The sequence below is a fragment of the Dendrobates tinctorius genome, unplaced genomic scaffold (assembly GCF_039654945.1).
Source record: "Dendrobates tinctorius isolate UK_male_01 unplaced genomic scaffold, ASM3965494v1 ptg000011l, whole genome shotgun sequence".
Lineage (NCBI taxonomy): Eukaryota > Metazoa > Chordata > Amphibia > Anura > Dendrobatidae > Dendrobates > Dendrobates tinctorius.
The window spans coordinates 104628318-104738554 of NW_027361679.1; the positions used below are offsets into that span (position 1 = coordinate 104628318).

Genomic DNA, 110237 nt, shown 5'->3' on the forward strand with positions numbered 1-110237 from the left:
GCTGCTGTATCACACTCATGTGCAGTTTTTGATCTATTAGCATACCCAAGTCTTTTTCACACGTGCTGTTGCTTAGTTCCATTCCTCCCATTGTACAGATGTAATTTTAGTTTTTCTTGCCCAAATGTAAAATCTTGCATTTTTCCCTGTTAAATACCATTATGTTAGTCACTGCCCTTTGTTCAAGCTTATTTAGATCCTTTTGAATCATTCTCTGTCTTTATTATTGTTAGCTATTCCTCCTAACTTTGCATCATCTGAAAATTTGATTGGTTTACCTTCAGTTCCCTTATCTAGATTATTTACAAAAATGTTGAACAACACTGGGGCAAGGACAGAACTTTGTGGTACCCCACTTGAAACACTTTTCCGATTGGATGTGCAACCATGGGCGTACCCACCGTGGGGCAGGGAGGGGAAGCTGCCTCCCCCTAGAAGCAGGGGGAGAAGAAGAAAAAAGAAGTCTGCACGGGCCCTTTAAAAACGCAGGCCACGTATGTGCAGGGGAGCGCGCACGCAACGTTCAGAACCTGAACCACCGCGTTCCGATGTATTCTGGCAAGTGTGTACCCGGCGTATGACGTCAGTGTCATGCGACGGGTGCACACAGCCGGCGGCCATTTTACCTTGTGCGCGCCGGACCTGCAGAGAGGAAGAGGAGGAGGATGCAGCCCAGTGCTCGAAGCGCAGGAAGGTAAGAAGAATTTTTTTTCTTGTGTGTGTGTGCATGCATGTGTGCATGAGGGGACGAGGCTGGCGACACTTGGAGGGGGGGGACCAGGCTGGAGACACTTGGGGGGGAACAGCTGGAGACACATGGGGGCAGCAGGACAAGGTGCCAGGATGGATACATATGGGGGCAGTACAAGGGACCAGGATGGATATATGGGGGCCAAGAAGGATGTATGGGGAGCCAGGATGCATATATATGGGGGAACAGCACATGGCACCAGGATGGATAAATGGGGTGGCGCAGCACAAAAGGCCATGATAGATATATGGGGGGTGGCAGCACAAGGGACCAGGATGTATATTTGGGGGGGTGGTAGCACAAGAGATCAGGATGGATATATGGAGAGGGGAGCAGCACAAGGGACCAGGATGAATATATGGGGAACAGCACATGGGACTAGGATGGATATTTGGGGGTGGCAGCACAAGGTAATAAGATGGATATATATGGGAGGGTGGCAGCACAAGAGACCAGGATGGATATATGGGGGGCAGCCCATGGGGCCAGTATGATATATGGGGGGAGCAGAACAAGGAGCCAGGAAGATATATGGGGGAGCAGCACAGGGGGCCAGGATGGATATATGTGGGGAGCAGCACAACAGGTCAGGATAGATATATAGGGGGATGGCAGCACAAAGGACCAGGATAGATATATGGGGGGAGCAGCACATGGGCACATGATTGGTATATGGGGGGAGCAGCACAAGGGACGGATGTATGGGGGAGGAGGACAATGGACATATATGGGGGGCCTGCATGGAGAGCTGGGGGGCAGGATGGATATCTGGTGCCCAGGCTAGTCAAGGGACATGGGAGGCCAGGATGGGACATATTATAAAATAAAGGATGCCAGGCTGGGTGAGATTACTAAATGAAGAGGGACTTAATTACTTTTTGGGGGCCAGAATGAGGAACATGCTGTATTAGTTTATGATGACAAGTGGGGAACATAATTTCTTTAGGATCCAATTAGGGATACTATTACTACTGTCATATAACTTACTTTTTAGGAAACTTTTCCATAGAGGGAGCAAAATGGGGGTCCTATTACTATACAGTGTGGCACTATGTTGCTTTTTTTTCATCTGACATAGTGTTGAAGTCAGGGAAAAAAGTGGGGAAAGTGCTCTGGAAGCTATCAGCTATTGATGACTGTGTTAAATTTTGCAGAGACGAGCCCTGGCTGCAAGAAGTGATGGTCTGTGCTGGATGAAGAAAAGCGAAGACAAAGGACTTCAACTAGAGACTGGTGAGTTCAGTGTATTACATATACACGCACACTATACACTATATACAGAGCACCTGTCTATATTGTCACTGTTGGTCACGGTATTACTTGTACACTGACATTATACAGAGCTCCTGTGTATAATGTCATTGGTGATCACTGTATTACCTGAACACTGACATTATACAGAGCACCTGTGTGTAATGTCACCGATGATCACTGTATTACCTATACATTATATACAGAGCTCCTGTGTATAATGTCACTGGTGATCCCTGCATTACCTGTACACTATACACTATATACAGAGCTCCCATGTATAATGTCACTGGTGCTCAATTTTGTCAGGAACACCGCACTGTACTTGCTCACTGAGCCAGTGCGCATGTCCTGAGTGTCAGGATCCTGTCAGCGCTGGCGTGCAGCCTCCACTGAGCAGGGACTCACCCACACTGTAGGGGTACCAGGGTCAGGTACAGCCAGAAAGTACCGATGCACAGGACCTGTGGATGCTGAAGTTTAGCAAGCAGACACGGGACCTACCGTCATGTGACTGAAAGGGGGCGGGGCTTAGCGTCCTGCTTAGTGAGATGGAAAGACACGATACAGAATTACTCAGAGTCAGGCAAAAAGGGGTTCATACACAGAGATAGCCGTAACGTACCAAGGATGAGAGAGAGCGGATAGTCAGGGCCAAGCAGCAGTCAAAACCAAACAGACATAGAAGGTACCAAGCAGAATCCAAAGCAATATCCAGAGAACAGACCGAGTCATACACAGATTATCAAGCAACCAGAACACAGCAAAAACACACTCAAGGGTCACCACACTATGCCAAGGGCAAGAGTATAACTGACAGGGATGGGAGCATCCTGAGGCTATAAGAAGCCTCTCCCAGAACCAGGAAGAGGCCACAATCATAGCCCCAGGTGTGCAGGTAAGCCTGCATCGGGATCACAACCTTTAACCCCAGAAATGCCAGTCATCAGCACTGGTTCCAGACATTAACCCCACGTGTGCGAGTCAAACCCGCACTGAGATCATGACAACTATATTACCTGTACTATATACAGAGCTTCTGTGTGTATTGTCATTGGTGATCACTGTATTACTTATACACTATACATTATATACAGAGCTCCTGTGTATAATGTCACCGGTGCTCACTGTATTACGTATACACTATATATAGAGCTCCTGTGTATAATGTCACCGGTGCTCACTGTATTACGTATACACTATATACAGAGCTCCTGTGTATAATGTCACTGGTGATCCCTGCATTACCTGTACACTATACACAGAGCTACCATGTATAGTGTCACTGGTGCTCACTATATTACCTGTACACTACATACAGAGCTTCTGTGTATATTGTCATTGGTGATCACTGTATTACTTGTACACTATACATTATATACCGAGCTTCTGTGTATAATGGCACTGGTGGTAATAACAGTGTTTTTAGTATTGTGGTTTGTATTCGTAATCAGTATTGTTGTATTCAATCACTATGTTGTGGTAATTTGTGGTCTGGTAAGGGAGTGGAGGTATTTGTCCCTAGTATGTGGTATTTTTCGGTCACTATGAGGTGGAATATGTAGTCTAGTTATGGTGTGGCGGTATTTCTCCTTGTATGTGGTATTATTCAGTCACTATGTGATCTGTTTATGGTGTGGTGGCATTTCTCCCCTGTATGTGGTATTATTGGTCTTGGTATAGGGGATTGTGTTGTGTATGGCGGTCATTCGTTCATTTTCATTCCATTCACCTTTTTCATTCTATAATTTTAAAACCTGAACGACCATGGTTTGCCCCCCCCCCCTAGTTTTGATCCAGTGTACGCCCATGTGTGAAACTATTTATTCACACTCTTTGAATACGATCACTACTACTCTCCTCTTCCATGGGTGGGGTAAGGATGCAGACTGAGGACACATTTAGGACTAAGGCAAGGTACGTGGCCGCATCAGAAGTAATCCAGGGAACAGGGCAAGCTAGGGCAAGCAAGAGTCGTGACAGTCTGGCCTCTGTTCAGTTGTGTCCTTCTTTTCAGAAGTGCACAAAATTGAGGTCGACCGCGCTTTTATTCTCGCCTAAATGACGTTTTCAACAGTACCATTTGTCTTTTTTTATTGCATTTTATTGCAATTTTTGTTTGGAGGTATGATGATAAAGCATTGTTTATTGCCTCGTATTTTTTTTTTTTTTACAGTGTTCACTGACAGGGTGTTAGGAGTGGCGGAAGGCACTAAATAAAAATATAAATAAAGTACCTTCGCCACTCGTGGTCCACCGTGCAGAAGATGTAATAACTGCTGCTAGGTGACGGCAGAGCAATCTGGCGGTAATGTGCACAGGGGTTAATGGCAACCAATGTGCACTGCTCAGACTCTGTTGAATTCACAGTCACAGAAACAAAACACAAAAAACGCTGAGTCTGTTTAGGACACAGAACTACAGCGCTGCACCCGCGGTATCTGGTCACAGGAGTAGCACTAGATGGTGGTACTTACTCCGGCTAGACCTACCGACAAGGATTGGGTGTAGAGCTTCGCAACCGCAGACGCATGAAGTGCTGCAACTGCAGCGCGACAAAGACAGAGCCGCTGTAATGACACTGCTAACTAGCAGGCGCAATGCTGACGCTAGGCTGCTGAGGCAATGGTGCAATGGCGCGCTGGCGCTGATACTGGCAATAACACAGGCACTCTCACAAACGTAGTATCAGAGGGTAGGGGTTTCCAATGAGTCATTCACCAGTCCATGCATCCATCAAGCAAACATACAGCAGCAGTATGGCTATACTAGCGCATGGCTGTTCCGCCATGCATGCTTTTTATAGCGAACGGGACCTTCCGGAAATCTCCAGGGCTCCAAGATGAGCCAAAGGGATCCGACACAGGACCTGAACACCTGACTCCCGAACTCCAATGGGAGTTCATCCCATGAGCATGCTCAGACGCAGGAGTAGAGGACTTAGCCTCTGGAGAGAGTTGCCGCAAGGCAATCTCCTCTGCAGTCTCCTCTACAGCAGATGAGGAGCAGGAGACTGCAGAATGTGAGGATATAGATTTCAGCAAAGGAGAGGCAGAAATCTGACTCCTAACATTACCCCCCCTCCTCGGGCCCCCCCCCGAGCCTTCCGGACCATCAGCCTGTGCCATAAAGTGGCATAGGGCTCAAACTCGCCCAAAGGCGAGCTTGGTGTCTTGGTGGGTGATACAGTGAACCGGGACACATGGAAGGCGTCAGTGGAGGCAAGGTCACCAGGTTTCAGAAGGGACACCTGGGATATAGCAGGAGCAAGCGAAGCAACAGAGCGCCGCCGTGAGTCGGCGGCCGTCACCACTCTCCGCCTAGGAAGGCTATCCTGAGCACATGAGGCGCAGGCCTGAATAAATTTTTTGATGTCCCGAGCCTTGTGGGGCCACCAATACGTGCCGGCCAATAGCTTCGTGGTTTGTATATAGCCCCAATGGTTGTGCGCATTGGACGCGTGTGCCGAGGCGAGGACCTGAGCCCTAAGATGAGAAGGAACAAAGGACTCATCGACCGGCTTAGAGACCGACCATTGCGGGGAGCTGGCCTCCTGAGAAGCAGCACACACATGATGACAACCGCAAATGGACACTTGAGCCGGAGCTGTATCAAAACTGGTACAAGCCACCTCCATGGGCTCTGGGGGTAGAACCTCTGGCTCAGGCAGCTCAAGAGGCTCAAAAAATTTGAGAGCTGGACTAGCTCTCCGCTTGGAGTGAGCACGCTCCATACTGCGCTCCGAAAAATGGAGGTCAATACGTGAGGAGACAGAAATTAGCTCCTCCAAGGTAGTGAGGATCTCTCTGGTAGAGAGAGCATCCTTGACATGCTCCACTAGCCCTCGCCAAAAAACGGGAATAAGGGCCTTATCGGACCATTCCAACTCGGACGCCAGTGTCCGAAAACGGACGGCATACTGGCTAACCGAGAGGGATCCCTGAGTAAGAGCAAGTAACTGCAGAGAAGTGTCGTGCGTGACCCGTGGGCCGAGGAAAACCTGCTTGATAGCCATTAACAGGTTTCCTGCAGTCCGAATATCAGGGTCACCGCGCTCCCACAAAGGTGTAGCCCATTCCAAGGCCTTGCCCGACAGTAGGGAAATAACAAATGCCACCTTGGCCTGTTCCGTAGGGAATTGCGCGGCCAGCAACTCCAGGTGGATTGAGCACTGGCTGATAAAGCCCCTACAGGAGGCGCCATCCCCGTAAAACTTATCGGGTAATGGGAGGCGGGTGACTGTCGGTGCGAGGGTGGACACGGACATACGGCCTACCGCATCAGTTAGAGCCTGTACAGTAGCATCAGTAGCTTGTGCAGCGGTGAGAGCCTTCTCAAGAGTGACTAAACGGTTCTCAAGCTGCCGTATGCATAGCATAAGTTGCTGCTGATCTGCCATCATTAGTCAGACCCTGGCGCTAGTATAATGTTAGGAGCAGGGCCGCCATCAGGGCATGACAGCCCTTACAAGTGTATGGGGCCCCAGTGATTAGTGATTAGGGGGGGCCCGCCCTCGGCCCGAGCACACTGGCAGCCCGAGCTCTGTCTGCTGTGTGCGCACAGGACCTGTGATGAGGTCACAAGATGGGAGGAGTCCGGAGTCACATGATCAGGGCCCTGGACGTATTCAGGACTCTGCTGTGCTTGTTGTCGTGTACTGCTGGATGAGGTAAAGTTTCTGTGTGGGGACCCCGGTGATTAGGGGGGCCCGGTGCCCGCCCGGCGCCTGAGAACAATGGCAGCCTGGTCCACGCTCGGCCCCGGGCCCCCCTACGTTTTGTTCAGGCTCCTCCATCTCCGTCTGCTGTGTGCGCACAGGACCTGTGATGAGGTCACAGGAGGGGTGGAGTCAGGGGTCACATGATCAGGGGCCTCATGTCTGCAGGACTCTGCTGTGCTGGTTGTCATGGTGTACTGCTGGATGAGGTAAAGTTTCTGTGTGGGTTCAGGAGGGGTTTACAGGGTGGATGTAGCAGAGCTGTGTGTGTACGAGGTGTACGGAGAGGAGCCGCACGTGTACGAGGAGTACGGAGAGGAGCCGCGCGTGTACGAGGAGTACGGAGAGGAGCCGTGTGTGTATGAGGAGAAAGGAGCGGAGCCGTGTGTACGAGATGTACGGAGCGGAGCCGTGTGTATGAGTTGTGCGGAGAGGAGCCGTGCGTGTACGACGAGTACGGAGAGGAGCCGTGCGTGTACGACGAGTACGGAGAGGAGCCGTGCGTGTACGACGAGTACAGAGAGGAGCCGTGCGTGTAAGACGAGTACAGAGAGGAGCCGTGCGTGTAAGACGAGTACAGAGAGGAGCCGTGCGTGTAAGACGAGTACAGAGAGGAGCCGTGCGTGTAAGACGAGTACAGAGAGGAGCCGTGCGTGTAAGACGAGTACGGAGAGGAGTCGTTCGTGTAGGACGAGTACGGAGAGGAGCCGTGCGTGTACGACGAGTACGGAGAGGACCCGTGCGTGTACGACGAGTACGGAGAAGAGCCGAGCGTGTACGAGGTGTACGGAGAGGAGCCGTGTGTGTACGAGGAGTAAGGAGCGGAGCCGTGTGTACGAGATGTACGGAGCGGAGCCGTGTGTACGAAGAGTACGGAGCGGAGCCGTGTGTATGAGTTGAGAGGAGCCGTGCGTGTACGACGAGTACGTAGAGGAGCCGTGCGTGTACGACGAGTACGGAGAGGAGCCGTGTGTACGAGGTGTACGGAGCGGAGCATCGCGTGTATGAGGTGTACGGAGCGGAGCCGCATGTGTACGAGGTGAGCGGAGAGGAGCCGTGTGTGTACGAGGTGTACGGAGCGGAGCTGTGTGTGTACGAGGTGTACGGAGCGGAGCCGTGTCTGTACGAGGTGTACGGAGCGGAGCCGTGTGTGCGAGGTGTACGGAGCGGAGCCGTGTGTGTACGAGGTGTACGGAGCGGAGCCGTGTGTGTACGAGGTGTACGGAGCGGAGCCGTGTGTACGAGGAGTACGGAGCGGAGCCGTGTGTATGAGTTGTGCGGAGAGGAGCCGCATGTGTACGACGAGTACGGAGAGGAGCCGTGCGTGTACGAGGTGTACGGAGCGGAGCCGTGTGTACGAGGTGTACGGAGCGGAGCATCGCGTGTATGAGGTGTATGGAGCGGAGCCGTGTCTGTACGAGGTGTACGGAGCGGAGCCGTGTGTACGAGGTGTACGGAGCGGAGCCGCGTGTGTGCGAGGTGTACGGAGCGGAGCCGTGTGTACGAGGTGTACAGAGCCGCTTGTGCATTTTGGCATTGGGGGGCCCATTAGAAAGTTATTATGCAACGTCGGCGGCGGGCGCTTATGGCCGTGTGAAGGGGATAAGGGAAACCGCGCTTCAGATAGGAGTTCTGCAGCAGCTGCGATATGACTGCGGCTCTCATGCTGGGAGAGCAAGGCTCTGTGGGGCAGCGGTTCCGTCCAGCTCAATAAACCTGTCTCCCCCTGAGGGGCTGCAGTGCCATTGTGGGGTTGGGAGCCTTAGGGTACATCCCCGTGTTGTACCCCACAGGGGCAGACTCCCACCCACCTGCCCTATATTCTCTGCTGCAGAGCCGGCTTCTTCCCACTTACCCTACTGTTTCAGGTTGCCCTATGTGCATGAGATGTCATCTTCTAGGGGTCTTTCACTTGTCCCCAGATGACTCCCAATACAGTAAATAAAGCCCCCCAGTCCTCTCCCTCCCCTGCACTAACTGAAGGGTTCAGAGTCAGACATAGGGGAGGGGGTAATATTATCTAGTCTTTTCTTACCTCAGGGATTTTTTGGGGTCACCTTTTGACAACTCTTATAAAGTCACCTGCTCTATTCTCACAATGTGCAAGGCAGCGGAGAAGTCTGCAGTGTAAAATTGACTGGGGGCTTTATAGTCCCACTGGTTCTCAGTCCACTCTGTGCCATTTTTAGGGTCAGGGCTCTTTTGCAGGGTTTTGACAGAACAGATTTGTGATGGTAATGTAACATAAAGCGCAGTCCTGGGACCATTAGATACTTATAAATATGCATTTCTATTCCTCCAGGAAATGTGTGAGGAAATACATATGAGTGGGAGATTCCCACTCAAATGTGCATTTTAAAATCCACAGTGTGTCACTTGTATGTGACAAGATCCACACGTGCTACATGATTTTGTTGAGGAAAGTCCACATTGAATGTGCTGCTCGTGCGCTTACTCTTAGGGCTGACCCTCACTACAGGTCTAGTGCTGAACATTGGGGATTTTCCAGTTCCCCTATGTCAATGTCATTCAGGTAAATTGATCTGATTGGCAGTTCACTATCAGATCTGTAGCAGTGGGGACATATTAGTCAGGGACATGGCAGCCCCTCCATTCTCATCTTGTCATCTTTGACTGCAGGGACCTCAGATACCAGTGTCAGTGCTGATCACTGGCGATTTGTTAGCACAGTCCGTGTCTACAGAAGCATGTCTGGTCTGAAGTGCTGATATCTGCGATCTCATGTTTTGGGGTGCACATACACCTTACATAGCTGGCAGCCAAAAGCCCTTTTCTGAGAAGTTGGGGTCCTAAAGCCATGTTTGAATGGAGCATGAGGGATTTTGTGTGACCATCACCCATAGGCTGTGCCAGCGTGCCACGTGGTGGGACCAGGCTGGGAGCAGAAGATGGTGACCGTGGACGGCAGCGGGACGGTGGATGGCGAGGCGCAGACGGTAGGCACTGGCAGACCAGTCACGAGGCGGCGAGCGAGCAGGGTGAGTAGACTGTCTGTCTCTGACTCTCTCCGATGTCTCCGTCTCCGGTGGCATGGTGGCGGTGCCCAAAGAGCCATGACGGGAGAGGGAACAGAATCTGGGGGTCTCATGGGGGGTACAATTACATTGACTTAATATGTGACCAACCTAATATAAGGTACTGCCTTTGCCACCTTGCTGGAGTATGTTAGAGTTAGATGGGCACTGACTCAGTATCATCTGGTCATTGTCTGAAGATGGATGCACAATAATGGTTAAAAAAAAGTTACCAAATGTTTAATAGGTTAGAGTAGAGTAGGGCCCTGTCAATAGAGTCTACCTTGTCATGGTGGCAGGCTTAAAAAATCTTTTGGTCAAAACTAAAGCTGATGGCTATGTATGTGATATGGTGTTGATGTGAGATTGGTGAGGGTGTGGTGTAGAAGTGAAGTTTTTCCAAGAAAGGGCGGAGGGATTTTGGAAGGTTCGCATGGTGGAGGAGGAGCTAGGGTGGAGGCGGAGCTGGGGTGGAGGCGGAGCTGGGGGTGGAGCCTGGGCGGAGTCTCAAGGGGGGCCCCATAAATTTTGCCAGTATGGGGCCCCGAAATTCCTAGTGGCAGCCCTGGTTAGGAGTGGCGGAAGGCACTAAATAAAAATATAAATAAAGTGCCTTCGCCACTTGGGGTCCACCGTGCAGAAGATGTAATAACTGCTGCTAGGTGACGGCAGAGCAATCTGGCGGTAATGTGCACAGGGGTTAATGGCACCCAATGTGCACTGCTCAGACTCTGTTGAACTCACAGAGTCACAGAAACAAAGCACAAAAAAAACGCTGAGTCTGTTTAGGACACAGAACTACAGCGCTGCACCCGCGGTATCTGGTCACAGGAGTAGCACTAGATGGCGGTACTTACTCCAGCTAGACCTACCGACAAGGATCGGGTGTAGAGCGTTGCAACCGCGGATACGCGAAGAGCAGCGCGGCAAAGACAGAGCCGCTGTAATGACACTGCTACCTAGCAGGCGCAATGCTGACGCTAGGCTGCTGAGGCAATGGAGCAATGGCTCGCTGGCGCTGATACTGGCAATAACACAGGCACTTTCACAAACGTAGTATCAGAGGGTAGGGGTTTCCAATGAGTTATTCACCAGTCCATGCATCCTTCAAGCAAACATACAGCAGCAGTATGGTTATACTAGCGCACGGCGGAACAGCCATGCGCGCTTTGTATAGCGAACGGGACCTTCTGGAAATCTAGAGGTCTCCGAGAGGAGCCAATGGGATCAGACACAGGACCTGAACAGCTGACTCCCGAACTCCAATGGGAGTTCGTCACATGAGCATGCTCAGACGCAGGAGTAGAGGACTTAACCTCTGGAGAGAGTTGCCGCAAGGCAATCTCCTCTGCAGTCTCCTCTACAGCCGATGAGGAGCAGGAGACTGCAGAATGTGAGGATCTAGATTTCAGCAAAGGAGAGGCAGAAATCTGACTCCTAACACAGGGTTAACTAATGGGACAGTTTTATAGGTCGTGTCATTCCGGACGTGACAATACCAAAGATATGTACTTTCTCCTTCGTCTCATTGGGGGACACAGGTACTGTGGGGTGAATGCTACTGCCACCTGGAGGCTAACACTAAGTGAACAAAAAAAGGTTACCTCCTCCTCCGCCACATACACCCTCGCCCCGATTGCTGGCGCTACTCAGTTTAGTGCAACAGTAGTAGGAGAATGCAAAACAAATCAGCCTTAATGCAGAATACAATCTGTCTGGAAAAGGCCCACCCTAATCTCAACAAAAAATATATTAATTAAATAAGCAAGAGCCAACTTGGCTAACAGGGTGGGTGCTGTGTCCCCAATGAGCGTCTCGGAGAAAAGGATTTTACAGTGAGTACTCACAAAAATCCATGTTTCTCGTTCGTCTCATTGGGGGACACAGGTACTGTGGGACGTCCTAAAGCAGTCCCTAGGTCCGAGATTGACTCACCGATCCAAGCCACATGCACCTCTTGTCTAAAGGTGCGCCACTACTGCTTGGAGAGCTGTTCTACCCAGGCTCGCATCTGCCGAAGCCTGAGTCTGCACATTGTAATGTTTAGAAAATGTGTGCAGGCTGGACCAGGTCGCTGTCTTGCATACCTGCTCCGCCGAAGCCTGGTGCCGAAGCGCCCAAGAGGCGCCCACTGCCCGAGTAGAATGCGCTGGAATCGGAGTGCCTCTAATAGTTTTTTGCTTAGTGTCTCTGGAGGCACACGTGTCTGGTTTTCTCCAGACTTCTTTTTTCCATGAAGATAAGACAGGGGCGACGGATCCTACTGAAAGGGTCCGATCTCCCCAAACCATCAACGGGCGAGCACTTGTTGATTATCGTCTCCACGTATCCTTTCCCACACTGAGGGACATATCTGGGGTTTTTTCCCCAGACTTCTATTTTTGTTTTTTATTTTTATGAAGATAAGACAGGGGCAACGGATCCTATTGAAAGGGTCCGATTTCCCCAAACCAACAACGGGCGAGCACGTGTGAGTGTCCCTCCACGTATCCTCTCCCGCGACGTGGGACATAATGCCGGACTTAGCCCTGTCCACCCCTAGGTATTGAAACCATGGGCTTGCACAGAGGCACAAGACTAGTCTGTGCGGCCCCCACTGCTCCACCAACGCTAGACGGCGGTGCTGCAGGGCGGCGGACGGTCCCTCTCCTCACCCCCTGAAGGGGTTAGACCGAGTTAGGGTGCCTGCACATCTAGAAATTAACCCCATCCCCTCTACCTGGGTGCTGGATCCGTAGTCAGGTATGGAAGGCTGGGGAGGGTCCTGCGGCAGCGTTCCGGTCCACTGAAGCTCCAGTCGTCTTAGGAAGTGTAGGGCAATCCTCTTTCCCTCTCCTCCCTCTTCCCTCCTTTCGCCAGGCATGGACGCCGAGTTCCGGCGACAGGGGAGGCCGCGCACCCCCCTTCCCGCGGGGAGGGTGGGCATGCATGCAAAATTTAGCCCGTGGCTTCGGCCGTGCTAGGCTGAGGGTGGAAGGCCCGCCCCCGGCGTGACATCATTTCCGGCACAGCCCCCCGGGCTAGGGCGGTCGCCGAACAAATTGAGCCCCCAGCATCTTTGCAGGTAGGCCGCGACCGGGAGAGGAACGTCCCGGCCTGCCCAGAGGAAAGGAACGCAGGGCAGCACAGAGCAGAGGCAGCGGCAGGAGCACGTGGGGACTCAAGACAGGGTAAGTGTGACCCCGACCCTAGAGGCAAGCTACGGGCAATTAAAGGTGTTTTTTTTGTCCTCCACCCTTCCCCTCAACCCTCATATAAATTAGACCTGGCAGCAATATGTCCGGAAAAGGTAAATCGCACACGTTCCTTTATGCCGCATGCATTTCCTGTGGGGTTAGGTTTCCTCGAGCGCAGAGCCAAAAGCTATGTGAAGCCTGTGACTCCGAATGCGCACAGGAGCCCTCCCCTGCGACAGAGCCCTGGGGTCCGGATCCCCGGGAATGGGCCTTGTCGCTTTCCCGGTCTATGGCTTCTCTGACAAGGGCGATTGAGACCCTTCTGGCTCCAGATAGGGGCAGAGATGGTGGCTTGCCTGTCTGGGAGGGATCATCTGCCTCACAAGAGCCTCCGGCCTGCAGGGGTCGCAGTCATTCTAGACAGGCGCATAGGAAGAGAACCCACACAGCGTCTCCGGGCCCATCCGGTGCTTCGGCATCCGTGAGTGCGGCGTCTCGTTCACCGTCACCACTATCCGGGAGTGAGCGGAGTTCAGATTATGATGCAGATGAGCCCCTGGACCTAGATGCACCAGGGTGTCAGGAGACGGTTGACAGTCTCATTGAAGCTGTCAATCAGACTTTGGGTATCGAGGATGACGTCTATCTGGCCTCAGGTCATAAGGTGTCCTTTAAGAGGGCCAAGAGACCGCATAGAGTATTTGGCACTCACCCAGAGTTCGAGGACATAGTACAGCGTCACAGGGAGCGGCCGGACAGGCGTTTCTCGGGCCAGAAAACGCTGGAAGCAAGGTATCCGTTTGCACCGGAGCTCTGTAAGAAATGGGCGGAATCCCCGGTGGTGGATCCGCCAGTGTCACGCTGGGCTTCGAAATCTTTGTTATCGGTACCTAGTGTTTCTTCCATTAATGACCCCATGGATTGGCTCATAGAGAGTTCTGTCATGGTCAGAATCATTAAATAAAGTCTTGCAGGATAGGGACTTGCCGACGGAGGTATCAAAGGTAGGGAGTCAGATCGCGATGGCAGGTGATTACCTGATCAATGCTTCCTTAGACGCTGCTAATTGCGCAGCACTAGCGGCAGCTAATGCAGTCGCCATTAGGAGGGCTCTATTATTAAGGATGTGGCGGGCCAATTCGATTTCCAAAAAATCCTTGACTTCCCTGCCTTATCAAGGTAGCCGCCTATTTGGGGAAAAATTAGACCAACTCATCTCTGATGCTACAGGGGGAAAAAGCAGTTTTCTCCCACAGCAGAAAACCAAGCCGCTGTTTCGTCAGCCTCAGGCGTGGTTTCGGGCTTTTCGTAACCCCGGATGGATGGCAGCGGCCAGTTCCGCCACTCCAGTTCGCTACAACCAAGACAAGAATCGTCAGGTCACATATAGAGCCAACCCGCTGGGCAGGATGTGGGCTTGCCAGCCCAGGTCGAGGGGAGCCAGACCCCAAAGATCCTCAGCTAAATGACTCGGGGCAGCCGTTACCCGAAAACGACAGGGTGGGCAGCCGTCTACTTCGGTTCTGCCATGTCTGGGTCGTGGTGGCACGCGACGCATGGGTGGCGGAATTAGTGTCGTCTGGGTACAAGATAGAATTTGTCAAGTATCCCCCAAAACGATTTTTTCTTTCCCGGCTTCCCAAGGTGGAAGCCCGGGCAGAGGCATTGCTGGGAGCCATCAAGGTACTCCAGCGCAACGGAGTCATTATTCCCGTACCAGAGTGCGAGAGGACTCGGGGTTTTTACTCCAATCTGTTCGCGGTCCCCAAAAAGGATGGGACAGTCAGGCTGGTACTGGACCTAAAGCTCCTGAACAGGTTCATCAGGATCAAACATTTTCGAATGGAATCTCTCCGTTCGGTTATAGCGGCCATGGAGCAGGGGGAATAATTGGCCACGATAGATGTCCATGATGCCTATCTGCATAACCCTATTTTTCCTCCACATCAGAGTTTCCTACATTTTGCCATCAATGGCCAGCATTTCCAGTTTGTAGCACTGCCCTTCGGGCTGGCTACCACCCCCAGGGTGTTCACAAAGGTAATGGCAGTCGTTAAGGCCATTCTACACTCTCAGGGCATAGTTGTCTTGCCGTACTTAGACGACCTCTTGGTGAAAGGCCCTTCATTTCGGGCATGCAAAGAGAATGTCAGCATCGCGCTGGATACCCTATCCCACCTAGGATGGTTGGTCAACAGGAAGAAATCATCCCTTGTCCCAGCCCAGAAGATTTCTTTCTTAGGAATGATTTTTGACACCTCCCGAGAGAGTTGGTAATTCTCCCTCAGGACAAGGCTCTAGCACTCCAGCAGGGAGTCCGGAAACTGCAGCAGCCAGTCCCTCACACCATTCGGTTCAGGATGAGGGTGCTAGGGAAGATGGTGGCGGCAATGGGAGCAGTTCCATTTGCCCAATTTCATCTTCGTCCCCTGCAGCACCCTCTCTTGACAGTCTGGGACAAGAGCCCATTCATGCTCAATCATCGGCACCGGTTGTCCTCTCTGGTCAGACACTCACTACAGTGGTGGACGAGCAGTTCCTCCCTTCTTCAGGGGAAGCCTTTCCCCCCAGATCAATGGTTGGTGGTCACAACCGACGTGAGCCTCCTCGGCTGGGGAGTGGTTTTTCGTCACCACACAGATCAACTTGTTGGAGATACGAGCAGTGCGCCTGGCGCTGCAACATTTCCAGCACTTTCTAGCAGAACGTCCTGTCCGGATTCAATCGGACAATGCCACGGCGGTGGCTTACGTGAATCATCAAGGGGCACCCGCAGCAGGGCAACCATGCGCGAAGTAGAACACGTACTTCGCTGGCCGAGAGGAACCATTCGGTAATTTCAGCAGTCCACATACCAGGCTTGGAAAATTGGGCGGCGGACTTCCTCAGCCGGCAGGGTGTCGTGTCCGGGGAATGGGCTCTGCATCCCGAGGTCTTCCAGCAGATTTGACAATGGTGGGGAACACCGGATGTGGATCTGATGGCCTCCAGGGTGAACGATAAGGTGCCCACGTTTGTCGCTTGGTCTCGGGACCCACGAGCGATCGCCGTGGATGCGTTGGTTCAACCATGGAACCAGTTTTGCCTTCCATACTTGTTTCCCCCGCTACCACTACTTCCGAGGGTCATCAAGAAAATCAAAACAGAGGGGGTTCCAGCAATTCTGCTGGCCCCAGACTGGCCCCGTCGGGCATGGTACACGGATCTAGTGCAGCTCCTTGCAGACGTCCATGGTGTCTGCCAGAACGACCAGACTTACTGTCGTAGGGGCCGATCTGCTACCCAAACTCAGGGGCCCTGTGTTTGACGGCATGGCCGTTGAATCTTGGATTCTGACCCAGGCAGGGTTTGGGCGGGAAGTGGTCACTACGATGGTTAGCGCCCAGAAGCCTACCTCGGCAAAGATTTACCATCACACTTGGAAGGTCTTCTTTAGTTGGTGTCGAAATCGCGGGGTTGCTCCACTAATTTTTTCTATTCCCAACATCTTGGCTTTTCTTCAGTCAGGCCTAGACTCAGGGTTGGCCCCAAGCTCCCTTAGGAGACAGATATCGGCCTTGTCTGTCCTCTTCCAGCGAAAAATCGCTACTAATATGCAGGTGAAGACCTTTATCCAGGGGTCTCACATTTGGTACCCCCCTATAGAGCGCCCCTAGACTCCTGGGACCTTAACCTGGTCCTGAGTGTCCTGCAGGAAGCTCCGTTTGAGCCATTATGAGAAATTTCATTGTCGTACCTTTCCAGGAAGGTGGAATTCTTGGTAGCCATAACTTCCATTAGGCGGGTCTCGGAGTTGGCGGCCCTGTCATGCTGAGCTCCGTTTCTTGTTTTTTTCAAGGATAAAGTGGTTCTAAGGCCAGCTCCCCCCTTTCTGCCGAAGGTCGTGTCCTTATTTCACATTAATGAGGATATTGTCTTGCCTTCATTTTGTCCAGCGCCGGTACATCATGTGGAAAAAGCGCTTCACACATTAGACCTAGTGAGAGCACTCAGAAGGTACGTGTCACGGACGGCACCCTTTCGCCAGACAGATATGCTGTTTGTGCTCCCCGAAGGGCGCAGGAAGGGACTCGCAGCCTCAAAGTCGACCATAGCCAGATGGATCCGTCTAACTATTCAAGAGGCCTACCGTATTAGAGTCACTCCGATTCCAGTTGGGATCGGGGCACATTCTACTCTGGCAGTGGGTGCCTCTTGGGCGCTTCGGCACAAGGCTTCGGCGGAGCAGGTATGCAAGACAGCGACCTGGTCCAGCCTGCACACATTTTCTAAACATTACAATGTGCATACTCAGGCTTCGGCAGATGCGAGCCTAGGTAGAACAGTTCTCCAAGCAGTAGTGGCGCACCTTTAGACAAGAGGTGCATGTGGCTTGGATCGGTGAGTCAATCTCCCACCTAGGGACTGCTTTAGGATGTCCCACAGTACCTGTGTCCCCCAATGAGACAAAGGAGAAACATGGATTTTTGTGAGTACTCACTGTAAAATCTTTTTCACCGAGACGCTCATTGGGGGACACAGCACCCACCAAGTTGGCTCTTGCTTATTTAATTAATATATTTTTTGTTGAGATTAGGGTGGGCCTTTTCCAGACAGATTGTATTCTGCATTAAGGCTGATTTGTTTTGTGTTCTCCTACTGCTGTTGCACTAAACTGAGTTCTGCCCGCAATCGGGGCGAGGGTGTATGTGGCGGAGGAGGCGCTAACCTTTTTTTGTTCACTTAGTGTCAGCCTCCAGGCAGCAGTAGCATGCACCCCACAGTAGCTGTGTCCCCCAATGAGCGCCTCGGAGAAAAGGATTTTACGGTGAGTACACACAAAAACCCATGTTTTTTTTTTACATAAATAAGTGTACTTATTGGATTAATAGTTTTTCATTTTTTTTGTTCTTCATTTGGGGATTTTTTAAAGTATTTTTAATAACTTTTTCATTTTTTTAGTCAGATGAATGTAATCATCTTTACATTGACAGATGGCTTATCTGATACTCTGCAATGCTTCTGCACTGCAGGACAGCGAAACAGCGTCTGACAGGCCGGGAGGAGGCGTGTGAGCGCCTGCTATTAGCAGGCGCTCACAAGCCACCTTCCCTGCAAGACCCTGAAGTACCCCGCGGCCATCTTGCGGCCGGGGTTATCATGGAGACCATCAGCTCTATGCGATCTCACCGATTTGTGCCTATGAAAGCACACAGGGAGCTCACTCCCTGTGCGATGCTCCTCGATGTCTCTTTTAGTATTGACAGTGGCATCAGAGAGGTTACTTGACTGCAATTACTGCTAGCACCGATCGTGGGCGTTGCTGCAGGATGTCAGCTCTCACATAGAGCTGACACCTACACCCGATCATGGCGGCGCGCATGGTGAGCCAGTGCGATCGTGGAGCCTTACATGGACTGAGAAGAGGTTAAGCAAGAGTCAGCACTAACCAAACAACACTATAAAGGCCAAGGAGATCTCCAAACAAGTCAGGGACAAAGTTGTTGAGAAGTACAAGTCAGGGTTGAGTTATAAAAATAAATGATTTCCCAGAGTACCATTAAATCTATTATCATCAAATGGAAAGAACATGGTACTATAATAATAAAAAAAAAAAAATATATATTTTTTATTTCTTATATATATATATTTTTTGTTTTTCGTGTCTATAATGGTCTGGATTGGGCTAATTGTGCACTGATGCGTTACTGTCTTGTGAATATTACACTTTATTTCTTCTTCAGCGGTGCATATAATATTGCATTGGTTCATAGCGTATAGATCTCCTGTATTATCATTGGAGATGCGCCTTTGGATTTGTTTTTGATTCCAGTTGCTAGATTGCACCGCCAGATGGGTAGAACGCATATATTCTGTGACGATGGATGCGTCATCTTTAGGTGCCGCTGTATTGTCTGGGCGGTCCGATGACTTCACCTGTTGTTCTGGTGACCAGCTCTGGGAGATCATCAGTGCGCATGTCCTACACACTGAGATAACCGGCGTGCCACTTCCGGCGCCGTTTGATGACGTGTGCGGTTCAGTGACGTCACCAGTTGTTCTGGGTGAGCCGCACCGCCATTTTGGCGCCGTTTATTGACGCGAACTCCGGGTCCCGTTGTGATGACATGCGCCATTTATGATGACTCTCCACAGCTGTGATGGGGTGATATAAGGGAGAGTGGGACAGAACATGCCATCACAGCCCCCCGACGAAGCCCACGCGAAACGCGCGTAGGGGCTACACGTGTGGCATACTAATTAGTTATGGGTAAGTGGTTCTGAACTGGTTTTTCATTATGTGGCCTCCAGACTAAGATTTTGAGCTATTATGTTGTGATGGTTTATTACTGTGAGGGGGTCACTTTTTGGGATTCTCTGGATATCTGAAAGAAAGACTTTAAGCACTGGCACTTTACTTATCTCTGTATATCCATTATACACATTCCATTGCTGTTAGCATTGCTACATGTGTGTTTTTTCTGTACCTGAATTCCTTATCATATGGAGCTCTTTTATTATGTGACCAGTCTTTATGTACATCATTGTCTATATTATTAACTTTTCAGAATAAAATAATAATTTTTTTATATTTTCCTTGGTGGATGTCTTTACTCCATGTGTTTTTGTATACATGGTACTATAATAAACCTGCCAAGAGAGGGCCATCCACCAAAGCACTCAACCTGGGCAGGGAGGGCATTAATCAAAGAGACAGCACAGAGACCAAAAGTAACCCTGAAGGGGCTGCAAAATACCCAAGCAAAGACTGGAGTATCTGTTCATACGACCACAATAAGACGCACACTCCATATAGGTGGCCTTTATGGAAGGAGTGGGCAGAAAAAACCTTTACTTACACACAAAAATTATAACTCCCCAAATGTATGGAGGAAGGTGAGTCCAAAATTGAACTTTTTTTGCCACCAAGATAAACTACAGTATGTTTGGTGCCAAATCAACACAGCTCATTGTCCCAAGAATACCATCACCACAGTGAAATATGGTTGTGGCTGCATCATGCGGTGGGGATATTTTTCAGCAGCAGGGAAAGGGAAAATGGTCTGAGTCAAGGGGAAGATGGATGGTATGAAATACAGGGATATTCTTGAGCAAAAACACAAAAGAAATGGCCCATATAAAATGGTATATACGGTATCTCTTTGCGAGAGAAAGCTATGTAGCACAGGTCTTACCTATGGTCTCCACGCAGGGTCCAATGCTGGCAGCATGGTCCATTTCTCCATTGGTGATTTTTAACATGGGCCTGTCAGTCACTGTTGCTGATCTAAAGTTATGTTTATACATGTCTATTTGTGAAGCATAAGTGGTTACATAGCTATGGGGAAATGTTTTTTTTTAGTATGAACAACAGTGGGTGCGAAAAATATTCAGACCCTTTTAAATTTTTCACTCTTTGTTTCATTGCAGCCATTTGGTAAATTCAAAAAAGTTCATTTTTTCTCATTAATGTACACTCTGCACCCCATCTTGACGGAAAAAAAATAAAGTGTAGAAATTTTTGAAAATTATTAAAAAATAAAAACTGAAATATCACATGGTCATAAGTATTCAGACCCTTTTCTTAGCCAGTGTATGAAGTTCAACCCAAAGGGGAAGAAGAGGCGCCAACCCGAATATTTCACCGCAGCATGTTGCGTTCTTGCATGTCACGGGATCCCGAAGAAGAGGAGAGAGTGCCGTACGCAACTGAAATGCTCAGTCCCCGACTGTGATGAGGAAGAACCACTTGGCTCACTCCCAGACTTAGAAAGTCCGCCACCTGCTAGTCCAAGGGAAGTGTGTGGCGCCGCTGAGGGTTCGGTCGCCACAGAGGTACTGCACCTCCTCCTGAGGTGTGGTACCCCACCATCCAGGTAAGGTGGAGACTCCTGACCACGCTACAACACCTGCACCCGACACCACAAAGTAGTATAGCAAAGCACCTTTGGCGGCTCCCTTCTTGGAGTATAGCAAAGCAGCCATTGGTGGCTCCCTGCTTGGACCACGAAACTTGTTGGGAGGTGGGTGGAGTTAATTACATTTCAAGGAGCGGGAAGAGTTTAAGTTAGTCAGTCAGTAGTTGGTTGGAGAGAGAAGAAGATCCCTAGAGAGAGGGATAGATGGATGGAAGTGCTGCAGCAGATCCCAGTGATCCGAGGTTGTACGGATACTAATGGTCCTGCAGCAGACACCGGAGGAATAGAAATAGTGACCACTTTATTCCCACACAGGACTTGGGGGCACAACAGCAACTGGATAGTGAGCCGGGACTTAGTAGCAAGGAGACCCTGAAGCAGGCTACAGCTGTCTGCCGTACAAGTAGAGTTCTTAGGAACATCGGACAGGAGGAACTCCAGTGTAACTCAGTACTAGGAGTACTTAATCTAAAGGCGCTATAAGAGGAGACGTTCAGAAAGGCACAAGTTGACGGAGTGTTGGAAAGGAGTATTCCATCTGGCCTGGGGGTTGACTGAGTCCCAGACCCGGAGGACACGGCACGGAAGCAGGCACCTGTGTTTGTACAATAGACAGTGAGTAAAGCTTTGGAACTACATGCCCTGGTGTCCTCCACTTATTCCAGCATCAACCTGCCCGGCACTGCTACATCCCCTGCGCCTGACACTACACCACCTAAGTGTCACCATATCTACTCTGCCCTGGGACAACAGCCTTGCCTGTAGAGGGCTATACCATCACTGCTGCACCACACCATCTGTTCCAGAGGATCTGTCTGCAGCGTCGGACTAACATCTACATTGCTGAAAACAAAACCACAGGTGGCGTTACGACTTATTCATTCACACTGAACATTTACAATGGGAGCCCAGGGCCACGGGCCGGGTCACAGCTACCGTGACAACTTCCATTGAGATCCACTGGGCCCGGTACCGAGTACCCCACAGCCCTGAGTGTGAGGGCGTCCCAACTGCGTAGGCCTGAAACCCCAGAATCGGCTGATTCCATTGCACTCAGACGTGCTCCCGTCTTCTACCACTCAACCTGACTCCACCACTTAACCTGAGCTATGCTGTACTGAATGTACGACAGCTGGAATCCCTCCCACTCGTTATGATCAAGATCAGTTTGATTGGCAGCGTATTGTTCGAGAAATGGAAGAGTGTAAACATCTGCTGAAGGAATTCTTGCCCGTGGAATGGCGAGCTAAAGGAGAGGAGGAGTGTAAGGAGGAAGACCAGGCTGCAGGGTACTAGTGCTGAGCCAGGTCTGAAACTGTGAGGGCTGCGTCCCATGTTGCCTGGGGGAAGGAATAGGGGACCGGACAAACCCCATGACCCAGAAAGAGGGGGCATGTTAAGAGGTAGGAAAGAGCAAAAAAGCGCGCAAAGCAGCAGGCAGTTTCTGGCCATCAGGGAGAGTGCAGGGGAGTGAGAAGCGTGCTCCCCGCTCTGAGCAGAAGCACCACGATGTACTGCAGCCAAGATCTCCTGAGCGCTCCAGAGGGACAATGAGTGTGGGAAGCGCTGTGTGCCCGGCTAAGCATAGGGCCGCGCATGTGCAGAGAAGCGTGGGCCGGTTACAGGACATTGAAGTGCGGTTCCCTTGGCTGGCTAGCACGCATCACCCCACGGTTGGTATGGAGACTTTGCAGCTTTTCCCATTTTGATTGCGCGGGCTTATGGACTGGGGCTCAGCGGGTAAAACCAGAGACCTCCCGCTGCCACCAGAAGATGAATCGCTAACCTTGGACCTGATTGGAGGACCCTACACCAGTCGTTGCCGGTATTACTACCCTCATCAGACTGTAGACTAAGGACCCCACCAGGAGCTATGATAAGTGTTGCTTGAAACTTAGACTTGCACGCATTCTGCTTATTTCATTTAATCTTTGTTTTCCTTATAACTCTTTCTCCTTCGTCTCATTGGGGGACACAGGTACTGTGGGTGTATGCTACTGCCACCTGGAGGCTGACACTAAGTGAAAAAAAGAGGTTAGCTCCTCCTCCGCTGTATACACCCTCGCCCCGATGGCGGGCGGAAACCAGTTTTTGCTTAGTGTCTGTTGGAGGCACACGTTGGTCTGTCTCAAGACTGATTTTTTTTTTCTTCCCCATGAAGATAAGACAGGGGAGAGGGACCCTATTGAAAGGTTCCGATCTCCACAAACCAACAACGGGCGAGCACATGCGAGTATCCCTCCATGTATCCTCTCCCGCAACGGGGATTTTTTTTCCAGATGGTCCATTTTTTCACAATGAAAACGAGATAGGGGCGACGGACCCTATTGAAAGGGTTCGATCTCCCCAAACCAACAACGGGCATGCACGTGCGAGTGTCCCTCCACCTATCCTCTCCAGCACCGTGGGATATTTTCAGACTACGGAGGTGAGATACAGGCGACGGACCCTATCGAAGGGGTCCGATCTCCCCAAACCAACAACGGGCGACCACGTATGAGTGTTCCTCCACGTATCCTCTCCCATAGGACATGATGCCGGACTTAGTCCTGTCCACCCCAGGGTATTGAAACCCGGGGCTGCACAGAGGCACAAGCGTAGTACGCGCGGCCCCGCTGCCCCACCAATGCTAAGGACTGCGGGGGGCAGGGTGGCGGCTGATCCCTCTCCTCACCCCTGCAGGGGGTTAGATGGAGCTAGGGTGCCTGCACCGTCCTGGTCGTTTAGGGCCCCCTCCCCTCTACCTGAGGAATGATGGCCAGGGAGGGCTCCTGCGGCGTCCAGGGATCCGGTTACGGAGCGTTTCAGGAGGTCCGGCGGTTTCGCCCACCCCCCCAGGGCGGATGGAGGAATAAATCGAGGCCCCGGCTTCAGCCAGCGCTAGGCCGCTGCCAGAAGTCCCCGCCCCCGGCATCGCGTCACGGTGGCCCCGCCCCCCATAGCCTGGGCGGGCGCCTGAAGAAATTTAGTCCCCAGCTTTAGGCCGGAACTAGGCCGCAAAGAAAGGACCGCCCCCAGGATCCTTCTTTTCCTTCCAGGGGCCAGCCTGCAGTACTGGCGCGCAGATTAAAGCGGCGCCTTGCACGCAGATTAAAGCAGTGCCTTGCACGCTGAGGACACAGGGGACACAGGACTGGGGTAAGTGCTGCCCCCCAGCCCCACGGACAGGAACAAAGAGCGCCCTCCCCCGGAGGTTTGTTTTTGTCAGCACAGAGACCTGACAGGTACAGTGCAAACGGGTATGCGAAGCCTGCGAGTCCGAACGCCCTCAGGAGCCCTCCCCTGCGACCGAGCCCAGTGTAACAGGCCCCCCCGGAATGGGCGTTATCACTGTCGCAATCTATGGCGTCACTTATGAGAGCAATCGAGTCCCTTCGAACCCAAGATGGGGGCAGGGACAGTGGCTCTCCTGTCTTAGAGGGGTCCTCTACCTCACATGAGCCTCCGGCCTGCAGGGGCCGCTCTCACTCCAAGCAGACCCGGGGAAACGAGCCCACATGGCGTCTCCCGGTCCATCCGGTGCCTCGGCATCCGTGAGCTCGGCTTCTCGCTCCCCAACGCCAGCAGTCAATAGCGAACAAGGCTCAGACTTTGACTCGGATATGCCCCTGGACCTAGATACGCCAGGTGGTCAGGAAACGGTTGACAGTCTCATAGAAGCCGTCAACCAGACTCTGGGGATTGAGGATGATTCCACTCTGGCTGCGGGCCATAAGGTGTCATTTAAACGTGTCAAGCATCCCCATAGAGTATTTTGCACTCACCCTGAATTTGAGGACATAGTGCAAAAACACAGAGAACGGCCTTGACAGCGCTACCTTACCAGTGTGGCCGCCTGTTCGGAGAGAGGCTAGATCAGCTCATCTCCGACTCCACAGGAGGCAAGAGCGGCTTTCTTCCTCAGCAAAAGGAAAGGCCGCCGTTTCGTCACCAGTTACAGGCGCGATTTCGGGCCTTTCACAACCCCGGGTGGACGACAGCAGCCAACTCCGCCGCATCAGGGTCTCTCAATCACAATAGGGACCGACAGGTCTCATATAGAACCAACCCATTGGGGAGTATGCGTGCTAACCAGTCTAGGTCGAGGGGATCCAGGTCCCAAAGATCTTCAGCCAAATGACTCGGGGCATTTGTCAGGCAGCCCCAGCGGGGTAGGCGGCCGCCTACTCCGGTTTCACCACGCCTGGCTCAATTTCACGCACGGCACATGGGTGAGAGAGCTGGTGTCCACAGGGTACAAGATAGAATTTGTCAGGTACCCCCCAAGACAATTTTTTCTTTCCCGGCTTTCCAAAGTGGATACCCGGGCAAGGGCTCTACTAGAAGCCATCGATTCACTCTCTCACAACGGAGTTATCATTCCAGTACCGGAAAGCGAAAAGGCGCAGGGCTTCTATTCCAACCTGTTTGCAGTTCCCAAAAAGGACGGGACGGTCAGGCCTGTTTTGGATCTAAAGTTCCTGAACAGATTTATCAGGATCAGACATTTCTGGATGGAATCTCTCCATTCAGTCATAGTGGCAATGAGGCAGGGAGAGTATTTGGCCTCTATCGATATCCAGGACGCCTATCTACATATTCCCATTTTCCCTCTGCATCAAAGGTTTCTACGCTTCGTCATCAACGGCTACATTTTCAGTTTGCAGTGCTGCCCTTCGGGCTAGCCACGGCCCCCAGAGTGTTCACAAAGGTCATGGCAGTCCCCATGGCCATCCTGCACTCTGGGGCATAGTAGTAGTCCCCTACTTAGACGACCTCTTGGTCAAAGCCTCTTCAAGGCAGGCATGCGAGGAAAGTGTCAGCATTACACTAGATACTCTTGCCCGCTTAGGGTGGTTGGTCAATGTATGGAAGTCATCCCTTGTTCCAGCTCAGAGAATTTCCTTTTTAGGGATGACCTTCGACACTTGCCGAGGGTTGTTAAGTCTCCCTCGAGACAAGGCGGGGGGTGCGAGTACTGCGCCAACCAGTCCCTCACACCATCCGTTTCGGCATGAGGATTCTGGGGAAAATGGTGGCAGCGATGAAAGCGATCCCGTTCGCCCAGTTTCATCTTCGTCCCCTGCAGCACCCCCTCTTGTCAGCCTGGGACAAGAACCCATTCACTCTCTATCATCGGTGCCGGTTGTCCTCTCAGGTCAGGCAGTCACTAGAGTGGTGGACAATCAGTTCCTCCCTGCTTCAGGGGAAACCCTTCCCCCCAGATCAGTGGCTGGTGGTCACAACCGACGCCAGCCTTTTCGGCTGGGGAGCGGTTTTCCGTCACCACACGACCCAGGGACGGTGGTCGCCGCAGGAGGCAGCCCTCCCGATCAACTTGTTGGAGATACGGGCAATCCGGCTGACTCTGCATCAATTCCATCACCTTCTAGCAGGCCGCCCCGTCCGGATTCAGTCGGACAACGCCACGGCGGTGGCTTACATAAATCACCAGGGGGGCACCCGCAGCAGGGAAACCATGCGCGAAGTAGGGCACGTGCTTCGCTGGGCCGAGAGGAACCGGTCACTGATATCGGCGGTCCACATCCCGGGGATAGAGAACTGGGCGGCCGACTTTCTCAGCCGGCAGGGGCTTGCATCCAGAAAATGGTCACTTCACCCAGAGCTTTTTCAGCAAATTTGCCAACGGTGGGGAACTCCGGATGTGGATCTGATGGCGTCCAGAGCGAACGCCAAGGTGTCCATGTTCGTCGCACGGTCCAGGGACCCACAGGCAATCGCCGTGGATGCGCTGGTTCTGCCATCGAATCAATTTTGCCTCCCATACCTGTTTCCCCCACTGCCCCTGCTTCCGAGGGTCATCAAGAAAATCAAGGCGGAGGGGGTGCCAGTGATTCTGCTGGCTCCAGACTGGCCTCGTTGGGCATGGTACGCAGATCTAGTGCAGCTGCTCGTTGACGTGCCATGGCGCCTGCCAGAGCACCCAGATCTTCTATCTCAAGGGCCGATCTGCCACCCGAACTCAGGGGCCCTGTGTTTGACGGCTTGGCCGTTGAATCCTGGATTCTGACGCAGGCGGGGTTCGGACGCAAGGTGGTTGCTACGATGGTTAGCACCCGAAAGCCTACCTCGGCACGAGTTTACCACCACACTTGGAAGGTTTTCTTTGCATGGTGCCGGAGCAACAGTTGTTCGCCACTGAGATTCTCCATCCCTAATATCTTGGCTTTTCTCCAGTCTGGTTTAGACTCAGGCTTGGCTCCCAGTTCTCTCAGAAGACAGATATCGGCTTTATCCGTCCTCTTTCAGCGCAGGATTGCTACCAACCTGCCGGTTAAGACTTTCATCCAGGGGGTCTCCCACTTGGTACCTCCCTATAAAGCACCTATGGACGCCTGGGACCTTAACCTGGTCCTAAGTGTTCCGCAGGAAGCTCCATTTGAGCCGCTGCAGGATGTCTCTTTATCATACCTGTCCTGGAAGGTGGTGTTTCTGGTAGCCATAACATCCATCAGGAGGGTCTCTGAGCTGGCAGCGTTATCTTGCCGAGCCCCGTTCCTGACCTTTTACAAAGACAAGGTGGTTCTTAGACCAGCTCTTCCTTTTTTACCAAAGGTCGTTTCCTCGTTTCATATTAATGAGGATATTGTCTTGCCCTCTTTCTGTCCAGCACCGGTGCACCGTGTGGAAAAGGCTCTTCATACGTTGGACCTGGTGAGAGCTGTCAGGAGGTACGTGTTGCGGACGGCACCTTTTCGTCAGTCGGACGTGCTGTTCGTGCTCCCTGAGGGTCGCAGGAAAGGACTCGCTGCCTCAAAATTGACCATAGCCAGATGGTTTCGTTCTGTTATTCAGGAATCCTACCGCGTCTGGGGCGCGCCGATTCCAGCAGGGATCAAAGCACACTCTACTCGGGCAGTGGGCGCCTCTTGAGCGCTTCGACACCAGGCATCGGCGGAACAGGTTTGCAAGGCAGCAACCTGGTCCAGCCTGCACACAATGTCCATACTCAGGCTTCAGCGGATACGAGCCTGGGTAGAAGGATTCTCCAAGCAGCAGTGGCACACCTTTAGACAAGAGGTGCATGTAGCTTGGATCGGTGAGTCAACTTCCCACCCAGGTACTGCTTTAGGACGTCCCACAGTACCTGTGTCCCCCAATGAGACGAAGGAGAAACATGGATTTTTGTGATAACTCACCGTAAAATCCTTTTCTCCGAGACGCTCATTGGGGACACAGCACCCACCCTATTAGCCAAGTGGCTTCTGTTTATTTAATTAATATGCTTTCGGTATGAAACTAGGGTGGCTATTTTCTAGACATGTTGTTACATGTATTAACCCCTTAACGACCAGGGGTATTTTTGGTTTTACATTTTCATTTTTCCCTCCCCTTCTTTCCAGAGTCATAAGTTTTTTAATTTTCCGTTTATATGGCCATGTGAGAGGGCTTATTTTTTGCGGGATGAGTTGTACTTTTAAATGACATCATTGGTTTTACCATATCGTGTACTCGAAAACGGGAAAAAAATTCCAAGTGCGGTGAAATTGCAAAAAAAGTGCAATCCCACACTTGTTTTTTGCTTGGCTTTTTTGTTCACTAGATGCTAAATCTGACCTACCATTATGATTCTCCAGGTCAATACGAGTTCATAGACACCAAACATGTCTGTGTCCTCTTTTATCTAAGTGGTGAAAAAAAATTCCAAAGTTTGCTAAAAAAAAAAAAAAAATTTGCGCAATTTTCCGAGACCCGTAGCGTCTCCATTTTTCATGATCTGGGGTCGGGTGAGGGCTTATTTTTTCCGTGCCGGACTGACGTTTTTTAATGACACGACTTTTGTGCAGATACGTTCTTTTGATCGCCCGTTATTGCATTTTAATGCAATGTCTTGGTGACCAAAAAAACGTAATTCTGGCGTTTTGAATTTTTTTCTCGCTACGCCGTTTAGCGATCGGGTTAATGCTTTTTTTTTATTGATAGATCGGGCGATTATGAACGCGGCGATACCTAATATGTGTATGTGGGATTTTTTTTTTTACTGTTTTATTTTGATTGGGGCGAAAGGGGGGTGATTTGAACTTTTAGGTTTTTTTAATTTTTTTTTATTTTTAAACATTTTTTTTTTTTACTTTTGGCATGCTTCAATAGCCTCCATAGGAGGCTAGAATCATGCACAACCCGATTGGCTCTGCTACATATGGGCGATGAGCAGATCGCCCATATGTAGCAGATTTACTGCTGTGCTTTCAGCGCCGACCACCGGGTGGCGCTGAAAGCCTTATGCCTGGAACAACCATAGAGGTCTCATAGAGACCTCTGGTTGTCCAGGCAACGTGACGCGGACCCCCGATCACGTGACGGGGGTCGGCGATGACGTCATTTCCGGCCCGGCGGCCGGAAATTCTATTTAAATGCCCGCTGTCAGCTTTGACAGCGGCATTTAACTAGTTAATAGGCGCGGGTGGACGGCGATTCCACTCGTGCCTATTGCGGGCACATGTCAGCTGTTCATAACAGCTGACATGTCCCGGCTTTGATGCGGGCTCAGCGCCGGAGCCCTCATCAAAGCAGGGGAAATGTCTGATGACGGACTGTATCCGTCATTGGACATTAAGGGGTTAAGGTTGATGTTGTCTGATTTTTGTTTGTTCTCCTACTGCTTTGGCACCAAACTGGTTTCCACCTGCAATTGGGGCGAGGGTGTATACGGCGGAGGAGGAGCTTACCTCTTTTTTTCACTTAGTGTCAGCCTCCAGGCAGCAGTAGCATACACCCACAGTACCTGTGTCCCCCAATGAGCGTCTCGGAGAAAAGGATTTTACGGTGAGTTATCACAAATATCCATGTTTTCCACTGCTTATTAACTCCCTGTGAGATTACTTTATCCTTTACTGTTAAAAAAATAAATAGTACTGTAATACCATTCTTCTCTGCAATCCATGCGTACTGCATCTCTGCTTACATGTACAGTACACAACTGATGGTCCCAACCCCATTAATAAGGCAAGAAATCTCACTTATTAAACCTGACAGGGCACACCTGTGAAGTGAAAAACATTTCCGGTGACTACCTCTTGAAGCTCATCAAGAGAATGCCAAGAGTGTGCAAAGCAGTAATCAAAGCAAAAGGTGGCTACTTTGAAAAACCTAGAATATAAGACATATTTTCAGTTCTTTCACACTTTTTTGTTAATTATATAATTCCACATGTGTTAAATCATAGTTTTGATGCCTTCAGAGTGAATCTACAATTTTTATAGTCATAAAAATAAAGAAACCTCTTTGAATGAGAAGGTGTGTCCAAACTTTTGATCTGTACTGTATGTTTAAATATCTAGATATGAAACCCATACAAATGCCATGTTTGTGGCTTGAAGTACAATACACTGCACCCATATTATCATATATGGATCAAATGGTTAGGTGCAAGTGCCAGTGCTTCTGAAAAAAATGTCATCTATTGCTCCATCTCAAGATTACTGCATATTTGGAGGGCGTGGCCTGCTAGCCAGTGTGGCAGCTGCATAGTTGCAGAGCTCCTGCAGCCCAGAACCTTTAGCAACCCATCCCGGCTCAACTCAGCACCCAGCTTCCTCCAGCTACTCACCCTAAAGGCCCCGTCTCACATAGCGAGATCGCTGATGCGTCACTGATTTTGTGACACAACAGCGATCTCACCAGCGATCTTGCTACATGTAACACATAGCGGCAACCGGCCCCCCCTGCTGGATATCACTGATCGTGCTCGAATGTCCTGGGCCATTTTTTCGTCAGCGTCCCACTGGCCAGCATGCATCGCTGTGTTTGATGCTGACGAGCGACCTCGTTGGGGACGCAGAACTCAGGGACGCAGGCGAGAATCATTCAGAATAGCTCCTGTGTGACAACGCACCAGCGATCCTTACCAGGTCGTATCGTTATCGGGATCACTGGTGCGTCGTTGAAGAGAACTGCCTGCTAGGCAGCTTACTAGCGACCATGTAGCGACGCACCAGCGATCCCTACCAGGTCGTATCATTGTCGGGATTGCTGGTTCGTTGCTATGTGAAACGGGACCCTTAGCTCCTACAACTGCCAAGGCACATGATGACATGCGGCAAATCACAGAAGACGGGATCCCCGCCAAGATTGCCTGATTTCTTTGCGAGGGGGAAGTCCACCAAAGCAACAGGTAAAATGGTGCCTGCATCCCCTTCAGGCTCCTCACACTGCTCCGGGGGCTCTGGGAGAGGTGCAGACACAGAGGGGATTCCTCAACACTACTCTGCCTCACTCTTTGAGGGTTTCTTTAAAAAAGGACATGCATAATATGCTTAGAAAGCATATTGTATACAGTTAGGTCCATATATATTTGGACAGAGACAACATTTTTCTAATTTTGGTTCTAGACATTACCACAATGAATTTTAAACAAAACAATTCAGATGCAGTTGAAGTTCAGACTTTCAGCTTTCATTTGAGGGTATCCACATTAAAATTGGATGAAGGGTTTAGGAGATTCAGCTCCTTAACATGTGCCACCCTGTTTTTAAAGGGACTAAAAGTAATTGGACAGATTAAATAATTGTAAATAAAATGTTCATTTCTAGCACTTGGTTGAAAACCCTTTGTTGGTAACGACTGCCTGAAGTCTTGAACTCATGGACATCACCAGACGCTGTGTTTCCTCCTTTTTGATGCTCTGCCAGGCCTTCACTGCTGTGGTTTTAAGTTGCTGTTTGTTTTTGGGCCTTTCTGTCTGAAGTTTAGTCTTTAACAAGTGAAATGCATGCTCAATTGGGTTGAGATCAGGTGACTGACTTGGCTATTCAAGAATAATCCACTTCTTTGCTTTAATAAACTCCTGGGTTGCTTTGGCTTTATGTTTTGGGTCATTGTTCATCTGTAGTATGAAACGACGACCAATCAGTTTGGCTGCATTTGGCAGGATCTGAGCACACGGTATGGCTCTGAATACCTCAGAATTCATTCGGCTGCTTCTGTCCTGTGTCACATCATCAATAAACACTAGTGACCCAGTGCCACTGGCAGCCATGCATGCCCAAGCCATCACACTGCCTCCGCCGTGTTTTACAGATGATGTGGCATGCTTTGGATCATGAGCTGTACCACACCTTCGCCATACTTTTCTCTTTCCATCATTCTGGATGAGGTTGATCTTGGTTTCATCTGTCCAAAGAATGTTCTTCCAGAACTGTGCTGGCTTTTTTTAGATGTTTTTTAGCAAAGTCCAGTCTAGCCTTTTTATTCTTGATGCTTATGAGTGGCTTGCACCGTGCAGTGAACCCTCTGTATTTACTTTCATGCAGTCTTCTCTTTATGGCAGATTTGCATATTGATACGCCTACCTCCTGGAGAGTGTTGTTCACTTGGCTCTCTGTTGTGAAGGGGTTTCTCTTCACCATGGAGATTATTCTGCGATCATCCACCACTGTTGTCTTCCATGGGCGCCCAGGTCTTTTTGCATTGATGAGTTCACCAGTGCTTTCTTTCTCAGGATGTACCAAACAGTATTTTGCCACTCCTAATTTTGTAACAATTTCTTGGATGGGTTTTTCCTGTTTTTGCAGCTTAAGGATGGCTTGTTTCACCTGCATGGAGAGCTCCTTTGACCGCCTGTTTCCTTCACAGCAAAACCTTCCAAATGCAAGCACCACACCTCAAATCAACTCCAGGCCTTTTATCTGCTTAATTGAGAATGACATAACGAAGGGATTGCCCACACCTGTCCATGAAATAGCCTTGGAGTCAATTTTTCAATTACTTTTGGTCCCTTTAAAAACAGGGTGGCACATGTTAAGGAGCTGAAACTCCTAAACTCTTCATCCAATTTTAATGTGGATACCGTTAGGCGTCGGATTCCTGACTCTGCACAGCAGGAGTCCAGAGCCAGACGTCCAGCGGTCTCCCGTTCTCCTCCGACCGCTCCGGGTGTTGCTCGGCGATCGCGGCGGGCCAGGCGTATTGCTCAGACTCCCTCTGACAGCCTGGATGTTGCTGCCACCTCTGGTGCAGCAATGGTAGCGCAACCTGCTCTGCAGGGAACCGCATCAGAGACTAAGTCCTCATGCCGTGCTACTGGGCATGCCCGCAAGGTGATCTCTCACTGGAGAGCAGGGGTCACATGTTCAGGTCCTGTGTCGGATCTGATTGGTCCTTTCCAGGGTACTGGAAGGTCCCGGAAGCGCATGGCTATAAAAAGCCTGCATGGCGGCTCGGCCATGCGCTAGTGTAGCATATTATGCTGTGCATGTATGGTGATGGATGCATGGACTGGTGACTGACTTATTATGAAACCCCTTCCCTTGGATACTACGAATGGTGACTGTGTGTTGGGTTAGTCAGCTCCAGATTGTGGCAAGCTACACGCCTCTGTGCTTTCAACGCCTACACTAGCATCCGTCGGTGCCCGGTTCTCGGCGCCGACGCTTGCGGCTGTAGTTGCCGCAGCGCTGCATTAACAGCAGCTATTGGTGTTCGCAGCTGCGACGCCACACGCCGGCTCCTGTGACATTAACAGGGCCAGCGTCTTTACATTTATTTCTGCCAAGTGACTCTGTGTGTGAACAGAGCCGCTCCTAGCGTTCGGGTGACGTTAACCCGTGCGCACTACTTCACCTTCTGGTGCATCTGCCATTACCCAGCAGCGGTCTTACCATCTACTGCACGGTGGACCCCGGGCGGCGAACGCACCTCCTATTATTTTATATCTGGTGCATTCCGCCGACCATAACATTACACTAGCGCCAGGGTCTGGCTGGTAATGGCAGACGTGCAGCAGTTGCAGCGCTATATTCGGCAGCTGGAGAGCAGGTTGGCGGCTATTGAGAGCGCCAACTCAGCTGTGAATACCGCGCTGACTGCCGCTCAGACAGTTGCTGAGGCTGTCTTACGTGTGCCCACACTATTGCCCACGCCGACAATCTCTCGCCTCCCGCTCCCCAACAAGTTCTCGGGTGACAGCGCCACCTGTATTGGATTTATCAGCCAGTGCTCAATTCAGCTCGAGTTACTGGCTACGCAGTTCCCTACAGAGCGGGCTAAGGTGGGATTTATCTTCTCTTTATTGTCTGGCAGAGCATTACAGTGGGCTACACCATTGTGGGAACGTGACGATCCGGTGGTTCAGGGTGCTGCTCAGTTTCTCGCGGCCCTGAAGCAGGTCTTTTTGGGACCACGGATCACACACAACATCTCCCTCCAACTTCTGTTCTTAACACAGGGGTCACTCTCGGTCAGCCATTACGCCGTCCGGTTCCGGATATTGGCTTCCGAAGTAGAGTGGCCGGACAAGGCATTGGTCCCGGTGTTTTGGAGAGGGTTGGCTGAGCATGTAAAGGATGCTCTAGCTACTAGGGAGGTTCCCACAAGTCTGGAGGAATTGATTGCAGTCTCCACCCGCATTGACCTCCGGCTTACGGAGCGCGGGTTGGAACGTGCACAATCCAGATGAAGGGTTAATTTGGCTCCCATCTTCACCGAGCCGCTGAGATACCCCACACAGGAGCACGTACCCTCCGAACCTATGCAGGTGTCCCGCACCGACTCCAAGCCACCATCGATGCATAGTTATGCACGTTGCTACCAGTGTCGACAACTTGGACACCCGGCCAGCATGTGTCCTTTGCGGGCAAAAAGAGCCCACGTCCTGTGGTCATAGGAGGTGGTCAGTCCAACATAAAACCCTTCTCACCCAAACCTGTATTCTGGGATACATTAGACAGTGGTCCCCTCACCTGGGAGGCGGAGGTTATCGTGGATTCCGGGGCCGAAGGGAATTTTATGTCCTCAACCTTCGCCCAGAAACACGCTATCCCTCAGGTGTTGCTGCCTCAACCACTGACCATCATGGTGGTTAATGGGGCGCATTTGCCTACCAAGGTGACCCATCAGACAGTCGCACTTGGGCTTTCTATCTCTCCGTCCCATCAAGAGATCTTATCCCTGCTCATTTTGCCAGACGGTATTGACCAGGTGCTACTTGGTCTTCCCTGGCTCCGTTGCCACTCTCCTCATATTGAGTGGGCATCAGGGAAAATACTGGCCTGGAGCAAAAATTGTGAGGGAAAGTGTCTGAAGGGCAGTCTTCAGGTGGCTTCCACTGAAGTGCCTGCGGATCTCTCCACACTTCCTAAACCCTACCATCAGTACGCGGACGTCTTCTCCAAAAAATCTGCAGAGACGCTCCCGCCACACCGCCTATATGATTGCCCGATAGATCTCATGCCAGGCACAGAACCTCCTAGAGCTGTGTGTATCCATTATCACTCCCTGAGACAGAAGCTATGTCACAATACATCCGGGAGAACCTGGCTTGAGGTTTCATCAGGAAGTCGGTGTCGCCGGCTGGTGCAGGGTTCTTTTTCGTTCAGAAAAAGAGCGGAGAGTTACGTCCCTGCATTGATTACAGTGGTCTCAATGCCATAACAGTGAAGAACAAGTACCCTCTTCCGTTGATCTCTGAACTGTTTGACAGGTTGCGAGGGGCCCGGATCTTTACAAAACTAGATCAACGGGGGGCATACAACCTGATCCGCATTCGCAAGGGAGATGAGTGGAAGACAGGGTGGGTAGCAGAAGGTACCCATTCAAAGCAAAGTAGCCAGGCCGCAAGCCGGCCGCAGTTACCGAAACCCACAGTCCTACAGGGGGTCCATGTCCCATTGGCACTACGGATCCAGCCTTCAGTGCCAGTTCCCGCAGCCCACATAGGAGTCACCTAAACTGCAGGCACCGTAGAGTCGGCTAACCCGGCCGCAAGACGACAGGACAACGGATTGGTGGCATAGTGACCTTGACACTACCCGGAAACAGCAGGCGTGCTGGAACCAGGCTGGGCAACAGGGAGTCCCCGTGCCAAAGACACTGCCGAGAACCAGCTGACGGTGCTGGAACCCAGATGGGTAGCAAAAGCTACAAGAGCCAATGGCACTACCGAGGAACAGCTGACGGTGCTGGACCACGGTTACTAGGCAGGAGGTACCTGTGCTAGAAAGCACTACCAAGGATCAGCTGACGGTGCTGGACCTCGGATACCGAGATGGAGGCACCTAGGCCAAAGGCTCTGGCGAGAACCAGCAGACAGTGCTGGAACCCGGGTGGGTAGCAGAAGGTACCCATTGAAAGCAAAGTAGCCAGGCCGCAAGCCGGCCGCAGTTACCGAAACCCACAGTCCTACAGGGGGGTCCATGCCCCATTGGCACTACGGATCCAGCCTTCAGTGCCAGTTCCCGCAGCCCACATATGAGTCACCTAAACTGCAGGCACCGTAGAGTCGGCTAACCCGGCCGCAAGACGACAGGACAACGGATTGGTGGCATAGTGACCTTGACACTACCCGGAAACAGCAGGCGTGCTGGAACCAGGCTGGGCAACAGGGAGTACCCGTGCCAAAGACACTGCCGAGAACCAGCTGACGGTGCTGGAACCCAGATGGGTAGCAAAAGCTACAAGAGCCAATGGCACTACCGAGGAACAGCTGACGGTGCTGGACCACGGTTACTAAGCAGGAGGTACCTGTGCTAGAAAGCACTACCAAGGACCAGATGACGGTGCTGGACCTCGGATACCGAGATGGAGGCACCTAGGCCAAAGGCTCTGGCGAGAACCAGCAGACAGTGCTGGAACCCGGGTGGGTAGCAGAAGGTACCCATTGAAAGCAAAGTAGCCAGGCCGCAAGCTGGCCGCAGTTACCGAAACCCACAGTCCTACAGGGGGTCCATGTCCCATTGGCACTACGGATCCAGCCATCAGTGCCAGTTCCCGCAGCCCACATATGAGTCAACTAAACTGCAGGCACCGTAGAGTCGGCTAACCCGGCCGCAAGACGACAGGACAACGGATTGGTGGCATAGTGACCTTGACACTACCCGGAAACAGCAGGCGTGCTGGAACCAGGCTGGGCAACAGGGAGTACCCGTGCCAAAGACACTGCCGAGAACCAGCTGACGGTGCTGGAACCCAGATGGGTAGCAAAAGCTACAAGAGCCAATGGCACTACCGAGGAACAGCTGACGGTGCTGGACCACGGTTACTAGGCAGGAGGTACCTGTGCTAGAAAGCACTACCAAGGACCAGCTGACGGTGCTGGACCTCGGATACCGAGATGGAGGCACCTAGGCCAAAGGCTGTGGCGAGAACCAGCAGACAGTGCTGGCACCCGGATGGGTAGCAGAAGGAACAAGAGCCAATGGCACTACCGAGGACCAACTGACGGTGCTGGACCACGGTTACTAAGCAGAAGGTACCTGTGCTAAAAAGCACTACCAAGGACCAACTGACGGTGCTGGACCTCGGATACCGAGATGGAGGCACCTAGGCCAAAGGCTCTGGCGAGAACCAGCAGACAGTGCTGGAACCCGGGTGGGTAGCAGAAGGTACCCATTGAAAGCAAAGTAGCTAGGCCGCAAGCCGGCCGCAGTTACCGAAACCCACAGTCCTACAGGGGGTCCATGTCCCATTGGCACTACGGATCCAGCCTTCAGTGCCAGTTCCCACAGCCCACATAGGAGTCACCTAAACTGCAGGCACCGTAGAGTCGGCTAACCCGGCCGCAAGACGACAGGACAACGGATTGGTGGCATAGTGACCTTGACACTACCCGGAAACAGCAGGCGTGCTGGAACCAGGCTGGGCAACAGGGAGTCCCCGTGCCAAAGACACTGCCGAGAACCAGCTGATGGTGCTGGAACCCAGATGGGTAGCAAAAGCTACAAGAGCCAATGGCACTACCGAGGAACAGCTGACGGTGCTGGACCACGGTTACTAGGCAGGAGGTACCTGTGCTAGAAAGCACTACCAAGGACCAGCTGACGGTGCTGGACCTCGGATACCGAGATGGAGGCACCTAGGCCAAAGGCTCTGGCGAGAACCAGCAGACAGTGCTGGAACCCGGGTGGGTAGCAGAAGGTACCCATTCAAAGCAAAGTAGCCAGGCCGCAAGCCGGCAGCAGTTACCGAAACCCACAGTCCTACAGGGGGTCCATGTGCCATTGGCACTACGGATCCAGCCTTCAGTGCCAGTTCCCGCAGCCCACATAGGAGTCATCTAAACTGCAGGCACCGTAGAGTCGGCTAACCCGGCCGCAAGACGACAGGACAACGGATTGGTGGCATAGTGACCTTGACACTACCCGGAAACAGCAGGCGTGCTGGAACCAGGCTGGGCAACAGGGAGTCCCCGTGCCAAAGACACTGCCGAGCACCAACTGGCGTTGTTGGAGCCCAGGGACAATCATGGTGTAGGCCGAGGCCTACTTGGTGGTAATTTTAGATTGTTTGTAGGCTACAACAGACTGTCAATGTGCTCCAATTAGGCATCTGTCTCCACTCTGTTTCCAGGATTTCACGTGACCACCAACACCGCCAGTTTATGCGTACAGCAGCCGTCTGCCCAATCCACACGTGTTGCTGTGTTACTGGGATTCTGTAATGTCAGCAGATCCCCTGATGTGTGTCTGCCACTGTCTCCTGCTCTGTCCACATTCCCACCGCTTGCAGTGGGAAGGTGGACAGCGCAGGAGACAGTGGCGGACACATATTGGGGGATCTGCTGACGTTACAGAACCCCAGTAACACAGGAACACGTGTGGAATGCGTGGACGGCAACTGTGAGCAGGAACTGGCGGTGTTGGAGGTCAGGGGAAATACTAGAGACAGAGTGGATACAGAGGCCAAATCAGAGAATGTTTAAATCTGAAGTAGTTACAATTTGGAGGCAGCAGCAGTTTGCCCTCCACACAGCAGGGGATCAGCTGACGTTACCGAACCCCACTTTCACATGAACAAGTGTGTTTTTCTGTGTGGACAGCACTTCCGAGCACCAACTGGCGTTGTTGGAGCCCAGGGACAATCATGGTGCAGGCCGAGGCCTATTAGGAGCCAGGTGTAAAGCTGAGGTATTTTGACTTTGGAGGGAGCAGGACACTTTGCCCTCCACACAGCAGGGGATCAGCCGACGTTACCGACCCCCACTTTCACATGAACGAGTGTGTTTTTCTGTGTGGACAGCACTTCCGAGCACCAACTAGCGTTGTTGGAGCCCAGGGAGAACCAGGGTGCAGGCCGAGGCCTAATTGGTGGCAGTTTTAGATTGTTTGTAGGCTACAACAGACTGTCAACGTGCTCCAATTAGGCATCTGTCTCCACTCTGTTTCCAGGATTTCACGTGACTACCAACACCGCCAGTTTATGCGTACAGTAGCCGTCTGCCCAATCCACACGTGTTCCTGTGTTACTGGTGTTCTGTAATGTCAGCAGATCCCCTGATGTTTGTCTGCCAATGTCTCCTGCTCTGTCCACATTCCCACCACTTGCAGTGGGAAGGTGGACAGCGCAGGAGACAGTGCCGGACACACATTGGGGGATCAGCTCACGTTACAGAACACCAGGAACACAGGAACAAGTGTGGAATGCGTGGACGGCAACTGTGAGCAGGAACTGGCGGTGTTGGAGGTCAGGGGAAATACTAGAGACAGAGTGGAGACAGAGGCCAAATCAGAGAATGTTTAAATCTGAAGTAGTTACAATTTAGAGGCAGCAGCAGTTTGCCCTCCACAGAGCAGGGGATCAGCTGACGTTACCGAACCCCACTTTCACATGAACGAGTGTGTTTTTCTGTGTGGACAGCACTTCCGAGCACCAACTAGCGTTGTTGGAACCCAGGGACAATCATGGTGCAGGCCGAGGCCTACTAGGAGCCAGGTGTAAAGCTGAGGTATTTTGACTTTGGAGGGAGCAGGACACTTTGCCCTCCACACACCAGGGGATCAGCTGACGTTACCGAACCCCACTTTCACATGAACGAGTGTTTTTCTGTGTGGACAGCACTTCCGAGCACCAACTGGCGATGTTGGAGCCCAGGGACAATCATGGTGCAGGCCGAGGCCTACTAGGAGCCAGGTGTAAAGCTGAGGTATTTTGACTTTGGAGGGAGCAGGACACTTTGCCCTCCACACAGCAGGGGATCAGCCGACGTTACCGAACCCCACTTTCACATGAACGAGTGTGTTTTTCTGTGTGGACGGCACTTCCGAGCACCAACTAGCGTTGTTGGAGCCCAGGGAGAACCAGGGTGCAGGCCGAGGCCTACTTGGTGGCAGTTTTAGATTGTTTGTAGGCTACAACAGACTGTCAACGTGCTCCAATTAGGCATCTGTCTCCACTCTGTTTCCAGGATTTCACGTGACCACCAACACCGCCAGTTTATGCGTACAGTAGCCGTCTACCCAATCCACACGTGTTCCTGGGATTCTGTAATGTCAGCAGATCCCCTGATGTGTGTCTGCCACTGTCTCCTGCTCTGTCCACATTCCCACCGCTTGCAGTGGGAAGGTGGACAGCGCAGGAGACAGTGGCGGACACACATTGGGGGATCTGCTGACGTAACAGAACCCCAGTAACACAGGAACACGTGTGGAATGCGTGGACGGCAACTGTGAGCAGGAACTGGCGGTGTTGGAGGTCAGGGGAAATACTAGAGACAGAGTGGAGACAGAGGCCAAATCAGAGAATGTTTAAATCTGAAGTAGCTAAAATTTGGAGGCAGCAGCAGTTTGCCCTCCACACAGCAGGGGATCAGCTGACGTTACCGAACCCCACTTTCACATGAACGAGTGTGTTTTTCTGTGTGGACAGCACTTCCGAGCACCAACTGGCGTTGTCGGAGCCCAGGGAAAATGAGGTAGTAGGCCGAGGCCTACTTGGAGCCAGGTGTAAATCTGAGGTTGTTTGACTGTGGAGGGAGCAGGACACTTTGCCATACACACAGCAGGGGATCAGCTGATGTTACCGGACCCCACTTACACATGAGCGAGTGTTTTGTCTGTGCGGACAGCACTTCTGAGCACGAACTGGCGTTGTCGGAGCCCAGGGAAAATGAGGTAGTAGGCCGAGGCCTACTTGGAGCCAGGTGTAAATCTGAGGTTGTTTGACTGTGGAGGGAGCAGGACACTTTGCCATACACACAGCAGGGGATCAGCTGACGTTACCGAACCCCACTTACACATGAGCGAGTGTTTTGTCTGTGCGGACAGCACTTCTGAGCACCAACTGGCGTTGTCGGAGCCCAGGGAAAATCAGGTAGTAGGCCGAGGCCTACTTGGAGCCAGGTGTAAATCTGAGGTTGTTTGACTGTGGAGGGAGCAGGACACTTTGCCATACACACAGCAGGGAATCAGCTGACGTTACCGAACCCCACTTACACATGCGCGAGTGTTTTGTCTGTGCGGACAGCACTTCTGAGCACCAACTGGCGGTGTCGGAGCCCAGGGAATATCAGGTAGTAGGCCGAGGCCTACTTGGTGGCAGTTTGCGATTGTTTCTAGACTACTACTAACTGTCAACGTACTCCAATTAGGCCTCTTTCTTCACTCTGTTTCGAGTATTTCCTCTGGCTTCCAACCACGCCAGTTGCTGCTCTGAAATGCCGTCTGCACAACCCACACTTGTTCCTGTGTTACTGGGGTTCTGTAACAGCAGCTTCTCCCTAGAGGTGAGTCAGGCAATGTCTCCTGCTCTGTCCACATTTCCACTACAAGTAGTGGGAATGTAGACAAAGCAGGAGACATTGCCGTGCTCAACTCTGGAGATGAGCAGATGTTACAGGACCCAGGTACCACAGGAACAAGTGTGGATTGTGCAGACGGCACTTGAGAGCAGAAACAGGTGGTGTTGTAGGCCGGAGGAAATACTCAAAACAGAGTGTAGACAGAGGGCAAATCAGAGAACATATTAAATCAGAGGTAGTCAGAAGTTGTAGGCAGCAGGAGAGTTTGCCGTACACACAGCAGGGGATCAGCTGACGTTACAGAACCCCACTTACACATGAGCGAGTGTTTTGTCTGTGTGGACAGCACTTCTGAGCAACAACGGGCGTTGCTGTAGCCCAGGAAATAAAGTTCAGGTCATAGAAACATGAACACAACAGGAGACCTGGATCCTGTTGCCAGCCAATTATTTATTCTGGAAGAGGACTGGTAAATTCAGGTGAGATCCAGGCCTTGTTCATTTTCACAAAAGTAAGCCGGTCAACATTATCGGCGGATAGTCGCGTGCGACGGTCTGTTACCACACCACCTGCAGCACTAAAGACACGTTCCGATAATACACTGGCAGCAGGGCAAGCCAGCACCTCCAATGCATACTGGCTAAGCTCTGGCCATGTATCCAGCTTAGAGACCCAATACTTGAACGGGGAAGAGCCGTCTGGGAGAACACTAACAGGGCACGACAAGTAGTCTGTCACCATCTGACGGAAACGTTGCCTCCTGCTAACTGGAGCCGTCTGTGATGGTGTAGCTGTTTGTGGCGGTCCCACAAAACTTTTCCACATTTGGGCCATACTGGCCTTGCCTTGTCCTGCGGCACTGCCTCTGCTACCTCTTTGTGCAGAGCTTCCTCCACTGCCTCTACCCACATGGCTGCTTTGAAAAGCACTACCAGCAACACTTGTGGGGGGAATGGAGAACATGATGGCCTGCACAAGTGTTTCTTGGTACTCCCGCATTTTTCGCTCCCGGTTCAACTGTGGTATGAGGCTTTGTAAGTTGTCCCGGTAGCGAGGATCTAGGAGGGTGTACACCCAATAATCAGCCATGTGGAGAATGTTGGCGATGCGGCGGTCATTTAACAAGCACTGCAGCATGAAATCAACCATGTGCTGCAGACTGCCAACTGGACCAGAAACGCTGTCCCCAGCTTGAGGCAGCATCTCTGCCTGCTCAGCATCACCCCACCCTCGCTGTACACACTGACTACTAGAGCCTTGTGTACCTCCCTCCTCTGGAGAGATGTGTTCCTCCTCCTCCATTGACTCCTCTTCATCCTCCTCACTAAGTGTCCCCTGCCTGGGCCTTTGTGTGGAAGCACGTTGCGCAGACTTGCCAGAAGCAGATGGCATTTCTGACTGCTCATCCTCGACCTCTTCAAAAACCTCCTCAGTGCTTGTAAGGTTTTTTGAAGCAGACAGATGAGGGGGACAGTCATGCTGATTAGTGCATCATCTGCATTGGCCATCCGCGTGGAGTCATCGAAGGCACGCAAAACTTGACAGATGTCCCTCATAGTGGCCCACTCAGTGGTGGTGAAGTGTGTCCGGCGCACAGTGCGACTTGTTTGCGCCTGATGCAGCTTGTACTCCATTACTGCTGCCTGCTGCTCCCACAACCGCTCCAACATATGTAACGTTGAATTCCACCTGGTGGGGAGGTCACATATGATGCGATGTTCTGGCAGGCGGAATCGACGTTGCAGAGATGCAATGCGCGATCTTGCCATGCTGGAACGCTGCAAGTGAGCACACTCTAGGCGAACCTTGTGCAGCAGTGCATCAAGATCCGGATAGTCCCTCAGAAAGCTCTGCACGACCAAATTGAGCACGTGTGCCAGACATGGTATGTGAGTGAGGTTGCCTAGGCCCAGAGCTGCCACTAGATTTCGGCCATTGTCACTCACTACCAAACCTGGCTGGAGATTCGCTGGCACAAACCACACATCGCTCTCCTGCTTGATGGCATTCCAGAGCTCCTGTGCTGTGTGGCTCCGATTCCCCAAAGAAATTAATTTAAGGATGGCCTGTTGACGTTTGGCCACACCTGTGCTCATATCTGGCCTAACAGGCTCACGCAGTGCTGATTCCGAGGAACTAGAGTAGGAGGAGGACTCAATATGTACAGACTGCATTCCTGCAATCCTTGGAGTTGGCAGAATACGTACAGAGCCACTCTCCAGATCTGTACCCGGCTCCACAACATTGACCCAATGGGCAGTGAGGGAAAGGTATCGTCCCTGTCCATGGCTACTGGTCCACGCATCGGTGGTCAGGTGGACCTTGCTACTGACGGCATTTAGTAGCGCATTTTTAATTTTTCCCTTCACATGCTTTTGCAGGGCAGGGACAGCTTGCCTGCTGAAATAAAAGCGGCTGGGCACATTGTATTGTGGAACTGCCAATGACATAAAGTTCCGGAAGGTGTCAGTCTCCACCAGCCTGAATGACAGCATCTCAAGGGCCAGTAGTTTGGCAATGCCGGCATTCAGAGCCAGTGCTCGGGGATGGTTTGCCGAGTATGGCCGCTTTTTCTCCCATGCCTGTGCTACCGATTGCTGGTGAGTGGCCTGGGAGTGTGCTGATGACTGCGAACGTGGTTCAGTGGGTGGAATTTCACTGGGTCTCTGGACAACAGTGGCAGTGGTTCTTCCATGGCGTTCCAGTGAGGAAGCCGAACCAGCTGTGTGTGAGCTGGAGGAAGAGGCCCCAACACGAGCTGAAGAGGTGGTAGGTGCTGCTGAAGGTTGGCCTACATCTTCAGTGTGTCTGTGTAACTCCACCTCGTGCTTGGTACGCACATGTTTCCACATATTTGTGGTATTGAGGTTGGTCACATTTTTCCCTCATTTCACTTTCTGATGACACAGCTTGCATTTGACAAAGCAAATGTCATCTGCAACTGTGTCAAAAAAAGACCACGCACTGCAAGTCCTGGGAGCGCCCGTTTTGTGTTTTGGAAGAGGATTGCTCCTCACGGGTGCCAAAGTGGAGGCTACAGGCAACCAAGTCTGCCCCCGCCCTCTCCCTCTTCTTTTGGCCGTTCGGGGAATCTCTTCCTCAGAGCTGCTCCCACCACCTTCCTGTGGCTGACGCCATGATGGGTCAAGGATCTCATCATCTCCACTCCCCTCTTCAAGCACCGGCTGGTCCTGGGTTGTCTCGCCAGCACCGTACGCACCAGAAATTGGCAACTGAGTCTCATCATCATCTGATGCATACTGAGGTGTGCTGACCATAGTCACTGGCCCACCCGCCTCTTCAGATTCAGAGGGACAAAGCAGTTGCGCATCACTGCATACTCCCTCTTCTTCACGCTCTAGAATGCTGCTTGGCTGGCCACCTCTTTCCAAGCCAACAGATTCTGAGAACAGAAGTAAAGATTGAGATGGCTCCTGTCCAGGGCTCTCAGACAGCCTGGGCAATTTGGCAGGTGGTGAAGAGACAGATAGTTGCTCTTCAGTGCTCTGGCCTTGGGAGGATGCGGAAGTCATTGAAGTGGATGCGTTAGTTGCCATCCATCCGACAACGGCTTCAATTTGTTCGTCACGCAGCAGTGGGGTACGGCGAGGTCCTACAAAGCTGCGCATGAAGGACTGTTGCCTGGTAAAAGTGGGGGATGCCGGGTCACTGATGGCCGCAGCAGACACCGAATCCCCACGTCCTCTCTCTGCTGAATCCCCCCGTCCTCTCCCTGCTGAAACTCCACAGCCACGACCACGTGCCTTACTCCCTGCCTTCTTCATCTTGGTAGACTGATAAAGATAGGCAGAAAAGTAAAAAAGGGGTGGCTTAGTGTTCTTATTCCTGAACACCTGCTAACCAGTATAAGAAACACTAATTTGGCTAAGAGTGTGTGTACTACACTTTAATATGATCTAATGTGGCCTAGACCAGTGGTCCCCAACCTTTTTTGCACCAGGGACCGGTTTCAAGCAAGACCATTCTTCCATGGCCCGGCAGGGCGGGGATGGAGGTGTGGCAGGGGCGGGGCTTTTGTCATAAGGGGGCGGGGCTATGGACGCAGTTGTAGTGTAGCAGTGCATACTTATAATTAAATAACATTTATAATGTGACTCAACTCACCATAGGTTTTGAATGAGTGCTCCATCACCCCCTTCTCCCCATCATTGCCTTCACCCCATCACTCCCTTCTCTCCATCATTGCCTTCACCCCATCACTCCCTTCACCCCATCATTGCCTTCACCCCATCACTCCCTTCTCCCCATCATTGCCTTCACCCCATCACTGCCATCTCTCCATCATTGCCTTCACCCCATCACTCCCTTCTCCCCATCATTGCCTTCACCCCATCACCCCCTTCTCCCCATCATTGCCTTCACCCCATCACTGCTGTCTCCCCATCATTCCCTCCCCCCCATCACTCCCTTCTCCCCATCATTGCCTTCACCCCTTCACTGCCATCTCTCCATCATTGCCTTCACCCCATCACTCCCTTCACCCCATCACTGCTGTCTCCCCATCATTGCCTTCTCCCCATCACTCCCTTCACCCCATCACTCCCCTCTCCCCATCATTGCCTGCACCCCATCACTGCCATCTCTCCATCACTCCCCTCACGGTCTTCTCCTCATGTCCCCATCTCCTCCAGGGCCAGGCTACACAAACAGACCAACACACATACACACACACACACACACACACACAGACATACATGTACACACACAGACATACATGTACACACACAGACAGACATACATACACACACATTATACATACACACACACACCACCTCTCTCTCACCTGCCCGCCGCCCGCGCTTCCTCGCTCTGACACAGCAGCGGCCGCGCTCCTCTCTGTGTCAGTCAGAGACAGGAAGCGCGGGCGGCGGGCAGGAAGCTGGATGCAGTGGACGGGTCCTTGCAGCTCCGCTCCTGCTATTCCCTCTTGCAGGCAGCGGAGCTGCTTGATCGCTTCCTGGCCGCTGCTAAGAACTGCTGCGCGCCGCCCCAGCCCCCGCTACGCCACTGACCGCCCCTGGCTCCCCTTGTGTCCGCGGACCTGCAAGGGCACTGCAGCGGCCCGGTGCTGGGCCGCGGACCGGCGGTTGGGGACCCCTGGCCTAGACAACTGTAAAGTGGAGTGTTTGGTGAACTTTATTTCCTTTTTTTTGGGTGGGGGGAAAGGAAAGGATGTGACCAAAGTTTGAAAGCTATAGTATCACAAACTTTTTGGAGCGATTACAATGCAGGAAGCTAACCTACAATGCAATTGATGAGGCTCCAAAAAATAGGGTGATACTAGCCTGGCTGGCCCTGAAGGGCACAAGCCAGCAAAAAGGCTCCTCTATCTAATCCTATATAGTGTTTGCAACCAACCAATGACAATGGATGCGGTTGGAAGCACACTAATATAGGAGCAAAAATCTGGCTAAATTAGCTGCAAAAAAAGGACTATGTATGAGGCAGTGACGCACGCTGAGCGGACTACAGCTAGCGGTGGCTGTAGAACACACTGCAACGTGAGCTGCACTCACACACAGAGAGACCTATCAGACAGCCAAAAACAGTGCAGAGAAATGGGCTATAGCACTGAAAGGCTGCTGAAAGGCTACGCTGTCCACTCCTTTAGTGTTTGCAACCAACGTATATGGATACATATGGAAGCACACTATACAGGAGAAAAAAAAAGCAATAAAAGAAAAATGTGTATGAGGCAGAGACACACGTTGGCCGGCCTACAAGCAGACGTGCCTGCAGGACACACTACACAGCGTGGGTCTGCACTCACACAGCCCTTGCAGACAGCTGTGAAAACAGCGCTGCTAGGGAAAAGCAAGCTACAGTGGTGGTTTATGTAGCCTGGGTTAAGCACTATATGTTTTGTGGAATCGCTATTTCTAACTGTCCCTCACAGTCTTCAACAGCAGCCTGTCCCTAACTGAATTCACAGCAGAGTGACCAGAAATGGCGGCTGCAGCGCTTTTTATAGTGCATCATGACATCATTTCAGCAGCCAATCACAGCCATGCCAGTAGTTAACATGCCTACATGCCTAACAGGATATGCCCACACTTCTGAGGATCCCCATTGGCTGAATCAAATCGAGCGGGCTCCTAGCATTATGGGAACTTCCGATTCCGGTATTCGATATGAAAAAAGTATCGGAACTAAGTATCGGAATTCCGATACAGCTAATATCGGCCGATACCCGATACTTGCGGTATCGGAATGCTCAACACTAATGGTGATGGATGCATGGACTGGTGACTGACTTATTATGAAACCCCTTCCCTTGGATACTACGAATGGTGACTGTGTGTTGGGTTAGTAAGCTCCAGATTGTGGCAAGCTACATGCCTCTGTGCTTTCCACGCCTACACTAGCGTCCGTCGGTGCCCGGTTCTCGGCACCGACGCTTGCGGCTATAGATGCCGCAGCGCTGCATTAACTGCAGCTATTGGTGTTCGCGGCTGCGACGCCACACGCCGGCTCCTGTGACATTAACAGGGCCAGCGTCTTTACATTTATTTCTGCCAAGCAACTCTGTGTCTGAACAGAGCCGCTCCTAGCGTTCGGGTGACGTTAACCCGTGTGCACTACTTCACCTTCTGGTGCATCTGCCATTACCCAGCAGCGGTCTTACCATCTACTGCACGGTGGACCCCGGGCGGCGAACGCACCTCCTATTATTTTATATCTGGTGCGTTCCGCCGACCATAACAGATACCCTAAAATGAAAGCTGAAAGTCTGAACTTTGTTTGGTTTAAAATTCATTGTGGAAATGTCTAGAACCAAAATTAGTAAAATGTCTCTGTCTAAATATATATGGACCTAACTGTATAGCCCCCGTCACACATAGCGATCTCGCTAGCGAGATCGCTGCTGAGTCACAAGTTTTGTGATGCAACAGCGATCTCACCAGCGAGATCGCTGTGTGTGACACTGACCAGCGACTGGCCCCCCTGCCGGTTATCGCTGATCGTCCTGGAATGGCCAGGACATTTTTTTGATCGCTGGTCTCCCGCTGGCCAGCACGCATCGCTGCGTGTGACAGGCGGGAGACCAGCGAGCAGGAGCTGGTAACTAAGATAAACGTCGGGTTTCTAAGCTGTGCGCAACTAAGTGGGTCGCCCTCCCAGGGCTGTGGGGTACTCAGTACCGGGCCGGTGACAGTGGGATATGTCACGGCAGCTGTGACCCGGTCCGTGGCCCTGGGCACCCAAATCAATGGTGGTTTGTGATACAGTTTATGTGATAGTTTGTGACGCCACCTGTGGTGTTTGGCAAGAAAGATGCTAAGCCAACGCTGCGTGCAGATCCTCTGGGGCTGATGGTGTGTTGCAGCAAAGATGGTGTAGCTCCCCACAGGTGAAGCTGTAACCCCAGGGCAGTGTATAGGTGCAGGCGGTGTGAGGAATGTTGGTACCCAGATGTAGTGGTGCTGACGGTGTTGGCGCACAAATGAATGGAAGACACCAGGGCTTGCAGTTCCAAAGCTTTACTCACAGTCCGTGGTACACACTGGTTGACTGCCTCCGTGCCGTGTCCTCTGGGGCAGAGACTCAATCAACCTCCCGGGCAAGTCAGGATTCTCCTCTCCAACACTCCGCCAACATGTACCTTTCCTGAACGACTCCTCTATTACGCCTTTAGGTGTGAAGAGCTCCAGTACTGTGGCACTCTGAAGTTCCTCCTGTCAGATGTTCCTAACAACTCTACTTGTATGGCAGACAGCTGTAGCCTCTCTCGGGGACTCCCTTCTCCGGAGTCCTGGCTTTCTATTCAGTTGCTGTTGTGCCCCAAGTCTTAGGTGGGAGTAGTGCATTTACAGCCAACTACTCCACCGGTGTCTGCTGCAGAACCATAAGTGTCCATACAACCTCGGGGACCGGGCCCCCGCCTTGCGCTGAGAACCTATAGGCAGGGCTCCTCTTCCAACCCACAACTCCTCTCTGTTCTCCTACTCCTTCATTCCACACTGTTCCTTCTCTCTCTTATGGAAGCTTAGGTTGCAGTTCTACGTCTTTCTCCTTCTGTTTCTCTCCCATGCCAGCTGGCTCAGATCACTGAGGCAGCTGCAGCACTCCTTCTCTCCCTCTTCTAGGGATCTCCTTCCTCTCGGACCCGTCCTCAGACTCTCCTGACTGACTGTCCAGACTAAACTGTAATTCTAAACCTTCCCAACCTTTTAAATGGATCTCAACTCCACCCACCTCCCAGCACATCTCGTGTTACGAAGCAAGGACCCACGAAAGGTGCTCTGCTACCCTCTAAGCATGGAGCCGCAATGTGGTCCTGCTGAACTATCCTGTGTGTGGGATGCAGGTGTTGGAGTGTGGAAAGGAGTTCCCAACTTACCTAGGTGGTGGGGCACTACACCTTAGGAGAAGGTACAGTACCTCTGTGGCGACCGAGCCTCAGGGGCGCCACATAAGCGACGTGCGTCGCTTGTTACCCTCCTGTCGCTGGTGCTGATCGCTGGTGAAGCTGCCTGTTTGGCAGCTCACCAGCGATCATGTAGCGACACACCAGCGGTCCTGACAAGGTAATATCGTTGTCGGGATCGCTGGTGCGTTGCTATGTGTAACGAGGCCCTATGTGTCTCACAAAATTGGATTATACGCAGATGATGTAATTATCTCTTGCACTAATGTAGAGTCCTCCTTCCGTGCTATTATCCTTGCTTTGGAGGAGTTTGCTAATGTCTCATACTATAAACTAAATGCTGCTAAATCTTTGGTCTTTCCTGTATTGGTTCCACCCACAACTCAAGCATGTTTAGAGCCGGAGTATCCCTTTAAGTGGGTGAGTGATGAACTCCCATATTTAGGCATAGTCCTCACTAATTCTACACAATTCGTGGATGGGAATTTCTCAAAATTGATACAAGAATCTAGGAGGGATCTGGACGAATTACGTAAAGCTACTATATCATGGATAGCAAGGATTAACATTTATAAGATGTTGGTACTTCCCAAGGTTTTATACTATTTTCTTTGCATCCCTGTCCAGATTCTTCTTAGGCTATGTGCACACGCTGCGGATTCTGCTGTGGATCCGCTGCGGATTTGGCCTCTGCGGATCTGCAGCAGTTCTGCAGACAGTGTACAGTACCATGTAAATCTATGTGATTTACAATCCGCTGTGCACATGCTGGGGTTTTTCAACTGCGAAAAAGCTGCGGTTTTGATTCCGCAGAAAGAATTGACATGTCAATTCTTTCTGCGGATTCCGCTGTGGTTTGCCACCTATTCGAATTGTCCAGGTGGCAAATCCGCAGGCCAATCTGCAGGTAAAACCGCAGGTCATTTTAACTGCGGTTTTACCTGCGAATCCGCAGATACAAAACCGCGGGTGAATCTGCAGCGTGTGCACATAGCCTTAGGATAATTAAATCCCTTCAAAAAATAGCTAATGATTTCATTTGGGCAAAAAAAAAACCAACCAAGAGTGGCTGGTAGGTTACTATATTATCCTTATGAATTTGGGGGGACGGGTGCTCCTAACTTACATGCTTATCAGAAAGCGACGGTAATGTATTAACGGGTATTAGAGACTGGTGGTTATTGGATAAGACAAATAAGTGGCTTCAGATTGAGTCATTTTATTCTAAATTGACCTTGACGCAGCTTACGATGGAAATGGAAGCTATTAAATTTAGTAACTACACCCCATGTCTACCTACCGCATTAACAACAATACAGTACGTTGTTGGAGGAAATTTGCTTCAAGCCTTCTAAATATTCCTTTAACAAATATTTCCTTAAAAGCTTTGGAAATGCATAACCCCTTTATTAACTTACAACACTGGTCCACAGCAGGAGTTAAATCCCTCCAAGACCTGATAGATGGCTCTCTTGTTATCCAATTTGATCAATTCTGTTCCAAATTCCATAGTATTAGGCGTCTTTTTTACCAGTACCTACACATCAGACATCTGCTCCAAACTATGCCAGACTCCCTCTTCCTAAACCCCCTGTGAATCACAAAGCCATGGGATTCCTCCTACGACCTGAATCAGGCCCCAAAGGTGTTTCAGTCCTCTATAGATGGATGCTAAATTATCATATATGCTAAAATGGGAGGAGGAATCGAGGACAACATGGGATCCAGAGGAATGGAGGGATAGTTTAAGAGAAATACATAGAGTATCATCTTGTATTGGTTACCTTGAACAGTTAAAAAAGATATATCTTGGGTGGTATAGGTGTCCAAGACAACTAGTACATTATGGGCCAAACCAGACTTCGGCTTGCTGGAGAGGTTGCGGAGGTTTGGGAACGTTGAGCCACATGTGGTGGTCCTGTCCGGTGGCGATCGGTTTTTGGAATACTATAAATATGTTGCTAAGAGAGGTGACTAGGATTCACGTTAACTTGACACCATCAATGGGACTGTTGCATATGGGGACAACTGATTTTCCTTTAAATATCAGGGGTATAGTGTCACATATTCTGATTGCGGCTAGGTTCACCTTTGCAGCTAAATGGAAGGGGGTGTCTCTTCCCACCATGAGAGAAGTGGTGGACAAAATCAATATACATTGTCAATATGAACAAACTCTGGCACACTTGTCAGTTACCAAGAAAAAGGTTGATCGAACATGGGAACTGTGGTTATTTAGTCAGAGGTCTTCCCCTTTGCATTGAAGATATATGTCTTTTCATATGCTTTTTCATGCAAGTGTTGATATGTTTTCTGTTTTATACATTATGTCAATCTACAGTTGTGGCCAAAAGTATTGACACCCCTGCAATTTTGTCAGACAATACTCAGTTTCTTCCTGAAAATGATTGCAAACACAAATTCTTTGGTATTATTATCTTCATTTAATTTGTCTTAAATGAAAAAACACAAAAGCGAATGAAGCAAAAAGCAAAACATTGATCATTTCACCCAAAACTCCAAAAATGGGCCAGACAAAAGTATTGGCACCCTCAGCCTTATTCTTTTTTTTTTGCACAACCTTTAGCCAAAATAACTGCGACCAACCGCTTCCGGTAACCACCAATGAGTTTCTTACAATGCTCTGCTGGAATTTTAGACCATTCTTCTTTGGCAAACTGCTCCAGGTCCCTGATATTAGAAGGGTGCCTTCTCCAAACTGCCATTTTTAGATCTCTCCACAGGTGTTCTATGGCATTCAGGTCTGGACTCATTGCTGGCCATCTTAGAAGTCTCCAGTGCTTTCTCTCAAACCATTTTCTAGTGCTTTTTGAAGTGTGTTTTGGGTCATTGTCCTGCTGGAAGACCATGACCTTTGAGGGAGACCCAGCTTTCTCACACTGGGCCCTACATTATGCTGCAAAATTTGTTGGTAGTCTTCAGACTTCATAATGCCATGCACACGGTCAAGCAGTCAAGTGCCAGAGGCAGCAAAGCAACCCCAAAACATGCCTTTGCCCAAAAAGCTCTACTTTTGTCTCATCTGACCAGAGAACATTCTTCCAAAACATTTTAGGCTTTTCAGGTAAGTTTTGGCAAACTCCAGCCTGGCTTTTCTATGTCTCGGGGTAAGAAGTGGGGTCTTCCTGGGTCTCCTGCCATACAGTCCCTTTTCATTCAGACGCCGACGGATAGTACGGTGTTGTGAGCTCATTTTCGGGTTTGCCTCTGGCTTCTGGCGAGGGTTATGGAGCTGGCTGTGCTGACAGAGGAGTAGTGAGTTCTCTATCTGGACTCCCTCTGTTGGGGAAGGGAGGTAATGAAGCTGATCTAAATGGCAGAGACCGGCCACCTGAGGAAGAGGACTGCGATTGGACATCAGGAGTTTCTGATTGGATTAAAGGCAGCCGACTCCCTAGTTTCTTGCTAGTGATTTTTCCTGACTGTGGCTTCTGGTTTCCAGTTTGGTTCCTGCCTTCCTAAAGCTAAGTTTTCTCTGCTATTGTTCATATGAGTTTTTGTCTGGTTTACTTAGTTTTTGTGTTCAGCCAGCCCTGGCTGGGACTGGGCTGAATCCCCATTTTGTCTCTGATCAGTTGATCTCTTTTGCTCTGTTTTCAGAATATACCTGAGTGCTGATATAGTGATTTGAAGTCTAGCGACTTCAGGGCCTTTTTCTATCAGACGTGTTGGACTTTTTTTTGGCAGGGTTTTTTGAGTGATTGCAGACAGCAGCTTTTCTTTCCTGTCCTTTCTAGTTAGTGAGGGCCCCATCGTTTGCTCAGCCTATCTTTCTATCTGTGTCTGTTTTTTCATCTTGTTTCACCGACAATGCATGTTGAGGGCTGTCTATTGCTTTGGGGTCTGCTCTGGGGCAGTTTAGATTTTCCCTTTCTTTCTTTAGGCTTATTTAGTTTTCCGGCCGTGACGAGGCGTCTAGGACCACCGTAGGCATGCTCCACGGCTACTGCTAGTTGTTGTGGATAGGATCAGGAGTCTGCAATCTGCTAGTTACCAACCTCTCCGGTTTTCTGGGCTTAGCTTGCTTTTTGTTTTTTCCTCCTCGGTGACTCATTCATAACAGTACGGGTTGACACTGTTGTACCCTCGGACTGCAGAGCAGCTTGAACTTGTTTGGATGTTAGTCGAGGTTCTTTATCCAACATCCGTACAATCTTGCGTTGAAATCTCTTGTCAATTTTTCTTTTCTGTCCACATCTGGGGAGGTTAGCCACAGTGCCATGAGCTTTAAACTTCTTGATGACACTGCGCACGGTAGACACAGGAACATTTAGGTCTTTGGAGATGGACTTGTAGCCTTGAGATTGCTCATGCTTCTTCACAATTTGGTTTCTCAAGTCCACAGACAGTTCTTTGGTCTTTCTTTTCTCCATGCTCAATGTGGTACACACAAGGACACAGGACAGAGGTTGAGTCAACTTTAATCCATGTCAACTGGCTGTAAGTGTGATTTAGTTATTGCCAACACCTGTTAGGTGCCACAGGTAAGTTACAGGTGCTGTTAATTACACAAATTAGAGAAGCATCACATAATTTTTCGAACAGTGCCAATACTTTTGTCCACCCTCTTTTTTATGTTTGGTGTGAAATTATATCCAATTTGGCTTTAGGACAATTCTTTTTGTGTTTTTTCATTTAAGACAAATTAAATGAAGATAATAATACCAAAGAATTTGTGCTTGCAATCATTTTCAGGAAGAAACTGAGTACTATCTGACAAAATTGCATGGGTGTAAATACTTTTGGCCACAACTGTATGTGTATGCGCATTTATGCTTGTTTCCCTTGTTTAATTCCTTAACGACCGCCGATACGCCTTTTAATTGCAGTAGTTAAAGGTACTTAAACCACAGCGCCGTTAATTCACGGCGCTGTGGAGAAAGTGAATAGCACCCCCCAGCGTAGGATTTTCTCCGGGGTCTCGGCTGCCGGGGGTAGCTGAGACCCCAAAGAACATGATTCGGGTCGGTATTTACCGACCCCGCTTTTGCGATCACCGTTATTAACCCTATAATAGCGATAGCAAAAAAAGCCGCGATTTTGCATTTAATTTCTCTCTCTTCTGATGTGATCGCACATCAGAGAAGAGAGAAATAGGGTCCCCGATCCCCCCTCCTGGTACTTCCCGGTACTCCTGGGTCCCCTCCTGGTGGTCCTGGGTCCCTCCTGTCTCCTCCAGTGGGTGTCCTTGAAGAAAATTGCGGGCGTATGCGCAGTGCGCTCGCCTCGAACCTGCCGGCTTGCAGCTGCCATTCATTAATTTTGATCATTGTGATAAACTATCACAGTGATCAAAATAAAAAAATATAGTAAAAAAACCCTCGTTTATCACCCCCTTAGTTAGGTACATATAATAAAATACAGAAAATATATTTCTTTTCAATTTTCCATTAGGGTTAGGGTTAGAATTAGGGTTAGAGTTGGAATTAGGGTTAGGGTGAGAATTAGGGATAGAATTAGGGTTAGGGTTAGAATTAGGTTTTGGGTTGGAATTAGGGTTAGGGTTGGAATTAGGGTTAAGGATTAGCGTTAGGGTTGGGGTTAGGGGTGTCTTGGGGTTAGGGTTGGAGCAAGAATTGAGGGGTTTCCACTATTTTCCAACTTTTGGGGTCTAATTTCTCCTATTACCCTTGGGAAAATAAAAAAAATTGGGGGCTAAAAAATCACTTTTGTTTGAAAAAAAAAGTTTTTTTATTTTCATGGCTCTGCGTTATACACTTCTGTGAAGCACTTGGGGGTTCAGAGTGCTCACCAAACATCTAGATAAGCTCCTTGGGGGGGTCTAGTTTCCATAATGGGGTCACTTGTGGGGGGTTTCCACTTTAGGCACATCAGGGGCTCGCCAAACGTGACATGACACCCGCAGACCATTCCATCAAAGTCTACATTCCAAAATGGCGTTCCTTCCCTTCCGAGCTCTCCCATGTGCCCAAACAGTGGTTCCCCCCACATATGGGGTATCAGCGTACTTAGGACAATTTGCAGAACAACTTTTGTGGACCAATTTCTCCTGTTACCCTCTGGGAAATAAAAAATAGCGGGCTAAAAAATCATTTCGGAGGAAAAAAAATTATTTTTTATTTTCATGGCTCTGCGTTATAAACTTCTGTGAAGCACTTGGGGGTTCAAAGTGCTCGCCACACATCTAGATAAGCTCCTTCGGGGGTCTAGTTTCTAAAATTGGGCGACTTGTGGTTTTTTTCACTGTTTAGGCACATCAGGGGCTCTCCAAATGCGACATGGCGTCCAATCTCAAATTCCAGCCAATTCTGCATTGAAAAAGTCAAACGGTGCTCCTTCCCTTCTGAATTCTGCCGTGCGCTCAAATAGTGGTTTACCCCCACATATGGGGTATGGACGTAGTCAGGACAAACAACTTTGGGGATCTAATTTCTCCTGTTACACTTGTAAAAATAAAAATTTGGGGGAGAAAATATCATTTTTGTGAAAAAAATGATTTTTTTTATTTTCATGGCTCTACGTTATAAACTTCTGTGAAGCACTTGGAGGTTCAAAGTGCTCACCACATATCTATATAAGTTGCTTAAGGGGTCTAGTTTCTAAAATGGGGTCACTTGTTGGGGGTTTCCACTGTTTAGGCACATCAGGAGCTCTCAGAGCGCTCCTTCCCCAACATATGGGGTATCAGAGTATTCAGGAGAAATTGCACAACAAATTTTCTGGTTAATTTTCTCTTTTAACACTTGTGAAAATAAAAATATAGTTTCTGAAGTAAATTTTTTGCAAAAAAAAAGTTAAATGTTAATTTTTTCCTTCCACATTGCTTCAGTTCCTGTGAAGCACATAAAGGGTTAATAAACTTCTTCAATGTGGTTTTGAGCACCTTGAGGGGTCTAGTTTTAGAATGGTGTCACTTTTGGGTATTTTCTGTCATTTACACCCCTGAAAATGACTTTAAATATGATGTGGTCCCTAAAAAAATGGTTTTGTAAATTTTGTTGTAAAAATGAGAAATCGCTGGTCAACTTTGAACCCTATAACTTCCTAACAAAAAAAAATGTTGTTTCCAAAATTGTGCTGATGTAAAGTATACATGTGGGAAATGTTATTTATTAAGAAATTTGTGTGACATATCTCTCTGATTTAAGGGCATAAAAATTTAAAGTTTAAAAATTGCTAAATTTTCAAAATTTTTGCCATATTTCCGTTTTTTTCATAACTAAACACAAGTCATATCGAAGAAATTTTACCACTAACATGAAGTAAAATATGTCACAAAAAAACAATCTCAGAATCAGTGTTCCAGAGTTATAACCTCATAAAGTGACTGGTCAGAATTGTAAAAATTGGCCTGGTTATTAAGCTGCAAAATGGCTCTGTCACTAAAGGGTTAAACTCCTATGTTGGGGGTGTTGTTGCTTATATATTTTCTTTTTTGAAAATATGCCATAAAAATTTATTGAAGTAAAAAAATAAGATTACTGCATATCCATGCATAAAGATGTGCGTGCCACCATTCCATTGAATTAAATTGTGTTTGAAAAAAGTTGTCTTCAAGTAAGGGGGCCTTTCATGATTCAAAAGCAAAGTGTTGCAAGGGAACTCCACCAGTAAGGCATAAAGATCAACGGCTTTATTCGCCCATGCCATTCCTTGATGTAAGAAGGTTTTAAGACAAACTGGGGAGACCCCAAATGAACCCTCACTAGCAAGCCCTAAAACTTTACTTTTATTAATATGTTAAAAGTAGGGTAAACAGAAACGTGTTGATATAGAAGAGTTAATGGTTTGCTTTTATATGCCTTTAAATGCCTATAAGACTTCAATTGCCTTTTGCCTTATATTGCTATGTATTATTCTTATGTAGACTACTAGTCTCTGTCATCAAGGAAACTATACTTGTTATCATATTTGTTCTCAACAACATGTTCTGGGTACATTGTAAACAAGGTACGACCCTGAGGTGATGGTGGGGGCCAAATGAGCTCCACATATTGAGTCACATATTGCTGTAAATGGTATAAAAATATTGCCTTTGCGGCATTGCATCAGATAAAGTGATTTGACCACGGCTTGTGTGTTGAAGTCTCTTTGTCTCCAAGCGCTTGCAACAGAAAGGGTGAAAAACCTGGTAATTCGGACTCACGGGTGATCTGGCACAGCTGACGCTTGGTCAGAACAAAAGCAGCTACGACAGTGTTCATTTTTGTCCCTACACTGAGAGACCATGACTGTTGTCGAGGGCTCAACCAATAGGCCGAAATTAATTCTACTCAATATTAATATATTATAATTATTATATTATTGATAATTTTATTAATATTAATTGTATCACTTAATATTGAGCATAATTAAGTATGCTGACATCCCCCTATATATTGTTTGAACACAAGCACAGCCCCTTCTGTATATCCTATGAGCCCCCAACAGCGCTTAAATGCGGCATGAGCCCCACACAGCCTCCCTCATATGCGGCATGAGCCCCACACAACCTACCTATATACATTGAATGAGCCCCACACAGTCTCCCTATATACACTGCATGAGCCCCACACAGCCTCCCTATATACATTGAATGAGCCCCACACAGCCTCACTATATACATTGAATGAGCCCAACACAGCCTCCCTATATACATTGAATGAGCCCCACACAGCCTCTCTATATACACTGCATGAGCCCCACACAGCCTCTCTATATACACTGCATGAGCCCCACACAGCCTCCCTATATACACTGCATGAGCCTAACACAGCCTTCCTATATACTCTGCATGAGCCCAACACAGCCTCTCTATATACATTGAATGAGCCCCACACAGTCTCCCTATATACACTGCATGAGCCCCACACAGCCTCCCTATATACACTGCATGAGCCCCACACAGCCTCCCTATATACATTGAATGAGCCCCACACAGCCTCCCTATATACATTGAATAAGCCCCACACAGCCTCTCTATATACATTGAATGAGCCCAACACAGCCTCCCTATATACATTGAATGAGCCCCACACAGCCTCCCTATATACATTGAATGAGCCCCACACAGCCTCTCTATATACACTGCATGAGCCCCACACAGCCTCTCTATATACACTGCATGAGCCCCACACAGCCTCCCTATATACACTGCATGAGCCTAACACAGCCTTCCTATATACTCTGCATGAGCCCAACACAGCCTCTCTATATACATTGAATGAGCCCCACACAGCCTCCCTATATACACTGCATGAGCCTAACACAGCCTTCCTATATACTCTGCATGAGCCCAACACAGCCTCTCTATATACATTGAATGAGCCCCACACAGCCTCCCTATATGCACTGCATGAGCCCAACACAGCCTCCCTATATACTTTGAATGAGCCCCACACAGGCTCCCTATATAGACTGCCTGAGTCCAACACAGCCTCCCTACATGCACTGCATGAGTCCCAACAAGCCTCCCTATGTATACTGCATGAGCCCCACACAGCCTCCCCCATATACACTGCATGTCACCCCATAGCTTCCCCATATGCAGCATGCTGCCTCCATATGCAGTACCATGTGCTGCATGTCACCCCCATGTGCAGCACCATGTGCCGCATGTCACCCCCATGTGCAGCACCATGTCACCCTCCCTTGTGCAGCATCATGTCACCCCCATGTGCAGCACCATGTCACCCCCAAGTGCAGCACCATGTCACCCCCCATGTGCAGCACCATGTCACCCCATGTGTGCAGCACCATGTCACATCCCCATAGCCTCCCCATGTCCACCCTAAGAGCCCATACACATGATAAAAAAACAAACACATACCTCGGTCCCGTTCCTCGTCGCTCTGCTTCTCTCCCTGCCTCCGGTGCACTGACTCTCCAGAGTACATAACTGACGCAATGAAATGACGTCATCGTGTCAGCTGTTTCACACGCTGATTGATGGAGGAAGTGGGCAGAGGCCCCGCCTCCACCAAAGGAGTCAGTGGCACAGCACAGAGCCGCTCATGGAAACAGCGAGCGGGTGGGCACCGTGCGACCCGCGGACCTCTGTTTCCAGCCCCACAGCTGACGCACTTTGCCCAGGTCTGGCCTATATCATTCTAATTGTATATAAAGTCATTAGCCAAGATTGTCTGATAGTGACACTTCGAGGTTATGCAAGAAGTAGATAATGCTGAGAAGATGGAAAACCACAGCCTCTTCATGATGGAAACAGATGCTGACAGGTTGGTATGATATAAGGCCGATATGGATCCACAGCAGTTGTGAGTTACCAATTTTATGGAAGCCTCTTCCCAATGGATTTAAACAGTCACAGTGTGAAAAAACAGTGACAGCTCCATGCTGGCAGCAGTCACCAACAGCTGAGCGGTATAGCTATAGATGCAGGGACCTAATAAAGTGGTCCTCACCAGGGCCAGGAAAAGGTATTTTGATGCATTAGTCAGATGAAGTTGACAGCACCCCCCCCACCTCCAACCCCCAAACACGCTTATCAGGGCCGTATTTAGAGTTTATGCTGCCCTAGGCACTTTTAGTGCTGCCTCCCCCATTGATGAGTATGACTAATGCAGACACTGTTCTCACCTTCACTGACATCAATTGTATTTGCGTCTGACAGACGTGATTATAATTGAGTGCAGGGAGGGAGCGATGGCCGGGGCACAGGCAGAAAGAAAGGTGAGCGGTGTCAGTGACTGACTTCTCCTCTGTGTGTGGCCTTCAGGCAGCCATGGCATTTTTTTTCTCAAATGCGCCCTCCTCGGGGAGGAAGGAGGTAGCGTCCTAGGAGGGTGCCTACCCTGACTACCCCCCTCCCGGGTCTCTGACTAATCGATCACAATCTGGGAGATGCTGAAATATCAGCACTTCCCCGCACAATCACCGACAGGCTTGGCTTAGCTGACACCCGATGTCCTTTGGTAACAGCCCGCACTGCCCCTAGTTGATTAACCTTCAAGATGCTCCTATCGATAGTGATTACAGAAGCCTATGGGGAGTGCATTATGCTTTATAGAGGCCTATGGAGAGTGCATTATACTACACAGAGGCATTTGGAGGTTGCATTATACTATATGGAGGCCTATGTGGGAGAATTATACTATATGGAAGAGTATGGGATGCATTATACTATATGATGGCATATGAGGAGTGCATTATACTGTATAGAGGCCTATTGGGAGTGCATTATGCTATATTGAGGCCTATGAGGAGTGAATTATATTAGATGGAGGCCTATGGGAAGTGCATTATACTATATAGAGGCCTATGGGAAAGCGCATTATATTATGTAGAGGCTTATGGGGAGTGCATTGTACTACATAGAGGTGTAATGATACTGCAATTATGCCTACATTCAAAGTTCCCTTCTAGAATCTTCCATTCACACGCTGAGCTCTGCTGCATCCAATAGAGCTGTGCAAAGACACGCTGGTGGCTTTTTCGACCCCCCTTCCCTCTCAGCCCCTTCTCCACACACACTCTCTGCAATGTGAGATTCCAGTGTGTGATCTCGCTCCTCCCTCAGGAATGTGGTAATTAGCAGAATACAACCCTTTGTCTCCCAACATGTGCTCTGTGTCTAAGATGGCGATGATTTAGAATCTAACCATTAGGGCCCAATCAGTGTCAGAGATATGAAAGTTACATATATGGGACATGTTTCGACAGAGACGCTCAGCCTGTGTTTGTCTAGGTTCCAGCTTCAGCGGAATCCAAGAAATGGATTCCTGCATAGCCAAGTCATCCAGGTACTTCGCGTTTAGACTTAAATTAACCACAACGTCATGCTTGGTAAGATGATACTCTGTTCGTCGCAATGTGAGGTACCCTCTCCGAGATATGATAATTATGAGTTTTTAGCAAGTCTTCAATCCTCTGGCAGAAAGGGGAGGGCGTCCATAACTCAGCCCCTTTAGGGATGTCATAACCCAGAGGTATAAGTTAGGGTCAGGTCAGTCTGGAGCTAGTCTTTGTCCTGGAAGCTGGTTACAAAACGAATCTGCGATGTATTGCTCCTTCCCCAACCGCCTGGTCTGCCTGAAATGATCTAAGCAAATGTAAGTGCTTCTTCTTCCTTAATCTCTGTTATTTTGTAATTGTCTGTATGTACCTTAATTGTCTCATATTGTAAAATCTTTTTATACCTTCTGTAAACACTGCCTACCTTTTTGGAGTAAAATATAAAATTACTAGTTTCGTTTCTCCTTGTTCAATAACGAATTTGCACCTTCTCCAAAGTGAACTACGCTACTAATTTGGGTTGGCTTTGGACCCCTTTATTAATTACTAAATATTAATTAAGAAATTGGAGCTGGTAGCAGCGAAGTGTGTTCTGGGCTAGTTGGGCAAAGCTGGCAGTGACGGAACGGGTTTTATAAGCTTATTGTCTAGCTGCGGCTAGGAACAGTTATAATTCCCTCGCTGCAGCGTGCCTAATAGCTAGTACACATCCAAGCAGGCCTGTTCTGTGGACTAATTATCCAAGGTGCAGTTCCCTCACTGACCTGAGGGTAAGGGGGCACCGGCAAGCTGCGAGTTCCAAACTGGAACTGGAAAGTGGGATGTACATAAATCCCAGCAGTTCGTAACATATTGGCGGCAGCAGTGGGATACCTAAAATAAGCCTCCCTGCAGTAAATTGATAGGTCAATAGACTAGCTTGCTGTTTTTCATCACATTTGGTGGCAGTGGTGGGATAACTAATAAGCCCCCCTGCAAATGTGATAGGTGCTGTGTGTGGTGAGGGGTTTTTTTTCCTGACAAGAGGCCTATGGGAAAGTGCATTATATTATGTAGAGGCCTATGGGGAGTGCATTATACTATATAGAGGCCTATGGGTAGTGCATTATACTATATGGAGGCCTCAGGGGAGTACATTATACTATATGGAAAACTATGCTATATGGAGGACTATGGTTTGCATTATACTACACTATGGAGGCTATTTAGGAGGACATCATATAGTGTGGAAACTAACATGGGGTCTTTGTACAGTGTGGGGAGCATTATACAGTGTTGGGGCCATGAAACAGTTTGAGGGCTACTAAGGGGTCGGTATACTGTGTGGGGGGTACTATACAGTGCAGGGTTCACTATACTGTTTATAGAAGAGAATGATACTTTGTAGAGCTGTACTCGGGGAGACTCATTATTAAATGGGCACTTGTTGTTGTAGGGATGCTTTGGTTATTGTGACTGTTAAAGGGGCACACTGAGGGCATTGTTACTTTCTAGGGGGCAATATGTGGGCATTGTTTTTAGACCATTAATATATTTTGGAGGTTTTTTTCCACATACCACACAGTAGGGGCAGTAATAGAGACATAAATAGCAGCAGCATCTCAGTACTCGTGTTTCAGCAGTATAAGGAGTTTGTGCAGATTGAGGATAGATGGGGACTGTGCTGGGAATGTGAGAAGTCAAATGTGTCTATGTTGTAATCTCTACAGCCGAATTCTGGCTGGAAGAAGTTGTCATGTTGGTCTGGGCCAGATGGAAAAGACAGGAAAAGTGAACGACTCCATCAGAAAGAACGTCACCTGTAAGACACTATCCATAATGGTACTGTAATGTAATCTCTTATATGTTCTGCAGGACTGGTATCACCACTGTATCGTTGCTGTCAGGAAAATATGAGTTATAGCAAAAATAACAGAAGCATCCATCCAGAGCTGCATGCTGCATCTTTTTGGATTGTGAATGACATGCTGCCCCACCCCCATTAGGTTTGTGCTGTGTAAACACTAAGCCACATGTGCAGGCACAGTTCACAAACATCCCCCTCGCAGCTGCCAGCCCCCTAAGTCTGCCTGTGTAATTCTATCCCCCTCTTCCCTTCCTCCCAGCAGCTAGCCAATACTCATGACTAGTTAAATCCAGTTCTTCCCACTAGGAGTTAAATGTTCCTTTATTTATTTCAGATCGAATTTAATAACACACAATAAGCCCAGAGACAGGAAATATTTTATATTTTCAGGATCGGCATAATTAAAGCTACACGCAGGAGCATTTTGCAGCTTGTGCGTCCACCAGTAAGTGAGGAAAGGGTATATGCCTCCCAGTCATATGTGGGAGAAGGGGCCCCCATCGAGTGTCCGGGCCGGAACCAAGGGGACCGTCATTTAGGTTGCGGGGCAGGTTGTTTCCGGGGGACAGAGTTCAGGGCCGGACCGTTGAGACTGACAGATGGGCTGGGGGAGGAGCCAATATAAAAGGGGAGGAGAACGCGAGTCACAGTGAGTCAGCAGAACAGGGAAGGAGCAGGAGACCGTGGGAGTGTGTGAGAGCCAGAGCGACGTACAGAGGCCAGAGAGGAGGACAGAAGCAAGAGGGACACTTACACCGGACGGCAGAAGGACGTCGCCGAGTCGGCCGTCAGAGAACCGCTGCTCCGCCCCAACCCGCAGCCTGCCCGCGGATACCTGCAGCTGTTGCCGCCTCACTCCAGCCCGCGCCTGCGGCCTGCCTGCGGTCGCCCGCGGCCGTTACCGCCTCACTCCAGCCCACGGCTGCGGCCTACCCCACACCGCCCGCAGCTGCCCCGCTTCTGACCGCGGCTGTGGCCAGTTCATTGCAGATGGCAGCCACTAATTCCCTGTTCCAGTCTTTGGCAAGAGTCGCGCCGCGGACCCCCTGTTACAGCCGCTGGCTGCGCCGGTGGCTTGCCAGTCGCCACCTCGCTTCGCGACCGCTTACCCCATCCAGCGATTGTGGCCTATCCATCCAGGAACTCTTCCGGGGCCTGTTGTGCACATGCTTCACCTGAGTGTCGGAACGCTCGAAGACTGCGCCAGTTCTTCAGCAGCTTGGCCCATCGGCTGCTACGCCGAAGAACCATCACCCAGGACGCCGAGGACGTCTGGACGGATAAGTGACATTATATAGCTAAGGACCCGTAGTCGGCCATACCGCGGTCCTATAGTGACAGGCCTTTGCCGGGGTAGTCGTGTTCCTATATATCTGTTTGCTTGTGTTGAGTCCCTGCAAGGACAATTCCTGTTACCTGTTTGGTTGCTTAGACTAATCACCTGATCCATACTTATAAAAAGTTATTACCAAAAGCATAAAGTCGTCTCGCGTCTAGTTACTGCATCCCGTGTGCCTGCCAGTACCACACATACATAGACACATGATGTTTGGCCTTAAAGGAAAGAGAAATTCGTAAGCAAACATATGATACCTCTGTTGTCGCTCTGCAAGCTCCCCCCAGCTGGAGATACGGCAACTACAGTAGAAGGTTTTAATAACTGTCCAAAAGGAACGTACCCAGCCCACCTAGAGATGTCAGCAAGGAGGCAGTCCCTTGGTTTTGGACAAAGGTATAAAGCTCGGGTGCCCAATCAGGAGTTTGTTTAGATCTGGGGAAGACAGCTATCTATCGGGCTCACGCGTGCAACAGATATTAAGTGCAACAGGATCAAGTGTTTTGCAGTTAGACAATGCAGTTGGACAGGGCAGGAGACCGGTAAGGTGCATAAGTTTTTCATGCACGCTTGCTTCTTGGTCAGTCGTACTACATATGCATTGATCATATCAACCTGCTGCTTATTTGTCTTCACTTCTGCTTTTTAACAGCTCGCCTGCCCTTTTACACATTCTGTGCACTCTTTGCATATCCACCCCTCCCTTTTCCCCTCTCCCATGTTTAACTCTGAGGCTCTATTGACATTTCTTACCCACACCAAACCATCCAAAACCTCCATGCAGCACTCAAAACGTTCATACAAACCATCCCACCACCTGCTTTTTCTGTTTTTTCTCCTTTTAATAGTTGCAGGTGACATCTCCCCCAACCCTGGGCCTCCCTCCACCAGCATACGTTACTCTCCTCCAGCTGCATATAGAAACCCTGCTAATCTTATTAACATTCAGTGCATGCCTTCTCTCACTTTCCAATGTGCTCTCTGGAATGCACGGTCTGTGTGTAACAAACTGACTTACATTCACGATCTTTTTCTCTCTAATTCCCTTAACCTTCTGGCTATTACAGAAACCTGGATCCAGCATTCAGACACCACCGCTGCTGCCGCTCTCTCGTTTGGTGGGCTGAAATTTTCACATACCCCCAGACCTGAGAACAGACAGGGTGGAGGTCTTGGTTTGCTCCTTTCATCACAATGTGCTTTCCAAGTCATCCCCCCGGTTCCCTCACTTACATTTCCTTCCTTTGAAGTCCACGCCGTCAGACTCTTTAAGCCCTTCTCCTTACGAGTGGCGGTCGTTTATCGCCCTCCAGGCTCCTCCCGCCAGTTTCTAGACCACTTCACCACCTGGCTTACTCACTTTCTATCCTGTGACATCCCCACCCTCATCATGGGAGACTTTAACATCCCCATCAATGATCCGCTCTCCCAGTCTGCCTCTCATCTTCTTTCTCTAACTTCTTCATTCGGCCTCTCACAGTTTACTAATTCTCCTACACATGAGGACGGGAATACTCTGGACCTGGTTTTCTCCAGTCCCGGCTCGCTGCACGACTTTACTAATTCACCTCTCCCGCTCTCGGACCACAACCTTCTTTCCTTCTCTGTCAAGAATTGTCTCCTCACCCGGGACACCACCACTTACCACACTTATCGGAATACACGTACCATTAATACCCAACAGCTTAGGGACAATCTCCACACATCTTTAGCCCCCATCTCCACCCTCTCCTGTCCAGACATAGCATTGTCACACTTCACTAATACACTGAAGAATGCCCTAGATGAAGCAGCACCTTCTATACGCAGAAAGACCCGACACAGACAACGGCAGCCCTGGCACACAACGCAAACACGCTTTCTTCAGCGCTGCTCGAGGTGTGCAGAGCGGCAGTGGAGAAAATCTCTCTTAGCAGAAGACTTCATCCACTATAAGTTCATGCTCAAAACCTATAACTCTGCCCTTCATCTGGCCAAACAATCCTACTTCACCACCCTCATCACCTCACTATCCAACAACCCAAGACGACTTTTTGAAACCTTAAACTCCCTCCTGAAACCTAAAGTACAGGCCCCCATCACCAACCTCAACGGTGAGGATCTGGCCACTTATTTCCTAGAAAAAATCAACCACATCCATCAGGATATCTCAGCCCTATCTCCTCAGTGCCTGGATCCCCTTCCCTGCCGCACCTCAAGCTCACTAGACATCTTTGAGCCTGTTTCAGAAGAAGAAGTTTCCAAGCTCCTCGCTTCTGCTCGGCCTACAACCTGCAACAGTGACTCTATTCCTTCACAGCTCCTGCAGTCTCTCTCACCAGTGGTCACCACTCACCTGACTAAAATATTTAACCTCTCTCTTTCTTCAGGTATATTTCCCTCCTCATTTAAACATGCCATCATAACCCCTTTACTTAAAAAGCCATCCCTGGACCAGAACTGCACTGCTAACTACAGACCTGTCTCTAACCTTCCCTTCATCTCTAAACTCCTGGAACGCCTGGTCCACTCCCGTCTAATCCGCTATCTCTCGGATAACTCTCTTCTCGACCCCTTACAATCTGGTTTCCGCTCTTTACACTCTACTGAAACTGCCCTCACTAAAGTCTCTAATGATTTAATAACAGCTAAATTGAAAGGTCATTGCTCCCTGCTGATTCTCCTGGATCTCTCTGCCGCATTTGACACTGTGGATCACCAGCTCCTCCTCACTATGCTCCGCTCTATATGCCTCAAGGACACAGCCCTCTCCTGGTTCTCCTCCTACCTCTCTGACCGCTCCTTCACTGTATCTTTTTCCGGCTCCTCTTCCTCTTCTCATCCCCTTACTATCGGGGTCCCGCAGGGCTCAGTCCTAGGCCCCCTCCTCTTCTCTTTATACACTGCCCCTATTGGACAAACAATCAGCAGATTTGGGTTCCAGTATCATCTCTATGCTGATGACACCCAATTATACACTTCTTCCCCTGACATCACCCCTACCCTAATTCAAAATACCAAGGATTGTCTGTCTGCTGTCTCTAGCATCATGTCCTCCCTCTATCTGAAACTAAATCTCTCTAAAACTGAACTTCTTGTGTTTCTCCCCTCTACTAACCTCACTCTATCTAACATCGAAATAACCCTGGAGGGTTCAACCATAACTCCCAAGCAGCATGCCCGCTGTCTTGGGGTCATATTCGACACTGAACTTTCCGTACATCCGATCACTCAGTCGCTCTTGTCACCTGCATCTTAAAAACATCTCCAGAATCCGACCTTTTCTCACCTTTGAAACTGCTAAGACTCTTACTGTCGCTCTTATTCATTCTCGTCTGGACTACTGCAACTCTCTTCTGATCGGTCTCCCTCTTACCAAACTTTCTCCTCTCCAATCCATCTTGAATGCGGCAGCCAGGGTCATATTTCTGTCCAGCCGCTTCACCGATGCCTCCATCTTTTGCCAGTCATTACACTGGCTACCTATTCGCTACAGGGTCCAGTATAAACTCATCTCTCTCACCCACAAAGCTCTCCACTGTTCTGCACCGCCTTATATCTCCTCTCTCATCTCTGTCTATCGCCCTACACGTGCCCTCCGTTCTACAAATGACCTAAGACTAACATCCCCCGTAATCCGAACCTCGCACCTCCGTCTCCAAGACTTCTCTTGTGCTGCTCCAGCTCTCTGGAATGCACTTCCCCAGACGATCAGACTGATACCTAGCCCTGACCTATTCAAGCGCGCTTTGAAAACCCATCTCTTCAAACAAGCCTACCACATCAACTACTCAGCAAGCTAACTTTGCCCTGTTCCCTCCTTCCAAATATTATTCTGAATCTGCACCCTACTATTCATCTGTCTCCACACCCTTCATGCACATGATAACTGCACTTGATACTTGTCTATTGCACTTAAACACACAGGCTGATGACCGGATCATGCAGCTTTATATGAAAATCCCTATTATAATTGCCAGACCTGAATTAACAAGCATTTCTCACCTACTGTGTCCCCCCATTTCCTTGTAGTGTAAGCTTGCGAGCAGGGACCTCACTCCTAATGTCACTGTTTGAATTGTCTTAACTTGTATTGAATTTATTGTCTGTACATGTCCCCGCTTAATTGTAAAGCGCTGCGGAATATGTTGGCGCTATATAAATAAAAATTATTATTATTATTATTATCTATCATCCATGCTGTGGACTGAATCTTTGCCTTTGGGAACTCCCCTCCCCCCATCAACACATCATACCCGTGACTGATACCCGTTCTTATTTTAATTCTTTTTATTTGTAACTGTTGTATATATCATAGTTTGTCTCCTTTTGTAATATCTTCTGTATTTTTTGTAAACACTGCCTATATTTTCTGGAGTAAATCTATACAATTTACTAGTTTTGTTTTCCTTGCATTATGAACGAACTGCCACATCCTCCACCCTAAACTACACTATCTTGTGGGTGGGCTCCTGACTCAATATTGGTTTAATGTCAAACAAGGAGCTGGTGGCAGCAAAGTGTTCTGGGGGATTTGGGAGACCCCGGCAGTGACGGAACGGAGGTTTATGTGTGTATTTCCGGCCTGAGACTGTGGATATACATACCGCCCTCACTGCAGAGGGCCCAATAGCCAGTTCACGGCAAGGCAGTCTTTCTAGCAACTACTTATCCTAGGTGTAGTTCCCTGACTGACCTGAGGGTAAGGGGGGCACCAGAGAGCTGCAAGTTCCGAACCGGAACTAAGAGTGGGATAGACAAATCCCGGACAGTCACCATATGGCGGTAATATCAGTGTTGGCCTTTCCCTGACTCAGCCCCCACAGTGAGGTCAGCCAAAGAGCATAAATCTAGAACTCTCGATTAGGAAGAGCCAGAGAAGAGCAAAAGTCTAGGATGCTCCATTCGGAAGTTGTCTTTTGCCTGGAGAATCAGCTGCAGGAAGCTGTGCATGTGTACCCCTTTGTTCTGGGAAGTTTCTCCTCCCCCTCATCCACACGGTATACCAGTGTCTGAGATGTGTAAGTTCTTATTTTAATCCTATTTTATTTGCAACTTTTGTATATACTGTATTTTGTAAACACTGCCTATATTTTCTGGAGTAAAACTATAAAATGTACTAGTTTCGTTTTCCTTGCTCTATGAACGGACCGCCATGTCCTCCGCGCTAAATTACGTTACCTTGTGGGTGGGCTCCTGACCAGATATTGGTTTTCATATCTAATGAGGAGCTGGTGGCAGCAAAGTGTTCAACAAGAGTTTCTGACCACATATGGGGTACTGGTGTACTCAAGAGAAATTACTCAACAAGCTATGTGGTCCATTTTCTTATGTTACCCTTGTAAAAACTAAAAATCTAGGACTTCTTCAACATTTTTTTGAAAGAAAACGTAATATTTCTGTCAAGAAAATATGAGTTATTGCATAAATAACCGAAGCACCCAGCCAGAGCTGCCTTTTGCATCTACCTGGTTTGTGAGGACATGCTGCCCCACCCCCACTTGGTTTATGCAGTTAACACTGAGCTCCTCATGTTGAATTCCCCCTTGGAGCTGCTCCCCCCTCCCTCTTTCTCCCTGTTGGGATGTCCACTCGCCCCTCCCACCAGTTAACCCCTTCACCCCCAAGGGTGGTTTGCACGTTCATGACCGGGCCAATTTTTACAATTCTGACCACTGTACCTTTATGAGGTCATAACTCTGGAACGTTTCCATGGATCCCGGTGATTCTGACATTGTTTTCATGTTAGTGGTAAAATTTCATTCAAATAACTTGCGTTTATTTGTGAGAGAAACGGAAATTTGGCGAAAATTTTGAAAATTTCGCAATTTTCCAACTTTGAATTTTTATGCCCGTAAATCACAGAGATACGGCACACAAAAAACTTGATAAATTACATTTCCCACATGTTTACTTTACATCAGCACAATTTTGGAACCAAAATTTTTTTTTGTTAGGAAGTTATAAGGCTTAAAAGTTGACCAGCGAATTCTCATTTTTACAACACCATTTTATTTTTAGGACCACATCACATTTGAAGCCACTTTGAGGGGTCTATATGATAGAAAATACCCAAAAGTGACACCATTCTAAAACTGCACCCCTTAAGATGCTCACAACCACATTCAAGAAGTTTATTAACCCTTTAGGTGCGTCACCGGAATTTTTTTGAATATTTAAAAAAAAAATGAACATCTAACTTTTTTTCACAAAAAAAATACTTCAGGTTCAATTTTTTTTATTTTACCAAGGGTAACAGGAGAAATTGGACTGCAAAAGTTATTGTGCAATTTGTCCTGAGTACGCTGATACCTGATATGTGGGGGGGAACGACTGTTTCGGTGCATGGCAGAGCTCAGAATGGAAGGAGTGCCGTTTGACTTTTTCAATGCAAAATTGGCTGGAATTCAGATCGGACGCCATGTCACGTTTGGAGAGTCCCTGATGTACCTACACAGTGGAAACCCCCTACAAGTGACCCCATTTTGGAAACTAGACCCCCCAAGGAACTTATCTAGATATGTGGTGAGAACTTTGAACCCACAAGGGCTTTACAGAAGTTTATAACGTACAGCGGTACAATTAAAAAATCATATTTTTTCCACAAAAATGATCTTTTCACCCTCAATTCTTATTTTTACAAGGGTAACAGGACCCTAAAAGTTATTGTGCAATTTGTCCTGAGTACGCTGATACCCCACATGTGTGGGTAAACCACTATTTGGGCGCATGGCAGAGCTCGGAAGGGAAGCAGCGCCATTTGATGTTTTTGGCTGGAATTGAGATCGAACACCATGTCGCGATTGGAAAACCCCTGATGTACCTAAACAGTGGAAACCACCCACAAAAGACACCATTTTGTAAACTAGACCCCCCAAGGAACTTATCTAGATGTGTGATGAGCACTTTGAACCCCCCAGTGCTTCACAGAAGTTTATAACGCCCGGGTGTGAAAATAAAAAATTCGTATTTTTTCCACAAACATGATCTTTTAGTCACCATTTTTTTTATTTTCCCAAGGGTACCAGGAGAAATTGGACCCCAAAAGTTGTTGTCCAATTTGTCCTGAGTATGCTGATACCCCATATGTGGGAGAAAACTACTGTATGGGCACACGTCGGGGCTCGAAAGAGAAGTAGTGATGTTTTGGAATGCAGACTTTGATGGAATGGTCTGCGGGTGTCATGTTGCTTTGGAGAGCCCCTAATGTGCCTAAACAGTGGAAATCCCCCCAAATGACCCCATTTTGAAAACTAGACCCCCTAAGGAACTTATCTAGATGTGAGGTGAGTACTTTGAACCCCCAAAGGTTTCACAGAAGTTTATAATGCCAGGGCATGAAAATAAAAAAATCATATTTTTTCCACAAACATGATCAATTAGTCCCCAATTTTTTTATTTTCCCAAGGGTAACAGGAGAAATTGAACCCCAAAAGTTGTTGTCCAATTTGTCCTGAGTACGCTGACACCCCATATGTGGGAGAAAACTACTGTATGGACACACGTCAGGGCTCGGAAGGGAAGTAGTGACGTTTTGGAATGCAGACTTTGATGGAATGATCTGCGGGTGTCATGTTGCCTTTGGAGAGCCCCTAATGTACCTAAACAGTGGAAATCCCCCACAAATGACCCCATTTTGAAAACTAGACCCCCTAAGGAACTTATCTAGATGTGAGGTGAGCACTTTGAACCCCCAAAGGCTTCACAGAAGTTTATAATGCCAGGGCATGAAAATAAAAAAAATCGTATTTTTTCCACAAACATGATCAATTAGTCCCCAATTTTTTTATTTTCCCAAGGGTAACAGGAGAAATTGAACCCCAAAAGTTGTTGTCCAATTTGTCCTGAGTACGCTGATGCCCCATATGTGGGAAAAAACTACTGTATGGACACACGTCAGGGCTCGGAAGGGAAGCAGTGACGTTTTGGAATGCAGACTTTGATGGAATGGTCTGCGGGTGTCATGTTGCCTTTGGAGAGCCCCTAATGTACCTAAACAGTGGAAACCCCCACAAATGACCCCATTTTGGAAATGAGACCCCCTAAGGAACTTATCTAGATGTGTGGTGAGCACTTTGAACCCCCAAGGGCTTCACAGAAGTTTATAATGCCCGGGCATGAAAATAAAAAAATCGTATTTATTCCACAAACATGATCAATTAGTCCCCAATTTTTTTTATTTTCCCAAGGGTAACAGGAGAAATTGGACCCCAAAAGTTGTTGTCCAATTTGTCCTGAGTACGCTGACACCCCATATGTGGGAGAAAACTACTGTATGGACACACGTCGGGGACCGGAAGGGAAGCAGTGACGTTTTGGAATGCAGACTTTGATGGAATGGTCTGTGGGTGTCATGTGCGTTTGGAGAGCCCCTGATGTACCTAAACTATTGAAACTCCCCACAAGTGACCCCATTTTGGACACTAGACCCCCCACAGAACTTATCTAGATGTGTGGTGAGCACTTTGAACCCCTAAGTGCTTCACAGAAGTTTATAACGCTCGGACTTGAAAATAAAAAAATCATTTTTTTCCACAAAAATGATATTTTTGCCCCCAATTTTTTATTTTACTAAGGGTAACAGGAGAAATTGGACCCCAAAAATTGTTTTGCAATTTGACCTGAGTAGGCTGATACCCTACATGTGGGGGTAAAACACTGTTTGGGCGCATGGCAGAGCTTGGAAGGGAAGGAGCACCATTTGACTTTTTCAACTCAGTATTGGCTGGAATTGAGATCAGACGCCATGTTGCATTTGGAGAGCCCCTGATGTGCCCAAACAGTGGAAACCCCCAATTCTAACTCCAACCCGAACCCCAACACACCCCTAACCCTAATCTCAGCCCTAACCCTAGCCCTAACCCTAACCCTAATGGAAAAATGGAAATAAATACATTTTTTTATTTTATTATTTTTCCCTAACTAAGGGGGTGATAACGGGGGGTTTGATTTACTATTTATGGCGTTTTTATATTTGGCAGCTGTCGCACGCTAAGAGACGCTTTTTATTGTAAAAATAGTTTTTGCATCACCACATATTGAGAGCTATAATTTTTCCGTATTTTGACCCACCGAGTCATGTGAGGTCTTATTTTTTGCGGGAAGAGTTGACGTTTTTATTGGTACCATTTTCGGGCACGTGACTTTTTTGATCGCTTTTTATTCCGATTTTTGGGACGCAGAATGAACAAAAACCAGCGTTTCATTAATTTCTTTTGGGGGGGTGCGTTTACACCGTTCCGCGTGCGATAAAATTGATAAAGCGGTTTTATTCTTCGGGTCAGTACAGTTACAGCGATACCTCATTTAGGTGTTTTTTTTATGTTTTGTCGGTTTTATGCAATGAAAACTATTTTATATAAAAAATAATTATTTTTGCATCGCTTTATTCTGCGAGCTATAACTTTTTTATTTTTTCGCTGATGATGCTGTGTGGTGGCTTGTTTTTTGCGGGACAAGATGACGTTTTCAGCGGTACCATGGATATTTATATGCGTCTTTTTGATCGCGCGTTATTACACTTTTTGTTTGGCGGTATGATAATAAATCATTATTTTTTGCTTTGTTTTTTATTTTTATTTTTTAAGGGGTTCGCTAAAGGGGTTAACTAATGGGACAGTTTTATAGGGCGTATAGGGCGGGTTGTTACAGACGCGGCGATACCTAATATGTGTACTTTTATTGTTTTGTTTTTTTATTTCCAAAAAATGGATTTATTTGGGGGAATATTTTTTTTTTTTTTCTAATTTATTTGACGATTTTGTTTAATTTATTTTAACACTTTTTTTTATTTTTTTTTTAACTTTATTAAATAGTCCCAGGTGGGACATCACTGTCCTGGGGCAGATTGCTGATCTGTCGCATCACAGATCACTGTGACAGATCAGCGATCTGTCACAGGCAGTGCAGAAAGCTTCCTCATGCCTGCGCTTTGCAGGCACTGAGGAAGCCAGCTTCCTGAAGGCCCCCGTCGCCATCTTGGATTCGGGGGCCTGCAGGAAAAGGAGCCCCCCGCAGCAGCGCTGCACATTGCGCTGCCGTGGGAGCCCCCTCCCTGCTGATGCTTCCCTTTAACCCCGGTACACCACAATCATGTTTGATCGCGGTGTGCAAGGGGTTAACGTGTCGGGGGCGGTCCGTGACCGCCCCTGACACATTGTGCCGGGTGTCAGCTGTGATAATCAGCTGACACCCGGCCGCGATCAGCGGCTCTCACCACGTGGGCGCCGCTGATCGCGGTAGACGTACTATCCCGTCCATGGGCATAGGGGCCCGGGTCCCTTGGACGGGATAGTACGTCTGATGTCAGGAAGGGGTTAAACAAGCATTTGTCTGCCTGGCTCAAGCAGCAAGTAAAAGTTTAAAAGCACATGGATCTTTGTTTTTCAAACTCGAATTTAATAACCCACAATAATCCTAGAGGCAGGAAACTTATATTTTTAGAATCTGCATAATTAAAGCTATGCGCAGCAGCATTTTGTAGCATGTGTGGACGCCAGAAACAGAGAAACGGATTTCTGCTCGCCCATACCACCCAGACACGTCATGTCTAGTCTTAAATGAAAAAAAGTGTTATAACCAAAAAGAATCCCCCTGCCATCACTCTGCTAGCTTCCCAGCGAGAGTTATGGCCAGTGGAAGTTTTAATAACTCTTCCAAGAAGGGGCATGAAATCACTGACTCGGCCCCCCACAGTGAGGTCAGCCAGAGAAGAGCAAAAGTCTAGGATGCTCCATTAGGAAGTTGTCTTTTGCCTGGAGAATCAGCTGCAGGAAGCTTTGCATGTGTACCCTTTTGTTCTGGGAAGTTTCTCCTCCGCCCTCATCCACACGGCATACCAATGTCTGAAATGTGTAAGTTCTTATTTTAATCCTGTTTTATTTGTAACTTTTGTATATACTGTACTTTGTAGACACTACGTATATTTTCAGGAATAAATCTATAAAATTTGCTAGTTCGCTTTCTTTGCTCTATGAACAGACCGCCACGTCCTCCGCACTAAATTACGCTACCTTGTGGGTGGGCTCCTGACCCGACATTGGTATTCATATAAAACGAGGAGCTGGTGGCAGCAAAGTGTCTGAGGGCTATTGGAGAACCCTGGCAATGACGGATAGGAGGTTTATGTGTGTATTGCCTGCCTGAGACTGGTGATATACATACCGCCCTCACTGCAGAGTGCCCAATAATCAGGATGCGACCAGGCAACCTTGACTATTTAACGTAGGTGCAGTTCCGACAGACCTGAGGGAAAGGAGGGCGCCAGTGTGATGGAAGTATATTGTGATGGAAATATATACATTTCATATAGCTCTCACTTGCATATATTCTTATATACTGATATACACATGTATACATAGATGTATACTGTATTCACAGATGTCTTGAACTTTATAATCAATTGCTGAAGATGACCTACTAACCCCATTAGCCAGTCTGGAGAACCAGCATTGTCTCGTGGTAGCATTGTCTTGTGATATATCTGCCAGACATGGGAAAAGAGGAAGTTGGACCAGATGCACCAGCCGATATCGGAGTTTTGCTGACACTGCAGAAGAATGAATGCAGTAAATCATATGATGCTAAATCACCCTCATGTCAGACACTTCCATATATGTTCATTTACTCATCTAGCCAATAGCATTGAAGCACAAGCCTTATGTTAATTGAATAACCACTCCTTTCTGTACGTAATGATAAAACCATGTATGTGCAATAAACCAGCAGAGTCCTGCTGGAAAGAGATGCTGCTAACAAGGTGTTTAGCATGTCTTTCCGTTGAGTGCTCAATGAGACTCTGTTCTAATTAGGACAGACCGCAGCACACACAGAGATACTGTATATCTATCTATGCAAATTTCCATTTCATCTGGCGCCCAACGTGGGGCAGTGGATGAAATATACGGGAATCCTGCTCACCAGAGAAACGGAGGTGTCGGCTAAGGCCTTGGCTCATGGGAGCGGAGATATGCGCAACTCCATAAGTAAGGTAAGAAAATCTGGTTATCTTACCTGAATGTCCCCTGTGCCCAGTCTGGGTCTGTACCTCTAGCCGGTCAGGTGTGGTCACCACCGCATTCCCAGGTAGTGTAAAAAGTTCACGCCCTTATCCAAACCCTGGGATAAGCAAGTGTCTGCTGCGTGTCCTGTGTGTGTCTAGATTCGGGAGAGAGCTGGTGGAACGGTGATTGATTGTGCTTGTGGTTGCTGGGAAACCGATAGCAGGGGAAGTTGAATCTCATAGATAAGTCCTCACAAATACACCTGTACATCGGAAGGACAGGAGAGGCCTATCCAGGTATGGGTTGTGGGGGCTTAGAGAGATATCACTAGTCGAGTCTCCTGACAATTTGTCACAAATTCACCTGTGCATCGGAAGGACCGGAGAGGCCAGCCAGGCACAGGTGGTGGCAGCTGGGGGGAGAGATCACTAGCCGAATCACTTGACAAGTTGCCACAGATTCACCTGTACATCGGAAGGACAGGAGAAGCCAGCCTGGGACAGGTGGTGGCAATTTTGTGGGAGTTATCACAGATTCCTGTTACCGGAGGGCCAGGCAGGACGACCGGTACAGTGTGTTAACATTCCCGGGTGAACGAGCGCAGTACACCCAGTGTGATTGGCAGTTATCGGTTACCAGAGCTGCTTGTACTACTGTCACAAAACAGAGAGGGCCTCGATTTCTCCCCGGACGTCTACATGTGCATCAACCTGCGAATTCACTGTTGCTTTCCATGAAGATCTGAAGCAGAAAAATAGTTTTTTTTTCCTTTCCTTTTACACTTCCTCTCTTTTTCCCATAGGATGCGTCTCTGATATTTTTCATATTGTCACATCTGTTTTTGTCCTGTGGTGCTGTGTTTTTTGTGCTGTGTTTTCCACTGATCATTATTTTTGTCTTTTTTGTGGAGGTTTTAACTACCGTGTGAAGATTTTTGAGGAAAGCTGGGTTGTTTGAGATCTAATATATAAAGCTCAAAGTGTGTATGTATGTGTGTATGTATCTGTGTATGTCCAGGATAGGCATCCGCACCGTCGCAGCTACAGCCACAAAATTTGGCACAGTCACACGTCTGGACCCCGAGAGCGTCCTAAGCTATGTTGTGAGGCGAAATTTTAACCCCGCGTGTTCCAATTCACCAAACAATTTTGCCCCTATCTACATACTGGGGAAAAAGTGTGTGCGTGTCAAGCCCCGCCCCTCATTATGGTGTCATAATGCCCCTATTTGCATAATGGAGAAAAAGTGTGTGCGTATCATGCCCCGCCCCTCATTATGATGTCACAATGGTTGCCATGGCGACGCCGATGTCATCATAGGTTGCAAGCCCTGCCGCCGCTCATTATGATGTCATAATGGTTGACTATGGGATGGAGGATGTGTGATGGGTATATGGGCACTGGACTATGGGATGGAGGATATGTATGACGGGTATATGGGCACGGGACTATGGGATGGCGGATATGTATATGGGCACTGGACTATGGGATGGAGGATGTGTGATGGGTATATGGACACTGGACTATGGGATGGAGGATATGTATGACGGGTATATGGGCACGGGACTATGAGATGGCGGATATGTATGATGGGTATATGGGCACGGGACTATGGGATGGAGGATATGTATGATGGGTATATGGGCATGGGACTATGAGATGAAGGATGTGTGATGGGTATATGGGCACTGGACTATGGGATGGAGGATATGTATGACGGGTATATGGGCACGGGACTATGGGATGGAGAATATGTATGATGGGTATATGGGCACTCGACTATGGGATGGAGGATGCGTGATGGGTATATGGGCATGGGACTATGGGATGGAGGATGTGTGATGGGTATATGTGCACTGGACTATGGGATGGAGGATATGTATGACGGGTATATGGGCACGGGACTATGGGATGGAGAATATGTATGATGGGTATATGGGCACTCGACTATGGGGTGGAGGATGCGTGATGGGTATATGGGCATGGGACTATGGGATGGAGGATGTGTGATGGGTATATGGGCACTCGACTATGGGATGGAGGATGTGTGATGGGTATATGGGCACTTGACTATGGGATGGAGGATATGTTTGACGGGTATATGGGCACGGGACTATGGGATGGCGGATATGTATATGGACACGGGACTATGGGATGGAGGATGTGTGATGGGTATATGGGCACTGGACTATGGGATGGAGGATATGTATGACGGGTATATGGGCACGGGACTATGAGATGGCGGATATGTATGATGGGTATATGGGCACGGGACTATGGGATGGAGGATATGTATGATGGGTATATGGGCATGGGACTATGAGATAAGGGATGTGTGACGGGTATATGGGCACGAGACTATGGGATGGAGAATATGTATGATGGGTATATGGGCACTCGACTATGGAATGGAGGATGCGTGATGGGTATATGGGCATGGGACTATGGGATGGAGAATGTGTGATGGGTATATGGGCACTCGACTATGGGATGGAGGATATGTATGATGGGTATATGGGCACGGGCCTATGGGATGGTGGATATGTTTGATGGGTATATGGGCACGGGACTATGGGATGGAGGATAATTATAATTTGCTATAGCTAACCACAGTTAGTTACTATGCCCGGGCAGCGCCGGGCTCTTCAGCTAGTATATATATATATGCTATTGTTCAGCATGCCCTTTGTTTTCAGAGATGCTGCTTAACTGAGAGAGATGGGGCAGAGGAAAGGGGAAGTGCCTGTCTTGCATCTGTGCACGGTCAAAACAAACAAACAAACAAAAAATATATATAACAGCTAAACGAAAAAGCAGTGAAAAAGTTCAAATGCCGCATGATAAAGTGCAAAGTAAATTTTATTAAAGGATGAAAACAGCAGAACATGACTAAAAAGTGACATTGGCATGAAAAAGACAGACCGGGTGACAATGATTGCTCCGAAAAACATTATATTCATAAAAGTACATAATCATCTTAGGGTACCTCATATATCTAGACATAGACAGTGCTCTCTCAAGGACATAGCCATAAAGTGAAGGAAAAAATTCCTGGCAGAGTAAAAATAGAGTAGAGCAATGATGTGGAGGAACAATTACACAGTGCAGGAGCAACAAGAAAGACCACGGTCGTACCCCAAAGCGCGTTTCGGCAATTGTGCCTTCCTCAGGGGGCATGTGTTAATGCTGATAATGGCCCATTATATAGGGGAGGTGGAAAGAGGGAAACCAATCGCGCCCAGGGCCACAAGACACACCCATCCATCCCAGCATGGCCATCACCGCTGATGCTGACAAATCACGGGGCCCCGTGTTGTCAGACTTCAGACAGCGGGCGGGAGGGAGGAGGGGAGATGTCACGCGGTCTGTGACGTCATCGGTGCATGCGCAGTACATGCGAGAGTTAGCGCGGCCATCTTGGAAAGGGGAAGGGAAAAGGGGAGGAGATGTCACGCGGTCCGTGACGTCATCAGCGCATGCGCAATACATGCGGAAGTTACCGCAACCATCATTAAAAGGGGAGCGCTGCAAGGGCAGAAATAGAATCAGTGTCTGCCCCAGACATAGAGAGCAGTACACAGGGCTGTCTCAGAGCAGAGAAAGGGTCATAAACCAAGGGTAAAATAGGAAAACATAATAAAAGAGAAAGTCAGGTAAACATAATGCAAAAGGCAAAAGGTACAGGGGACAAAGAAAAAAGAGAAAAAAGAAAAATAATGTACATGTACATATATGATCTATGGAGATGGATGGCCAATATACATAAATAGGCATAAAAAGTGTATCAACATAGCAACATGTCAATATTGGGTCCAAACACCACATAGACATATATATATATAAAAAAAAAAAAAAAGGAGTATACTCATAAAAAACAGAGACATATTTAAAAGACATATTTAATGGCCCAAGTGTAGAGCCAAAAGATGGAGGTAGTCTGACATCAATGTCCAGTAGAAGAAGGTAAAGTATATGAAAAAGTCCTGAAGCGCCACATCCCCAGATCATGGAAGCCGGAGTATTCATTCACATGAAGAGTCAGAAAACAGCAAAAACACAAGGTCACTAGAAAAAGAATAAAAAAACACAAATTAAAAAAACGTGCTAAAAACACAACCAATATCATATAACTGGATTAGAGGAAAGGGGCAAAGGAAAGGCTTTCATTGAGGCCATGTGGATGAACAGTCTTAAGTTGCCAGATCCACCTGGTTTCAAGTTGGCTGAGTCTCTTAGATAGACCCCCGCCTCGAATATCGATTTTAAGTGCATCGATCCCTTTGACCTTCAGTGAAGTAGCATCACAATTATGATGATCTAAGAAATGACGTGGTATAGTTCTAAGAGTGGCAGGGTCCTCGTGTGTACGTGCCGCTTGAATCCCCTTTACATGTTCCCTCACTCTTACTTTGAGCTGGCGTGTTGTAAGGCCAATGTAAATCAGGCCACAAGGACAGGTGGCATGGTAGATGACATATCTAGTGGTACAAGTTATTCTTTGACGAATGTTATAAGTGTTGGTCCCACTAGAGTCACATAAGGAATTACTGCGTATTATATTGGGACATGCCACACAGCCACCACACGGGACACAGCCACTCCCAGGAACAAAGTTATCAAGAAAGGTCTTCGGGCAATGTAATGACTGGAAACCAGATAATCTCTAAGATTCTTAGAGCGCCTGAACGACATAGATGGTCTTTGTGATAAAAACTGGTTAATTACAGGGTCAACCCGAAGAATAGGCCAAGCTCTCTGTAGTGCCATACGTACCTGGTTAGACCTAGAACTAAACGTGGTGACAAACCTAACAGTCCCGTCTGTTTTTTGGTGCTGGACAGACTCTGAACGATATAAAAGATCATGACGGGAAGCATACTTAGCCCTATTAAGGGCCCGCTTGATGGACCTGTGGCTGTAGCCACGTGCCAGAAACCGTTGCCGCAAAATTTCAGCTTGCCGAAGGAAATCATCATCCGTGGAGCAGATCCTACGAAGTCGCAGAAACTGCCCCACAGGAACGGCACGGATGATATGTTTAGGATGACTAGAACTGGCATGTAACAGAGAGTTAGTGGCGGTAGCTTTCCTGAAAATGTCCGTCTGTAGGACCCCAGTATGGTCCCTCTTAATAGTGACATCTAAGAAATCCAGAGATTCCCCACTGTAGGAAAATGTTAAATGGATGTTCTGATCGTTGCCATTCAAGAGAATAATAAGTTGTTCAAGGTCGACGGGTGTGCCATGCCAGACGAAGAAAATGTCATCAATGTACCGTGTCCAAAGGGGGACACGGCACATTGGAAGACCCTCGTCTGACATAAAGAGGTCCCTCTCCCACAGCCCCAGGAAAAGACCCGCATAGGAGGGCGCATAGGCCGCTCCCATCGCGGTCCCCTGGAGCTGCAGGTAGAAGGACCCCTTAAACACAAAGAAATTGTATGTGAGGGTGAACTCAAGTAGTCTCAGCAGGAGGTCCCTTATTCCTAAACATAGGCTAGAAGTACTTAGGAAATATTTGACAGCCCTAAGGCCATCACTATGTTTGATGTTGGTATAAAGGGACTCCACATCTGCCGAGACCAAAAGAGTATCACCCCCAAGGCACAGCCCGTCGACCCTGCGCAACAGATCACCCGTGTCCCGAAGAAACGAGGGAAGGCTAGTAACAAGGGGTTGTAGGTGGAAATCGATCCATTTATTAATATTTTCCAGTAAGTTCCCCCGTCCCGAGACAATAGGCCGCCCGGGTGGCACAGAGGAGCTCTTATGTATTTTAGGGAGAAGATATAGGGTAGAGACCTTGGGTTCAGAAACAATTAATGCATTGCACAGCTCTTTGGTGATAATGCCGTCCTGTGTGGCATCTTTGAGAATAGTCTCCAACATAACAGAGTATGCAGAGAGGGGATTATAAGTTAGTTTTTTATAGCAGACAGTGTTGTTAAGTTGTCTGAATGCCTCCCTCTCATACATCTCTACCGGCCACAGGACGACATTACCACCCTTGTCAGCTGGTTTAATAAGAACCCCAGGTATATCTTGAAGTGATCTCAACCTACATCTCTCCTCATGAGTGATGTTATCATTGATGACAAAACGAGGAATGTTATAAAACTCCTCTGTGACCACCCGTACGAACATGTCAATGGTGGCACAAGAGGATAATGGGGGAAACTTCCTGGATTTAGGTCGAATCGAAGGGGGAATCTTACCTCCATCGTTCTCATTTCCAGATGCCAACTCCTCCAGTATAGTTAACGCCGCCTGTTCCTCCTCTGTGGGAAACAGGGATTGCATGTTATTGGAGTGAAAATATCTCTTAAATAGCAACGATCGCGCAAAGATGTGGAGATCCTTTATAGTGTCATATAGATCAAATCTAGAAGCTGGAGAAAAAGAGAGTCCCCTACTGAGGAGCCGCAGATCGGCCGCAGAAAGAGAACAGCCACTAAGGTTAATCACCTTATTGTCATGTCCAGAGGGAGCCGGATTCCGCTTATAGGGATGGAACGTATGGTCCCGTAGTCTCGCCAACCCATTGTTAGAAACAGATGCTGAAGAGATGGAAGATAAATCGGACCGCCCACTCATGGAGGAAATAGATAAAGCAGATGAAGCCTTACGTGAGGGAGGCTGAATAGCATTCTGTCTCCATAAATAAACTCTCTTAGATAAATAGTCTTTAGAGTCCCTGTTAAATTTGGAAATTTGGGAATCCTGGATCTTTTTAACAAGGGAGTCCATAGTCTTATCAAGATCTGTCTCAAATTTGAGCATTTTATCAGGTGGGCATGAAATACGAAATTCATTTAGGGACATGTCAATTGTAGTATCAAGACTGTTAATCACTGATGTATTGTGTTCAATAAGTCGCCTCATCAGGGATACTGAACATGTATTACATGTTTCCTCCCATTTGGTGATGAGAGCCTCATCATCTATGGGGAAGGACGGAATAATTTTAACCCTCAGGCCTCTGGGGATCATTTTATTGGTTATATATTTGTCCAAGAAAGTCCTATTCCACCAAAGTTTAGACCTCTTAAGGAGCATGTTTTTAATCATAGAAAATTTCTCCTCCAATCCTAAATCCGGAGTCTGTAATGAATCAGCCGTGTTGCCGCTGAACACCCGATCCATTTGGGACAGCCAGGTTGGTTCTCTGGCTCGAAAATCCATGTTGCTGACCAAGAGACCTGTGCATAACACAGTAAGAATAAATCGTAAGAGCAAAAGACAGCAAAATGTGCTGGAGTGATTTGTCAAAATCATGATAATCTAGATGTGCTGGTGATCACAACCAAGATTCCAGCACACGCATGGACAGTGCAGAACACACTGCATATAAGGTACAACAGCTAAACGAAAAAGCAGTGAAAAAGTTCAAATGCCGCATGATAAAGTGCAAAGTAAATTTTATTAAAGGATGAAAACAGCAGAACATGACTAAAAAGTGACATTGGCATGAAAAAGACAGACCGGGTGACAATGATTGCTCCGAAAAACATTATATTCATAAAAGTACATAATCATCTTAGGGTACCTCATATATCTAGACATAGACAGTGCTCTCTCAAGGACATAGCCATAAAGTGAAGGAAAAAATTCCTGGCAGAGTAAAAATAGAGTAGAGCAATGATGTGGAGGAACACTTACACAGTGCAGGAGCAACAAGAGAGACCACGGTCGTACCCCAACGCGCGTTTCTGCAATTGTGCCTTCCTCAGGGGGCATGTGTTAATGCTGATAATGGCCCATTATATAGGGGAGGTGGAAAGAGGGAAACCAATCGCGCCCAGGGCCACAAGACACACCCATCCATCCCAGCATGGCCATCACCGCTGACGCTGACAAATCACGGGGCCCCGTGTTGTCAGACAGCGGGCGGAAGGGAGGAGGGGAGATGTCACGCGGTCTGTGACGTCATCGGCGCATGCGCAGTACATGCGAGAGTTAGCGCGGCCATCTTGGAAAGGGGAAGGGAAAAGGGGAGGAGATGTCACGCGGTCCGTGACGTCATCAGCGCATGCACAATACATGCGGAAGTTACCGCAGCCATCATTAAAAGGGGAGCGCTGCAAGGGCAGAAATAGAATCAGTGTCTGCCCCAAACATAAAGAGCAGTACACGGGGCCGTCTCAGAGCAGAGAAAGGGTCATAAACCAAGGGTAAAATAGGAAAACATAATAAAAGAGAAAGTCAGGTAAACATAATGCAAAAGGCAAAAGGTACAGGGGACAAAGAAAAAAGAGAAAAAAGAAAAATAATGTACATGTACATATATGATCTATGGAGATGGATGGCCAATATACATAAATAGGCATAAAAAGTGTACCAACATAGCAACATGTCAATATTGGGTCCAAACACCACATAGACATATATATAAAAAAAAAAAAGGAGTATACACATAAAAAACAGAGACATATTTAAAAGACATATTTAATGGCCCAAGTGTAGAGCCAAAAGATGGAGGTAGTCTGACATCAATGTCCAGTAGAAGAAGGTAAAGTATATGAAAAAGTCCTGAAGCGCCACATCCCCAGATCATGGAAGCCGGAGTATTCATTCACATGAAGAGCCAGAAAACAGCAAAAACACAAGGTCACTAGAAAAAGAATAAAAAAACACAAATTAAAAAAACGTGCTAAAAACACAACCAATATCATATAACTGGATTAGAGGAAAGGGGCAAAGGAAAGGCTTTCATTGAGGCCATGTGGATGAACAGTCTTAAGTTGCCAGATCCACCTGGTTTCAAGTTGGCTGAGTCTCTTAGATAGACCCCCGCCTCGAATATCGATTTTAAGTGCATCGATCCCTTTGACCTTCAGTGAAGTAGCATCACAATCATGATGATCTAAGAAATGACGTGGTATAGTTCTAAGAGTGGCAGGGTCCTCGTGTGTACGTGCCGCTTGAATCCCCAGTACATGTTCCCTCACTCTTACTTTGAGCTGGCGTGTTGTAAGGCCAATGTAAATAAGGCCACAAGGACAGGTGGCATGGTAGATGACATATCTAGTGGTACAAGTTATTCTTTGACGAATGTTATAATTTCTGTTCTATTTCTGCCCTTGCAGCGCTCCCCTTTTAATGATGGCTGCGGTAACTTCCGCATGTATTGCGCATGCGCTGATGACGTCACGGATCGCGTGACATCTCCTCCCCTTTTCCCTTCCCCTTTCTAAGATGGCCGCGCTAACTCTCGCATGTACTGCGCATGCGCCGATGACATCACAGACCGCGTGACATCTTCCCTCCTCAAGCCCGCTGTCTGACGTCTGACAACACGGGGCCCCGTGATTTGTCAGCGTCAGCGGTGATGGCCATGCTGGGATGGATGGGTGTGTCTTGTGGCCCTGGGCGCGATTGGTTTCCCTCTTTCCACCTCCCCTATATAATGGGCCATTATCAGCATTAACACATGCCCCCTGAGGAAGGCACAATTGCCGAAATGCGCGTTGGGGTACGACCGTGGTCTCTCTTGTTGCTCCTGCACTGTGTAATTGTTCCTCCACATCATTGCTCTACTCTATTTTTACTCTGCCAGGAATTTTTTCCTTCACTTTATGGCTATGTCCTCGAGAGAGCACTGTCTATGTCTAGATATATGAGGTACCCTAAGATGATTATGTACTTTTATGAATATAATGTTTTTCGGAGCAATCATTGTCACCCGGTCTGTCTTTTTCATGCCAATGTCACTTTTTAGTCATGTTCTGCTGTTTTCATCCTTTAATAAAATTTACTTTGCACTTTATCATGCGGCATTTGAACTTTTTCACTGCTTTTTCGTTTAGCTGTTGTACCTTATATGCAGTGTGTTCTGCACTGTCCATGCGTGTGCTGGAATCTTGGTTGTGATCACCAGCACATCTAGATTATCATGATTTTGACAAATCACTCCAGCACATTTTGCTGTCTTTTGCTCTTACGATTTATTCTTACTGTGTTATGCACAGGTCTCTTGGTCAGCAACATGGATTTTCGAGCCAGAGAACCAACCTGGCTGTCCCAAATGGATCGGGTGTTCAGCGGCAACACGGCTGATTCATTACAGACTCCGGATTTAGGATTGGAGGAGAAATTTTCTATGATTAAAAACATGCTCCTTAAGAGGTCTAAACTTTGGTGGAATAGGACTTTCTTGGACAAATATATAACCAATAAAATGATCCCCAGAGGCCTGAGGGTTAAAATTATTCCGTCCTTCCCCATAGATGATGAGGCTCTCATCACCAAATGGGAGGAAACATGTAATACATGTTCAGTATCCCTGATGAGGCTACTTATTGAACACAATACATCAGTGATTAACAGTCTTGATACTACAATTGACATGTCCCTAAATGAATTTCGTATTTCATGCCCACCTGATAAAATGCTCAAATTTGAGACAGATCTTGATAAGACTATGGACTCCCTTGTTAAAAAGATCCAGGATTCCCAAATTTCCAAATTTAACAGGGACTCTAAAGACTATTTATCTAAGAGAGTTTATTTATGGAGACAGAATGCTATTCAGCCTCCCTCACGTAAGGCTTCATCTGCTTTATCTATTTCCTCCATGAGTGGGCGGTCCGATTTATCTTCCATCTCTTCAGCATCTGTTTCTAACAATGGGTTGGCGAGACTACGGGACCATACGTTCCATCCCTATAAGCGGAATCCGGCTCCCTCTGGACATGACAATAAGGTGATTAACCTTAGTGGCTGTTCTCTTTCTGCGGCCGATCTGCGGCTCCTCAGTAGGGGACTCTCTTTTTCTCCAGCTTCTGGATTTGATCTATTTGACACTATAAAGGATCTCCACATCTTTGCGCGATCGTTGCTATTTAAGAGATATTTTCACTCCAATAACATGCAATCCCTGTTTCCCACAGAGGAGGAACAGGCGGCGTTAACTATACTGGAGGAGTTGGCATCTGGAAATGAGAACGATGGAGGTAAGATTCCCCCTTCGATTCGACCTAAATCCAGGAAGTTTCCCCCATTATCCTCTTGTGCCACCATTGACATGTTCGTACGGGTGGTCACAGAGGAGTTTTATAACATTCCTCGTTTTGTCATCAATGATAACATCACTCATGAGGAGAGATGTAGGTTGAGATCACTTCAAGATATACCTGGGGTTCTTATTAAACCAGCTGACAAGGGTGGTAATGTCATCCTGTGGCCGGTAGAGATGTATGAGAGGGAGGCATTCAGACAACTTAACAACACTGTCTGCTATAAAAAACTAACTTATATGCGCTAACTCTCGCATGTACTGCGCATGCGCCGATGACGTCACAGACCGCGTGACATCTCCCCTCCTCCCTCCCGCCCGCTGTCTGACGTCTGACAACACGGGGCCCTGTGATTTGTCAGCGTCAGCGGTGATGGCCATGCTGGGATGGATGGGTGTGTCTTGTGGCCCTGGGCGCGATTGGTTTCCCTCTTTCCACCTCCCCTATATAATGGGCCATTATCAGCATTAACACATGTCCCCTGAGGAAGGCACAATTGCCGAAACGCGCGTTGGGGTACGACCGTGGTCTCTCTTGTTGCTCCTGCACTGTGTAAGTGTTCCTCCACATCATTGCTCTACTCTATTTTTACTCTGCCAGGAATTTTTTCCTTCACTTTATGGCTATGTCCTTGAGAGAGCACTGTCTATGTCTAGATATATGAGGTACCCTAAGATAATTATGTACTTTTATGAATATAATGTTTTTCGGAGCAATCATTGTCATCCGGTCTGTCTTTTTCATGCCAATGTCACTTTTTAGTCATGTTCTGCTGTTTTCATCCTTTAATAAAATTTACTTTGCACTTTATCATGCGGCATTTGAACTTTTTCACTGCTTTTTCATTTAGCTGTTGTACCTTATATGCAGTGTGTTCTGCACTGTCCATGCGTGTGCTGGAATCTTGGTTGTGATCACCAGCACATCTAGATTATCATGATTTTGACAAATCACTCCAGCACATTTTGCTGTCTTTTGCTCTTACGATATAAACAAAAAATATATATGTACATTGTTGGAAGTTGTACTGATTTTTGATTTCTTTTTCTTTCTGAGTTTTTATTAGTTTTTCATTCTCTTTTGAAGTTTTTATAAATATTTTGGTTTCTGTTTTTTTTGCCTTTTTTCTTTCCTTTTTTAAGCAAGTTTAAAAAAGGGTTGTAAAGTTTTTGAAGTTTTAATCACCTTTTTGAAGTTTTTGGAATAGACATAGTAGGTGTTATTCAGAAAGTTAAGTATGTGGATTTGCAAGGGCAGCTTCTGAAGCTGCAGCATGGCATAATGTATTGAAAAGAAAAAGGGAAGTTAGTTAGTTGAACTGAATTGCTGTCTGCGTTATATAAAATGGCAGCGGACTTACAGCATAAAAGGTACTGAGAGTTATGTGAACAGGAAATGATTATTTTTACGTGTACAAGAGAGGAAAAAGTGTTTTCAGCGGAATTCTAAGCTGTGCCGTCTGTGAGGCACCCTGCTTCCCCCCGGGAGAAGGCACCACAAGTCCAAGCATGCCTTCTCTGACTGCAGAAAAGGGGAAGGAGTCCGCTCCTCCCTCCCTCTGCTCTCTCACCTCTCTTCCCTCTCTTTCTCTTCCCTCCTCCCATCTCTCTCTGCTCCCTCCATCTCCACTCCTCCTTCTCTTACCTCTCCTCCGTCATCTATTTTTCCTCCTAAATTTCCTCCTCCCTCATCTTCTCTCTCTCCTCCCTCTCTATCTTCTCCACCCTCGCCTATCTCTCATCCTCCCTCATCCCCCTCGTCTTCTCTCTCTCCTCCTATTCTGTCACCTTCTTCCTCTCCTCCCTCATTTCTTTTTCCTTCTCCTCACCTTTCCACTCTATCCTCCACCCCTCCCTGCTCCTTAACCTCTCTCTCTCTCCCACCTCTCAGTTCATTGTCACCTGCTGGGCCAGTGCCAAATCCAGACAATGACATGTCCCTATCTCCACAGGGCACCCTCTCTAAAGAGGCAGCTATGATACCGGGAGAAGAAAGTGAAAATCTTCCTACACAAAACACCACAGGTGCCCCCCGATACAACAGCTAGGAGAAGGGAGGTGTGGGTCATCAGCATCTGCAGCTGCTGGGTCTGAAAATGAGGATCCTAAGTGCCAGACAGAGCTGCCAGCATTTACATCACCATCAGTGCAGCCTCAGAAGGGGGGAGCATCCTCACACAAAAAGGCAAACACACTATATCACAGTTTCTCCTCTGATTAATCTAAAGAGGGGACATCATACATGCTGCCCAGTACTAGGGAAAGAAAACCACAGGCACCAAGTAGGCAGGGACAGATAGAGCCAGAACCCTTACACTATGTGCCTTTCACCTCTAGTCAGGTGTTCAGTATTCTGAATAATCTGCCAGACCCAGATATGGACCCCATGCCATTTTACTGAAGAATGCAGCAGAGCCAGCGAACATATGCTGCATCCTGGATTGATTTCTGGTCCATAATGGAAATAAAAGCACGTGAAACACTCTGGCCAATCATGAAAGAACACTTAAAGCTTCCATCAGAATTAGATGTGCACTCCTGGGAGTCAGGATCAAAGCTAATTGAGCAGCTCAGAGAGTGGGCCAAAGCCAGACAGGCAGGGCAAGCCCTCAGCCTACATGACATGAGCCAAGCCAAGACAGTCTGTAGACGAGTTTCATGGCAGAGTGATGCAGGTATTCCAAGATTTAGGCTTCACTATTCATGATCAGATACACAGACAAATGTTGGCACAGGCCTTTGTGCATGGACTAAGAGAACCAATCAAACTGCTGATAGTGGCCAGGCCTGAGTACAGGTCAATAGCAGTAGATACCCTGCTCACAGTAGCCAGAAGAATTGAGTCACACCCAGGAGTGCGGAAGACAACCCCTCCTATGGTGGCCACAGTTGTGGAAGAGCAACCACCCTGCAGAGACAGGAGACACATCAGGTGTTACAACTGTGGCAACCTTGGCCATTTCCGGAACCAGTGCACAGCACCCCGGCAGCCCAGGACATCACGCAGGGGAAAAGGCCAAGCAAGAAACACAGGAAGCAGGAAGAACCCTGTCCATAGGACAGAGACAAGCCAGGTCCGCAAGACGTCACGCGCCTGACATGTGAACCCCCATCAGCAGGCCCAATACCTCAAACTCCAGGGGTTGTCATATCTTTCCTTGTGGACACTGGTGCAGTCAGAAGTGTGATGAGGCATGTGGAACTCCCCGACCCCACCTGCCTTTCAGAACACTCTGTGTCTTGTGTGGGGACTGAAGGTCAAGACAGATATTCCCAGCTTACAAGCCCCTGAGCGTGTGGACACAGCCAGGACACTCCATCCTGGTCCAGTTTACGGTGGAGACCTGCCCACCCAACCTGATGAGAGCAGAATTATTGCAGGAGCTGAAGGTGGCCAAAGTGTTCCATGAAGATGTGACCATGACATTTTCTCCACCCCTGACCCAAGAAGAATCAATCATGCTGGTGGCCCTACAAGAACCTCGAACAAACGGTGCGAGCCTACCCAAGGAGATGCTGGACATAAAACCTGAAAGCCTATGGTCCAAGGGAGACTTCAAGTTGCGCCAGTGCGGGTGTCACTCAAGTCTGGAACCCCGTAACCTCACAAGGCCCAGCATCCCCTGTCCATAACCCAGAGTCAAACTGTCTCTGACCAACTGGAGGTCTAAGTGGAACCGCTGTTCAAGAAACGGCCTAAGAACTTTGGTATGGGCCAGGAAATTTTTCAACCCAAAGGGACCTTACCCGGTTCGTGAAAAGGCTGCGCTGCTTCTGGCTCCAGCATTAGAGGATCATCTTGCACAAGGTTCTGAAGGTGCTCCCTGAAGTTTATCCAGGCCCTGGACCAGAAGACAGCCACTCAGCTTTACAAACTGGTACACAAATGCTGACCTGAGGTCAAGCTGGGTGAAAGGAATGGCTGCTGGCTGGTAAAGAAGACATCCCAGCAAAAAGACCCTCTGTGAGAGCAAGAAAGCTCAGCTGGACGTCATCTCTGATGAAGAGGACCCCACTAAATGGCTTGTTTTCCTGCCGACCCTGTGCCAGAAGATGGGAGTCCCTCACGGCATTGTGAAGAGCAAGGCCAGACTGGACCGCCTCGTCCATAGGAATCATCATGCAGTCCAGGCTTTTCTCAATCAAGGGGAAGACTGTGAAAGGAGAACCAGCCAGGTTCAGAATGGTGCATGACCTGAGGGCTGTGAACGAAGCAACCGTGTTTGAAACCCCAGTTGTGCCAGATCTGCACACTCTGCTGTCAAACGTGCCAGCCACAGCAACAGTGCTCACGGGGATGGATCTGTCCAATGCTTTCCTCAATGTTTCCCCTTCACCTGGATGATCAGTTCCTGAAAACGCACAAGGGGAGTGCAGAATACATGGACAGTGAGGCCCAAGAGGGCCCAGAACAGCCTTTCACAGCTCACCAAAGCATTCTCCTCCATCCTCGTCAACTGGATTGCAGACCATGCAGGAGTCATCGACATCTCTGCCTGCACAGCCTTTCCTTGTCTCTTCTACTCTACCTGGCAGAGCAGCAACACAAGTCCTGGAAAACAGAGTCCAGTGGTGTCATAAGCAAGTTACGTTCCTGAAGACACCGTATTGCCTGCCAGACGAAACGCTTGACAGATGACCGGAAGACCACTGAGGAGAAGATGGCTCCCTCAACAACTCCGAAGATGCAGGCCTTCCTTGGTCTAGTCTCGTACTGCAGAACTTGGATCCCTGGTGCTCCAGTCTTAATGCAGCCTCTGACGATTGCATCAACGCAACCCCGCTCCTCATGTTGTTTGCAGCCTTCATCTCGTACAGAAAACTGAAAGACTCCATAGTCTCTGCGCCAAATTTAGGCCTCCCTGACTACGGGAAGCCATTCCGTCTTTACCAAATGGAAAAAGAAGGACAAAGATGAAGAAGGTCATGCTACTGGCGTCTTAAAACAGACCCACGGAGGAAAACCAGAGGCCTCTAGGCTACCTTTCAGCCGGCCTGGATCCAGTTGCAAGGGGGGGGCCCTCCTGCATGAAAACAATATTTGCAGCACACGCCCTCCTGGACAAGGCTGCTGATGTCATTCTTGGACAACCACTGGAGATCCTCTCTCCACCACTCTTCAGTGCTCTCAGCTGTTGCCTGACTCTATTCCCACTCCAAAGGGGGATGCAGATACGTCTTCCACCGCCACTCTACTCCCACTCCCAAGGGGGGATGCGGATACGGACTCTTCAGAAAAAAATCTGCAGGATACTGTAGATGTGCAGTGACCAGCAATCAAGACATCCTATGGTCCAGAAGTTTGTCAGCCCAAGAAGCGGAACTGATAGCGCTGACGAAAGGCCTGCCAGATTGCGAAGGACAGAACTGCAAACGTCTATACCGATTCCAGGTACTCGCATGGCATAGCACACGACTTCTGACCCATCTGGGCTGCAAGAGACTTCATCACAGCAAGCGGGTCAACCGTGAAGCATCATGGAGCCATCAGGGACCTGCTGGACGCTCTTCAACTTCTAAAAGTGGTGGCAGTGTTAAAGGTCAAGGCACATGGAAAACTGAACACAGTAGAGGCACGGGGTATCGACGTGGCAGCCAAAGAAGCAGCCAGAGGAAGACATTAAGGAAAAGTGAGAGAGGTCGTAGAGCCGGACGGCTACTACATGATGACTGAAGACGAGAAAACCTGACAAAATGACGTCCTGGGACCTGTACAAGAAGTAGCAGGACCAGACTCCAAAGGAGGAGAAGGAAAGCTGGATGCTGAAGGGCAAAAGCACTGGACTCCAAAAAACCTGTCTACCTCAAAAGTCTACCTCAAGGCAGACCCAGTGTACCTCAAAGTATGTACCCTATGGTGGTTCAATGGGCACATGGCCCCCCGCTCGGGTTGAAGACACAGATGAATGATCTGATTGAACTCCCACCTTAACAGCAGCTGTTTGGCCTCTGACAAAATGCAACATTGGACGAGTGGAAAAAGTTCTCCCACATGGTCTGGCCTGAAGCTTTCCCAGTAAGGAACCAGTTGGCAAAGACTACTGCGAAGAAGCTACTCTCAGAAATAGTGTGCAGATATGGGGTTCCAGAAGTGATCGCGAGTGATCAGGGACCCACATTCACAGCAAACCTGACACAAGAGATCTGATCAACAGTAGGGTCAGACTTAGGCCTACCCACTTCCCACCATTTCACAACATAGACTAAGTGGGACACTTAAGAGCAGCATGCTAGAAAATTGCCCAAGAGACAGACAAACCATGGCATTAGACATTCCCATAGGCTCAGAAAGAGCTGTCACCAATATGAAATTTTATTTGGGTCTACACACAGGTTAGGGGCATTTTTCCCTTAGCAGTTGACTATGCAATGTGATACTTTGTCTGCTTGTGTAATTGAATTTACCAAGAATCTTGCTAATGTTCATTCTCAAGTTTTTTCTTCATTGCCAGGTCCAGATTCGGTGCTTGGTATGCACACCCTGAAGTCAGGAGACTGAGTGTTGGTGGAAAAATTCATAAGGAGAGCACTCGATCCCAGATTTGGTGGCCCTTCTCCAAGTGCTGATGCCACCAACCTGGAGGGAGAAGCCCCACCTGGATCCACACATCGCATTGCAAGAAAAGCTCTCATACCAGAAGACACACCTGAGCCGGAATGATGCTGTGGATGCCCTACCTGACTCAATAAATTACCTTCCTGATAGAGAATACACACCACTGACTGCATAGACTAACTGAGGCTATGTGCACACACTGTGGATTCACCCGCGGATTTGTATCTGTGGATCCGCAGGTAAAATTACCTGCGGTTTTACCTGCGGATTGGCCTGCAGGTTTGCCACCTGGACAATGGAATGGGTGGCAAACCGCAGCGGAATCCACAGAAAGAATTGACATGTCAATTCTTTCTGCGGATTCAAAACCGCAGCTTTTCCACAGTTGAAAATCCGCCGCATGTGCACAGCAGAATGTAAATCACATAGACTTAAATTGTACTGTACACTTTCTGCAGAACTGCTGCGGATCTGCAGCGGCCAAATCCGCAGCAGAATCTGCAGCGTGTGCACATAGCCTAAGAGCCTTTGATTACAATGCAATGAACCCCCGTTAGGGACAGATCTCCTGACCGCCCATTTCCGAAAAGACTGTACGGAGTGGGGGCGTATGCATTAGGCATGCATCAGCCCACTGGCAGCATAAAAGAGTTGCAGCGCTTTGGGACAGGAGCAGGATTTTAGGGCAAGTGATATCTAAGGGAGGATTCTGATGGAAATATATACATTTCATATAGATCTCACTTGCATATATTCTAATATACTGATATACACATGTATACATAGATATATATTCACAGCTATCTTGAACTTTATAATCAATTGCTGAAGATGACCTACTAACCCCATTAGCCAGTCTGGAGAATCAGCATTGTCTCGTGGTAGCATTGTCTTGTGATATATCTGGCAGACATGGGAAAAGAGGAAGTTGGACCAGATGCACCAGCCAATATCGGAGTTTTGCTGACATTGCAGAAGAATGGATGCAGTAAATCATATGATGCTAAATCACCCTCATGTCGGACACTGCCATATATGTTCATTTACTCAAATAACCAATAGCATTGAAACACATGCCTTATGTTAATTGAATAACCACTCCTTTCTGTACGTAATGATAAAACCATGTATGTGCAATAAACCAGCAGAGTCCTGCTGGAAAGAGATGCTGCTAATAAGGTGTTTAGCGTGTCTTCTTTTCCGTTGAGTGCTCAATGAGACTCTGTTCTAATTAGGACAGGCTGCAGCACACACAGAGATATATCTATCTATGCAAATTTCCATTTCACCAGGGAGCTGCAATTTCTGAACCGGAACACAAAAGTGGGATAGGCAAGTAAATCCCTGACATATTGGTGGCAACGGTTGGATCATAGCGCATTAGTGATTGGGTTTGAGCAATCATTCTTCTCACTAAAAACACGCATGCTTCTTGCGAGGACCATGCGCAAAAAGTTTTGGAGAACAAACTCAGTGTTCATTAGTGCTGAGACAATACTGTGTGTATAACAGTTAGCCCCTCCCCAACTCTTCACCTTTCTGTCCTATCTTTAATTTGGCAACTATGGCCACGCTTGGATGGGCCTGGTATAAGAAGCAGAAAAAGGACACTCTGGCTGGAATATGTACGACCAGAGGCACTGACCCCCGTGGCAAAAACAAAACCCAACTGGTTGCGGAACTGGTGCAACTTGAACCAGAGTCAGTCCATCCCCAGAGTCCAGGGGACGCAGGAGCCAGCCCAAGCACAGGGCGTGCTGCAGCGGAGGTCCGACCGGTGAATGCCAGTCCTACTTGCAAATAGGGTAGCATGGACCACTATCTGCAACTGGCTCTGCAACACTGTCCGCAGACAATCAGGAGAGACGTCTGTAGCTGATCCAGCAATACCAGGAGAGGGCTGAGCGAGAGGCCCAAGCGCAGCGAGAGGCAGAGAGAGCCGAGCGAGAAGCCCAAGCACAGCGAGAGGCCGAGTGGGAAGAGAGATAGTACCAGCTAGAGTTAGCCTGAATCCAGGGACAGAGGTCGTCCCAGCCCAGCAGCGAGTCCAGCCGCGCTTAGTTCCTTAAACCCTGGCCGGAGCAATTTCCTGTGATGGAAAAGGACGGGGACTTGGACATATTTCTGCGGGGATTTGAAAAAGCCTGCAGACAGTACCAGCTACCTGAGACCCAATGGGCCCGATATTTAACCCCTGGGATCAAAGGAAAAGCTCTGGAGGCGTATGCTTCTCTCCTAAGCAAGATGGAGACTATGAGGCCATCAAGCAGGCCCTGATAAAAAAAAAAGTACCAACTGAATCCTGAGGTTTACCGTAAAAAAGTTCCGGAACCTCCAACGTAGCCCACACGACAATTACAGCGATGTGGTGCTTGGACTCAGAACCCACGTTGATCAGTGGAGCCAAGGACTGTCAGTGGTCACCTTTGAGCAGTTGTGGGACCTGATGATAAAAGACCAGCTCCTACATCTTTGTCTGGCTGAGGTGTGACAGTTCGTGATGGACCGGGAGACAAAAGACGCGGACAAAGCAGCGCAGATCGCCGACACCTACGAGGCCAACCGTAAACGAGAGGTGCGGAACCCAGTCACTACCAGCTGGAAAAGGGTGTAAGCCAAAAACTACCTTCAATACCACTGCCAGCCGACCGACTGGAGGCCTTTTCCCCTTTGCCAATGCCAGGCCTACCCACGATCATCACAAGTGCTATACCAGCAATCGGACTTGACATCTCAGCACCACTTGTCCGGAGAAGCAGAAGAGGAATCCCCCATCCAAGGCCTCAGGGCCCAATGCAGTTTTTTTTGTGGGTGGGGGCATTGGGAGGGCCTGAGAAAAATGGCAGAAAGTCACCATGGGGAACCATGTCACTATAGGCCTCAAGGACACCGGGGCCGAACGAACATTCATCCGACCTGGACCGGCTGACCCCTGAAGAGATTATTCTGGGAGAAAACCCTGACTCGCCGGGATTGGGGGCATCCGCAGCCCCTTGCCGATGGCCCGGGTTCTTATAGTTTGGGGTTCCAGTAGTGGGGTGAAGGAAGTGGGGTTGTCCGAAAACTTGCCCACACAAGTTCTGTTGGTGATTGATATGGGAGGATGTTCGTGTACTATGTCCCTGACACCCCTCCTTGATCTGATAATGAGGGTAATGTTGATGCTAATGATGATGATGCTGACGTAAAAGTGTATGTTTTACCTGATAATGATGTGTCTTCAGGGACAGGAGTACTTAGCCACCTCACGCAGCGGGGTGATCTGGCTGAGAAACCCCTAACAGGAGCAAGCGACAGTGCTAAAGGAAAATGGGGAGAGGCACGGGAACCATGAAGGTGATGCCGTGCAACAGACCAGTGCCACACAGGAAGGTAACTGCTCCATATATAGCACTGCTCCTGAGGTAATGGGGGTGGATGGGGAGGTAGTATCCACAACCTCGCCGGCTGATGGGACTGCGGTAATCCCCGGGGAGACAGCCTACATTGCCGCTGTCACCCGCAGAGTGCCCAGAATGCAGGTAACGTCCTGCCTTCTGGACCCTCCTCAGTCAGAGGGATGACTGAACCAGAGAAGGACCCAAAGCAGGTCCCAGAGGGTCCCCATGAGAAAGGGACCTTAATGTCGCTTCTGGCTGCCTCCAGCCAGGAGTTCCAGGCTGTTCTACACTCAAATACTAGCCTGGAGACCCTGAGAAACCTCGCTGAGAAGCCCACCTCCGAGACTGATAAGGAGAAGGTGTTCTGGGACCAAGCGAGGTTGTACCGGGAAACAGTTCCCGGTAAATCCCAGGAGTGGTTGAGGGAAAGACAGCTGGTCGTCCCTTACTAATTTAGGGGTCAGTTGTTACAGATTGCCATACGATACCACTCACTGGACACTTGGGGATTAGCAAAACTAAGGCCCAGCTGTCTCAACACTTCTTTAGCCCCAAATTGGGGACAGATGTAACTACTGTCGATCCTGTTTCACTTGTCAAAGAGTGGGGAAGTCAGGGCCTGTTCCCAAGGCTCTCCTGATCTCTGTGCCAGTTATAGAGGAGCCTTTACAGAGAATTGCATTGGACATTGTGAGACCACTGGCCATACCCAGCAGCTCTGGAAAGCGTTCATCCTTACTGTGGCAAACTATGCTACCCAGTACCCGGAGGCAGTGGCTCTGTCCTCAAATAGGGCGGATAAGGTGGCGGATGCCCTGTTGGCCATCTGTTCACGAGTAGGATTTCCCAGGGAGATGCTTACCGACCAGGGGACTCAATTTATGTCTCAATTAACGGAGACGCTCTGTAAGAAAATGCAGGTGAAGCATCTGGTATGGAGCGCGTATCACCCCCAAACCAATGGTTTGTATGAGTGCTTCAACGGTACCCTCAAACAGATGCTAAAAATGCTGGTTGAGACCTAAGGACACGACTGGGAGCGGTGCCTCCCACACCTGCTATTCGCTTACCGAGAGGTTCCACAGGCCTCGATGGGGTTTTCCCCCTTCGAGCTCCTGCACGGCAGGCGAGTCCGGGGACCCCTTGGGTTAGTAAATTAATCATTCAGATGTGTCCATCATGGAGTATGTCATGCGCTTCTGTGACAAAATGCAGAACTTGACGCAGTTGGTGCACGACAACATGGCGCAGGCTCAGGCTAACTAGAAGCACTGGTATGACCAGAACACCTGGGAGTGGACCTACTAGGTGGGTCAGAAGATGTGGGTGCTGGTCTTCATACCAAAGGATAAGCTTCAGGCAGCCTGGGAAGGCCCATAAGTCGTACACCAATAGCTCAACTCAGTCACCTACGTGGTCACTCTTTACCATGCTTGGGGTAGTCGGAAGGCCTTCCACGTCATTATGATGAATACTCATCAAGAAAGTGGAGCCTGCATCCAGGGATGTGGAGTCAGTAAGCCAAACATCCGACTCCAACATACAAAGGCTGTGGAGTCGGTAAGCCAAACCTCCGACTCCGACACCTTAATTAACCATGACACTGACTGACTCCACCAAAATGGGCTCCGACTCGATAACTCCAACTCCACAGCACTGCCTGCGTCCCACTGGTCTACAACCTGCCCGAGGACAGGGAGGAAGACCCCCTCTCGGACATACTGTCCGAAGCTAAGGCCGGCAGGTCCATAGAGGACATGGAGGTAAGCGCCTTGCTATCCGCACACCAGTGGTCGCAGTTGCGAGCCACTCTGGAACACTTCAGACCGTGTTTACCAACAGACCTGGAAGGACTGAGGCAGCGGTCCACAAGGCTCGGTTGAGGTGCAGCACTTTATGCGCCAGGAGATCGATGAGATGTTGATCTGGGGGTGATTAAGCGGTCCAAGAGCACGTGGGCCCCACCTGGTGCCAAAGAAGGATCAGACCACATGGTTCTATGTGGAATACAGGGGGCTTAACGCCATAACAGCCTCCGATGTGCACCCAATGCCACACATCGAGGAGCTGCTTGAGCGGTTAGCTGGCTCGCACTATCTATCCATTATGGATCTGAGTCGAGGATATTGGCAGATTCCCCTGAGCCCTGAGGCACAGGAGAAGTCCGCCTTTATCACCCCTTTCGGACTGTACGAGTCCATGGTCATGCCTTTTGGCATGAAGAATGCCCCTGCCACATTCCAGCGGATGGTGAACCACCTGCTTCAGGGACTGGAGAGGTGCGCGGTGGCATACCTTGATGACATTGCCGTCATCAGTTCTACCTGAGAGGAGCACCTTGAGCATCCTCAGAAGGTGCTTTGGTGCATCCAACAAGCAGGCCTGACCATCAAGCTGTGAAAGTGCCAGATGGGCATGAGCGAGGTCCACTACCTGGGGCACCTGGTAGGTGGGGGTTCTATAAGGCCTGAGCCTGGGAAAGTGGACCCTATCGAGTCTTGGCCCACCCCCAGGACCAAGAAGCCAGTGATGTCCTTCTTGGGCACTGCAGAGTACTATAGGCGCTTTGTTCAAAGCTATAGTAACCTTGCAAAGCCCTTCATGGACCTCACCAGGAAAAAGCTACCCCATACATTCGATTGGACAAACGACTGTGAGGTGGCATTTAGGGCTTTGAAAACAGCTCTCCCGTGCTAATGGCAGTCAACAGCAGTCGGCCGTTCTTAGTACACACCAACGCCAGCGAGTTTGACCTCGGTGCTGTGCTCAGCCAGGTCGACTCGGGGAACCAAGAGCAACCCGTGTTGTACCTGAGCCGGAAGCTTCTGCCGAGGGAAGTGGCCTATTCCACCATAGAGAAGGAATGCCTGGCCATGATTTGGGCCCTGCAACATTTGCAGCCTTACCTGTACGGGCGCACCTTCACTGTGGTGACCGACCACATCCCCCTGAGTTGGCTGCACACCATATCTGGTATGTACTTGAACAGAGACCTGTGGAAACACATTGTAAATACTAAGAGCCTGGGGTAGCTCAAGATAAAAAGCTGCAGTGTTAATGACAGCAGTTATAGGTTCCAATAAATCTAGGCTCCAATTTCCAGGAAGGGATCTTCAACTTGATATTCCTGGTAGACAACCACACAAAGTCATTCATACTTAGTTCCGGACTTGGCAAGTGTTTTCTGACATCCATATGCGTGTACCATGACCCTGTTAGGAATAGGAAGCGGCAGAAGAGGACCAGACAGAAGGGTATGCGATACTCCAGAATACACGCAAACGAGAAAGTTGGTCCACGGTTGCCTTGCCACGTGGATGACCAACAAGTACAGAGTTATGATATTTAATAACTTACAGATTAGATGGTACAAATAACCTCCCTGAAGGGCAGGAGGCAGGTGCGTCCCCCTGGGCCTCCAACACCTCACCCTCCAGGTCAGGGTATTATTTATTTATATAGCGCCATTAATTCCATGGTGCTGTACATGAGAAGGGGGTTACATACAAAGTTATAAATATCGTTAACAGTAAACAAATTTACAATGACAGACTGGTACAGAGGGAAGAGGACCCTGTCCTTGCGGACTTACATTCTATGGGATAGTGGGGAAGAGACAGAAGGTCATGGGTGCAGCAGCTCTGGTGGTTTTGAGGCGGCGTCCCGGGCGGTGGTGAGGCGGCAGTATGGTTATTGCAGGCTGTAAGCTTTCCTGAAAAGATGGGTTTTTAGGTTCCGTTTGAAGGATCCGAGGGTGGTGGATAATCGGACATGTTGAGGCATGGAATTCCAGAGGATATTCGGGAGAAATCTCGGAGGTGGTTGTGTGAGGAATGAATAAGTGTGGAGGAGAGTAGAAGGTCTTGGGAGGATCGAAGATTATGTGAGGGAAGATATTGGGAGATTAGTTCAGAGATATAGGGAGGGGATAGGTTGTGGATGGCTTTGTAGGTCAGTGTTAGTAGTTTGAACAGGATTCGTTGGTGAATTGGGAGCCAGTGGAGGGATTTATAGAGGGGAGAGACAGGGGAGTAGTGAGGAGAGAGGTGGATTAGTCGGGCAGCAGAGTTGAGGACAGACTGGAGTGGTGCAAGAGAGTTAGCAGGGAGGTCACAGAGGAGAGTGTTGCAGTAGTCAAGGCGGGAGATAATGAGGGCATGTACAAGAGTTTTAGTAGATTGAGTGCTGAGGAAGGGACAGATTCTGGAAATATTTTTGAGTTGGAGGTGACAGGAGGTGGCAAAAGTTTGGACGCGTTGTTTGAAGGACAGGGCAGAGTCAAGAGTTACTCCAAGACAGCGGATTTCAGGTGCGGGAGAGAGCGTGATGCCGTTTACCATAATAGATAGATCGGGTAGGGAAGATTCGTGAGATGGAGGAAAGATAATGAGTTCAGTTTTGTCTACATTAAGTTTTAGGAAGCGAGAGGTGAAAAAAGAGGATATGGCTGATAGACACTCCGGGATTCTGGACAGCAGAGAGGTGACATCTGGGCGAGAGAGGTAGATCTGAGTGTTGTCTGCATACAGGTGGTACTGGAAGCCATGGGTCTTTATGAGTTGTCCTAGGCCAAGAGTATAGATGGAAAAAAGTAGGAGCCACAGGACAGAGCCTTGGGGGACTCCAACAGAGAGAGGGTGGGATGAGGAGGTAGTGTGGGAGTGGGAAACACTGAATGTGCGGTCGGAAAGGTATGAGGCAATACTGGACAGGGCAAGGTCTTTGATGTCAAGGGAAGAAAGAATCTGTAGCAGTAGACAGTGGTCGACTGTGTCGAAGGCAAAGGACAGGTCGAGAAGGAGGATGATGGCTAACTGTCTGTAAGCTTTGGCTGTAAGTCATTAGTAATTTTGGTCAGGGCAGTTTCAGTGGAGTGGTGTGGGTGGAAGCCAGATTGGAGGATGTCAAGGTGGGAGTTAGATGAGAGGTGGGAGGAAAGTTGAGCATGGACATGCTGTTCAAGGAGTTTGGAAGCAAACGGCAGCAGTGAAATGGGGCGATAGCTGGGCATAGCAGTTGGGTCAAGGTTTGATTTTTTGTGGATGGGTGTTATGGTGGCATGTTTGAAGGCAGAGGGGAACATACCAGAAGATAGGGATAGGTTGAAGAGATGGGTTAGGGCTGGAATGATCATGTTAGTCAGGTTGGGGAGCAGGTGGGAAGGGATGGGGTCTAGTGCACAGGTGGTGAGGTGTGATTTGGAAAGGAGATGAGTAAGCTCTCCTTCAGTGATGTTGGAGAGGGAGGTTATAAGGGAAGGGCAGAGGTCTGGTATGTGGAATTGTTGGGGTGGTGGATCAGTAAAGGTTTGCCTTGTTTGGTCGATCTTGGTTTTGAAGTAGGTGTCAAAGTCCTCAGCAGAGATGAGGGGAGTTGGAGGTGGCAGTGGTGGGCGGAGAGAGTTAAAAGTGCTGAACAGTTGTTTTGGGTTGTGGGATAATGAAGATGCAAGGTTTGTGAAATAGGTCTGTTTAGCAGAGGTGAGGGCTGATTTGAAGACAAGTGTAGCTTGTTTAAAAGCAGTGAAGTCGTCTGCCAGGCGTGTTTTCTTCCAACGCCACTCCGCGACCCTGGATGCTTGTCGAAGTTTTTTGATGAGGTTGTTGTGCCAGGGTTGTCTATTGATTTGTCACACTTTGCCATGCATGAGAAGGGCGACTGTTATGATTGAGACACCGTAGGAGGCAAAAACAGAAATGCTAGCTAAGTCCATAAAACCAGAAAAGTTGGCAGCTATCGGATTGCAGACCCCTGAACCTATTAACACAACTAGCAGTAGCCGTGGGGGGTTCCTACGATGCCCTAGACCCCTCGATCACAGCCGGAGAATTAAATAGGCCTAAAGAAAGAAAGGGGAAATCTAAACTGCCCCAGAGCAGACCCCAAAGCAATAGGCAGCCCCCAACATATAATGACGGTGAAGCAAGATGAAAACACTAACACAGACAGAAAGACAGGCTGAGCAAAGAGGGGCCCAAGCTAACTAGATAGAAAAGGACAGGAAGGCTGCTGTCTGCAATCCGTGAAAAACCCTATGAAAATAAGAGCCAACAGGCTGACAGTGAAAAAGGCCCTGAAGACGCTAGGCTTCAAAAAGCTATGTCAGTACTCAGAAATATTCTGAAGACAGAGCTACAGGCAAAAGGAGATTCAGCTCACCCCAGCAGGGAATGGCAGAATACAGAAAAGCAAGGAAAACAAAAAACAAAACAAAAAACTAACAGGCGAAAACACAAAACTTAGCTTTAGAGGAGCAGGAATCAGACTGGTGTCCTAGAAGTCCACAGAGAAATCACCCGCAGGGCAGAAGGGCGTCGGCAGCCTTATATCCAGTCCGTGACTCCACTCAGCCAGTCATCCTCATTAGACTCAGGTGCCTGATAATCAGGCTCACTACCTTCCTCCACCAGAATAGGGAGTTCACCAGACCCCAGTGACGAAGGGGAAAATGAACTCACAACAGTACCTCCCCCTTGAGGAGGGGTCACCGAACCCTCAACCACGCCACCAGGGCGATCAGGGTGAGCCCGATGAAATGCACGCACCAATCTTTTGGCATGAATATCAGAGGCAGAGACCCAGGAATTATCCTCCTGACCATAACCCTTCCACTTAACCAAATACTGGAGTCTCCGTCTAGCCAGACGGGAATCCAGTATTTTCTCTACCTCATATTCCATGTTACCTTCAACCAATACAGGGTCTGGAGGTGCCACCCCAGGAACAACTGGTTCAACAAACCTCTTCAACAAGGACTTATGGAACACATTATGGATTTTAAATGTGACAGGAAGAGCCAAACGAAAAGAGACCGGATTAATAATCTCCAAAATCTTGTAAGGTCCAATAAATCTAGGCTTAAACTTAGGAGAAGCCACCTTCATAGCAATATTTTTTGATGATAACCACACCATATCACCAATCTTAAACTGGGGACCAATGGTCCTATGTCGATTGGAAAACCGCTGGGCCTTTTCCTAGGAGAGAGATAACTTATCCACCACTTGGTCCCAGATCTGGTGCATTCTCTCCACCACAGTGTCAACACCTGGGCAGGCAGAAGGCTCCACCTGCCCTGAAGAAAATCGAGGATGAAACCCAAAGTTACAAAATAAAGGTGACATCAAAGTGGCAGAACTAGCTCTATTATTTAAAGCAAATTCGGCCAAGGGCAAAAATGAAACCCAATCATCCTGATCAGCGGAAATAAAACATCTCAAATACGACTCCAAGGTCTGGTTTGTTCTCTCTGTCTGCCCATTGGTCTGAGGGTGAAAAGCAGAGGAGAAGGACAACTGAATTCCCAGCTTGGAACAGAAAGTCCTCCAAAATCTAGACACAAACTGAACTCCTCTGTCAGATACAATGTTCTCAGGAATCCTGTGTAAGCGAACCACCTGTTGCAAAAACAGGGGCACCAACTCAGAGGAAGATGGCAACTTAGGGAGTGGTACAAGATGAACCATCTTAGAGAACCTATCACAAATCACCCAAATAACAGTCATTCTTTGAGAGACCAGCATATCAGAGATGAAATCCATTGAAATATGGGTCCATGGCCTCCTGGGGACCGGCAAAGGCATCAGCAACCCACTAGAGCGAGAACAAGGTTTAGACCGAGAGCAAGTCCCACAGGACTGCACAAAATTCCTGACATCATGAGACAAGGTGGGCCACCAAAAAGAGCGACTCACCAGATCTCTAGTACCAAAAATACCTGGATGACCAGCCAATGCAGAGCAATGAACTTCAGACATCACTCTCTTCTTCCACTGGTCAGGAACATACAACTTTCCACTGGGACAACGCTCAGGTTTGTCCTCCTGGAACTCTTGCAGAGCAAGTCTCAAATCGGGCGAGATGGCAGAAAGAACTACCCCTTCGCCTAAGATGGTAGCAGGCTTGGTCACCACAGGAGAATCAGCAAAGAAACTCCTAGAGAGGGCGTCTGCCTTGACATTCTTAGTTCCAGGAAGAAAAGAGACCACAAAATCAAAACGTGTAAAAAACAAGGCCCACCTAGCCTGTCTAGGGTTCAAGCGTTTAGCCGACTCTAGGTAAATCAAATTCTTGTGGTCAGTGAGGACCACAACTTGATGTTTAGCTCCCTCCAACCAATGTCTCCACTCCTCAAATGCCCATTTCATGGCCAACAGTTCCCGATTCCCCACATCATAGTTACGTTCAGATGGAGAGAACTTTCGGGAAAAGAAAGCACAGGGATTCATTTTAGATGTTACAGGATCCTTTTGGGACAAAACAGCTCCTGCAACATTCTCAGAAGCATCCACCTCTACCTGGAACGGGAGTGAGACATCAGGTTGCCGCAAAACCGGGGCGGAGGTAAATCTTCGCTTCAGCTCCTGAAAGGAAGCAACAGCCTCAGGAGACCAATTCAACACATCTGTGACGACTCCTGGAGTGGACCCTCTGGGTCGTGACACCAACCCTCCCAGGGCGAGCTGACCTAGTGAAGACCACCCCCTATACAGGGAGTGTCAGGGGCAAGCCCCAGGGGGTGAGGCACCACGACTGCTGGCACCAGGCGGCCGGCTCACAGGAGACACGAGTGGGTGAGAGTGTCTGCAGGAACGTGTAAAGTGTGGACACGGGAACACGGGGTATACAGAGACTTCGTTCGTCCGGGTGTGAGTGAAGCAGGAAGCGTGCAAGGAGCACGTCAGAGCACTGAGTCAGGCAGCAGGTGTGCCAGGAGGTGTAACAGAGTAAGAGACTGAGTACAGGATCAGAGTGTGTGCCCGGAGGCACAACTGAGTATAAGACAGAGCACGGAATCAGAGTGTGTGCCAGGAGGCACGACTGAGTATAAGACAGAGTACAGGGTAAGAGCGTGTGCCAGGAGGCACAACCGAGTATGAGACAGAGTACAGTGTCAGAGCATGTGCCAGGAGGCACAACCGAGTACGAGACAGAACACAGGGTCAGAGCGTGTGCCAGGAGGCACAACCAAGTACAAAGCAGAGTGCAGATTCAGAGCGTGTGCCAAGAGGCACAACAGAGTGCAAGGCAGAGGACCTGAGTACAGCGCACAGCCAGGCAGGGACACGGCAGACCAAGCCAGGAAGCACAGCAATAATCAGGCACCTCCACTAGGGGGAGGTCGTCTGATATAGCACATGACTACTACTGGTTCCGGGTCAGGAACTAGCCAGAAAGCACATGACCACTACAGGTTCCGGGTCAGGTCCTCCATTACCATAGAGAGGACCGGGCCCTATACAGCACTGACAGGAGCGCGCAAGCGCAAACGTGACATGTAGGAGGAGGCCCGGGGACGAGAGCTGCGCGTGCGCACCCTACGGGACCCCCGGAGTGACCGCAGCTCCGGAAGAGATGACGTCGGGACCGAGGTCCCGCCCCCAGGTGAGCACGGCGTGACAACATCAGCACCCTTCTTAGTCAGATCAGTCAATGGCTTGGCAATACTAGAAAATTTTGCTATAAATTTCCGATAAAAATTAGCAAAACCCAAAAACTTCTGGAGGGCCTTCAAAGAAGTGGGCTGAACCCAATCATAAATGGCCTGTACCTTGGCCGGGTCCATTTCAATAGTTGACGGAGACAAAATAAATCCCAAAAATGAAATCCTCTGTACTCCAAAAAGGCATTTCGATCCTTTGACATACAGGGAATTCTCCCTCAAGATCCGGAACACAGTCCGAATATGTTCCACATGAGAATCCAAATCCTTGGAGAAGATCAAAATATCATCCAGATAGATAATCAAAAATTTATCGACAAAGTCTCGGAAAATATCGTTCATGAAGCACTGGAAAACAGAAGGTGCATTAGTGAGCCCAAAAGGCATCACCAGGTACTCAAAATGTCCCTCCGGAGTATTAAACGCCGTCTTCCATTCATCCCCCTGCTTAATGCGGATAAGATTATACGCCCCCCTGAGGTCAAGCTTGGTAAACCAGCAAGCACCTCTAACTCTAGAGAATAGATCCGAAATCAGGGGTAAGGGATACTGATATTTAAAAGTAATTTTATTGAGGGCACGATAATCAATACAAGGCCTTAAAGAACCATCCTTTTTGGCCACAAAAAAAAAAAACGGCACCTAAGGGTGAAGAGGATGGTCTAATATGACCCTTCTCCAACGCCTCCTTAATATAGGACCGCATAGCCTCGTGCTCGGGTACAGATAAATTGAAGAGCCGACCCTTGGGAAATTTACACCCCGGGCTTAGTTCAATTGCACAGTCATAACTCCTATGAGGAGGCAAGGACGCAGACTCATTCTCACTAAATACATCATAAAAGTCCGCCAAATAGTCAGGAACATCATGCGACTGAGGAGAGGTGGAAAAAACCGGAGCCTCACTAAAGGCACACCGACAACCCCAACTCACCACAGACACAGATTTCCAATCCAAAACTGGATTATGAATTTGCAACCAGGGAAACCCCAGAACAACGGCATCATGCAGACCATGCAATACCAAAAATCTGCAATTTTCTTGATGGTCTGGGGCGACCCGCATGACCACCTGGGTCCAAAACTGAGGTTTATTTTTAGCCAAAGGAGTAGCATCAATCCCCCTCAAAGGGATAGGCGTCTGCAGAGGTGTCATCGGAAATCCACAACGTTTAGCAAAATCCAAGTCCATTAGGTTTAGCGCTGCTCCCGAATCCACAAAAGCCTTGGCGGAAAATGTGGACAGGGAGCAGATCAGAGTAATTGCCAGAAGAAACTTAGGTTGAACACCACCAACAGAAAACGTGTGTGCAAAGCGTTTCTCTCGTTTAGGACAAACAGAAATAATATGCGAGGCATCTCCACAGAAAAAACACAGCTTATTACGCCTTCTGAACTCCTGACGTTGCGCCTTAGACAAAACTCTATCACATTGCATAGGTTCAGACGTCTGTTCAACCGGTGGCAACACCTCTCGTGCAATCCTGCGTTCACGTAAACGCCGATCAACCTGAATGGCTAATGACATAGAATCATCCAGACCAGGGGGAACAGGAAATCCCACCATAGTATCTTTTACGGCTTCTGACAAACCCTTCCAAAAGAGAGCAGCCAAGGCATTATCTTTCCAGGTAGTAAGGACCGCCCACTTTCGGAACTTTTGACAGTACAACTCTGCAGAATCTCGACCCTGGGTCAATGCCAACAAGGTCTTTTCAGCCTGATCAATAGCATTAGGTTCGTCATACAACAACCCCAAGGCTTGAAAGAATGCGTTCACATTAGCCAGAATAGGATCATCTGGTTTCAAAGAAAACGCCCAATCCTGGGGATCGCCACGCAGCAAAGAGATGACAATTTTAACCTGCTGCGCGGAGCTCCCTGACAAGTTAGGCTTCAAGGCAAAAAATAATTTACAATTATTTTTGAAACTCAAAAATTTAGATCGATCCCCAAAAAATACATCAGGTGTAGAGATCTTTGGTTCAACAGCATGCGAACGAGCAAGGTAGGCGGAAATTCCCCGCACTTCCGCAGCGAGCTGCTCCACACGATCAGACAATTGCTTTATCTTTATTGAGAGAAAAAAAAATTCCCCCTACGGCCTCAGAGATATAGAGGAAAGAATATACACACACCCTTTTTTTTTTTTTTTTGAACACAATTCTTTCCTGCTATTGAGTACCCTAGGATCTGCGGTATGGCGGGTGATTCTGTTATGATTGAGTCACCGTAGGAGGCAAAAACAGAAATGCTAGCTAAGTCCAGAAAACCAGAGAAGTTGGCAGCTATCGGATTGCAGACCCCTGAACCTATCAACACAACTAGCAGTAGCCGTGGGGGGTTCCTACGATGCCCTAGACCCCTCGATCACAGACGGAGAATTAAATAGGCCTAAAGAAAGAAAGGGGAAATCTAAACTGCCCCAGAGCAGACCCCAAAGCAATAGGCAGCCCCCAACATATAATGACGGTGAAGCAAGATGAAAACACTAACACAGACAGAAAGACAGGCTGAGCAAAGAGGGGCCCAAGCTAACTAGATAGAAAAGGACAGGAAGGCTGCTGTATGCAATCCGTGAAAAACCCTATGAAAATAAGAGCCAACAGGCTGACAGTGAAAAAGGCCCTGAAGACGCTAGGCTTCAAAAAGCTATGTCAGTACTCAGGAATATACTGAAGACAGAGCTACAGGCAAAAGAAGATTCAGCTCACCCCAGCAGGGAATGGCAGAATACAGAAAAGCAAGGAAAACAAAAAACAAAACAAAAAACTAACAGGCAAAAACACAAAACTTAGCTTTAGAGGAGCAGGAATCAGACTGGTGTCCTAGAAGTCCACAGAGAAATCACCCGCAGGGCAGAAGGGCGTCGGCAGCCTTATATCCAGTCCGTGACTCCACTCAGCCAGTCATCCTCATTAGACTCAGGTGCCTGATAATCAGGCTCACTACCTTCCTCCACCAGAATAGGGAGTTCACTAGACCCCAGTAACAAAGGGGAAAATGAACTCACAACAGGCGACTGAGTCTATGGGTGATGTGAGCGTGGCGTTGTAGAAAGCGGTAGCACAGTCCTTGTTGTGGAGTGCAGATATGGAGGACAGAGGTAGAAGAGAGTCTGAGAGTCTGTGAATGTCTAGGTGTGCGAAGTTTCTGCGAGGATGTTAGTGGCTGGTCATGGGGGGCAGGTGAGAATGACAAGGATGAGGTGAGTAGATGGTGGTCAGATAGGGGGAAGGGAGAGGTTGTGAGATTGGGTAGGGAACAGAGGCGGGTGAAGATGAGGTCTAATGTTTGTCCATCTG

General features: G+C 48.7%; 1 long non-coding RNA gene across 1 annotated transcript; it reads left to right on the forward strand.

The window, feature by feature from the left end:
• The first annotated feature begins 6806 nt into the window (after positions 1-6806).
• On the forward strand, positions 6807-95367 carry LOC141100207 (uncharacterized). The gene is made up of 2 exons (XR_012234636.1): positions 6807-6928; positions 94007-95367. It is a non-coding gene; the product is annotated as an uncharacterized lncRNA (long non-coding RNA).
• Positions 95368-110237: the final 14870 nt, after the last annotated feature.